General features: G+C 42.8%; 2 protein-coding genes and 1 long non-coding RNA gene across 7 annotated transcripts in view; 1 reads left to right on the forward strand and 2 right to left on the reverse strand.

Moving 5' to 3' along the window:
* Window positions 1-5862: 5862 nt before the first annotated feature.
* Window positions 5863-96356, forward strand: phf21b (PHD finger protein 21B). 3 transcript variants are annotated; one of them, XM_080886457.1, is made up of 14 exons: window positions 5863-6430; window positions 50255-50299; window positions 78003-78272; window positions 86324-86416; window positions 87556-87876; window positions 88461-88577; window positions 88676-88727; window positions 88915-88991; window positions 89097-89151; window positions 89627-89649; window positions 90012-90170; window positions 90264-90330; window positions 90406-90509; window positions 91839-96354. In XM_080886457.1, exons 1-14 carry the CDS (start codon window positions 6377-6379, stop codon window positions 92097-92099), a joined length of 1698 nt encoding a protein of 565 aa, XP_080742583.1. In that variant the 5' UTR covers window positions 5863-6376; the 3' UTR covers window positions 92100-96354. The 3 variants fall into 3 exon arrangements, with proteins under 3 accessions (XP_080742583.1, XP_080742582.1, XP_080742584.1); XM_080886456.1 differs by lacking the exon at window positions 5863-6430 and adding an exon at window positions 6457-6784 and having other exon boundaries at window positions 91839-96356; XM_080886458.1 differs by lacking the exons at window positions 5863-6430; window positions 50255-50299 and adding an exon at window positions 59932-60133 and having other exon boundaries at window positions 91839-96356.
* Window positions 94315-116955, reverse strand: LOC308399287 (rho GTPase-activating protein 8-like). Of its 3 annotated transcripts, none has more exons than XM_080886459.1 (13): window positions 116869-116955; window positions 116600-116640; window positions 112927-113055; window positions 112756-112843; window positions 112543-112674; window positions 99719-99805; window positions 99510-99608; window positions 99322-99432; window positions 99177-99250; window positions 98903-98980; window positions 98212-98340; window positions 98019-98122; window positions 94315-97596 (listed from the first exon to the last, which is right to left on the reverse strand). In XM_080886459.1, exons 2-13 carry the CDS (start codon window positions 116637-116639, stop codon window positions 97399-97401), a joined length of 1269 nt encoding a protein of 422 aa, XP_080742585.1. In that variant the 5' UTR covers window position 116640; window positions 116869-116955; the 3' UTR covers window positions 94315-97398. The 3 variants fall into 3 exon arrangements, with proteins under 3 accessions (XP_080742585.1, XP_080742586.1, XP_080742587.1); XM_080886460.1 differs by having other exon boundaries at window positions 116600-116643; window positions 116869-116951; XM_080886461.1 differs by lacking the exon at window positions 116869-116955 and adding an exon at window positions 116730-116829.
* Window positions 116956-144022: 27067 nt separating this feature from the next.
* Window positions 144023-144179, reverse strand: part of LOC308399509 — a 1417-nt gene continuing 1260 nt past the window's right edge. Inside the window, exon 3 of the long non-coding RNA XR_013972188.1 lies at window positions 144023-144179. This exon is cut by the window's right edge and continues 903 nt beyond it. This is a non-coding gene — a long non-coding RNA (uncharacterized lncRNA).

Here is a 144179-nt window from a genome sequence, read left to right on the forward strand (position 1 = left end):
CAGCCATGCCTCTCTTAGTTGTCTTTGTGGATCCATCTTACCTCTTTTGTGACAATGTATTTCTTCTGTTGTCTCTTTGTGTCGCGTCTGTTTGTTGGTGTAATAACTTTTTAGGACTTTTTATGTTTTTTTGTGGGTTTTTTTTTTATCCTTTATGCTCTTTATGCAGAGCTTTGTGTTGTTGAGTCTTTATGTTCATTTGACTGACACCCGAAGAACAATTGTTGTTCAAACTAAAGCTCTAGCCTTATGAAGTGAACATTAAACTGACAATGTGAAACATACTGGTGTGGGGGGAATGCTGCTGGGGCTGAGCTGGACCTCGACATTTTTCCCATGCTGGCTGTGGTCCTGCAGACTGATAATAAAATCTCAGCACCAGAAGCCGGCATGTATCTCAGGTCTGAGTCCATTCAGAGTGAGTGGAGCTTAAAAAACTTGCAGTAGCCTGGAATAGTAAAGCAAGCACAGAGAAGACTTCAAGAGTCTTGCCGCTGAGCCGTGAAATGAAAAGTAGCAACTGATGTAGCAGACCTGGCCGGGGTGGGGGAGGGTATCAGCAGGCAGCCGAGTGTCGAGGGACGGACGAAGGGAGTGAGCTGCCTGTGAACTACAACCAGGAGTGCAGAAAGCTGCAATTCAGCCGGGGGCACAGCAGGTGGTGCTCTGAAACAGTCGAAGATAAACAGGAGCGAATGGAGCTAAAATGATTCTTTCCACCAGACAAAAAAAAAAATTCCAATATTTATTTAATTTCACTTTCAATGTTTAAAAATCTAGCATTGATAATGTGTCTGACGTAAACTGTAGTACGACATTCAAGGTTTAGTTTCTCTCACAGTGAAGCTAATTTTCCCCATAGATACTCATGCTCATGCTGATTGGACAGTTAGACTGGCAAAAACTCCAACAGATGTCAGGAGTGTAGTTAAAGCCCAGCAGAAACTTTCATGTGTGTAGAAGAAGCAGCTGGTTTTGCTGGCTGAAGTTGATGTAGGTAAAAGTCACAAAAAAGCAATATCATTTTGTCAGGGCAAGCAAGGTGTTCTGTACTTGCCCAGTGAAGTCTAAATATTTGCACAATTTAATACCTAAAAAAGTGTCATCTATTAACATCTACTATAATGTCTTGGCTATTGTCTGGGGAAGGAAGCTGAACTCGGTTTGACGTGGAACAACTGGAATCTAAAGTTTCTGCTGAGTTTGTGTTCTGTTAAAAAAACAGTCTAGAGCTTGTCACCCTGAAAGATCAGCAGCATTTTCTGGTTATTGTGGATAAACCTGTGGACTTTGATGGGAAACTGACAGGGCATTAGCGAGCTATACAAGCAGCTGCTAGCTTTTACATTTCAAATCTACTTATGCTTTAAAAAAATATCCTGAACCGTCAGGTAAACTGGAACAGGCCCACAACAAATCCAACATCTACATCATTATGACGTCTTGCTTTTAGCAGCACAAAAACTTTGCGTTAAAGCACAGAGCAAACTTCAGACTGCTTCCTTTTCTTAACTGCCACCACATTCTCCTTTAAAGGCTTGCAGACAGAAACACATGAACCCACACCAAGTCCAATCTACCTCATCCAGGAGAAAAAATACTGCCCAAACTCTTTTTGCCTCTTAATAACGTCAGAAAGTGATGATGACTGTAAGGGCCCATGACTGACAGGGGCCCTACAAAACATAAACTAGCCTTTTTTAAATGAAAATTTTTAACCTATCGCCATAAAATAATGTTTGCTTGTTTTATAAACACGTGTGTTTCCCAGCATTAGTTTTCTTTTGTTTTTGGCAGCAAAAAATAAAAAATAACTCAGCCCCTTACCCCGCCTCCTCCCTCCTCATTTGGTTTGGTCCAGGTGCGCTCTTAGGTGATGCTGAGTGGTAAAACGGTAGGATGGCTCTATTAAAAGGTGAGGTGAGGTTTTAAAAAAGAGAAAAGAGTATTTACTGGTATCCTAGCATTAGCTAGCTTACTTCATTTCTAACAGAAAATAATGTGTTTGTGTTAATTAGCCAACATTCACTCTTTGCACATATGTGAACTCACCTGCTGACCTGCTGCCAGGCCACACAGATGACACCTCTGGGTCACACCCACTCACAACTCCCCACACCCACACTGCTGACACTGAACCAGCCCACTGATACCTGAGGTAGCAGGTGGGCTTAGTAAATGTGTCTGAGGGAGGCACCTTGCGAATTATATTATTTTTTCTAAACACTATTTATTTTGTAAGAATATCATCATCATTATAACCAACAAAAACAGAGTATTTTTGGAGAAGTGTGTGATGCTCTGCATATATTTTGCATGCTGCCTGTGACTGTTACAGGTGGAGAGCTTTCAGTAAATCCGATTAAAACTTGTCTGAGCTCCACCTGGTCTCAGGACAGATATTTTTGTTGGCTTTACTTTGTTTGAAAACTCATACCAAAACTATTATTTAAGTTTTATTTGCCAATACTTAATATTATAAATAAAAACGTTTAAGCGGTAAAAAATGCACCATTTTATAGATCAGAATTTATACTTACCTTCTTCCAAAAATTAACATATGTTTTATTTGTATTTGTTGTAAAGTGCCAGTCAATGTGGAAAAAAATAACGTTATAATTGAAAATATTCAAATGTAAAAAATGACACACACACATATGCCACCAATCTTTCAATCTTTTGTAGTATTAAATTTGTGGGTCTAAAAGTGATTATTATTTATTTATTTTAACTTGTTTATTTTTAGAGGCAGCTAATAAAATCTAACAGAAAGTTTAACCTTTACAGTTACACACTTCAAGTGCATGCTAACGGCGATAGTGACGATAGCCGAAGAACAGGTTCCAGTTAGAGGACCAGACTCCCCCCCCCCCCCCCCCCCCCCCCCACCGCTGAGCTCGGCACAAGGGTGTGGTGCTTCTACTCTGTTTACTTCATGGACCATCAGACACTATATACACCTGCTTTTTAATTATTGTCAAAATACCTCTAGACTCTGTGGTTACGATGGGAAACATCTCCTGTCCTGTTTTAGTTCTTGCTGGTGTATTTCAGTGATGACTGCTGTATTTTGCTCTGGTTCAGTTTGTTAAACACTGGAGGAAGATTTATTTTCTTTCTTTCTTTGTTTCTCCTTTCCCCTCTGTAAACATCAGCATGTGTCACTGTGAACAACTCATTTACGTCTTTGTGTTCATGGAAACGAATCATCACGAGTCAGCATGATTTTGTTCTTCAGTAGGAAGTATGATTTTGTGACAAGTATGCACACTCTCCCACCAAAAAGAAATAAAATGAAATGAAATAAAATGAGGTCAGCTGCAACACCTGCACATACTGATGAGCAGGCCTCTCCATCAGTAAGTGACAGGACTCCGAGTGCTGCAGGGAGCGTGACATCACTTTCACACACAGAATCTTTGTGATGGACTGACTTCAGTGATCTGACGTGCCCACCATAAGTGCTCTAAAACTAATCCAGCTCTGGATGGAAATGCTGCCATACCCTCATCAAAGCTATAAAAAAATCAGAGTCACTTTCTTATGGCCTTTTGTCCAGATAAACCGGACAAACTTTTCAAAGACAACTGTTTTATCCCCAAATATGAACTTTATTTAAAGCTCACACAGCAGTTTAATTTAGAGTGCATTTTGAATGAATAATGTATTAATAAGTAATACAAACTAATTGTAAACAACTGTCATGTGTAGGACTTAGACTTTGACCTGTGGTCTCTGCTATGAAAAAGTTGAAAATAATGGGGGAAAACAAATCAAACTGGAGACGGTGCTTATAATTACAGAAAATTATTTTAGTTCGGTAGAAAATCTGAATATGTATCTGTTGTTTCTGCCACCTTTGGTCATAAACCCAGTTGACTGTTGACCCCTCAGAGCGCCTCTGGTGGAGACCGGAAGTGCAGACAGAGGCAGGTCCGTGTTACAGTTCCGTGCTGCGGCTTCTCTGCGGCCTGTGTGAGGACCAGTGAGCGGAACCTCCTCACACTTAGAGCACATGAAGAAGTAGTCCCTCCCACGCGGCTGCCTCTGTCCGTGGTGCTAGGGTCGGCTCCTCCGCGGTGCTGCGCCTCAGAGACGCGTCACAGCGTCGGTCTGAGACAAGCTGAAGTCCGCGTGCAGCTCAGGGTCCGGAGTTCTCGGTGGATTCAGACGTTACCGGCTGCCATCCCCGCTCTTTCATCTCCCATCACGCTTACTGCCGGGGCGGCCCCGCCACCTCCGCTACCTCCTTCACGCTCATTGGTTCTCCTTCTTGTCGCTTTTCCTTTGCAACTCCTGATTGGCTTTCCTCCATCAACCATGCTCCCGTTTTTATTTGCAAGCAGTCTGGACCAATCGCAGCTTGGCTTGCGGCCAGAGGGCGGGAGGAGGAAGATGGGGCGGGGCCAGAGTCAGACTGACAGAAATGGGGGAGAAGGGGCAGATTTGTGAGGAGAAACTAACCCAGCAGAGCTCTTTGTACTCATGTGACGAGGTAGAAAGTGTACAGGGGCAGGTGTGGGTGGATGTTCGTCCTGCTGAGGGGCATTTCTGCTACCCCCCCCCCCCCCCCCCCCCTCGCGTCTCTGTCTCAGGAAGGTGAGAGTGGAGTGAACGCTGCTGCTGCCATGTTTAAACCTGCAGAGCATCCATGTTAAAGGAGTAAACAACACAAAGACTGTTCTGCCCGAGTCAGCTCCACTGCGACGCTGGGCAGGAGTTTAAACAAGCATTATTTCACATGTATGACAGGAATAACATGTGTTCACGAAAAAAAGCTACACTGGGTTTATTTTTGATAAATATCCACACTTAAAGTCATCTTTATTTTTTTTTAAATAGTTTTAATTTGTATAGTTGATGTCACATGTAACAAAAATCAGTCTTTTATGAATGCTTCAAATCCAACCTATTTACATCACTACTTACTGTTTAATGCCTTTAAATACCCATCCTTTCTTTTCCTTCCACTCAACCACTTTAAGTGAACATATTTTGGTGTGTTTGTTTGTTGTGTTAAAAATATCAGTGCAGATGTGCCTAACTGTGAAAATGACAAAACCTTTACATCACAAAAACATACACAATGTGAGTTTGGTGTAGTTTATTTTTTATTAAATCAACAGGTTTTCATTTCTGACTTTTACTCATATTGTGTATCCTGATGCAGCTTAATTAACAAAATAACTGTGCATGTGGTACCTAACATCAAAACATTATGACTCAAAGAAGCAGCTGACACAGCCTACATATTATTTATCATGCACATTAAGTATTAATGAGGGTTAGGATATTATTAGTAGAGAAATCTAAAGTTGCTGTGAGTTTCCAAACAGGTGAGGGTCATGTGATGCAGGTTGGCTTGTGTGAACTGGGTGTAGCTGTCATATTAAAGCCCTGTTATGACTTTTAAAGCTTTATTATGTTTATTTTCTGTAAAGCTGCTCACAGTTTTTGTGTGTTATTTTTAATCTCATTTAATGGTATAAAAATACAGTATCTAAGCTTAAAGTGATTATTATATGTGGGCATCCTGTGGATAAAAGACCATTTTCGGATGTTAGGTAAGCCTTTAGTTTGTTAGTGTTGCAGCTGAAGAAACTTTTTATAACTTATATCCTAAATCTATGTGGATTTTCTATACATGTGTTATATATGTGTTATATTTATAATTGAAGTCTGTAGAATAACTAGAGATTTTGTAATGACTGTAATGAAGCAATTTTATTTACAATCCAGCACTTTAGGTTTGAATGTGAAAAGCTCAGTGTAATTCACACATTGACCAGCTTTTATTTATCTTTTCTTTTAACTAGACCTCTCTGAACCATCAGAGTGTGACTAGGTGCCGTTTTATTGCGACCAAAGGGGTAAAAACACGACTTTTAATCATAAAACCTGACTGTAACTACCCCCCCGCTCACTGCGCACGCGCAGTGAAGCAGGGAGGAGGGGGTCTGCTCTCGCTGCTCCATCCGGGAACTTCAGAATTACCATTGACAGCCGAAGCGCAACTTTTCCCCAGGCAAAGTGAAATCAAGCCGCGGACTCGGACAAAATATAGTCCCCGTTTTTCAACTTAAAATTAGCGAAAGAAAAGCGACCCGGCTGCCCGGTCAGACCCGTCGACGCTCGGTGGTCTTCTGGAGAGGAGCCGTGCGAAGCCCGAGCTCTTCCCGCCGGGTTTGGAGCACTTTTGAAGACGGGCGGAAAGTGGGTGATGAGTCCTGGGCTGTAAAAAGAAGCGAGAACTTGCTTTGCAGCCCGAGTAGTTCTTCTTTCAATTGTTATTGTCGCTTAAAAAAATCTTTAAAATCACTCAAACTTGGTCTCGGCCGCGTCGAAAGTGGGAGAAAAGTGCTTTCCTGGTCGGAACATGGAACTACAAGGCCTGCAAGAGGCGCTGAAAGTAGAGATCCAATGTCATCAGGTAAACGAAACATCGTGTTGTTCTCGCCTTCAGTGGCGTTCCGAGCAGCGGGCTCAGAGCTGCTCACTCCCGGGGAGCAACTCTGCGACATCTCGCTGCTTAAAATGTCCGCCGGCGGCCGTTTCCCGGTCCCGCTGACCGAGGGCACTTTGGGCAGCACTTTGTCTGATTGCCGTGGCTGTTTTTCTGCGAGCAACAAGAATGTGGAGCGGTGATAATGCGGTGCTGCTGCTGGTGCTGTGTGGCGATCAGGACGCGACCTGAATATTTATGAAGAGGTGCAAAGAGTGCGGCTTTGTTAACTTGAGGCACTTTTTCCTGCATGTAGTGGCGCAGATGAAGCGGCAGCCGCAGGTAATTATGGCCGGACTGTGTGAGAAACTTTATCGGCTTAAACCCGCTCTGCGTGAAGTTTCCCCGCTGGGTGGGGGTCTCTGAGGGGCATACCGGGGCCGCTTCTCTGCCCCGCTCTGCGGGCTGGAAGTGGCTCCTGCTCGGCCTCTCAAAGTTGTGTAATGTTGGGGGAATTTTAGCGTCCATTTTGAGTTGGTCGACATGTTTCTGGAGAGCGGGGATGAGAGCGGAGCGGCTCGGCGGACAGATGGAGGAGCTGTGCCGGACTTTGAGTACCTCACACAGCTCTCAGAACCATCATGGAGTAGTTTAATTTCAGCGTATTTGACACGGTTTACTCTGCTGCTGTTAGTCCCTCTTGGTCACATGACCTCAGAGGGTGCCTTTGATTCGCTTTCACTTTTCTTTAATACTCGGTCTTTATGTGGAGGTGGCGGATGTTTGGTTAACTTTGAGGCGGATGCTGCGGAGCGTGGAGCCGGGCTGGATGGTGTTCAGCACCGCGGACAGCTCCTCGGAGCTCCTCCGCGGCGCTGCACCGCCCCGCCGGCCGGTCCCAGCCCGGCAGCAGCGCACCCAACTTCCCCCTCATTTATCAGAGGAAGAAGAAGGAGCTGCTCTCCATCCGTGCACTCTTTCTCTTCTGTTTGTGTCTCACTTTATTTCCTACACAGTGCAGCTTCCTCAGCTCCTGATTGGCTGCTGGTAAACTTTAACTAATCCATCTTCTTCTTCTTTAGTTTGGTAGTGGAAGCTTCCATTTTGAGAGGAAAAAAAAGGGGGGGGGGGGGTTACTACCTCCTGCCCCCCTCCTACTCCTCCTTTTCCTCTTCCTCCCCCTCCTCTAGCTGAAGAGGAAAAAAAGTCTGCAGAGTTTCAGGCAGGAGGAGGAGGTGGTGGAGTAAAGGGGGGATGGGCCCCATTCATGCCTAACATTACCATTTTGATTGCTTTGATGCTGTTTTTGGTGTGGAGGAGCAGGGGGAGGGGAGGCAGCGACAGAAAGCTCAGTCAGCACGGCACACCGATGTTTTTAATTACCACGCTCCTCTTTCTCTCTTTTTAGTGACCTTTATGTTTCCTCCTTAAAACACAGCGGCCTTCAATCCTCCATGCACACGTCTAAACACATTTATCTACATTTACAGAAATAACATGAACTCACAGCCGAGCAGGAGGGTGGGGGTTAGAGAGGTAAAAGGAAAAGCCCTGGAGGTCATTTCAGGGTCGTGGTTTGAGGCCTAAAGGTGGATGTTTGTGAGGAGCGTCGGAGGAAAGGCTTCGATATCCACAAATATTTGAAGCAAAAATTTGAGAGAACTTTCTCCACGGCGCCCCAGAACCAGCTTTAATGTGTTTGATGAAGGCATGTCACAGTTTACCTTCAAAGTGCAAACATTCAGAGCTCTTTATTTATTATTACAGCATTTTTGAGCCCTCATAACTTCATATCTACACCAAAAAAAAAATAACAACACATTTTTAAGATCAGTTTTATCCCACTGTGAGAGTTTCCATCTGAAGAACTGTGACCTTCAGTGAGGATCCATCACAGTCTGAATAAACTGCAGTTTGATCTGTGACATGGAGGAGCAGAAACCAACACTGGTGTTTGATCTGTTTCCTTCACAAAGTGCATTCTGGGTAAGTTTTGAAGGCTGGTATCAGCATGTAGGACGGTGGAGGTGTCTGTGAGGCACCTGAATGCTCTACTTTCACCTACATGTGATGCCAGGATCATCTTCAAGTTGTGATTTATTTGCTATACTTAATGTTTAACACTCACGATTAAAGTTTAGGGCTGTAACATGATGTGGTAGTAAATTGTGCATATGATGTTGATTAAACAGCTTCAGGTCCTGAAAAAGTTCTTTAAAAGCCTTGAAGGGGGGACTGGAAGGGCCTGGATCACAGACTGAGCAGGTGCAGCTGATGTTTGAAGAAGGATGAGGTGTGATGGAGCCGAGAGCTGTTTTTGTGTTTGGAAGTGTTGTTTCTGGTATTTCAGGCAGATATCGTTTACACAATCCCTCAGAGGCCTTTAGCACAGCGGTCTCCAACCTTTTTTGCGCCACGGACCAGTTTATGCCCGACAATATTTTCACGGACCGGCCTTTAAGGTGTCGCGGATAAATACAACAAATAAAACTAGTACTGGTACCGAAAAAAAGAAAATTTATTCATAACACACGTGAAAAGACCCAGGAAAACCGAGTTAACGATAAAAACGATAACAAAATAACGCTGAAAACCGATAAAACCCCTGAAAACTATACATTTCACATCTGAGCTTCAACTCTTGCGGCCCGGTACCAGTCCGAGGCCCGGGGGTTGGGGACCGCTGCTCCAGCACATCCTGTCGTCTGGTCCCCTATAAAGGCAGCTTTAGCTCGCTTCACATTCATCTATTCATTTAGTTTATTCAGCTGATTTAGAATTAAAGTTCAAGGAAATCTGATTAGTTTCTTCTTTTTCTTTTAAAGTTTGGAGAAGTCTCAGTTTTCCAAAGTCTGATCTCAGTCTTGGCCAAAGTAACTGTGGTTATGATCATGCAAGTTAGTACAAAAGCACCTCTATAGTCAACAGGAAGTTAAGAGTAGAGAGCATTAAAAGAAAATGCATCTGTAATTATAGTTTCATATGAAATCATTTTTTAAATCATCATTAAATCTTTTTTATCATTTATTCTCAGTAATAAAAAAAGGATCCATGTTGAACCTCCAGTGGTTTCGTGCCCCATCAGTGGGGCCCAGGCCCACAGTTTTAGACCCGCTCAGTGATTTTATTTGTATGAAACGTTTCTTCTTTAAGTTCATTTCGAAATTGGGATGATGTAAACGCTCAGGTCTCTGCTGTTTTGAATTTTCTTAAAGGTCGGGCTGGTTTCAGGCGTGTTCCTCACCTTGCGTAGAAGCAGGTGGAGCTCGCTCAGGTGTCTGAAGGTAAATCTGTGTGTCTGTGGATGTGGAGCTCAGGTGAGCACAGACTGATGACAATAGACGTGGCGTGATCTGTGACAGCAGGGCTGGATGTCTGTAGAACCTCTTTAAATCAGTCCAGCTGAATGCTTTCACACACATTAAAGATCCAGCACCAGATGATGCTCGACAGGTATGATTCCATGTACCCAATCCTCATCATGTTTATCACACACAGTGGGTTACTTCTCACATTCACATCTTGAAAGTTTAATACTGAACATTAAGTGTATCTCTAGTGTTTAGTTGTGGTGCATTGACATAGGCTGATGATGGCCTTACATTAGTGTGCGCTGTGTGTTGATGGCGAGTGAGAAAAGAACAAAAAAATAAAACCAAACAATAAAACCGTAAAGTCAGGGAGGCGCACTGACTGCAGGATCTTTGATTTGATTGGTCGCTAGGCAATGTGTATACCTGTTGATCTCTTATCTGGAGCAGGTTAAGTCTGCAGCTTAATGTTGCCATGGCGATGTACCTTGCAAGGAAGTGAATCACCTGCTTAGTTTTTGATTTATTTATTTTTTTCATAAATAAATTGAAGCAGAAAAGTTGAAAGTGGTGCTGTGAGTGTGAGCGTCTCTCCTCGGCTGACGTGCCCACCTTTCACCTGGCTGGTGCTGGAAAGAAAATGACTTCACTGATTCGTTGCCGCTCTGCTTGCTCCCTGTTGCGTCATGGCGGTCTCGTCAGGCGGAGCCCATCAGACGTGTGTTTTTAATGTTTGTCCCATTTCTGTGCTGGAAGTGAAACAAAGACCACACCAAAGCCATCATCTGTAACCATGGTTACATCTCACTTTAACCGTGTGCGAGCGTCATTAAGGCTTTTTTAAAAGTTTCACATGGCTGCAGCTGCACAGATATATGTATGTGATGAAGAGGGGGGCGAGGAAGGCTGCTTTCATCGAAATGTGTTTGTGTGAATGCAGCCCTCTGATTGGCTACTGCTGGATGGTGTGCTTTTTAAAGGTGATGGGTGACGCTGGAATGACCTCATGTTGATCAGTGAGGTTACAGGACATCACTGAAGCATCAACTGTTCCTCTGACGTTCAGCAGAGGCAGCAGTGAGTCAGTCCCACAGATGCCCAGGGTTAAAACCTTACAGCGGAAATGAACATCTTTACAACCTGACAAGCTGTCAGCTGTTTCTACTGGGTGAACTCTGTGAGGTCTCAGCCATCATCAAAAATAAGCATCCCTGACCCTCAGCCATAAGAAAATTGCATTTTGGGCCTTTGAAAATTGTTCCCCTTGAGCCTCATCAGGCTTCCAAACAGTCACAGTTTGTTTCTAAACAACACTGGACTGATTTCCCAGACATGGTTTAAGTCTGTGACGTAAACTTTTATTTTTAAAGTGGAAATCTTCCACGCGAACCTCTCCTTTAAGTGTTCAATATAGAGTTTACTAAGTTTACCTGTCGTCCTGATAGGTATTGGCTCCAATGAACCAACGCAGCAGTGGCTGAATCTTTAACATTCAAAGGCCATCCATGTTTGCAGCCTTTAGTGTAAACGTGCTTCAGAGAAATGCTGCTGAGCTGATGTTTGCATTTATAGCTGAGATAATGACGTCAGCATGTTGTCCTGGCTTGAGGTTATCTCGGCCTACACTGGAAGGATAAGACTTCTGTAGCCTCCGAGCTCGTACAACTCACTCTCAGCATCTGCAATACTCATCACCAACTTGAAGCTGCTTTTACTTATGTAGCACCAAGTCACGACTACAGTCTCCTCATGGTCTCCTCATATTGTAAAGACGACACAGTATTAGAAAAAACCCTCCAATAATCGAGCAGCACTTGGTGACTGTGGGGAGGAAGAACTACTTTTTAGCAGGAAGAGACCTCCAGTAGGAGAAGGTTCATGTCTGTAGTTCCAGTGACAATGATGTAAGCAGTATCTGATCTGTTTGTGCTGACATCATTGTCATGCGACCAGTAATGTGTTTGTGTTTGTTTTCACTAAAATGCTTCCAGAGTCGAGGTCAGCGTGGAAACAGGAAACGTCATGCAGCCTCAGGCGTGTGTCATAAGGTTTCGAGTGAGATTTGACGACTCTAAATGAAGCAGGCGGGCAGATGAGGTGCTTAAACTTCACAGAATAAAAAATGATCATTTATTTAACTTTGTACACTGTGATCGCTGCTGAGCCTCCAGGATTCTGATAACTCTAAAACAGGACAGTGTTATTTAGCAGGAGTGATCACCTCCTGCTCCATAACCACGAGAAGAGCTGAAATCTAAAGGTCGCCAGCTTTTTGTTTTGTTTTGTGCTTTTTGGTGTATCCTGGTTCATGTTTGTGATGCATGCTGAAGTCATTTCTGCTGCTTTTTAAAGTAGATTTCAGCAGAAAATCAACCCTGACCGTCTGCTTGTGTGAGCTGCTGCTGCACACTCTCTGCTCTCTCCTCCAGCTGTGAGCAGCTGCTCTGTTTGCTTTGTGTGCCGCTCTGTGGGACGGCAGTCACTGTGTTTACTCGCTCATACGAAACCAGGTTACTCAGAAATCGGTCATCATGCGCTGTAGTAACCTGGTTTGTGAAGAGCAGGTGTGTGCATGCAGGAGCGTCTCAGTAATCCGGAGTGTGTTAGTGCTACGCTCAGATTAAACTTGTGGATACAAACGTGCAGCTTTCATGTCAGCTGAGTTTTGTCTCTCAAGGACTCTTTGGGGCTTTGAATCTCAGTTCTGTAATAAACAGTCAGGTTATATATATATGCAACTTTTTTTTTTTCATCACTTCCACTAAAAATGTTTAAAAACAAAAAAAAAGAGAAGGGTTTTTGACATTAAGCAGCTCCCAGTGTATGTAAAGATCAAGTTTTTACTGTCCATACTGGTACTAGTAAGACTACTAAAGTGTGTCAAGTATATTTACCCAAGTATTGCATTTAAGTCCTCAGATCAGCAGCTGTTCATACAAGTTACTAATTAAAAGTAAGATTTTACAAGCAAAGCAAATGAGGAGGTATTAAAAAACCAACAACAGGCAGTCAGCCGAGAAGAATTTATTTACCAAGTACTCAGAACAACAGGAGGACTCATCGCCTTCAGTGTAGTTCTGTCACCCACCCAAAGGCCTTTATGATCCAGTCTAAACTCTGGTTTACTGTCTAATTACAAGATTACACTGATTAATCTGTAAATAAGCAACATATGGACATAAAATGGAAATAATAAGAGCATAAAGGCAGATTTGGCCCCGGGGGGTGTCTAAGATCAGATAAGAAATCAGGCCCACCTGCTGTGGAGTCTGTTCTTTGCTCATTTTTCATTGAAATCAGTGAAAATCAGCTGAGACTTTTGGAGCTGGTTAGTGAGGCAGCGGTGGGGTGATTAGAGCCATGAGACGTGGCTGAAGGTGGGGAAATAGTGATGGGGTAAATACAGAGAGGCAGGTGTTTAAAAACTGCCTGCTTACCTCAGAAACAGTTTACAGCCGTTTAAAGACTCTGCCTCCTTGGTATTCACTTATTTCAGTTTTGCACATAGATTAGTCAGTGAGGGTCAGAGGTCAGCCTGGTATACTGAGTCAGACTTCAGCTCTGCTCATTAGCTGGACATTGGAGAGCGTGGGCCAGAGGCGGGCCATGACGTCCGTCCATCCATCCGGATTTCAGGGAGCGGTACCCTCCATTTTTCCTCATCGTGGTTTTCTACGAACATTATTGCTAAGGATTGTCTTATTGCATTGGAGTCACACTGGGTTAAATATGTACACTTGGGTTTTAAGGGGTATTTATTATTTTCTTCTTTTTTTTTTTTTTTTTTGGGTTGTATGGAAGCCCCAAACGCAATTTCATTGTTCTTGACAATGACAATAAATAAATAAATACTAAATACTAAATACCAGCGAGCAGGAGATCTTTCCCAGCATCTGAAAACAAACTCGGGGGTCTAATCCCTCAGCGGCTCATTACCAGCTTCTGCAGGGCTGATTAAGCCGTGTAAAGGTTTAGGGATTTCTGCTGGACTAACCGTGGTTTAACAAAGCAGACTGGTGTAAAGGACAGGCTTTTCTCTGTTGAGGCCAATCTATAGTTTTTTTTTTTTTTTTTTGTTTTTAATAACTTTGCCCTCCTTTCTTTTTGCTTGTACGTCTTAGGAAACCTTGATTGGATAATTACCTTCACGGCCTCGATGTGCAGCGGTACAAAAAAGCAGCACATTCTTAAAATGTAAAAGTACTTTACTTGAAATGTTCCCTTCTTTATTATACAGAAGTAAATATAATAGTTTTTGGTGCACTGCATTGATCTGCCAGCAGGTGATGATCTTAAAAATACAAACAAAGGATTATGAGGGATTAAACGCTTACTCGATTCCCCTAAAATATCAGCCAGGTCCTCCGTTTAAAGCCCAACTCAGCCCAAAGCTCACGTCTCAGTTACCCCCTCACTTTTCCTCCTGATGTGTCCTCTCCACACTGACACCTTTAGGCCCTCCTTCTTCTGCTTCTTCTGCTCAAACACTCTAAACCCGGTGATGTATTTCAGACTGAGCACCTCAGCAGGAAGTGCTTCAGTCTGATGTTCCAATGCAGGATGCTAACTTATCCGTCAGTATGATCGGGAGCGTCCGGGCTGGAGACCTGTCCAGGGTACCTTGGTGCATGCTGGGACACACCTGGGTCCCATCACCTTGAACAGGTTAGAGAAAACTAAGGAGCCGATTTCACAGGCATGGCTACCACAGAGAGCATCTCACTTTTAGAGAGAGGGACAGGAAGTGACTGACAGCTCTGTTTTTCAATCAGACAGCTGCAGCCAATCACGATAATCACAATGATGACTATTTTGGCTGTCACAGGTTTCCAGAATCCAGACCTCAGATCTTCAGTTTGTTATTGCAGCAGATGAATTAAAACCACTGCTCTGTTTTTCATCTTATGCTTAAAACTCCCACTGTGTTCTGTTTCTTCTCAGAACGTCATTAGCTTTTCATTGGACTGTAAACTTAGGGACGCATCACGAGTTCCCATTTTCAACCTTGTGATTTTAGATCTGATTTTGTGCCACAAACAATCCAAAACTCGTCTTTCAAAAAAACCAAAAAAACAGTAGCAATTCTGTTTGCTGTGGACGCCATCTAGACTGAATTTGCACATTTCATGGTTAAGCCTACAGATTGAATTATTTGTCCTGAAGCTGAAAAAATGGACCGCTTACTCTCTCTGTCTATAGTTAAAGCTGAGCGTTCAAGAAATCCTTTGAGAATTCATAAAGGTTTGACCATCCACAACTCCATGAAGCATTGGTGATACATCCTTGGAAATCTTTTAATTATCCACAGCTGTCACCTTTGACTCTGGGAACATGTGATGGAGATTTTTGATGAGGTGTGAATAAGAGGTGTATTTATACAAAGTTCAAAGGTTCTTGAGGAGTCTGGGCTGCTGAAAGGTCCATAAAACCTTTAAAAAAAAAAAAAAATTTCATCCATTGAGCGAACAGACTGAACATCTGTGAGTTTCAAACTAACGGTCAGACAAAATAAGATACTTAGAGTCAGATCTTGTGAAGGTCATTTTGATTAGATTGAACAGTGAACTTCAAAAATCCAGTCCTAATGGAAACCATAGTAGACCCAATCTCCACCTTCCTTATTTGAGTTTCTGAAACTTATGACAATTGAGGAGGACTCGGTACTTCATGTTTGTCATGAAGTTTTCAAACATCCAGGACTTTTTGTCCCTGTTAGCTTTAATAGCAGGTAAAATGTGTCTCAGAAGCACCCGACAAATTACTTTGTGATGCAGCAAATATTGGTGCTTCTCATGCTCTTATTTTGAAGTTTTAAAAGGCATCATTGATTATGTGGACACTTCCTTTAGCTAAGCTCTTTCTGTTTGATCTGTGCTCATATAATTTGTGGTTTTGCAGCTTTAAATCCTCATAGTTGACTTTTGAGACGTGTGTGTGTGTGTGTGTGTGTGTGTGTGTGTGTATTCAGGCTGATAGGATAACAACCAAAGGGCATCCACATATCAGCCTCACGAAGCAGCAGATCCCTGTTGAGTCTCAGAGGAGCGTAAATCTGCTCTCGTTTGTCCCCGTGCTGTCGCAGCGGCAAATTGTCCCCTTTTTTGTTTGCAGACTCGTTTTAATCATTCCTGGAAGGCACGCTCGGCTTTAATTAAGAGCAACATGGCAGGAAAGCCTGTGATGACTCCTCCAGAGGGAGGGCAGGGCTGTTCTTTACCCGGGTGTATCACATACCTTCAGACGGGACCGGGGCTGCCAGCTTTGTTTTGATTAATTCTGCTTCAGAAAGTGGAGATCGGCCGGTTTGTGCGGCGTCTTTTCGGCCGCATTACCTTCATTAAGTCCTGAAAAGAAGACAAGATGGAATTCAGGAAATTGGGGCGGCCTTTCAAGGAGCCGGCTTACAGTTTAGGGAAAGATGGAAATCAGTTTTTCTTTCATTCAAATCACTACAAAGCTCTCCACTTCCTGCACACGCTGTCCATTTTAGACAGGTTTACTTCATGCTTATTAAAACATCATCTCATAGGACCTTACAGGCTGCTTGCTATTCAACACATACTGTGATCTGACCCAAAGTCTGTAATTATTCATGGAATTACAAACATGTCAAATAGAAATACTGTAATGTCTTGCAAGGGAATACTTTTTTATCTGCTGCACAAAATAAAATAACCACAAATTATTTCTCACAAGGTGAAATTAAAACTTGACTTCCTTTTTGATCACAGGTGTTATTAATGGCAGGTATTTCAGTGCTTTTGTCTGAGGAGCCGTGTGCGGCTGGTAAACAGGTTGCAGATCACCTGCTGCAGGCGCTCGGCCCTCCATCCGAGTGACAGCTCCTTATTACAGAGCAGCAAACAGCGATTTCCAGAGAAAAGTGCTGATGCGGCGGGAGGCGAGAGGCTGCGATGAATTAACCCGTGTTGACTGCCGCGCTGCTGTTTCCCTCGCCACAGCACTCTGTCATCTCTCTGCATGCGGTGGCAGGACGTAATGGAAAGATGTTTTCTTTTCTCATGACTCGCACTGTAAAACCAAAACACACATCTGAGCTCTTTTGGTTTTACAGGTGGTGCACACATGAAAGCAGGCTCTCATGGACCACGTTAGAATCTCAGCTTCATGCATGTGGAGCTGTTACAGGTAGCATGCAGACCTGTCTGAAGGGCCAGCTTTTTAAACCAGGTCTGAGCTCGGTGGCCGGATTCACCGGCCTCTTTCTCCCTGATTTATGTTCGAGGACTCAGAGTCTCTCTGACTTTGACTGGTATTAAATGCTTTATGGTGAATTACACCCTGACAACAGTTCACCCAGACTTTTGCTCTTTTTCTGTCCTGCAGACGAGTTTTTGTTGTTTACTGTGAGGTGAACTCTTTCTGCCTCCTGAGTGACCCTCAGTAACCTTGAATCTGTAGATTCAGAAAGTCCATCTTTCTGTAGCTTTATTTGTTGTTTGGAGCTGAACGGAGAGGAAATCGTAATGAGGGGAAAGTTTGGATAAACTGGGAGGGATCGATATGAGTGCTGAGCATGAGGTGAGTGCTCCATGCTGTACTGTAGCTGTATGAAGTGTGTGCACTCTGCAGGAGAAGGAAGCTACTGTTGCCTGCTTTTTCCTGTTGTGTGATGAGAGTGTGAGTGGCCGGAGCGGAGACGTGCCCATCGATCGTCCGAAAATATCCGATTCTATCAAAACTATTTCAGAGTTTTAAGCCTGCTGCTGAGATATGAAAAACATCTTCCACGTTAAGCTGTTCTACTGCGAGACATGGTGGAAGTGAATCCAAGAAACTGTCACTGTTTCTCGATCTGGCTTCTTTGATCCAATCAGATGGAGCAGATTGCAGCCGTGTTTTTTTCCTCTGTGAAAAAATGCAGTATTTGTGTTTCATCATGCAACCGATCGATTACTTTACTACAACAACAACAACAACAAATGCAGTGATTTCTAGTTTACAGAGCTGGAGGAAATCATAGATGGATCCTTTCTTATCATTATAATCAGTTGCTTGTGGGACTTTTCTTGCAAATATACTTCTTATATATACATTTTTCTCAAAAGTGCATGTCCTGCATTATTAACCATTAAATTTGTAATGAAAGGTTACACCACCATAATTTCATTGCACATGTACAATGACAATAAAGGGTTATTTTGTTGTATTATATCTTTTTCTAGCCATTCTGATGATTTGGCTGATTTTTATTGCACTGCCAGTGTGAAGATGGAGATCCTTCAGGTTTAAGCGGCTACCATCCTCTCCTGTTAAGGAAACTCTAGCTCCTGTCTGTTAGCATGTATTCTCTGAGCTCCCACTCAGTGTCAGGAACAATCAAAACTACAGCGGTCTTAAAAGTGCTGAATGATTTTATCGATAAAACAATCAACAAGCAGTGGCATGTGGCCTTTTTTTAAGGCATCTCACAGAGTGGATCCTGCAGCTGTAAAGCACAGACTTGGTTTGGGAATGATTTATCGGGCAGATGTCAGTGTGTACAGACAGAATGAATCACTTCCAGCTTGTTTAATGTAACTGAAGGCGTTCCCCAGGGTTCAGTACTGGGGCTGCTACTGTTTGTTTTATATATGAACAGTCTGAGACTCTTACAGACCTTATAGCTCTTAGCCAGCAAGGTATGTGGTGTGTTCAGGTCAGATGTCATTTTGTAGACTCGGCTGTGCTGTTCTTATTTATAGAGCAGGTGAATCTTCAGTCTGCTAGCGGCTGATGTGGTCGAATGTATCTGAAATGCTGAAGAAGTGATGGGAGCACACATCCTTCAGAAGTGTGTGAATATTTGTTTGATATTATTTGAACTTTTCTGGTGACTAAGATCATGATCTAACTATACTTTTAAATAAAAGGATCATTTTTTTCACTTTTTCCATCTTTTTTTTTTTTTTTTTAAAGGAAGAGTTTTATTAGTATAACAATATGACGTTATGTTAACACAAGGTCTCTTTATGCTTTAAAATATTTATTTTCTGGCATTTTCACATTTTATCTGAGTTTGTTGCCTTTTCAAATGATACTGTGACTTCCATTAAGCTAAATTTAGACACAGTTAGATCACAGGATTTAAATAGTTCTCTGCCACAGTAAAGTTGAACATTAATAAAAGTTTACATGCTCATAATCAGTGTAAACACATTATTAAACGTGGTGATTTTTCTCTTCTTCTGTGGTGACTTTTGAAGGTGGCGGGTGGAGATGTCCCTCAGCTCTGTCAGTCGGCCTTTGGGAATCCAGAGAGTCGTGCACTGAGGCGCCACGGAGCTCGGATTATCAGGCTCAGAAAACCGTGAAAATCACTGTAATAATTCAGAAATTGCCTCCCCGCGTCGCGCTGCGAGCCTCTTCTTCTGTTTTGAGGATTTGTGTTTGTGTAGCGGAGACAAAGCGGCAGCAGCTCTGTAATCTGCTCGTTTGTTTATGAGCGAGCTCTGCTGGCCTTTGTGGTGGCGGCACTTTCAGCCCCGAATCATTGCTCGATTTCACGCCGCTCTGAAATTAACTGTTGCAGCTTCGACGTGAAATATCACCCATATGTACCTGCTTCAGGAGGTCAGAGAGGTAAATCTGGCTTAACAAACATACACCTGTGCTTTTTTTTTTTTTATGAGGGTAAGAGGTTCACAGCAGGCCTTACAGCTATGACAACATCCGTCAAATAAAATCAATGCACTTGGCTTGTATTTTAAAATGCAGACTTTTGTTTGGAAATAAAAGTCATGTTTTTTGCAAAATGACACCAAAGTCTTCATCAGTGGTGCTGCATGGTAATGCAAAGCTGTCAGCCAACCAGTGGACACCTTAGCTTTATAAATATGTTTCATGTTTACCTGTTTGATCCCTGCAGCAGGCATTTATCCATCAGCAAGTGTCTGTGAAGACTTTGGAGCTGCGTTTCAGGCCTTAAAACGCCATCAGCACAGCGTGGATCACAGCTCAGTGTTGGGATCTTCCCTAGACTAGAAACCTGGTCAGTTTAACCCCGGTGGTAAAAGTGTCCAGGAAGACTGCAGGTCAGCTCTCATGTGTACAATAACTGCAGCGTATTTAATGAGCTATGCACAGTTTATCTTCACACCTTGAATATTTTCGTAGTATGAACGTAAAGCTGCAGGCTGATAGGGTTGCAGCTGAAGTGCAACAAAAATGTCCAGCGTGGAACTCAAAGCTCTCAAGTTTCTGCACCTGACAGGAAGTGCTGGTTCACAGGAAGTGGTTCAGGGTAAAGCGTGTGGAGAGCGTGCAGTGCCGTCGGCCTGTCTGAGGTCAGTTAATGATCTCTGCTGTCGGGACAAAAGCCTCGCTTACTGGTTTTCCTCTCCTTTAATGAACTCCCTCACACTTCTCAGCCCTCACTATTGTGGCGTTTTATCGCCGTCCTCTGCCCTCACTTTTGTGCGTCCAGACCAGCAGATAAAAAGGTTTTATCTGAGAGGGTGGGAAGGTTAAAACTTAAAGGTTTTTATAACTCCTCTGAGTCAGACGTTCGCTCATGTGTCTGTTTGTTGTGGTCACATTCCCGTGGTTCGTATTCAGCCACTCTCTTCCTCCCACGCGCGTCCTCCTCGTGTTGGCCGTCCAGCTGACCGACGCGATGAATAATGTCTCTCTGAGGCGAACGATGAGGCACGAGCAGATTCCCTGACACGGGAGTGCTTTCATGCATAAGAGATCACAGTTCAGGTTTGAGTCACTGCTCGTCTGTCAGTCGGCGGACTGAGCTCGCCAGCGACTGACCTCTTCCTCTCTGCTTTCACTTTTGTGTCCTCATGACTTCCTGCCGCGAAGACAGGAAACGAGTCCCATCAGACTTCATGCTATATGATGAGAAAATCTGACTTTTCTGAAGATTTGAAAGTAACTTGCAGGTTTGAGCTCTGTTTTAAGGTTCGCTGAGACACTGGAGGCAACAATATAGAACTGAAGGTTTGGGCTTGGATCGTTTTGGGCTCTATGAGCTTTATTAGTGAATATTCAACCATTCAACAAGACAAAAGACCGTTATGATTCATTATGAGTTAATAACCAGGACCAAATTCAGTCAATTTCATGTGTATAATGCCACTTCACAACAACAGGTGATTAGACTCTACAATGTTGGAGAGAAAACTCCCCAAATAAGATAATGATGGTGGGAAGGAAGAAATTCTTCCAGCAGAAGCTCAGGACATGAAAGACAAAAATTTGATCTAGTGAAAAATTCCTGCGTTAGAGTAGCAAAAACTTCAAATATAACATGTAACAGTCTCAAAAAATAAAACTAACAGTCAAATAACGAGAACGAGAAATTTTCACAAACGAAAGGAGCTCATCCGTGTGTTTTATCGCAGGTCAGGGTTTCTAACCTCCTCTCCCATCTTATTTGAATAAATTATGAACCGCAGCTTTAAATCAGACCAACATGAAAAATGCATAAATAAATAAATCTCATTCATTGCCAATACATTTCTCTTATTAAATGTCAGCCTTCTTTACACTGATCTGCCCCGGGGCCAGCCCGAAATGTCTTAAATTCTTTTTCTTTTTTATTCTGCCGCAGTTTGGTGTCAGTTTAGCTTCACCCTACATGAATCTCTGTTAAAGTTTTAATAAAGCTACCACAATAGCCTGCTTTGTTTTAGAGAAATTACAAGCAGATATCAGAGAGCTGGACCCACTCGTCCTGCTGTTTACCCACAGACGCAACCTGCAGAGTGTGAACTCACCTTGAAAGCTGCAATTTAAAGGACTTCTTTCCACGGAGATTAGAATCAGGTCCTCGTTGAATCATTTTTCTTTCCTGTAAAGGGCACAGCATCAGGAGAGGCGACGGTATTGACTTTTTCCCTTGATAAGGTTTTCCAGTTCGGCTCGCTGTTGATAACCTGACGGCACGGCCAGGCCGGTTGAGGCCTCGGCGAGCGGCTTACCGGCTGACGCTGTGCACAGTCAGCAGCCAGGCCGGCCACAAGGCTCAGTTTATCATCAAACGCTGAGCTACATAGTGTCAGCATGCTTCATCGCACAGCAGGAAGTCAGAGAACAAGACGATGCCCAAAAACCTAAAGACAACAGAGGAAACTTTGCACCTGTGTTCATTTTTATGAACACATCATGTTCCTATTTGGTGAATATTTCACATCAAATTAAGCTTTGAGATAATGAAGCTGTGGAACAGAGACTCACCAATTGTGAGAGTGGAAGAAAAAAAAAAGGACAAATCGAGCTGGGCACCAAAAAACATATAATCCATGCCCCAAAATGTAAAACTGAGGACCTACATATCAAATGAATCTTCAAGTAACTGAATATTCAGTCGTCAGGCTGCTCTCAAAGCTCCTGATCCAAAACGCTGCTGTGTAATGGAGAAACAGTAGAACCTGGTGGAGACGGAGTCGATCCAATCATGAGACAAATACACTTTGAAGAAATAGCTGAATGACATCAGATGACCCCGACCAGCAATCCAGCCAGTCAGAAAACACGAGACAGGAAGAGGTGGGGCCATATGATGCGCAGCAACTGAACTCTCAAAATAAGAGCGAGGTCAGATTAAAAACATGGAGGTGGTCCATGATGTGGGTATGGTAAAGTCGGGTAACAACTCACAAAGATGGCCTGGCGTGCTCGGGAGTGTCGGGAGGTTAAAAGTTAACAGGTTAACCCGAGGAAGCCTTTCAGAGGAGAGTGACTAAAGCATTTTGGACTACCCTGACTTGAAATACCGAGAAACTTCAGACTGTTTGCCCCTTTTGGGGTCTCTGTAGTTTCAACTTCCAGATGAGAACCATGTTTGTGGTTCTGTATGGATTTATTTTTGATGGAAACAGATTATATTCTGGAACCTTTTCTGGGTTGGTAGAAAACGAAGAACACGCTCTGATTGGTTTACATGGGCCAACTCTTGTTTTGATGCCACCTGTCCCAAACCTGACGGATGAACCCTCTGACACTGACTGTTGATCCTCCTCCGTGAACAGGTGGGATTGTTTGGGTCCGATGTCGCTTGGTGATTTGATCAGTTGGAGGAGAGCGTGTATGGACAGGGTTGTGGTGGTGGTGGTGGTGGTGGGGGCTTCCTGTACACATCTGATTCAATTAACCCTGAGACTGACAGGATGACGGCTGCAGCAGCCTGCTGCTCCCATAACCCACTTCACCGCCGTCTGTCAGAGAGCGAGAGAGAGCTCAGTGCAGCTTCTCTGCCTCATCCTGACAGCGTTGCATCGGATTTTCATCACGTTCCTGCAGCTGCTTTTCCAAACAGCAGGAAAATGTTTGATACTTCCGTGATGCACTGCGAGGCTTGAAGTTTGGTGCCGTTCAACAATAAAGCATCAGATGAAACCTGAAAAACAGGAGAATCAGATTAAATTCAGATTAGATTTACAGTTAAAATAAAATTTTATCAGACTTAACTCGAGGTTTGATGGAGAACGGAGGCGGAGATGACGGATTACTGTGACTGACAGGCGGGTGGTGCCAGCTCTGAGCTGAAGAGAAAGTTTCTCCTTTCAAAGGGACAACTTCAGTTTTTCAACATATATACACTACCTGCCTCGCATGGAGACTGATTTTAGCACATTTTATTTTTATGTTTTCTGTCCATCTGAAAGAACAATGCCATCCAGTAATGGACACTGTCCTCACTCTTATTTTGAAAGTTCAGTCAGTGCAAACAAGTTAGCCCCTGCCCTTCCTGTCTCATGTTTTCTGGCTCACTTGTCTGGTTGCTGATAGGTTTTCTTAACGCATCTTGGACTGCAGCTGGTGATGGATCTTCTGCCCTTTCTGATCCCCGTTGGTACTCTTGCTTCACAATTTTGGATCAACTAAAAGCTTTTCAGAGAACTTTTAGAGCAAGCTGATGATAAGGAATTACAATAGTCCTCCCTAAAAGACACAGTCTTTATGCATCCTTGTTAAAAAGGACTCTAACGTAGTGTTTTCTGATTACCCAAGGGAACCATGTATAATGTAAAAGTAATCAGCCTCCACGCACAACCCAGAGGAACTCTGTGTTTACCTGGTCAAACTAGAATCTATCAGATGATACAAATCACCGCAGGTCATTTCTTTGAATCCCCAACGATGTATTTAAGTCTCTGTAGTAAATTGTGAGGTCTGACAGGAACAGGAGAAGCACATCGTGGCCTCAGAGTGAAATCATTTCTGTTGTTGGGCATCTTTTGCTGCTGGTTTTGTGTTTGTCAAAATTTTGCTGCTCGGGTCATGACAATGATGACAAAAGAAGTGAAATGACTGTGTTTGCATCATTGCTTCTGTTTGAACATGGAGTGAAATGTGAGCTCAGAGGCGGTAAATCAGCTGGAATATGATGATAAATGTTTGTCTTTGTCTTCCTGTTTTTACCTGTCAGTAATTATTTGGCGCATGAGGAGTTGGCATCATTGTTTCTATAGGCTCTGTGTCTCGTTAGAGTGAAATACTCTGAGTGTGGGTGGCGTTGGTGGGACAGAGCAGAGCATTAAAATGCATGTGACAAACATAGACTGAATGAAATGCTGTTGGGTGGTGAACGCATGAAAGTTACTCCAGCTGGCTGAGTCGACTCGCTGGCAGCTCACCTCCACAGCAGACTGTGTGTGTGTGTGTGTGTGTGTGTGTGTGTGTGAGAGAGAGAGAGAGAGAGTGGTGGCAAACAGCTGGTGGGAAAAATTAATCCAGATGTAAGCTCAGTCGTGTAACAAGAAATAAAGTTCTATTAAGTGTCTTTCTTCCAACTTAGTCACAGAACAATAAAAATAATTCAGTTAAGTTCAGTTTTATTTTTATAGCCACAGCTGCCATCTCAGAGTGTTTTTATTTTGGAATTGAAACCAGTGACCATCTCTGGGCAGTCCAGCAAGTATAGTAGGGGTGTCCATGCTCTTTTGTAGGTGGAAATAGCTGCCAATGTGCCACTTGGGTCCAGTGCTCCTTCATTTCCTCAAATCAAACAAGCACTGAGGGTTAAAATGGTCGAGGTTCTTTCAGCTCAGTGTGGATGGTCTTTCAGGTGTTTCAGTGAATTTTAACATCCAACACCTGTGACCAAGAGGATTTATGAGGTCTAGGGAAACATTCAAATAGTTTACAGTAAGACGAAACAGGATAATGTCCTAATGACAGCAAAACCTAATCTAAAATATAACATTTCTGACACTTGGTGGGGTTGTTTGTCCGACTTTCAGGCTGAAAGCGCACTCATTAGACCCAGTTCTGAAAGGTTTTGGATAAGTTATCAGGAACAACATAACTGTCCCCTGCTGACCATAAGATTTAGGCTCTTTAAACTGTGGGGACTGACTAACTGCTGGAGGCTTTGCTGGACGTTAGAGGAACTGCAGTTTTCTAGCTTTGTTTTTCATCCCCGTAGGCCAACACGTGCTTTGAAATGATCTGATTACACCAGGAAGTACTCTGCTTATCTTACAAGCCTCAGATGTTGACGTTTCTGACGTGCAGTGGGGTTATATTTTTTGCTGTGTGAAAACTTGCTGTCTGTGTTTTGAATTGATCTAACACAGTTGAGGCATCAGAAACCATCTTTTCTGAAGATTTTAAATTCTGTTCACTGACTTTGCATGTTGTTGTTGTTGTTGTTGTCAGTTAAAAAAAATTTAAGGTGTAAAGTCTATAAAACTGTTGCCTGGCTTTACTTTTGAAGGTGGGAGAGCAGAAACATAAGAGCTTTTTGTTTGGTCGGTCTCTTGTTGTTGTTGTTGGTGAGCAGCTCAGGCTGGGGGAAGTCAGAAAAACTTGTTCAGAGTGAACTTCTGAGCTGCCCTGGTGTTAACAGGGCTCCTCTTTAATCTTTTATTTATCTGCTGAACTAAAGAGGTCATTCTGATTGAGCAGCGTCCAAAACAAAGAAAAGTCAGTGCCTCTTACTTCCTGTTTGGACCTGCCTCTTTAACTGTAGGAGGAGAACGTTTAGAGGAAACAATTAGGAGAAGATGTAGACTGGCGTTATAATTAAACACCGCCAACACACGCCTGCTGTCACCCATCCAGCCAGCGTGGGCTCTGTCTCCATCAGCACCCTGACCCCTGATTGGCTCAGATGGCTCTGTTAAGCTGGTAATTATGGAAGGGGCAGAGGTGCCGCTGCGTGAATGATGTTAAATGACTTCTTGCCACAAATTATTAATTGTTTTACTTGAGCTTTTGAACTCAAAATGTGTGTTTACATTCATGCTTTTATACTCCTCAATGTGAGCCTCGTGGATTGACCTGACAGTGAGTATTTAGAGGACGATGGGCCTGATGATGCCTTGAACACCACACTGTCTCATGATTTGGCTTCTTCATGGTGGTTTTACCTGAATAGGGCAACAATAGATACTGGTTTTCAGTCAGAGCCAGTCTATTGTTAGGTTGATGTACTGTGTGGAAAGAAGTTCAGTTCTTTTGGCGGAAATATCTCATGTAATTAAGTAAATATACTCTGATAACACTTTAATAAGTAATATAATAGAGAGTGAAATAACATAATAGCACTGCCTTTGAACACAGACCACACTATTGACATTTTAAAGACCAGGTGTGCTCAAACAAGATGAAGAAAACAGGATGAAGTCAGGTGAAGTCAACCCGAACCCTAATTTTGACCCTAGGATATCAGAATGTGTAACTTTAGGTTTCCCCAATCAGGGAACACGAACGTATTCATAATTCTGACAGACATTAAAAACTTTTCACATTTAGAAAAAGAAAAAAAAGTCTCTCCTGCCTTTCTCCAAAATATAGGGTTTAGGTTCTTACCTGTGATTTTGCAGACCTCAGAAGATTAAGATGATTTTACATAGGTGAACTTCATCACCTGATGATGGGGCACAGTGAGGCGGGGCCACCTGACACAGGTGAATCCTGATTTTAGCGCACAATTCACAATTCAATAAGTTCAAGTTTCAGTGTCATTATCTGTAGCAGTGTTTAGTTTTAATGCTGTTTGGAGATTGTATTTCTTTTTAAACAAGTGTATATTTTCCATCATTGTTTTGGTGCTTAGCAGAAACCTGACTCCATCAGAGCCTTGCTAATATGCTGCCGAAATATAACCGAATATTTATTATTTCGAGCTGTGACAGCAGAGACTTTCAGACCTTAACAAAGTTGTGTTTCCAAACATTAACCACGGCCGACGTCTTCATTGGCGCGTGAGGATGCAGATCGGCGGCGTTTGTCTCTGGCTCGTCTTTGTCTTTGTGAGAAAGCGAGCAGAGCAAAGAGAGGAATGTTTTTGTCTCTCTGCAGCAGCTGGTTCCTTCTCAGCGCCGGCTGTCCAGGCCTCATTCAGTGCTCTCTGATTAGGTTTTTGTTGCGCGCGCGTGTGTGTGTGTGTGTGTGTGTGTGTGTAAGTGGTTCATTTGTCAAAGCTTTTTTAGGAACAAACAATGGGCTCAGTGAGCCAGCTAAACAGACATCACCAGAAAGAGGTCAATTATAGTAAAGGACTAAAAAAATAGAAACGTGAATGTTGGTCTGATTAGTCTTTGTTATGGAAACCGTTTCATAACTCGTCTCCTGCCGGCTCTGATTGTACGTCTGACATCTCTGAAGATTTAAACCATTTCACTCGCAGCTTCATGAGATGGAGAGGGAAAAAAAAGGGAACATTGAGTCGTGATGGAGCTGCCGTTTTCCTCCAGCTGCCTCAAAACAAACCGAATAGAAAACTCACAACTTGCAGAAAACAATTTCCTGCAGTTTTCCCCCCATTTAGACCTGAACTATGTGTGGGAGTGGCCGTATTTCCTGGAGCTCATTTATATACTCCTTTTAGGCCAGCATCCCACAATGCCCTGCTTTTTTTTTTTTTTTTTTTTTTTTTTTTTTTTTTTAATGCATTATTGAGTCTAGTAGCTTGCTTAAAAAGGGGGTAGAGACCTCGCCATAAAAGGAAGTAGGACTCTGCATTCAGCCAGGGTTACTTCAAAGCCCCTTTGAAAAATTGATCAGGTGGGGTTGTAGCTAAAGTAGATCTCAGGCTGCGGCCTTTTCATCAGGTTAACAACACAAAACACAACCAGGAAGAAGAAGAAAAGGAACTTATTTATGTGCATGAAAGAGAAGAAAGCTGCTGAGAATTCCTCTGTTGCTACTCATTTGAAAGATCACATCTCTCTTGTTTTTTTTCTCAAGGCTTTGATCCTCAGATTAATCATCTGCAGTATTTAAAAGCAAGAAAAGAGGATCAGAGCAAATGGAGCCAAACTGGATCCAGGGAGCATAAATTACTCTTATTGATTATCATGTTTAGTTGACCCAAAATAATGGAGATAGGCAGGAAGGTGAAGGTTTAACATATTATAACTGCTTATAACAAAAAATGAAAAATAAGACCAAAGAAAAAAATTCAAAACACAAGGAGCCAGCAGGAGAACCCGGAGACGCCTACAAACAAAAGGAAGCAGAAACATTGACCTGATGAGGCCTGGAAGAAGAATAAAGCTCGGGTAATAATAATAATTCAAACCTTGCTGCACGTCACAGATTTCAGTTTCTATGCTCGTTCGCATTTGACTTTTTGAATTGACCTAATTATGTTTTCCAAACATTAACTCACAGTGCAGGAGTGATAATAAGGCACTGGTTTAATCAGTGAGAACTGATGGACTGAAAGAAAATGATACTAAGACGTGAACTAATGGTCAAAGTCTACCTGTGACTTTGTACATGGGCAACCGTGGCTCAGGGCGTTGGGAATCGCATCTGTAACCGGAAGGTCGCCGGTTCGATCCCTGGGCTCTCTGTCCTGGTCGTTGTGTCCTTGGGCAAGACACTTTACCCTACTTGCCTACTGGTGTTGGCCAGAGGGGCCGATGGCGCGATATGGCAGCCTCGCTTCTGTCAGTCTGCCCCAGGGCAGCTGTGGCTACAACCATAGCTTGCCTCCACCAGTGTGTGAATGTGAGAGTGAATGAATAGTGGCATTGTAAAGCGCTTTGGGTGCCTTGAAAAGCGCTATATAAATCCAATCCATTATTATTATTACAGAGAGTCCCAGACAGGCAGTGGAGGTGAGGGTCTCCTGGTGCAGGTATCCCTACTTGTTGTTGACTTGTGTGGTGTTTTTTCTGAGAGCGTGAAGTTTCAGCGGTGCCCTCCGCCTCCTCCATGGTCTCCTTTTCTCTGTAAAAGGTCACGGGGTCGTTTTTTTAATTACCTCCACCAGATGATGACCATAAATACGACAATAAACATCACGTGCTCCACAGTAAATATCTGAGAGTCCGGTCAGGAAACTGTTCAGCTTTCTTTCTTTAGCATAAAGCACCTGGTTGTTTTTTGTGTTTTAGTAGTCTTTCAGCAGAACATATCATCTGTACACGGAGTAGGATGAAGCTGGTAAATCCTCTTCTTCGTCTTTGCTGTAACAGGAACTGAACCAAAATAATTTGGACTGTTTTAAAATCTCACCGGTGCCTCAGAGTTTGATTGTGGAGCTTGAAGAAGAGGTTTGGACCCAGAGATGGGTAATAATATCAGAATTAACAAGCAGGACAGACCCAGGACAGGTGGGAGAGATAATATCTCTAGGCATGCTCGGTGTCCTCCCCCCCCAGAAGACCTGAAGGAGGTGCTCAGGTGGGGACAGGAAGGTCCGGACATCTCTGCTAAGGCTGCCTGAGACTCCCAGCTGTATACACCCCTGAGCTTGGTCTTGGTAGTGACAAACACGTTTTGCGTCTAACTTTCAGATTAGGGCAGCTGGTGTATTTCAGGGGAAACTTTTCCTGAAAAATGCATGCTGACTCCTCCCCTCCTACAGTGTAGATCTGGTCTTGGGTCCAGATATTCAGGAGATGGAGGGATATCGGCGGTGTCTTGGGGATCATGCCTCTGTTAAGCTGTGATGAGCTGTCAGGTCTACGCCTCTGTGCGTCTAATCCTGCCATCCCTCTCCAATCTGATCTCATCCACAGATCTTCAGCATAGCTCAAGGCATCGCTGCTTTAATACTGATAATGCCTTCCTAGTTTGTGGGGGATATAAGCTTTGAAAATCCCTTTAATCAAAGCAGCAGTGACACAAACATCGCCTTGGAAAGCGGCCCAGTAAAGACTTAATGCCACGGAGAGTTTCCCCCGTTTCCACATGCAATCCTGCCGGCTGAGTTTACCTCTGTCTGAGTTCTTAATAACAAAACCTTTCATTTCTCTTCAAGAAGAACAATCATCAGTGTTCACGACAGATCCAGCCACCTGGAGCAACACGACTTCAATTCACTTTAACAACCAAACACATATCTGTTTGGACAGAATAAATAAAGTTATCTGCACACATTGTTTAGAAATCATTTGCATCGCCTGGAGCTTTATGAACGTGGAACAAATGGAAACATACAGAACTTTGGCAGTGCTCTCAAGAAGTCCAGCTCTACACAGACACTGTTTCTCAAGGATGCTGTCCAACTGCTGAGAGAGGAGGTATACTGCATACCTGATTATCAGTATAAAGACAGCCAAGCTGACCTGGACGAAGCTGGATAACCTGTTTGGGTTTTTGGGGTTTGTTTGTTGTTGTTTTGGACAGATTGCATGGACATGACACGGAGATTATAGCATGCAGGAAAGTGACAGTTCTGGTCCACATTTCAACAGGCTTCAGGATTGAATTCAAGGCAGCTGAACTTTGGGTAAATTATGTGGTTTAAACCTTCGGAACAGCCATTAAGTTAGAGCCAGTTCTAGGTCCTGGTTTGGTGAAGGTAAATGGTGTTAGTTTGTCAGACTCCTTCAGTGGAACCTGAACATTCGGGAGCACTCCCGCTCCTTTCTTCTGTTGTGTTGTAATGTTAAATGGACCCACATAACCCTGCATTGCGAACAGTGAAAACAGTTCGCTTTATTGAAAATATTTTAATTGCCTTTTTAAAATCACCACCAGACTCCATTAACAAAACCAGTAACTGTTCCCTAAAATATGTCAGAAGTTCTGCTTTGCTGCTGCCTGGATCCACTGAACTAATCCTAAACGTCACTGAAGAGCGCAGTCCTGCAGGGCGAAATTACTGTTATTTGTCAAAGGAGTTTGGTGATATAACAGAGGTGAAGACCTCCTAAAAACCTCATATTGATCTTTTTTTTTTTCTTCTTCTTCTTTTCAGCTACTTTGCCGGTTGATACTTTGGTCTTTTTTTCCAGACGTGGGTCGTCCTAGCCCATGAACCGTTCTGAAGCAAAGAATTAACAATGAAGACTGTGGCCTATGTGTGGTATCTTAGACAGGCTCTGCAAACATATGAATATAGGCAGGAGTGCAGATGTAGATAGAGCCTCCAGATGTGAAAGGTGAAGCCTCTGCTCTCTCTGATTTGCATGGTGGAGGCAGTGAAGATGGTGAGTTTCAGCCGTGCTTTGAAGTCGAGTGTTTTCTTTCGTGCAGTAGTGGAGGAGCCTCCGGGGAGGCTCTCAGCCTTCATCCAGACCCCTCCCACTGTCAGCCTCTGCTTGGCAGTCTCCCCGATCGGCTTCAAAGTTGGGGGCGTTTGTGCCTCCAAAGTCTCGGAGCTTTGAACTGAGAATGGGCTTCAGTCACAGAGGTACACTCACAGAACTGTAAAACAGACCTGACTCGCTAATTCTGCACTGATATCCAGATTTGTTATTGTGGCTGGGTACCCAGAGGCTCACCGACTAACTAACACTGACAGAGCGTCCCGACTGTCAAAGAAGTTCTTTGAAAGTGAAATGAATCTGCTGGGTGTCTGCAGGCAGCAAAGCAGTCAGGAAAATGAACAGCCTCAAAAGTGTGAGAGTGTTCTGTGAGGCGTCTCAGATAAACCTAAAATAATCTGGTTTAAACGCACGTGTCTTCTGCTTTAATTCAGACCGCTCTTTGGTCACATGCTGGTTTAGATATGGAGCTGATAGCTGAAGACGAGGCGCTCTCTGCAGAAGATCCTGAAAGGGGAGAGTCTGCAGATTTGAACTATATTTCTATTTTCTGTAATAGAACCAGAACAGTTTTTTAACGTCATGGAGGTTGCTGTATGATTAACCTTGCTGGGTTGTGGAAGCTGGTTAAGTTTCACTTGGATAAAGGTTGGTTTAAATGTCCTGGTAAACCATTAAAAACTGTCACCAGTTAATTAGATAATCATTCCAGCTTGCTGTGCTTTGTTGGAGTGATCTGTATGAGAGGTGCATCTGAACTTTCTTATCTCCACACTTTGTGGAGGGGCACCAAGATTTTAGTGACCCTGAAGGTAACACCACCCAAGCAACTGCAACATGAAGCACAAAAACCTACAGTTCCTCTGTTCCACCAGCAGGGGCTCAAGTGGTGAGGCACTCCTCATAGACTCTCGTGTTAAAACTTTACAGCAGAAATAAACATGTTTACACTCTGGTACACAAACTGTTTTGGTCTCTGTAGCAAATTTAAAGGTTTTATTATAAGGGGTGTGGCCTATTTGACCTGACAGGCGGCTGTGGCTGCTAGCTGTCTGCTGGCCTTACCTGAGCTAAATCAGTCCCTGAACTGGACCTCTGGAGCGTGTTTGTGCTGTTGGAGCCTTTTGGAGCATTTTTAATCATGTGACCAATAATATGGCTGCTGTGAGGTTATTGTACTAGCAGACTGTCCAGGAAGGCGGAGCTCCAGTTGTAGGATTTTATTTGGCAGGTGTCTGTGTGATGCTCTCTTCGTCTGTGGATACAGTTCTTTCACCAACAGCTCAGCACTCCACCCTCCCATCCTACCATCCTCACTTCGGACTCCAAAACCCTATTTTGCAGCATCCAGAAAGCTAACATTAAGACTTTAAAACGTGCTAAACCACCCTGCAGCCATGCACTGTCGTGGACATGAACATATTTTTGAACAGTCTGATGTTCTCAGTTTTGTTTAGCAGCTTCTGGAGGACAAAGTGAACCTGAGACCTTTCTGATTATTCTTCCCACTCAGGCTGTAATTAGCTGGTTTTTTTTTTTTTTCTTGCCATAAAATAATCTCTTCAAATGAACTCTCATAATCTCTTTTTGTAGATGTGGATTTGATTTGTGCTCAGCGTGCTGTTCAGTCGTCAACACCTCCTGCAGGTGTGGATTAACGTCTAATTCTGGCTGCTGGCATTTCAGAGAATAAATCGGCAAATCTGCCTTCATCACACGTGACAGTTCAGTTTGTTTCTTCGCCCTTTAAAGTGAAACAAAAGAAGGGGCTGTAACTTTGATGGAGCTGAGCATGAAAACACTCCATCCAGCGGCGAGCGGCTCCTTTCATCCTGCTGCAAATCCTCCCTGTGTTCGCTCATTACAGCTCAGCCGCTCTGCAAAGACGTTAAGTCAAAAGCGTGGAGAGAAAAGAGAGATGGGTCTGTCTGAGTCACTCACTAAAAATATCAGCCGCCGCTCTCCCTGCCGCCGTTACGCTGACCTGTGAGTCAGAGCTCCAGCTGGAAAGGTTCGGGGGAACCAGGTGATCTGACCGGAGAACACAATGTTTGTCAGGGGAGGCGTCAGAGCCGGCGGAGGGCAGGTGGATGAAAGGAGGAGCAGGAGGAGGCTCAGAACACTAACACTGCTTCAGCAGGCCGGAAACAAAATGGCTGCTGGAAGCAAGGATGGTTACAGGAAACTTGGGATAGTACAGAGACCCAGAAATACAAAAAGGCCTCACTCCACATGCTGCAGCAGGAGGTGGTTTGAGGTACTTTTTATGGCATTTATATCTCTGTGTGGGCATGTGACATCAGACCTGAGCGGCGCGGTTAGAGTCGAGTTTAAAGAAGGGCATCATCTGTAACATCCGTACTAGCAAAGAATAGAAATGATCCTGCTACCTGGTGTCCAATCAAACATGAGGTTAAATCCAACAAATCCACAAATTAAAAAGTCTAAATTTTCAGAAAATGATCTGATTTTCTGGGGTAGCGCTGTGCTCCTGGTGATGAATGCTACGGTAGCAACAGCAGCAGTTTCTAATCTAGCTGCTTGTCAACTTCAGTTTGGGATTTTAGAAAAGCATAAAACCTGTTTTGCTGTTAAACTAACCTTACAGGAAGGTGAGGCTGATAATGTTTCCTGTATCTCTCCAGCATTAACATTGTTGTTTTATATTTAGCTGCTAGCTGCTGCCTAAACAATAACTTAACTGTAACAGTAGCCAATTAACTTGACTAACAAGTTAAATGGTTACTGTTGCTGTGCTGCTATTTGTGTGTTCAGCTGCTAGTGAGGGGAGGGGCTGTGTGTCAGCTGGAGGATAATCATTTTTAGTTTCGGTTAGTATCCAAGTGTGAAGGCTGAAGGCTGTTTGGTCAGATGCTGCCTGCATCTCCCCCGTTATGTGAAAGACGTTTGGTGCAGATGTTTAGATGAACACATTATGTGGAATTTCTGGGATTGTGTTTGTGTGTGTTTGCAGTAAACACACAAAAAACAACTGTGACTAGTCCTGCTGTTCACAGATATTAATCTTTGTGATTTGCACTTTCCGTGGCTGCTTGTTTTCACTCATTGCTCAGGTTTAGGGAAAACAAAAATCCTAAATTAGATTTGGTAGATAATGTCTGTAGTGTATCTTCAGTGCAGAATCTCTTGTGTTTTGAGAGTATATATCCTCCTTCAGGTCATCATGTGTTTACGTTTTTATGTGATGGTGACAGTTTATTCAGCTTCTGTCAGATACTTTTCCTCATAAATATCCTGCTGTTAGCTGCAGCCTGCGAGAAATGCCCCAAGGTAGAATACAGCTGAATCACTACGTGGATTTTATTGCTTTTTTTGTTCATTTAGTAAACAAAAATATGTTTTGTTCTTGAGTAAATGAAATCCCACTTTCCACAAATATTTTATTTATGTGAAAATCCTTGGGAAAAGTCAGAAACACAGACAAATCCCTGACTGTGTCTTTCATTTGGTACTAATTATATTGTGTTTCTCACAAATGTGAAATGTGAATAAGTTTGTGGTTTTATTTAACACCTTTTTTTTTCGGTACATTTAATGGCCAGTGGATACAGACAGCAAATATGAGGAAACTGGGAATGGGAACAAACAGGAATTAAACCTGAGACTTGCTACTTGTTGCAAACAGCATTGGTATCCATGTTGTACCCCCTTAAAGGCCTTGCAGTGTTTATTTTTTATCAAATACCCCCTACAGCAGCTGTGTGGACACAGCAGAATTTACTGACCACACTGCGTTAATGGATGGAATTGTAATAAATTAGTTTACTTACTGGTCCAGAATTTCCCACCTGACAACATATTCTTGTTCCTCTTTAATGCAAAGAAGTTATTTCGATTTGATATGTCGCCCTAACTGCATACGTTTGCTCCTCTCGACTTGACCAACAGATCAAATGTCTGTAAATTGTGGAAAGCTTCTATGCCGATGATGCTGATGTTTATGTGTAAGTGAAGTTGACATGAAACCGAAAACAACCATCCACACTGATGTTAATCAGACCATCACTGTGGCATCTTTTGCTTTCTGTGGAGGTTTCTGATTGGCTTCTGTTGCGTCTGATTTTTATCCAGCTGGTTTTTTCAGAGCGGTGCTTCTGAGTAAGATGCTGTTGGACTAACACTTCTTCCCCGAGTCTCTTTTTCCTTATCGTCTGAGAGCACCCAGCATCTCAGCTTCTACTTCTGTGCCGGCTGCATTTCGGCAGTGATTACTCTCTCTCTCTCTTGCTCTGTCTCTTTCTCCCTTTCTCCTCTTTCTGCTGTAGCCAGAAGATGGCATGGTTCGTATGCAGTCTCCTCACAAAGCAGAGATCAGGGCCGCCTTGCTATTAATAGCCCTGCCATGCCTTTAAATGTGTGTGTGTAAATAAAGTGCTGCTCACTGGGAGGGAACACAGCTGTACAAGCCGGCCTTGCTCTGGAAAATGGCGCACAGATGCAAACATAAAGCAACATGACAGCTTATTGCTGTGTAAGTGGCTGATGATGGTGATTAAAACTGAAAAGGAGGGATTTCCCACGTTGAGCCCAGATTTAAAGCTGCGAATGCGTCACCTTTCCTCTGCCAAGACCGTTTTCTGACAGATTCGCTAGGCTGCAGGGCGCCGTCTTCTTCACCTTCAGCACTGGACTCGGTTTAGCAGAAGCAGTGAGTGTTTCTGACCGGATAAAGAGCTGCATGCGAGGAATTAAAATGTGTTTGATGGGCCTTCAGAGGGAGAATAATATGTTTGCTTAATCACGCCTGAGTGTGAAAATGTGAAGGCAAGTTGCCTGGAAACTAAACAGGAAATGGTCGACCAAAGAATAAAGGCAGGAGAGTTTCTTTGAATATTCACAGCGAAGGCCTCAGAAATGGCCTTGAATGCAGCCGTGTGCAACAACTGAGTCACAAAGTCAGGGTTTCATCGGGCTGTTGTGCTCTGGAGGGATCACTGCACTGAGTTTATTGGATTTCTTTTTTACAACAATCAAACTTTATTCTTGTGAAACTCGGTGGAGCCGTGAGGGTCGATGGTGTGAAGGCTTACAGATCTTTGAATGTGTACTTAACGTACACTTAACGCCTCAAAGAAGAAAGCCCTTTGACTGCTGGATACAGCTGCAATGTTTGCTTTGGATTAAAGAGACTCAACAGAAACAGATGAATCACATTATGCTTCATATCATTAAAAGAAAACTGAGATGAGTCAAGATCAAGTGTTAACTGTACCTCAATTGAAATTGGTTCATTATTTTATTTATGTTTTTACATTAAGAGAAAATGTTAAAAATTGGAAATATTAAATTTTTTTTTTCTGAAATCAAAGACCACATTTATATTGCATTTCATTTATAATTTCAAGTCAGACTTTATTTTCCACTTTTCTAATTATTATTAAATCCAAAATTAGCCAAGTTTTGGTCCCAAGCACAACATTGCTGACAAATGAAGAATGACCAAATGCTTGCAGTTCCTGTAATGTCCACTAGATCAAATATGCCACTGAAACTGGTCCCAAATAAACATTAAACAGGAACTGCAGCAATTCTGTCAAGCCACATCTAAAACCGATCTAAACCACCCAAACACAAATTTGCTCCCAAATTCAGTTTTTAATCCAACAAACCACCACCAAACCCAGCGCCCACTTCCAAAACAGCTTCAAGCCAAGCTCAAAACCTTTCCAGCAATTAGGTCCAACACTAAATGAGGTCTCAGACTACTCTAAATCTTTCCCTAAATTAGTCCAAAACCAAGTGTGAAGCTCAGTAAAACCAAGATTAAATGAATTCCAATATCTATATCCTAAAGCAGTTCAAATCTGGCTCAAAAATTCAATTTTAAACGAAATGACAAATTAGTCCAAATCACAGCCCAAAATTAGGCCAAAAGCATTTCAAATCCAAGTTCTAAACTATAAAAATGCTTATTGTGCTTGTTTTTTAACATCAGTAGTTTTCTAAGCTATAATTGAGGCCAACTCCAGTCAAACCACAATGATTTTGTTGCTCACATTTTACATTCTAAAAACCTTTTTGAAACATCTGGAGTTGGTGTTAAACTGATGGAATAACAGTCACATCTGAAGTCTGTAACAAACGTTTTTCTTTTTCCTGTGAATAACTGAAACAGAAACATCGAGGTTTAAATCCACTTCCCACAGCCCTGGTTTGGTCTTTTTGTGTCCAAACATTTAGACTATTAACTTATTTATTTATTTATTTATTTTTATATCGTCAGAGGTTCTTTGTGAGATGGGAACATTTAGTGCTGAAGGATTGAAACACTTCATGAGGTTTGTGTTTGTTTAAAGGCTGTTGAGGACAACCTTGAGATGAAGGGCGACCCGGTAGAAGAAGTGCTCTTGATGCGTGTCCGCTGAACTCCTGAATGAAAAATGACCGTTTTGATTTATTCATCTCTGTGTGAGTGCGAGCAGGGACGAGGATTTACAACCGTAGATGATCTGAGTGTCAGAACAGAGGGAAGAAAAAAGAGCAGAGAGCGAGGCCAGTTTGTCTTCTTCCTGCAGGAGAAAGACAAACTATCAGCTACTAAAACCCACAAACTGTTGATCAGAACAAGCCAAATAGAGTGTCAGGTGGAGCAGTTGGGGTTTGGGATTAAATTTAGTCAAAAGGGAGAGGTGGGGGCGTCCTTGCACTGGCAGTCAGGCACTAACAAAGAGCGCCGCATAATAAATGGGACTTTAATTTGTTTTTCTCGACAAGGTCGCCATGAGTGATGGGTGAAAGGCAGCGATGGGATGTAGAGTTGGCCCGAAGAGGAGAAAAACACGAGCAGTTAAAGCCTCAGTTCAGCCACTAGAAACTGCATCCAAACAAAGCAAGTTTGGGTGGTTGTGGTTGGAGAAAGGAGGACTTGGTTTAAGATGTTGTTGGCTTCATGTGACAGGTTGATGAAGGTTATGGGTTGTTAGTGTTTAGAAGCACACCAAGCTTAATGTGAAAAATCTGTAGTTTGGCAGAAATCGAGTTTCTTCAATTTACTGATGTTGGGACACAGAGGAGAGTCACATGGTTAAAAAGACAGAGTCTTAAAGAGGAGTGTAGTGGCATGCTGTATGGCCAAAAGTAGGTACAGAAGATATGTTTGTGTGTTGCTGGATGCTAAAACTCAGTTCTTCTCTATGAAAATGACAAACCTATGAAAGAGGAGGAGGCGGCCATTTTTTCAGCCCTCTGCAGGTGTTTTAGGTGAAATGAGCTCAGTCCCCTCCTGAGAATCACTTCAGTGGCTCTTACAGACTTGTTTCAGTCCTCTGTGGGACTTTGTTGAGGCGCCGCGATGCGTCTTCTGTGCCCTCTGACATGCATTGTGTTTACATGGAGGCTGCCAGGCACCCCAGCTGCTCTGCAGGCAGGCCGGCGAATGGAAATGTGCTCAGAAAACTAATGAAAGCAGCAGAATGAGCTTATGTTTGTGCTGCGAGGAGAAGAAGAGGAGGAAGAAGAATCACTGCTCATGAGTTTCATTTTACAGGCTGACATTTTTGCTACCTCGGTGAATGTAGTCAAATTAATTTGCCATTATTGTGCTGGCTTATCAGACGTCGCAGAGACGTAAACAAAGATGCGGACAAACCATGAAAAGCAATTAAAAATAAATGGGGTTTGGACAGAGAGGCCTCAGAGAAGGAGATAAAGGGAAGCAGAGCTGCTTTTGCTGCTGCAGTTTGTAGTTTTTGGTTGGAGCTGCTGTGGACTTTTTGGGCGCCGTCCTGAGGCGTCATCACACTAAACGGCTAAATTAACCCAATTATTTGGAGCAAGCTGAAGTGGCGCGGCTGCCTTCAGGTGCCCTGTTATTTGGGATGACTGTGTAAGTGCTCGTAGCCCTGGGTGTGTTTCTGTGAGGGTCAGCTGAATGCCTGCCTGCAGACTGATTACTGTGCGCCTTTGCTTAATGAAAAATAATGACCTGCTTGCCAGATTTTTCCTTCTTTGTTGGCTCTGTAATGTGACAAAAGCTTTTTCTCTACCTGAGTTTGTCTTCGTGGAAGAGGCAACTGTGGTCCTTAAACGAAAGCTAGTTTCCGTAGCAACATGCCAAATATAACAAGGCTTGTGCTTGCATGAAAATAAAGAGATGGCGACGCAGATGCTGTTTGCTGACTGAAGCAGGGCTGCAGGCCTGAGTGTCTCTGATGAAACTCGGGTCTATAAAACATGAAGGCATGAATGCTGATGCCCGGACGGTGCAGCAAACGCCTCACAGGGATGCAGTTTCTTCTTTTTCTGCTTTTTATCAGCTTTGAGGACGGCAACAGTAAACATATGGCCCTGTGCATAAGTATGAGGTGGTGGCAAGAGGACAAGCCGCAAACATTTAACCAGAGTCTGAAATAGCTATCTTCATCTATAAGCAGAACAATGAGTCCTTCTACAGATGGTTTGACACACAGTCCTGATCTGAGCATTGTGGAGTCAGTCTAGATCGCATCAAGAGATAGAAGATACCGAGCCAAATCCAATCTAAACCAAGCCCAAGATCAACCCAAAACCAAAACGGTCCAACAACCACACTAAGCCAAGTTCAGAGCCAATAATTAAAACTCAAAATAGTCCAAAACAAACACCAAATTCAGTCTTAATTGAAGTCCAAATCTGCCCAGAACCAATCCCACAATCAGTCTGAAACAAAGCCCAAAAATAAGGCCAATTCGGTTTTAAAGCAAGTCTAAAAACATTGTAAACAAAGCCCAAAAATGGACCAAAAGCCAAATCAAACCAAGCTCAAATGAAGACCAAAACAAAGTACAAATCTGCTCTGAAAACTACTTAAAACCAAGTTATGATTTTGTGTAAAAAGGAATTAATTTTAATTTAATTGTAAGATGCATCCCCCAGTATAGATGAATAAACGAGCTTTAATTGTTTTTCATATTTGAGGTTGTTATGCACACAGCTCTCTGCTTGCTGTGCAGCCCTTCCTGTTTTACTGATTGATTTGACCTTTTGATAGTTTTTTTCTGCATCAGTCTAATGTCACGTAAACCCTAAAATTAGCTGCTGCTGCTGTTCTGCTGCTCCTGTACTCACATTTCCTCTAACAGCAGTTAAAGCTTTCTGGCTTCTAACGAGAAATTCTCTGAAAGACAAATCAGGAGGACTGAGATTGAGTCAGAAAATTGCTTACGAGTGTTCACAGTGAAAATTGGAAGCCTGTGGAACATTATGTACGGGAACATTACAGGGAAATGATCAAAGGCTGAAGGAATTGTTAGAAAACTGAACGTGGAGTACAAAAGCTTGATTTTAGTCAGAACCTTGTCCCACAGCTCAGGATGAAAATGCAGACTTTGAACCTGAAACACTGGAAGAGTTTTAAAAAGGGCGAGTCAGGATGTTCAGTGGATTCCAGGAACCATTTGGCTTGTTTTTGGACAGCTATTTTTGTTCTTCCTGTGGAGAGCAGCCAAACGTTTTGGGTTCAGTACCTGAAAATCAAAGAGAGCTTCTTTACTGCAGCCGCCATTTTACAGTGATTCTCAGCCAGCACAGAAGCACAGCAAAGAGGCAGAGAGCAGATTTTCTGATGCTGACAGGACTGAGGGAAACTTAATGATGTAATGCACCGGAGAAATGTGCAAGAGCTTTTGACTAAGAGGAGTGAATTACTTTATATTTGAAAGACGCACATCTTCTTTTCTCATGTTTCTGTTTTTCATGCATGAGAACAGCAGCAGCGTGTTGGGCAGAGAGGTAAGGCTGTAAATGTTACCGCTGCTGCTCAGGTACCTTTTACCCACAGTGCTTTCGATCTGCAGCTGCTCAAGGGCCTGCAGATAAGAGTTTGGCTGCTCAGAGCGGATTAAAGATTTGAAGGTGTAGCACTGTGCCGAGGAGGATGTTTCTTTCGCTCATGTCCATTACCAGGTCACACCATGTAAATGCTGATCTAAAGACGGTCAAGGTGAAGATGAAGTGAAAATGGGTTGAAACATGCTAATGTTTAGCAGGAGTGATTTAACAATAAACACTGAGTGCAAATCAGGCTCTGGCAAAGACTTTAGAACGCCGTGTGCCACATAAAATCGTTTCGAGGTCAGTAAACACAACCAGAATTCATACATAATGCACACGGGATTATAAGGGGCACTGTCGATTTTCAGAAAAATCAAAGGATTGATTTTAAGTGTGCCGTATTTCCCAAAAAACATGGTAATAATGAGGGTCCGCTAGCATGCTCTACCAAAAATAGTGCTTTGTTGTGTATCTGACGGACAAAAGCTAAACCAGTTCCACACCACTGAAGTTGCAGCATTTTTACAAACCAATTCTGGTTCATCCGTTTGATTCAACGATCCGCTTTCGCCCTTCTCATTCTCCGCCATGCTTTTTCTGCCATGTGCGCATGAAAACAAAGGCACTGCGCATGTGTGTTTACCCATATTCTATCGCGCTATTTCATTTTCTTATCGTTGCCCAACATTATACCGGTGTTACCATGAACGGTATAATATGGCCCAGCCCTAGGAAAACCCCTAAAACAGTCTAAATCAAGGAATCTTACTCACCAAAGAAACCATTGGACAAACATTTAAACACTATCATGGTGCAGCTGCTTATGTAATTCAGACTGAAAACTGGAGGTGGAAGACCAGAAGCAAAGTTTTTAAAAAGTTAAAGAAATCATTTGAAGATTATGAGGGTCAGAGCACCTTCGACTGATGAGGCTAGTTCACGATGTACGCTAAGTATTTTTTTTAAAAGATTTGTTTGTTGATCCTGGTCCTAATGAATCCTGCTTTAGATTCTACACGTGCTAATTGAAGGAGAAGCTTGTTTGCTTTCTGGGTATTTGTATTGTATTCTCTGCAGATTTAGACAAACTGTCTCATGGCATAAACAGTGAAGTGTTTGATCCCCTCCCTGCGTCACTTCATTCTTCAGAAATGTTTCAGGAAGCAGTGAACAGCACACATCCACTGATGTGTGGCAGTAACAGCATCCAGGTGTTTCTTCCTCCATCACAGATAACATGGTCAGCGTGGTGTCCCTCCTCGGCGATGATGTACAGTTCAGTCTGTCGAGGCTGTAATGGATTTTGAGTCCCTACATGGCCGACTTCCCTCTCACATGTGCAGCAGCAGAGAGAAAAGACAATTTCATTTACCTGCTTCTAATGAAAAGGCAATTTGTTGTGTGATAGCATGAAGATGGAGTGGGACGCCGGCGTCGTCATGCCTGCAGGTTCGGAGGAGAAATGAATGGCAGTGTGTCATCTGCAGCTCCCAGAGGCAAACTGAGAGGCAACGCCACGTCTGCCGCTCCATAAACTCAATCAGTTTCTGTACAGCGACCTGCTAGACACCAGCTATCAACAGCCCCCTCTCAGCACTCGCGTCCGGGGTTTGATGCATGATGGCAAAAACTGGAAGCGGATGGAAACTATAGCAGCAGCTGAAAAGCAGAAAGATATTTTAAAAGCCTCCTGCTATGAGTGACCACTTAGACCCAGGTAAAATGCAGGCAGGATTCAGCGTCTTAATGGATTCTTTCTTTATTCTAATGTGCTCGAAGTTGTTCCACCTGCCATCTCTTTTGTTCATTTGAAAGGTAAAAGCCCAACAAGTGGTTTATTTTTTAGCCACATGCAGAGTTTATAGCACTATTTCAAACTGTTACTGCAGTGTTAAAAGCCAGCGCTTCCTTTTCCTTGTCCTTGGCCTGATGGGAATCTAAAACCTCAAAAAAGACCACATTGACTCATCTCTTTAAGTCAAACATGGACATGTTTTGCAGAGGGTAAAATCCATTTTGGACTTTATGGACTGTAACATGTCACGTCATTTGGTTGGCCTGGCATCACCTGATAAATGTTCAAATCCAAATGGCACCATAAGTGCCTCTGGACACAGCTGTGTAGACCTGCAAACAGATCAGTGACACCTGCAATGTAGTGCTGAGCACTGGCACTCTGCTGCACAGTCGTTGCATCAAACCCATCTCGGGTTAGATAAAAAAATGATAAAACAGCCGAGGCTGTGTAGAAATGTTTGAAACAAAATGGAACAGAAATAAAACCTCAACTCTCAGATTCATCTCATTTCTGGACATGAATGCCAAATCCAGTTCTTTCAGTCTTAGGCTGCTGTGATAGACAGCCTAATCTTTCACATAATATTGAGTTGAATTTCTTTATAATTTGAGCAATCTGAAGGAGGCCCTGGGTTGAGCCTTGGGGAACTCCAGCTGCAGTTTAAAACAGTTTATAAGTTGTGAAAAATCTTTCTATTTTTAGCTGATAAATAATCCCAAAAGACTGTAACTATATTTTAATAGTCTGAGTTAGGGGTGGGCGGTATAAACGGTATACGGTATAAACGATATAAATTTGGCCAACGGCAGAGATTTTGACCATACCGCTCTACCGCAATAGCACATGTTGATGGTGTCATTAAGCTGCGTCTGTTTTGGTTGGAAGCATTGCAGCGGCTGCAAACAACATCATCTGCAAATTATGCCGGGCGACAGTAATAGCAAAGAGACGAAGCAGTTTTGGAATATGGGGAAAGCCAAAAACTGCGCATTCTCCACTTCCGTACCATTGATTCATTAATACTGAATTCTCTCGCAGTAGATTATCTCAGTTGTTCTCCCAACTGAAGTTTGGTCCGTTTACAGCATCCTGCCATGCGATTGCATTTGTCCCTAACCACCAGGAATCCTCACGTTAACTTTTATCGAGTGGAAAAAAGTTAGTGTTCATCTTTCAGCTACACTGTGCTAATGTTATGCTAACGTAGCTGTTTTTCTAGCGACACATAGCACATCATTATATACCAGCTAGCCCAACTTCAGTAACCCTACAAACGTCACTGCTGTTTAATTTTCACTGTTTTAATTTTCTGTCTTCATTTATGTTGTAAGTGATAGCAGAGCGATACGTTTTAATTTTTTCAGGAATCTCTCAGAACATGCTATATCATGTTTAGGTGAAAACTAGCGAGCTAACTTCTAACTCTGTTGAATTTAATGTTTTCGTGGGTGCCTGGATGTTAAACTTAATTGTTACACCTGGTAAAGCAGCAACGCTGATCATTTTATTAAAGATGAAATAATTTAGACAGTTTTTAACTCTCAGTGATGCCGCAGTGTTCGTTTGACTTTGGGACCTGAAGACGACAGAGTTTAGGACCCAGATTACTTCGCGAGGCTTCTGACTACAGCAGCTGTAATGCTCCGGCAGTCCATCAAGCTTTGCGCCTTCATAGCTTGCCAAAGTCTTACTAAAACATTTTTTGATGGATTTTTGAGCGCTGTTTACCACATAAAATCGGTTCGAGGTCAGTAAGCACAACCAGAATTCATACATAAGGCACACCGTCGATTTTAAGTGTGCCCTATAGTGTGTAAACTACGTTATACAGAATAAAAGAATATATCACAATATATATCGTTACCGCACATGCTTCAAATTATACCGTGATATGGATTTTAGGCCATATAGTCCAGCCCTAATCTGAGTAGTATTTGTACCTATGTGGCATCTTAGCTGAATAGGGAGATTCATAAATCCACTTTTAACCACCTTATTAAGACCTCAGTCACTCAGGCTTGTTGGTGATCTGGCAACCACTGGTTGCTGTCGGTAATGTATGCGCGGCTGCTGGAAGTTGCTAGATGAAATCGGTTGCAAAGGGTGCTGCCAATAACTTCCCTGTGATTGCTTTGGTTGCCAGCAGGTCACCACAGTTTGCATGAAAGATGATAGCTTGTCTGCAAACTGGAAATGGAGAACGTTTACCTTCACCATAAAAGTCATGACTCATGGCTGCAAACAGCACATTTTAAAACAAAAACACTCTGGTGTCTGGTTTATGTCACACTTTTTGTTTCCTGATGGAGAATACACATTTTTCTGGTGACCTGAGTTTGCTGGGGTGGGGGGTGACTGAACAATCTCTAGGCCTGTGTGAGTCATTTAGCTGTTATCTAAGCAGAAAATAAGAAACCAAAGACATAATAATAACCTTTCAAAATTACAAGCTAGTTCTTCACATCTTCTCCACATTCCTCATATAAAAAAGCTTTAACACACACTTTGATAACAGGAACCCCAGGGGTGAGATTAATGTGCCTATTAGGAAAGTGAAGGCAATGCCATGACTGTTTTTCAGCTGTGAGAGGTTGTACTGGGAATGTCGGCTGATATAAAAGAACTCTGATTTTGTGTATTTATAACCTGTAAAACTAGTAAATAATGGGCTTTACTGGTTAGTCACAGCTTGGAGGGCCTTGCTGCTTTCCTCCCAGCACTGCTGTAAATATAAAATCTGATTTCTCTAAAACTTGTCAGAGCAGCTGGCAAATGGAGCTTCCAGGAGCTTCGATTAATTAACATGTAGAAACTGTGTCCACAGGCGTCCTCACTGAAGCTCCAGCAGTCATTTTCTGTAACTAAGTGGCTCTTTCTCCTGCTGGAGCTGCGAACATACGAAAGCCACGCCGCTAATTGAACACCGGCATGTCGGAGCATGTTTCAGCTTCATGCTGCAGTCAGCTGCTCCAGGGACAGGGCCCCCTTCATCACCTCCTCCTCGTCTCTGAGCCCCAGCCTCCTCACACCTCCTCTAGTCCTCAGATAGTTACCTACTGTCTCCTCTGATTGGCCTCTCCAACACCTCAGTCAGCATCGTGAATCCATCTTCGGGCTCGCCTGCCCGGGCCTGCTGCACTCCGAACGTGAGGAACATCTCCAGGTCTGCTTTTTTACAAAATCAGCTTCAGAGATTTGTGGGCTCATTCCGCCGTTCCATGAAGATCAGTGTGTGTTTTTTTTTTCTCCCCCGTCAACAAAAAGCTCAGAATTTAATTTTATCTGTGGACTTGAACATTTTATACTTTTTCTTTCTTTTGAAGTTTCTGGTTTTAATTTCACTGAGACTAACATGTACAGACTGTTTTACATCAGTTTAAAAACAAGTTTATTTACTTCATTAAATTAAAGTTAGTTTTGTATCGCTATCAAGGCCTCACTTTGCCTGATCTGGAACCTGCTAACATCAACCAGTTAATTAAGCACCCCTAAACGTACTGTTTGGTTAAATAGAACCTCTTTTTTACCTGTTTGTAACACTTTTAGAACCTAAAGGTATCGGTTATGTTAAGATACTTTAAATGTCACTACTATTATAGAGTCATTTAATCATGGCCATTGAAACAGTCACAGCTGTATAACTTCATACATTGTAAACCAGCTGCATTTGTCCGCGTGAGAAATTAAAGCCAGCATCACTAGAGCAGCGCTACCTCGTGCATCTCACCTTTAAACCACCAACTTTAACATCATTGTTGTCACCTGGTACCCGATAACCATGACAACGTTAAATCAGTCTTATTTTAGCATGACCAGCATTTATTCAGTGATGATTCAGGCATCGTGTTGCCCTCTGGGTTATTTGTGATTTTGGGTTTTGGACTGAACTGGACAGCAGGGCGCTGGGAAGAAGACGATAAGGCAGCGGGACAGGTGGCCATCATTTCCCACGAGGCTTTGCGGCGGCGGCTTTGAGAGATGAAGCCTGTCACAGTTAGCCAAACAGCGCTAATGCTCTCCCCAGAAAGCCTCCAAACGCTAACAGGAAAGCAGAGCCGGCTGTGTTTGTGTGCATTTTGAACAGATGCTCTGGCTGTAAATATGGGGGGTGAGGAGGAGGGGAGGAGGGGGTGCCATTTGTTTTCATTTTGTTGCATTCGGGGGGAGGAGGGAAGAAAACAGCCATTCAGATTCAGCGGGTCTTCTGAATGAGCCTGCAAACCAAATATTAGTGTGTGAGCACACACACACACACACACACACACACACACACACACACACACACACACACACACACACACACACACACACACACACACACAGCATTTTCATAGTATTTTGTTTTTTGGCCTTTCATGGAGAAACTGCAGCTTTGCAGTTTGTGCTGCTTGTTCATATTTTTGGGGGATGGTCTCGATCGTGTTTCTGAGCATCTCCTGCGCTGGATGAAGCTCTTATCTTTTTAAAGTGCTGCAGTTCTTTCTCCCTTGGTTTTTAGAGCAGTCTCTTCAGCTTTTTATGCGCTCTTCATATGTTCATGTGTCAAGTTTGTAAAAACTCTCAGTGTATCTACAGCCAGTGGGCTCACGGTGTCCTGGCGTTCTCAGCTGACTTCATGTGGATATGAAGCTGAGGATCAAGAACACAGCAGCAGATTAATTATTGACCCCCTGCTGTGGATGAGGTCAGAGGTTCTCTGTGCTGAAGTTTCCATTTTCAGCGCCATGTGATGGTGTTTGTCTCTGCCGTTCAGGACCCTCAACATAGACCCTCAACCTCTGTCTCCTTGTCCTAATGTGTTCATTTTAGCCTAACCACAGCTCTGTAGCTAGCCACCAGGTAGCACACTATTATAAGACAGCAAGCCTGACTTCACCAGCCCTCCAAACAACACTGTTGTTTAGTTTTTTACGCTTTGTTTTCTTCCAAAGTTACTCCACAGCGGTGTGTTTTAGAAATACTATTGTCAGAAGTATCTCTGCAGGTAAACGTCAGTTCACACAGGACCTTGTGAACACCCTGAGATGATGGACAATATGAAAAATATAACACAAGTGAACCATCCGTGTCTGGTTTTGTTGCAGATAATGTGTGGTTATCTCTGGTGTTTGTGGGCGCGCCATGTTTTGAATGAACTAGACTGTCTTGATGCATAATAAAGATGGGTGAAGCCACCATGAAGTCACCTTTGCAACTTTAATAGGAGAGCCAGCGTTCAGCATGTACGCTGATGATACTGTTCTGTATATGGAAAATAATAACCATTGTGACATCACACATTGACTTTTGGACTCAACATTCAAAGGTCCACCTGCCACTCAAATAGGCCACGCCCCTTATAAGGCAAACTTTAAGCCATAGTAGAATTGAAACAGGTGTGGTATGAAACAGTTATGAAGGGTACAGTTATCGATAAAGGATAAACCACTTTCTTTATCAGGCTGTAAACATGTTTAAGTTTTAACATGGGAGTCTATGGGGACTGACTTACTGTTGGAGCCTCTGCTGGAAGTCAGAGGAGGTGCAATTTGTGGTACCAGCTGATCAAACCTGCTCTCTGCTCTTTGTGCCTCTAACAAGTCAACAGAGGAAAGCATTTTAGGTGGTGTAGCATTAACCCCAGTAACAGTGGAGATCAAGCAGAAGCTCCGTCCTCTTGCTCTGCGCTAGTGCTGCTGTGGTGGTCAGGGTCACCCTTGGCGACCACCCCTCTGCAGACTGAGTCTGGCTTCAGACGCAGCAGCAGTGAATGAGTTTGCGTTGTAAAGTGTAAACGAGGCAGACGTGGTGGGTCGTTGGGCTGTGCAGTGCGGTACTCTCTCTCTCTCTGACGTCCTCGCTGCAGCTGATTTGGAAACTATCAGCGCTCGGCTTGTAAATTTCCCCAGTGTGAAAAGCAATGCATACAGAATGAATCCGCCTCTATTTATCTATCTGACTATCCTCACACGCCTGTACACGCTTGCCGCGCGGCAGCCTAACGCCGGCCTACTGCGGGGAGGTAAAGAAATAAATAAAGCCTCTGCGCAGCTTCAGTTTTTCCGCTCGGCTCCCCAGACGTGTCTACACCTATCCGTTAGATTACAGATGACAAATAGACCCAGATCCTCCTCTGCCGACTGCGTCGGCCCAGCTGTGACGGCATTTCGTCCTCCTGAGGTTTCACCGGCGGCTGTTAGTGTTTGTTAAAGAGCGGGGCGGGTGAGGAGGGAGGAAGTTTGCAGCAGAGACACCAAAACCAGCCGCCGATAAATCATTTTGTTCCTCGATTAACCTCGAGGACCTCACTCTGCAGCTACTGCATGTTATTACAAGTGTTTTCCAGCTGAGTGCGTCTTCACTGATTTATGCAATATTTCATTTACAGTTTCTGAGTCGGCGCTCTGCAGCATCTCAGTTTGTGTGCAGGGACAAATCTCAGCGGAGAAAAAAATCACTTATTTAAACTGATTTCTTTTCTGTTTGAAAAATGTCTGTGAGTCCTTTTCATCGACCGAATATTTGTGTTTGTGAGACCCTCATCTATCAGCTCGTGTAGGTTTCTCTGACTCTGAGTCTGAGGTGAAGCTTCAGGCGTGGTCCATCAGCACATGTCAGTCACATCGAGTAGAAACATGACGGTTCAGCCTGCAGGTGGGGGGCAGGCTGACATAACATGGACTCATGTACTGTATTCAAGATCAAATCTGCTCCTTTATTTGCTTGTCTCTTTCATTTCCTGGGCTGTGTGTGTGGCCCTGGGCCCAGAACACCCATTGGATAGTCAGATTCAGGAGGAGGAGGAGGTGCTCTGATCGTGAGAAGAGTCTCTCTCACCAGCCTGATCAGGCTACCTGTAGGGAAAGAGGAGGCAAGAAGGGCCTGCTGCTAACCGGTTAGCAGCACCTAAAATGTTCATGAATAGTAAAAACGAACCAAGCTTCATCCTCTGATGCAGGTCTATGTTTTTAAGGTGGTTTTCAGAAAAATGTTTAATTTCTAACTGAGGTTTTGATTTTTTTTTTTTTTTTTTTTGGTCCATTTTAAATCAGTCGCCCGTCTGCCAGCATTCCTGCACTTTCATAGATGTGTCTGTGTTTGCTTCCTGTGTCTGAGTCACTCTGAGATTGAGCGGGTGATGATGACTTCAGTTTGTTGCAGAAAATCCCAGTTAACCTCGTTAACCAACCTCACAGCTGGTTTAATCTGCAGTTATTGGAACATAAGTTCTGACCTGGTTCTGTGAGAGGTTCATGTCGATATCTCGTGTGCTTCGGAAGCTCCTCAGGATCAAAACTGCTGTAAAAACGATTACAAGGCATCAACTTGTATTTTCAGCTATCAAGTGATAGCTGAAAATATTCACAATATGAAGATTAAATTCAGCGTGGCTTCATCAGATATAACAGTTACTGTCATCACTTCAAGATGCTTAGGTGTGCTTGTGTAAAGTCGTGAAAAATAATCTGACCTTTGACCTTTGCAAAGTTGTTTGAAATGACATGAAATCATAGTTCTACTCACGTTTCTTTCTCCTTTTTCTTTGCAGAATCAGACGTTGTGCAAAGGCCTCAATGAACTTCAGAACGGACAGGTAGGTCACATGATGGTGTCTCTAGAGGTGTGCATTCACCTGAACAAGCTCCTCCCACCTCCTCTCTCACTGCTCCTGCTGTAAGTCTGCTTCTTCACCCTGCGGCTCATCTTTGTCCTCTGAGGAGAAACCAGTGAAAATAAAATGCTTCGGCCACATTTCACTGCCAGAGCTGCCGCAGGTGGAGCTGACTTCATGGATGATGTGGATGTGTCGGCGGTGGTTGGTTTGAAGTTGTGGTGTAGTGTAATTGGGCGGTGTGATCTGTGACGTGAGTCCGAGGGTCTCCGGGATGATGTCCTAACTTTCTCTGAAGTTTGTTGATTTTTCCTGCCATTGATAAAAGGCGACAGGAGCTGAAACACGGCCGTAACCGTTTCCTTTGTTGCGCTCGCCGGTGCCGGTGATGCTGAGCGTTTGTGACGGCAGCGAGATGGCTGAGGAATGTGAACAGGCTGAGAGGATGCTTCCAGAGAGCAGAGACAAAAGGAGGAGAGAATAAGAGCTGGAGATTCATTACACGTCAGTTTAATTTCAGAGCTGCGATTCATTACGCGCTGGAAGTCGATTTGGCCGCTCGTTGCGGCGGTTTCTGCAGGCCCTCCCATTTATTTGGTCTCTCAGAAGCGAGCAGGCGGACGAAAGAGAACAAACCTAATTAAGGCCAACCCTGTGATGGGTGGATAATTGTTGTGAGGCATCAGTGTGTGTAATTGAGGCTGAATTTGTTTTACAGGTTGTAAATGTGCGTTTTCCCCCTTTGGATGGTTACTGCAGGACTCGTACACATTTGAACGGTGTCCAATCACCGCCACAGGTGACCGTGGAAGGTCATTAAAGCAGTTTCTTGAAAACCTTCACTCAAGGGGCGCCCACAAAAAATAATCTGTGCTTTCTGCAGAAACACAAACACAGAGTTTACTCCAGCTATTTTTTTCTGTGGTTAAAGACTCTGATTGGCTCCCTCGGTCCTCCCCCAGCCAAATAAATGAAGAGTGCAGCGTGGAACACCTTCCCTTGTTACCTCCCCGAGGTATAATTAGACACAGCCAGAGAGGGAGATCAATTCTGAACATCATAATACGACTCAGAGTGAAGCTGTTAAATGATCCTCAGGAGACCTGCTGGAGCTGCTGCAGTGTTTAACAGCCAGCCAGCATCAAGGGAGGCCACGCTCGCTTAATTCCCTCCAAACAGAGACGAGGACGTGTGCCTCCGACCTCCAGTCACCTGTTTCATCTGCACACTCAACCACAGACTGTATACAAAAGATGGTCATAGACAGCGTGACATCACCCACTTATGTGGACTCCATTTTGAAGCTTCAGTGTTAACGTACAGGCTGCCATTTTATTATTTTTTTGGACAAGTGGGTGGAGTTATCAGCTTACGCTTGCTAACAGAAACTCCCAGTGCTCAGTAACCTGCAGTTCCTCAAACGGCCACTAGAAGCTCCAGCAGTGAGTCAGAATGTTTTTGTAACTCAATATTTTAAGTTGTAACCTTAAAGTTTGCATCATTATTATATTATCATTATCTTTGTCACCTGGGCCATCCTTTTATACAGTTTATAATGCCATCTTTGAATACTAGAAAATAAAATCCTAGTTTCACATACATGTATAACCAGCACATATCACCCCCTGCTGGTGTATCCCTGTGCTGCACAGTACAGCATGATTTGCTTTCACAGTGCTGTGAGCTGTGAGCAGACAGGGAAAGTTTTCTGTTTTTCAACCTTACAAGTTGCGATTAATTACAATGAAATGACATTTATCATGATGTCGTCTTATTTTTAGATATTTCAACAATCTAAATATTTTCCGATGTTTCTGCAGCAAATCTACCAAATGTTCAAACTAGGTGTTTGTTCAGATTTAGTCTGGGGTAAGAGGGGATGAAAACCAGCCTGACTGTGAGGAGCTTGCTGAAAGGAAGCACCGGATCATTGATATACTCTGGTGTTAAACACAGAATTCACTCAAACGTGTCTCCAGTTTTAAAATATTGTTGTTTTTTTGTCGTTGTTTTTTTTAACTTTTTGCATTTAATGATTAAAAACCTCGAGTTAACATTGAAAGTGATTAGAATAGATAAAAGCTCGTTTCTTGATAAAATATAATGCCCACACTCGGCCACATCACTCGGTAAAATTGCTTGGGCGCCGAAGGGTGAAGTGAGCCTTCTCCAGAAAGCTCTGATTGTTCCTTATTGGAGGCTTTTTATCGGACTTGGCAAAGCAGGCAGCCCCCTCTCCTTCTTCTTCTTCTTCCTTTTTTCTTGCCCCTCCGACTGTGACGGTGTTCAGGACTGTGTATTTGCTTTGGGTTGGCGGGTAAATGTTGACACGGTGGCTCTGAATGAAAGCTTTTCCTCGCTGCTGAGAGAACAGAGGACTTTTGGAAGGTAGTTTGAGGCCTCCCATCATCATTTTCTCCCCACACCTGTCCCACTCACGCCGCTGCCATCAGCTGAACTGGTTCTGACCTGCTCTTCCTGTCACTGCAGCCTCTCTGCAGACTCCATCGCGTCTCACAGATCTGCCTAAACTACTTCCCTCTCCGACTCAATCATTCGCTCCATCCAGCCCATTATGGCGCCTTTAACAAGCGGCCGAGCCACTGAAGCCCCCCCCCCCTTTTCCTGCTCATCCACAATCACTTCAAATTAGATTGGCGAGTCAATAGAAGAGTCAATATTTAATTTGCTCATAGCAGGTGGTGATTCAGGCGGAGACATGGAGGATCCACCTTGAGGACGCCATCCTTCACATGAAGTGCGACGAACTGATAAAATGTTCTGAAAGAGGGGGAAAAAAGGAAGTCATGTTTTTGCCTGGAGATGATACCTTACAAAGGCTTCAGGGGAGTCGACTGTAATTGCCTAATGTTGACTGTCAAGTAGGGCTGCCAGGATTAGTCGACTAGTCACGATTACGTCGACTATCAAAATCGTCGCTGACTTATTTAGTAGTCGATGCGTCATTTGAAGCTTTGTATGATCCCAAAAGAAGCAGGAATAAGTAGTAGGATTTAAGAGTTTAATAACGGACTGAAACAGAAGATGGCAGCACTGCATGTACAAGGATGCCAGCTGCCGTTAAACCCCGAAGAAGAAGAAGAAGCAATTCCGGTATCGTAGCCGTGTCCAAATTCAGGAACCGCATCCTCCTGTGCCTGCATTTGTAGGCCAATTACGTTACGATGAAGACTCCGACAAATGCGCCCTTCATTTCCCCAGATTTGAAGGATGGGTCGGGTGTATACTTCGTGGCCCAACCTATCCCAGAATTCATAGTGCAGCACAGCTCAGTTTCCAACAATGGCGGCAGCTAGTTAGTTTTAATATTACTCTTATTCACTGTTCCCTCTAAGTTGCGCGCGTGCACAATTGTGCACTGCTGGGACGGTCTCTGTGGACAGAAAAAGAATCAAACCTGAATTGAAATTAAAATCAATTTTTTGCAGTGTTGGTCAGTAAGTGACTGGCTGCTCCCGTATGGGATTAGAACGATGCCACCTTATCCCATAGTCCAGCCAATAATGCGATTCACATTCGTATATAAGCAGCTAATCAACGTCGCTGACAGGCTATGACAGCATCCTTATGTGCCGACACCGGTGTTTTAGCTAGCAAAGGGGCGTGGCTGATGTGGAGAGAAGCCACGTTAATGACAACGTGGACAACCTTTGGAGATGTGAGCAGGACAGATGGAACAATTGGCGGAAAAAGTGTGGACTTTATACCAGTTTTGAAATTGTGTTGATAGACCACGAAAACCAGAGTTATGATAAAAATATTTGCAATGTTTGGTTTTCTTCCTGAATACTATCCTTGTTTATAAAACGGTAAAAACGGCATTTTATAAGGAAAACGCTGGAAAGCCCTCTCAGCCTGTGAGGAAAAACAAAACCAAAAAGACCCCACCCTTTCCTATTGGTGGAAAAATGTACCATGTCAACCAATCAAAAAATGATTTGGCAACATGGCATTTAGTTGTTTAGGGAGGGGGGAAGTTTTAGGAGTGACGGCAGTTTTGAGATGTGAGAGATTTGCTACGTTTAGCACAAATCTTGTGTTAGTGTGTAGTGTAGTCAATAGTTTTGTTGTGTGTGTCAGAACAATGAGGCGACTACCAGAGGTGGGACCAAGTCATTGTTTTGCAAGTCTCAAGTAAGTCTCAAGTCTTTATCCTCAAGTCTCAAGTCAAGTCTCAAGTAATGTCAGGCAAGTCAGAGTCGAGTCTCAAGTCACTGGTGTAAAAGTCCGAGTCAAGTCACAAGTCTGAAACTTTGAATTTCAAGTCCTTTCGAGTCTTTAAAAAAAACAAACGAAAAAATAATGTTGCAGTTATATGCTAAATGTAAATATTAGACCATGTAATTTTTAAATCTGTGTTTTTCTCAACACATGACAAAATAGTGAACTTAGAAAATATACACAAATTGTGAAATTGCACCTCTTTAAAATGCAGCTCAATTAAACCTAGCTCCAAGAATAATTTTCACCGACAGTTCTGAGATAAGCTGCATGTTATTCTTGGATGCGGTTGTAGGACCGGCTTTAAAATCGCATGACAAAAATATCATACACATTAAAAAAACTGTATCACCAACGTAGCCTGGACAACATTTGCTAGTTAGATGAAGTCAGCTATCTCATCGTAGCATATTTATATGCATATTTATAATTATACGCTTCTTGGAGTGAGTGCATACACTCGTGAAGTTTAGTAACTTCAGGTCACTGCAACAAGCCCAGGTACAGTTTACCGACGGATGGGTGCAGGACCTTGAAATGCACCGTGTAGAAAGTAAAGACCATCGTACGTATCATAAGTTTACCAGTCTCACAAATCGTCGTCATAAATACACATTCGTTAACCGTTTATTAATAGGACCTTTGAGCTCAATGGTAATTAATTAGCAGTGGAAATAATTTCTGGTAGCATCACAGAAATGTAGCAGTGACAATAATATTGTATGCTGTAATCGTACTGGACAATTAGTGATACAAAACAACTGTTTTATCCTGTGAATAAAAGTATATGTTTTTGTCAATGTACCATAATAACAGAAGCGAAACGCAATATTGTGTCAGGACAATTCACTATTTATGCACAATAAACACAATAAATAAAGGAGCATAGCGCGACAATTTCTGTTCAGCGCCAGACTTGCTTGTAACCTATATCACCAATTATGTTATGAAAATGACGTATTAACTACTAAAAAACACTGACCTTCGTGTAAATGCTTGGAGCAGACTAACCTGTGAGCTGGAGTGTTCTGGGACGTTATATTTGGTCTTTGAATGGCTGCAATCCAGGCCATCCGTCGCCTCTTTGTTACTTCGGAAACATGGCTCGAACAATTTCTCTTCAACGACGTAATCCGATAACAACCGATCTCTTTACCCGTCGGCTTCCCGTGGCTGTCATGCGACCGGCTATTGCAGTTAATAATACAACAGCTTCTTGACATTTTTGTGTTTCTTTTTATCGCTGTGTGACTGAGTTCAATTGAAAGCCTGCGTGCGCTAGTACCGCTTGACCGCTTGCCACGAGTTCCCAGAATCCTTTGCGGTTCTACCCGTGAATGACGTCACATTTTCAATCTCTATATAATATGCATGTTAAATTTTATATTTGGGGTAAAATATCAAGTCTTTTCAAGTAAACCGGTTCAAGTCCAATTCAAGTCCCAAGTCATTGGTGTAAAAGTCCAAGTCAAGTCACAAGTCTTAGAACATTTTTTCAAGTCAAGTCTAAAGTCATAAAATTAATGACTCGAGTCTGACTCGAGTCCAAGTCATGTGACTCGAGTCCACACCTCTGGCGACTACTGAATGTTACAGGTGTTACAGGAGTGATACATCTCCTGTTGTCAGGCCTGCAGGTAATCAGGCTGTTGTTCTCCTTTATCTCATAGTGGACAGAAATTACTTTTTGGAGTGGCACAAATAATTTGTGTGACATCAAATTTGATGCAGAACAGCTGATTGTTCTGTAAATAGTTTGAAACGTTTATTTTAAAAAATGCCTTGGCTGCATTTTTAGGTAAACAGCTGCAAAAAACTTTGTTTGCATAACTCAGTTACTTTTTTGAAGAAGTAACTATATAATTATTGCCCAACATTGGTCATTATTTACTGTATTTTGCAGACAGAGAGTTACAGGACTCTCTCCCAGACCACAGACTCATAATACAAGTCAGAGCTTTATAAAAAAAAAAAAAAAAAAAAGAAAGTTGTGTTTTCAAAATTGGAGTTCAAGTTATTTTTACTTCCAATAGTGTTAACATACTACACAGGTCATGAACAAGATTTCTTTTACATTTTCATTGTAAGTGGGCTAAATCAGTTAATTAAAAGTAGTGTAACATAAATGTAAACGCTGTAATTTGATTATTTTAATAAACCATGTAACTTGGATGGATTCGATGCTGGCGTGACCACAGTGCACACGTCTGATGTTGCTCACAGTGCTTCAAGGGACCGCTCAGGAAGTTCGTGTGTTCGCTCAGACACATGAAAAATTAGAGGGAACATTGCTCTTATTACTTTTTCTGGGTCACAAAATAAAGGTTTAACATATTTTCAGGCGAGAATGAAGCTGTGTAAACTTCAAATATCTGCTCAGTTTATCAAGACACCACATATTTTTAAAAGCGCGCTGATGTTTTCAGAGACGTCTGTTACCCACTAGCTCGATAGCTAGCCGGGGTTAAAGGCTCACTAGAGCACCGTGAGAGCACCGTGAGAGCACCGGACTCCCGGCAAATCGTTTTCAAACCCACCGCCGTCTTTCGCTACTCAGGTTAAACATGATATATAAGTCACTTAGATAACTTTAAAATGTTATTGTTTGGCTCTTTTTTTAGTATTTTATTTGTTCCTGAGTAAATCGGTTTGGCTGAGATTAAAGTTATAGTTTTTACACAGCTGAATAAACGTCAAGCAGACAGCTGATTATCAGAAGTGTGAGAATCTCGAGAATAAACTCCGGTGTCCTGTTATATTTTAGATAGCAAGGAGTTTATTAAACTTCACCAAAACAATCTGCAAATTTCATTAAAATTTAATAAACTATCATCCTGTCTTTATTTTTAGTTAGCACAGACCTTAAACACTTAAAGCTGTAAGCTAATGATAGTTATATAATAGCAGGTGCTGCTGGTGCAATAAGCTGTACGTTTTACGTCCAGTGGATGCATGATCTGATTAGTCGACTAATCGCAAAAATAATCTGTGCAAGTCGACTATCAAAATAATTGTTTGTGGCAGCCCTACTGTCGAGTCACCTTTTTTGGAGCCTCAGTGAGGTTAGCTTCCATCGACTGTAGGGGTGATTTGCTTTTGGACTTAGTTTTACAGACAGTCGCCTCGCCGTGGCGACCATCCTTCCTCGGGTACTACAGAACTCGCACACAGTGGTTGGCCAGTGGTCAGCCAGCGGGCTTCATTCAAACTGCTCAAGTGATGTCATATTTGCCTTTTACAAGCGGTAACCTGTAAAACAGCTTTAAGGCTTTATGACCTCCACAAGGAATTCTGACTTATATTTATAACTGATTCTTACATGTGTGGTGTGTGTTATCATCATATAGTAGGTAGAGTAAAATGAAGAGTAAGTAAAGAGTTAAAATAATGTGTCACATTTGACCTCTGACCTCTCCCTCAAGGTCAATAGATTTATCTGAAGGTGAAGGTGATAACAAAGCTACATAGAACTGTTTAAAAGTGTTTTTAATGTTTGTACTGACAACACATGGGCATATAGAGAATCGCATATAATAATAGGTTAGAGTCACATTTGACCTTTGACCTTTTCACGTCTGCCTTTCTTTTAAGTCAACACCAAAATGTGTTACATCTTTAAAGCCAGTGTTGTCCAGAGAAAGGGAAATAAACTGTAGTGTAACATTATATAATAATATCTGGTATTTACAAATCTATATCTCTTATGCAGGACTTACTCCTACATGTCTGTGTAATCAAAGTAAACATCTGTCATGTACTCTTAACTAGTTTTTCCTGTACTACTAAAACTTCTTAGAGTACATTTAAAAGAACAGCTGCTTTGCTGTAGCTTAGCGCTCTCTTCTTGGTTTTGACTGGTTTAAACTGAACTCTGTTTGGTCTTGTAGTGACCTTTGACCTTTCTTTATTTTGGCTGTTTGTCTGACCTTTTCTTATGTCTTCTGCAGATGATAGTATTGTAGTATGTTTATCTTCTCCTGCTTGGAAGTTACTAAATCACTTGGTTTGTCTGACTCAATAGTTTGTATATCTTTTCAAAATAAAAGCTTTTCACCATTGTCTGTAGACAGAAACATTTTATTTTAAAAACCAGCAGGATTTTCATTAGAAGTACACCAGCTTATATATGTAATGGCATTTGTTCTCTGACAGTTGATGTTCTACCACAGCTAAATAACAGGCAGTAACAAGTCCGTGGTTGTCTGTGGTTTGGAGGAATAGTTAGTTTATTTCTCTCTGAATCAGAAAACATCTCTAACTAATAACTTGTGCCTCTACAATGATGAACGCTCTCATGTGTGGGTGTTTGAAAGGCAGTCAACAGAGGCTCAACATCTGGTCAAAGGCTGAGAGCCTCACACACCACTGAAACACATACTTTTGGCTCTGAAGCTAAGTTGCTTAAAGGTGATTTTGTGAACAAAGATAAACCACCAGAGAAACACCTGTCAGGTGCACAGGAAGGAGGAGGTGCCTCTTCACGGCTGAGTGGGTAACGAGGTCTTCTTCTTTTCGTCCAGCCTTCATCTCTGCTCCTCTGTCACTGAGTTTAATTACACACCGTACGCCGAGGCTGCCCCCAGCGTTTGGTTTACCGCTGTCGCTGCTCGGACACAACGCTACATTTACATCAACCCCGCACTCCGAGCAACTGTCCTCATATCTGTCCTGAGCACGTGTTGGCACACGTGTCACAGTCGGGCGTCACTGGCTCCAGGTCTTAGCTGTAAGATGTGGTTAAATGAACAAAGACCGAGGTGAGCTGCATAAATGCATATTTACATGGCGAAACCCTCAAGTCGCTGTTTTCAAAGTTTTTTCTTTTTTAATGAACTAAGTGGAGAATTACTCTTTGTGCTGGGCTCAAAACATCCAACTGGAATCCATAACAACTGATAAGTCTGGACTAGTTTCAGTCCGAGTTAGGGTCTGGTTTTAGTCTATTTTTGGCTGGTTTTGGACTGGTTTAATTGGTGTTAGTCGCTGGTTTAAATCCCATCTATAAAGGAACAGACTCATAGTCAGATGCTTCTGTAAGGATGGGGTGTTTTGGGCGTAAACCTGATGCAGGTTCTGGATGTCCTGAGTTATGTCCTGGTGCTCGATGGAGCAGATGAACCAGAGTAAAACAGAATGTGGAAAGAAAGCTGAGAGCAAACATAGATCCAGTTGTTAGTGTGCACTTCACATCACAGCAGGGACTGATGCAGTGCACTCCCGTCACCCCCCTCATAAGCATCACCCAGGCCCCTCCCATGCATGGCGGACTGTGTTAGGATGTTTCCTCTCTGTTTCTGCAGGGCGGTGGGGGACAAAGAGAGAAGCCTGTCCTTCCCTTTGTCCCCTCGGAGCCCCCTTGGCGACTGCAGGAAGTTCTCAGATGTCTGCAGAGATGCACTGAGAGTCTGTTAACAGCAGATGTTCAGATATTACAGCACTCCGTTTACACAGGGCACTTCATCCAGACCTTTGAGTGAATGCACAGGAAGAAGTGTGTGCATTTCAGGGCTAGAGTGTTAACATCTTTTCTCCTCTCTGATGACCCACATTTCTGGAAAAATCACAAAGCTGCAGGTTTGTGGCAGCTCTGGCCGTAAAACTTTATCAAGACATTTAAGTAAAAACTTTTATTGTGTTTTTGTACTAATCGCTATCACAAGTTTCCACTCTGTCAGATCTTTTTTTTCATAATGATCTTAATTGTGATTTCAGTCTTTTTTGCACTTTTTTTATGATTTCCTGTAATGTTTACGGTATAACTCCAGTGTTTTTGATGTGATGTGTTCAAAAATGTTTTTAGGGTTGGTTTTGATGGATTGGGTTGTGGAGTGGTTTCACTCTGGTTTAGGGCTCTGTTAGTGGCTTCTTTTTATTGCAGGTTGTTAGTGTGTTTCAGGGGCAGGGTTTGTGCTGGTTATGGCCTTGTTTAAAACTTTGATTTGTTCAGATTTGAGTTTGGTACTGAATTTGAGCTGATTTGTTCCAGTCCTGGACTGGTTTTAGTCTAGTTTTAAGCACTGGTTTGCAGCATCATAGACGTTTTTCTCTGTCCTCTGGTGATGTGATCTAAACTGATGCTGAGGTCTGGAAGCTTATGCTTCTCTTAAAGAGGGCTCCTTGTATTTGGACTTGTTGTCATGTTCCAGTGTTTTCTTATCAGACTACACTGTAGTGCTAAAAACCCCTTTTTGGAAAATGTAAAAATCCAAAAAGTGGTTATGTTAGATCTGTATAATGGTCATAATGGTTAGATCTTTTTCTGTGGAAAATAAAAATTTTCATGTTCCCAAAAAGGAGCCAGAGTCCTTCAGATTGCAAAGTTAAAAAAAGAGTTTCACAGTTTGTGCCCACTTTTTTTTTTTTTTTAAACCTTTTTCCATCTCATCAGGAACAAAAACGAGTGACTTCATGGTTTTAGAATAAACTTTGGGTTTTTTTATGTGTGTGTCCCTGGTGGCTGTGAGCAGTGCTGCTCCTCCAGAGTCTTTTGGTTTGTCGAGCTGAGGCTTCGTCTCAGCTTTTTGTGAAGTGTGTCTCTGTGTGCTTGCTGCTCTTTGTGGCTGCATCTGTCTGCCTCTATTGTTTGCAGGAGTCCATCTGCTGGCCTCCAGTTTGCCCCTCCTCCCTCGCCTCAGACAACCAACACCCTCTAGCCTCACCCCTCCTCCTCCTCTTTGCTGGGAAAGCCAGCTGTCCTCCCCTTACTCTCCCCCATTGCTCCATCACCGATGAGCTGAAGAGGCTGCTCAGAAAACTTGGCCTGAGCGCATTCTTACGTTTACGATAATTTCATTTAAAAAGCTTCAGCTGAAATAAATGAATGTGATTAGTCTGGTTCACACAGTCTCAGCACGTAGATGGCATTTATAGTCAGGAAAGGAAAACCAACACATGCAAAATCATATTAAACAAAGGAATATTTCAGCACTTTTCCAAAAGTTATTTTAACACTTCTGCTGGAAGATGCAGAGGTAGATGTGGATATGCTTTGACTTTCATTCAGAAGAGAAGACGGGCCGGGCTGTAAAAAAGTTTGTACACAAATAAAATATCTTCATATTTAATCATGTTTTCCGAGTTTAAGAAACTCTGTTTTCACTGATGATGAATTTCTGAGGTTTTCAGCACCTGCTTACAGTCTTGATGTTGATGTCTGTAAAAATATCCTTAACTCTGTTCACAACTCTTGTGATTTTTCATGTCTGAACCGCTGTCAGTCATGTCCTGCTAATGTCAACTTATGCTATTCCAACATGAGTATTAACTATTTGTGAAGCAGTGTCCTGCTGAATGCATCTTTCTCTAGCAGACATGCCTGTTATTAAACTTTGATAACTTTACTGACTGACTGTATCAGAGCAGAACTGCTGCTTATATTTCTTTTTATTGTCAGTTTATTATGTAGGATCCCAGATGACACATTTTTGCTGCGGTTTCATAAAAATAGTCCAACAACGGGTTGATTGGTCCAAACAGTTTTTCTGCAAATTTAAAAGTAAGATGAATATTTTCAGGGTTTAAATTCTTGGTTTCTACTTTTAATTTTGTTTATTTATGATTTATTATTGTCTTTATTCCTTCCCAGCTAGTTTTGCTTTTTACATTTGGATGCTGGTCTGATTATGAGCTCGTCAGCGGTTTGTCAAGCACTTTTAATTGATGAGACAAGTAATAAACAAACACATGTTGATTGATTAGCGAATCATCGCCAGCTTTAGCGAAACCAGATTTGGCCTTTCGCACTAATCTGTGACATTTTAAGATCAGTTGATATATAGATGACCTGAGAAGTGACCGGTAAACTGATCGATAATGAAAACAGTTGTGAATGCTGTCCTGTTGCTGAAGCATTGCGTTTATTCATGGCGATGTTGAGAGCTGTTTCACTGATAGATGAAAACATTAGTCGACTATAAATGCCTTCAGCTTAACGTTGTGAAGTGTGCGGATCAATAATTCAAAATGACAACTGTGAGTATTGATCAGACGGAGCTGTATGGACAGGGAGCTGCAGAAAGTGAAAGAATCAATGAAAGCGCTGAAAAACAAAAATCCAGTGTTGAATTTGCAGCTTTTGGTGTTTCTGGAAGCCTCACAGCCTGACAGCTGCTGTTTTGTTGCAGTTTTCAAACTGTCCGCTGGTTTTATGGGATGGCATTCATCATTATTCACTTTACTCTCTCTAAACACTAAAAATAAGAAAGTAACAACAGATAATGTAATCAAAGGTAGAACATCTACTTTTTCTTTTCTTTTTGTCATTCAAACAATATTGGACAGTCACTTCTCTGCTTTGCATGGATCACCTGACCTGCCTATGAGAACAATTTGACATTTTTTTGTAAGCAAATGGAATTTTTTTTTTAAACACTAAAACAATCATCAAAAAAGGACCACAAGGATGTGACAAAGGTGAACACTTTTCAGGCTCTGAGTAAAATTAAGCAGTGCAAGGATATCTGAGAGAATACATCACATTTCTAAACGTGATTGCTATCCAAATGTACGTCCAATAAATATCTGGCACACATTTATAAACACAATCTAGAAAGGCACCAGACACCAAAGAGCTCCGCCAAAGCCAGTCGTCCATTCTTCTCTATGTGATCCGCAGCCAAGCCAATGATAAAAAAGCTTTTTTCCAAGCAGTTTGGATCCACAACAAAATATAATGGTTTCTTCCCTTTCACAGGCTCAAAATCTCCAACTTTTATCTCATTAGTTTTTATGTAATCGTACAAACCAACAACAACTGAAAATAAAAGCAGCTCATCAGCATAAAGAGAAGTGCAACTTGTGAACTGAAAGCTTCAGTGAACATATTTTTATTTTTCCTCGTATAGGTGCATTGATATCTTAAAAAAAAATCAGCTGTTGGAATTACTGCAAACAGCAGCGGTATTACATCTAAGAAACAAAATGTAAATCTCATCAGTGCCAGTAACAAACCTGGATAGGAAGGACATCCGGCATAAAGTCTGTGCCAAAACAAACATGAGGATCCATCAGCCAAAGTGTCTGAAGTATAACATAATAGAGAATTTGTGGTTTTAGAACAGGCTGAATAGTAAGGTTTAAAAACATGGTTCATTCAGAAAACCTTTGACAAATTAAATTAACCTTTTAATAAAAAGTCAGAAAACTTTTTATTAACAGTTTTAAGCATTTCAAATAAATAAACCTAAACCAAACATTTTATCAGTTTTCCATTTAAGAAAAAAAAAAGATCAAAGTGCCCTTAAAGCTGTCTGTAATGGTAATGTGATGGAGCAGACCTCAGAAAGAATAAATTATGTTTTGATCAAACTAACTGAAACCTTATTAGCAATCACTCTAGTATCTTAATTCTGTGTTTAGCCTGAAACAATGGGTGGATACTGATGTTTTTGGTGCTCCAGGTTGTACATTATGGATGCTTTTTGGATAGTTTCTAAACTCGTTTTGTCTCAGTAGTTAAAGTCAGTTCTGCAAGTCACAACTACAATACTGTACAATACAATACTATGAAATACTGAGAATTTGAAGTGTACGAGCTCACAAAGCTTAAAGAAGCTCCAGAGTAGTGGATTCGTCTTCAGTTGTCATATTTTCCTCCAGGTGACTTCCAGAGTTTGACTTTTAATTTCTCCAACTCTCGGTCTGTTCTGTGCCATCACAGCAGGAGAGATAAAACCAACAGAAGCTCCTCATTTTGCTCAACAGATGTCCTTAATCCCGTCTAATCCAACATGTTAAACGGTTGTTTTCTCTGCAGCGAGCGCGGGGCGCCGACCCTGGCACTAAAGCTTCCCACAGGCCAGTTGGACTCCCTCAGACTCCCTCTGGTCCTGGTCTAGTGCTCTCATCTCCTCACCACAGTGCCAAGCACAGGCTGAATTAATAAAGTATCTGTTTCTGAGGCCGTATGTGAGCGGGGACAGCTCATAGCAGGAAGAATAACACAACTTTTTAAGTTTCCATCAGGAAAGAACCCTAGGTTAATTTTTTTTTTTTTACCTTTTACAAAAACTATATAAAAGATTTGTGATCTGATCAGATATTTTTTTCTGGTCAGTCCCATTATCAGTTTTTCTGATGACTGTGGCAGTGTGAAATAAAGAATAATCAGTGCTCAGGAGTGACCACTTCAGCATTTATGACTTTGAATAAAGTCTGTTTTCTCTGACAACAGCAGAGCGCCGCACTTCATAAATCAGTTCTTTAAATAAATCATCTGCACCTTCAAATTTCAAATCAGTGGCTTTAAAGAACTTTCACTGCCTTTAATTTAGCAGCTCTTACCCTGAAATGACCTGATTCGTTCCTTCAGATTAATAATTTGTGGCATCAAATGACTAAATCGTGGTCTGAAATGACTTCATTTTCACCCTCTTTCCTTCTCTCTCTTCTGCATCAGCTGAGAGCCAAAACACTGAAACTGACTTTCTATGAACTGGGTCAGAACATCAGCACTCTGAAGGGAAACTTGGATATCCATTAAAATATTTTGGGGGATATCACACATGCAATGGGCCAAACATAAATCAAAATAACATTGATGATCTCCATGCTGAGGATTTTAGAGGAACAAAGATCATGATTAGAAAGAATAATTTGTAATTTGGCCTCACAAACACCTGAAACCTGAAACATTTAAAAGTATAAACAAGAATATACGTTGGTGGGATTTTAATAATATAAGCAGCTGTCGATGGATGATTAGTAAAATCAGGCATTCAGATGATAATTCAGAGACTTAACCTCCTAAAATCAAGCTGTGTAACATCCACATGTGTGACTCGTGTTATATAACCAGAGAACAAACAGGAAGTGATGTAAATGCTTTTCAATGGAAATTGATGCAGAAAGGTGGAAAATCATCCTAAAAACCTCCCTCTGTTGTAGTAAATGTGAATAAATAATAAAATAACTGCTGGTGTTTGGTGGCTGTTTGATGACCACGTTATCACCACGTCCAGTGACATTTAAAACGTGACCTGATCACTGAGGTGTGTCAGGAGTGTTTAACCTTGTTCATTAGTCAGCTTTGAGTGTTTTTCTTTTTCCTTGGTGTTTTTCCACTACTCGAGTAGTTTGAGCTCTTCTTTTTAAATCTTGACTAAACAACTAGTACATTAGTTGCTGGGAACATTGTTGCTTTTATTCCACTTTATGTCTGAAGTCTTTTAGGGGAGGCAGCTTCCATCAGTGTAGTTTTCCTTGGTGACTTTTCAGGCTAGTCTTCATTTTTCCTCAGCTGCTCTTCCAAACAGCCCAAATCATGTTGAGAAAAGATTAGATTTTTAACTCCTCAGCGTGAACACGGCCGAGCTCCAGCCCAACCTGCTCATTCAGCCACTAACTGGCCATTTAATCAGCACCAATAACGTCTGCTGCTGCTCTTTCTGCCATTTTTCATCCTCTTATTATCTGCGATTAGGAGAGCAGAGCTGAGATGATCGGTGGACGCAGCAGTGGCTCTATAATTTCTCTCCGGCTCTTCATTTTTTAATATAGAGTTTGACCTTTCAGAGCTATGTGCCGGTTGCCGCCGCTGGTCAATATTCTCAGCTCTCGCTGAAGGTGCGAGCTGTTCGGTTGGCAAATAAATGTCTTCGTTAAAGCGACGACCCCGAGCCACATTTCTTCTCAATGACGTTCAGATCGTTTCTGCTTCAGCCTGTGATTTTGTTTGGCCTCCAATAAACGCTGAGGGACGAGGACGGGAGATTAAAGACACTCGGTTTTCACAGGTGAACATTTTCTGAGAAGCTCTGAGGCCTCTGTTCCCACAGGATTCATGTTTCTGGGAGGTGGTGTTCATTTAATTCATCTTTCTTTGTGAAATTAAAAGATCTGGACTGTACAGGAGAAAACAGAAAAGATTTGACATTTTTAGGTTTTTAATAGTTTTAATAATCCAGTTCTAACTGTTTGTACAGACACTGGCTCATTACACACAGGAGCTCCGCTTTTTTTAAAGGCACCTGTGTGACACGCACGAACAAATCCAGGCAAAAGACGGCGCTCAGAGAGAACACCTGTGCTTACCTGCTTACATTACAACAGCACATTAATGAGCTTACAGCTGATGGCCTTTATTGCTTTATGTTGTTGTTTTGGCTCACAGACAGGCCTGAATGTTGGTGTCAACATGTTTCCAAAAGCCGAGGGAAACCAGTTCCAAAACAGGCCTGTGTGTTACTGCGGTTTATACGCAGATGCAGGAGCCCAGTTTCAGGCCTGCTCCTAGATCTATTATGCAGGAAGCCCAGATTTCCCTTCAGAATAAAAGCTCGCCTGCTGGGCCTTTGTGAGTTCTCAGCTCTCTGGCACAAAATGAGCTTTTATTGAAAAAAAAAAAGGCTGAACTTTATGCCTTTTTCAAACCCCGAGATGTCTGAGTCAAATCAAGCTTCTTCTTCTTGAGTTGTTTTGCGTTCCTCTTGTTTCCATTTACATCTCGGACCTCCTGCTGTGATGGAGTGACACGTCTCTATAGCAACATTTCTGTGTGATGCTGCAGGATTGAAACAAAGAGAGAAACCTCCCTTCAGCGTGAAGTCACAGGAGCTGATTTAAGTGGTAATAAGAGCAGGAGGGGTGAGGTTTGATCGTTTACTTTTCATGGAGAGGCGCCGCAGCGAGAACAGCGGGCAGCGTCACAACAGCTTCGATCACGTTTCGGCAAATCACATTAAAAAGAAGTCCCATTTTTATGATCTTCCATTCATGCGAGCGGCTCCGTCACTTCTGAAAAACCCAATTAGCAGAGATGGGCGATTGAAATCTTGGTGAGGGCGGCAGAGAATCTCAGCGGGCTCGGCTCAGTTCTGTCTCTGCGTTGGCATTCAGTCGGTGAAATATCTTCTGGGCACTTTTGCTGAAAAGTTAATTGAGATGATAAACAAATCAGAGTTTGGAGCTGCTGCTGTGATTTCCTGTTTTTTCTCTCCTGAGTAAAAAAAAAAAGAGAGAAATCAAAGAGCCGAAGGCAGCAGAAACAGTGATTAGAGCCGCTGCTGCTGATCGATTGAAGAGGTATTGTCACCGTTTCTGTTTGTGTAATTAAAGTTTGTGTCTTTGAGTCCATTTACCGAGTAAACACTTTTGTCTTTCTCTGTAACGAAGCTCGTTAGGGGGCGAAAATCAGCATCACTTAGTATTTAGAAAATAATTCAACTGTTTCTCCAAAGAAGTAAAAGCTCGCAGTCAGTTTTTGTTTTTTCCCCTATCACAAAACTGCTGATTACTCAGACTGTATACCAAAGATGGACAAGAACACTCACTGGTTTGTAGACTCCACATTTTGAAGCCTCAACATTGGCTTTTTGGAGCATATATCTTATTATTATTATTATTATTATTATTATTATTATTATTATTATTATTAATAATAATAATAATAATAATAATAATAATAATAATAATAATAATTAATAATAATAATTAATTAATAATTAAATAATTAATTAATAATAAGATTATTATTATTAATAATAATAATCTTATTATTAATAATACTCTCAGATTTTGGTCCACGTTGATATGACAGCATCACACAGCTGCTGCAGATGTGCTGCGACCATCAGAAGATGGTACACTTGCTAAAAAGGGACGGACATGGTTAGCAACAATAATCAGGTAGGCTGTGGTGTTTAAATGATGCTCAGTTGGTACTAAGGCCCAACATCTGCCAAGAGTATATCTCCCCTACCTTTACACCACCAGCAGCCTGAACTGTTGATATAGGTCAAAACTCTGAGCCGACCATGTGAATATTACTGCAGAAATTAAGACTCATCGGAGCAGGAAACATTTTTCCATCTTCTGTTGTCTAGTTTTGTGAGTCTGTGTGTAACCTCAGTTTCCTGTTCTTACTGACAGGAGTGAAATCAGTGTGGTCTTCTGCTGCTGGAGCCCATCTGCTTCAAGGTTCAGAGATGCTGTTCTGCAGATCTTTGTTGTAACGAGAGATTATCCGGGTTACTTTTACCTTCCTATCAGCTCGAGGCAGTCTGACCATTCTCTGACCTCAACAAGGTCATTTCTCCCAGACAACTGTGGCTCTTAATGGTTGATGGGGAAATCGAAGCAAATCAGCAAGAAAAAAGTCACTTAAATCATCTTAATTAATCATGCTAATACAGTAATTGGATCTACAGCAGGTTATTTTTATCATGTCTATATGTCTAAATGCACTGAGTTGTTGCCATCTGATTGGCTGATTAAATATTTACCTTAACAATCAGTTAGTTGTTAGTGTCTCTAATGTGGCTGGTGAGTGTATATATTATTTCAAATTAAAAGTCTGTCAGCAACAGAAAGCAGTGTTTGCAGATTCCCGGGAGTGTTTTTACATATTTCTCAGGTTTAAATCCAAACTGTAAGGACACATGTGGATTTATTAGGACACGAGTTAACCATTAAGGAAGCTTTTATTTGTCATCAGGTCAGGGGTGATGAAAGGCAATGTCAGAAACAAAGCGATGTAAACAGTAAACAGCTGTTGTCATCTGCAGTTAAACATCTGTGAGGTCTTTAATTACTCATCAGAGTTTTCATTGATCCGCTGGCCAATAAATTGATCGATAGTTTCGGCTCTTCTTGTCGACATTTCCAGCTGTCGGTCAGTGCGGCAGCTTGTCACATTCCAATGGAGTCCGAGTTACATGGGAAAATTAGACTCGGGGCGCGTTTGATTTGCATTTAAATGGATTTATTGTCCACTGACGGTGTGACGGGTGGAGACTGACCACATGATCAGATGAGAGGAAATGAGGAGCTGTGCTGCACGGTTTGGCCGAGCGCCCCGTTCGGCTGCATAATGAACATTTTAATGTGATTGTTATCAGATGGAAGCCAGCGGAGGAGGGTGAGGAGCAGCAATACTGACAGAGCTGAAGCTTGGAGTCGTGGTCATTGAGCCTCTGAAGCGCGACTCAGTTTGATTTCATGGATTTTTTTCTGTCTCTTAAAGTTAAAAAGCAAACACTGAACAGCAAGTGGGGACTCTTTCTGATTTCATTTAAAACTACATGAAACAGGTTTAATTACTCGAGTTAACCAGCTGGATTCACTTATTGACCAGCTGATAATTGCTGATGATGCTCAGGAGGAGTGAATAACGTGGAATTATAGACTCTGTAATTGGTCAGCAAAGCCTCAAGCTGAGCATTTGTTTTTTTTTGTTTTCTACCATCGCCATTTTAATGTTTTAAAAACAAGATGTGCCGAGTGTTTTAATATTTCCTGCAGCGTATTTTAATGAAGTCAACCAATGTAGAAATCTCTGTTTCATGTTTTAGATTCTTCAGGACATCAGCTTCATTTCAACTGCCTTAAAGTCAAAATAATTAGAGTAACTCCTGAAACATCATTTCTGACTTCAGGGTGATGAAGCTGAGAGAAACTGGCTTATACCTCATGTGAGGATCCAGTTTTTCACTTTCAAAAAGTCTTGAAAAGTCAGTAAAATATACTGAGCTGCTCTTTGTCTTTCTTAAATCCTTTGACACTTTAACCGCAGTAAGCTGGTTTTAAATTACTCATCAGCTCTCTCCCTCAGAGCTCCAGATTAGGGTTGCCACTCATTTCCTGGGATATAAATAATATTACCACGATAGTCTTTTCAAGATCACCTCTGCTCACCGAGCTGAAATTGAAATGATTACATCATATAAGTGTTTGTCCATCATTGTAGATCAGAATTTGTTTTTGAAAATCTTAGGTTGATCTTTTCTCTATGACCAGCACCTGAGTACTGGCAGTTTGGTTGGTTGTTGATAGTTAAATCTCTGCTTGGGGTGCTTTCCTTTTATCTGTGCACACAAATAAAAAACATAGTCAGTATGGCCTTTGTTCGCAGTGTTTTACGAATGTTTGTCCTGAAACAGACGTGATTTTTAATGTCAGATATCCTTTACGTGGGTGAATAAAGGAGCTCTGTTCTGTTTCTGTTTAATCCTGGTGATCAGCGAGAGGGTGATGAACCTTCAGAAAGTTCACATCACACACAGGTTTAGGATCTTGTTTAATCAGCTGAAGTGTTTCATATTTTTCCTGTGAGCTTCAGCTTCATAACTGCTGTTACAGTAATAGTTTAGGACAGGTCTCACCTCCACCTGAGAGTCCCAGATGATCAGACCTCCTCCTGACGGGGAGGGCAGGTGTGGCTCGGTGGCAGTGATGGTCAGCTCTGCAGTGTTTTCCCTGCTGGGTCGCAGCCACCCGGCGGCCATATTTCCACGCTGTGTTTGCTGGCTAAAGCTCCACCTCTGCATGTGGGGCAGCGGGGGCCTCACGGCCCTTTTTGCCAAACTGTGGGCGAGGGTCCAGACTCTGTCCTGTGTGCCCCTGTTGATAAACTGTCCCGCTGCCAGACACGAGCTGGTAGGAGTCCATTTACCCGGAAACTGCAGCCAAGGACACTTTGGAGGTTCTGATCCGTGAACATTTTCTCTGCTTCAGTCAGAATCTTTTATCTTCGGTGGTTTCAACTGCATGATCTACTGTTTTTCTACCAAATATATAATCTAATCTCTCTTTATGAATCTGGAATAATCTCTCTGTCTAATGGTAGTGGGCTTTGGAAAGCTTCAGCCTAAACCTGTTTACATTTTATCTGTTTTCTTTTCTTCATTTAATAAAAGCTTTTATTTTGAAAGTTTGGATTTCAGTCGAGATTAAGCACTGAATAAAAACAGTCTTCCTGGTTATGATGAAGCCTGCCTGCTGGAATTAATCAAACATCTGGCCCTGCCTGTAAGTAGGCCCCACGGTGGGATCCTGGATGGGTTTATGCTTGTCTCACCGTTTTTAAGGTGGTGTTTGTGAGTGTTTCTGTCTCACCAGAATGGAAAAGGCCAAACTGCAGCCGTCCGTCTCCTCGCGGCCTGAAGGGCCTTGCTGGTAAATGGCGTGTAAACAAAGGAACCGTCTGGCAGCTGCACTGATGGAAATCTGAACAGCTACTAATGTGTTTTTCAGCAGCCCCGTTATCTCAAAGGCCCACTATCAAACCAGAGTACATAATGAGTGTGGATAATCCAGCCCGCTCGCTGAATCGGCAGCGCTGGCGATGACCTTAGCCGTGGCCGTGGAGCGGGCGGCGGCGTTCTCAATTAAATTCTGCCAGTGGAGTGGAGAGAGACGGCGAGCTCGCAGAGATCAGTTTAACTGCTGAATGAGAGATTAGAAAGAAAACCAGCGTCGACTAATGCTGAATAAACTTCACCTCTACGGGTTGTTTCTTCGAATGCAGCAGACTATATGTGCCTTTCAAAGTCGAGGGAGTGGACGGGAGCTGAAACAGGAAGGAGAGGAAGCCGAAGAATAACTGTTACAGTTGTTTAAAGCCCAGTAACGTCATATTCAGATTTAAATCATTCCAACTCATGTGAGGCATGCATTCATCTTTGTTTCACAGCTTTGTTCACTTTGTTCTTGTTTAAAAGTCGCTGTTTGAGAAAAAAGGCTAAAAAGAGCTTCATCGAATCAGAAGTATTTTTTGTGCTTCTGTATCATTACACTCACGAATCCACAAGGAAACAAAAAATGCTCAAAATCAAAAGAATGTTTTTGTTTTTGTGGTACACGTTCAAATCTGATACCATCATAGCCTGCTGCCGCCATGTTGGTTTATCAGAGTCAGAAGTGACCATATTTAGACCAGAGGGTGGAGCTTCTGGTTCCGCAGCATGAGCTTTACTAGAAGTTGATGCTTCCTGGCATCCATTAAAACCTGCAAGTCCTTCATCGTCCAGCAGAGGCTCCAGCAGAGTCCGTACTCATGTTAAAGTGGAAATGCTGTTTCAGGAACAGCTTCAGGAGTCAGGAGTTAGTAGTCGTGGTCTTCAATTCCTTGACGTCTTTCCTGTTCCCATCAGCCGACACACTGCAGCTGTTTCAGGTCTCTGCCAGCTCCCTCCCCGTGGAAAGCTGACTGGCTTTCTGGTTCCAGCTGACTCGTCTGTCTCGAGCACTTCCACTGGGACCTCTCCCAGAGTTTCAATTAACGATCTTTCTTCAGCCAGCAAAGAGCAGAAGAGATCAGGGAGGAAGGGAACACTGTGTGACCGCTCCGTCACAGCCGGGTCTGAGAAAAACTCCAGGCGTGCATTCATAAATAAAAAGAAGTGTGTGATTGATGCTGCAGGGCTTTATTTTTTCCATTCTTAAATACCTAAAATTGTCTCTAGATTGTAGAAACCTCTAAAACAAGATTGTAAAACATGATCCGGCCCCAACTATAAATTCTCCAGAGGTGATGGGTAACCACCTTCTCCATAAACGGACAAAAACACCCACATACTGCTGTCTCACTCCCAGTTTATTGATTGATTTTTATTATTATTCCTTCCTGCATAAATATGCCGAGGCCAGACAGCATTACAAGACATGGTTATTTAGGAAAAAGAAACCAGAACCAGACAGAGGCAACAAATCAAACATCCTGATACTTTTCTTTTTCCGAGCTTTACAAATATAGAGAAATCATTAGGAAAGAATTTTAAAACTTGTTCATTCTTTATCAGTGCACCACAAAAATTCTGTGTCTTAGTAACAGTAATCTCATCATACATGGAAACATTACTGAAGAAAATATGATTAATTATTAACTTCTAAATCTCGTAATTAACACAACCTGTTCTCTTCCTGGATGTTTTTAATCTGTGAACTTCAAGAGTCAAGAAACGAGTTCTTGTTCTTCATAAATGTGCCGTAATCGCTCTGAAGGCCATAATCATGCTTCATTTGAATATATGTTCATTATTTTGGTTTTAACAAGATGTCCTTTAACCATTTTTCTCCAAGTAACTTCATTCTAGTAGAGTTCACACTGTGTAATAAATTGTTATTACAATACATAAATCAGCATGAGGCTCTGCAGGACATGGATGATTTCCTCCAAAGCAAAGCCATCCTGTTGACTCTAGTTTCTTACAAGCGTACCATTTAATTTTCACCTTGTTGATCCAGGAATAAAACTCAGATTCTGTTTAATGTTGTTCCAAACACCACTGACCTGAGGCACGAGGACAAGCTTTATTTCTGTTGTTGCAAATACAGTATTGATATATATGAATATGTACATCTTAGTACATGCTGGCTGATCGTTATCCTCACTCAAACCCAGCACAGGTTAGGAGTGTAGTTTAAAGCCCAGCAGAAACCTACATGTGTGCAGGAGAAGCAGCTGGTTGTGGAGGTTGAAGGTGAATGAAGTTAAATGGAGGATGGTGTAAAGCAGCTTGTTGTACTGTGACTGATCTGATATACAGTATTTTTGTACAGTAATAGAAACAATACAAAATGTAAAAATCAGCCTTTATTAATTTCAGCAATCCTTTCTATTAAAAAATGATGAAAGATTCTACAAGAAAATGTTATGTTATTAGTTTACAGCTTCACAGGGCTCCATTTATTGGCTTATCAAACAGAAACACCAGAAACAGGAAGACCAAAAAGTTGGAGTTCTACTTTCACTAATCCTCAGAGGTCTCAAACATCATCAGCAATGTCAGGAAACCATTTTAGCTCTTTCCCCCTAAAGACGACTTTTGATACCCTTAATAACCTTATGATGAGTTCTGACGCCTCAGTATATGTCAATAAAGTTGTGGTTTGATGACCATTAGAGTAGTTTCTTAGTTTCCAAATGTAGCTGCATAGGCAAAGACTGCCCACACTAACTTCTGATGGCCTCTCAGTCATTTTGGCCTATAAGCAGCTCAAATATGAACTTCTAACATCACAAGAATGCATTAATAAACATGCAGCAAATAGGACGCTGATAAAATCCAAACCAGTTTAGCTTACCAGGCTATTTCGTACTTATTTGACTGTTTATTGGTTTCAATCTCTAGTTTAGACCGTTGGTGCTGCTTTACACCATTTTGATGTGCACCAGCTTACAGATGGAGAATTTACAAAAGTGAATCATCGGCTCTCAAAGGCAGAAAATTGGGCATGCATCAGAAAGCCCATTTCCTCCATCACACTGTCTGGCCGTCATTAGAGCTGCTCTGTGTGGATAAAAGGTGAGGAGAGAGTGGACGCTGATGAAAGCCTCTGCAGGCTGCGTCTCATTTAACTGAGCCCGATAGCTGGAGGAATGGCTCGTTAAGACACCTTAAAACATCGTTAACGTTTCCTCTCTCAGATTGTTGCTTATCAGGCAAAACTGTCTGCTCAGGGGTCACAGAGTCCTCCCAAAGTCTTCCACTACAATCCGCCAATCAGCCCGACACAGGCCCGATCTGCAGACATATCTCAGAGGAGTTAGACAGCACTCAAAAGGCCATCCTGGTGCTTAACAGTATAAAACCAGGGAACTGAATCCTTAAATCGTCACCTTTCGACCGGTGACTCTGCTCAATGTTACACCATAGAAAGAGGCACTCTCTATGCGAGATGGTGTTTTCTTTCACACCCTGCATGCATTAGTGAAGCCTCCTGATAGTAACATGTGCAATCAATCCTTCATTTAGAGATACTTGTGCCTAACTGTTGGTAAAAACCGAAGAAAAGCGAAGCACTGAAAACATTTTTCAGAGCGACGCTGCAGGAGCTCCGTTTGATTTTATCCACAGCTTTAAAGCAGCCGAGGTCAGGTTCAGCACACGCTGCCATTATCTGACATTTTGGGAAATCCTTTACACCTGAGAGTCAGATGGATATCAGCTGTCACGTCATTACATTCAAGTCTGAGTGTCCTTTTTCTGGAAGATAAATCCTCGCCTGTTTGAAGAACCTGGAAGGTCATTTAATGACACTTAAGGGTGGTTTAAAGGTTTTTGCAGGATCCTCAAAGACTCTGAATACATTCCATCAGCTGATAAAAAGGATTTACGATTTACGTTTAAGTGTAGCTGTGGGCTGTGGAAATATGTCAGCACTCTGTTAGGACCACAGATTGTCTTAAATTTCTAACAAAGAAAATCTAAAATTAATTTCAACCTAAATTTGGGGTTTTAATGGTAATTTAATTTAGACTTATTGGAGGGAGGGTAAATGTTTCTAAAGTTGTCAAAAATCCCTATAACTTGTGGGCTGGTACTAAAGTAAGACTGAAGAACATTTTTAGTGAGTTGGATATTAAACATGGACGTCATCTGTTGGGTAGTTTTGGATCATTTTGGCTGCTGCCATGTTGAGTTTTTTTCATAGGTGACCATATTTGGAGACGAGGGTGGAGCTAATGCGGCCAAACAGATGTGATGAACTTATCGATAGAGAACAAACATGTATACGTGTTTGTTACGTTTCTGTATCAGCCTGTAAACATGTTTATTTCTGCTGTTTTAGTTAAACATGGTAGTCTATGGGGACTGACTCACTGCTGCCTCTGCTGGACGTCAGAGGAACTGCAGGTAGTAATGCCGTTCTCTGCTCTGTCAGAAGCTCAGTGTGATCTGAGGTGTTTCCTCGTCAGGCTTTGCTTTCTGCAGGTGGTTGAGGCTTTTTTATCGTCCTGTGTTGTTTCTTTTCTCGTAGCAGGTCTTTGACTGAAGTGCTGATGAATCTTGACGTTCTCGGCGGCAGCATTGTTTGTCTTCAGTCTGATCTCCGGTGGCTCTGAAACGCTCTCGGAGCACCGTAATCGTGGCTCTCTGCGATCCCTGCTGCTCTCACGTTCTCTTCTTCCTCCCCTCATTCACTTTCTCCTCAGCTCCCTGCAGGAGGGACGAGGCTGTGCTCTGCAGCCTGGAGAGCCTTTAAATGAGTGACCTTTGAGACAATCAGAGGCGCCCCGGCTCAAACAAACCCTGAATGGCGAGTGGCGGTCCCCGGGCCCCGTAGCAGGCTGCTGCCCGGGCTGCCTGTGGATTACATTGATCCCCTGAAACAATGGCCTCACTGCGATCATGGTGGAGAGGGCTGATAAATAACATGTGAATAAATGCAGGGGGAGCACCGAGAGTCATGGAGGCCTCCACTCTGAGCTAGAAAGGATTTTCCTGTTGTTCCAGAAGCTTCACGTCCCAAACAGCCAACAGGTTTCATTTGACTGGGTTCTGTTCAGGTGACATCGTAACCACGGCTGACATGAACTCATATGGACAGTCGTTGCTGCTGCCATTTCCTAATAAAACCCAAACTTTGAAAGTCTTTGTGATTAGCAGCTGGGCTCGGCCCCCCCACACACACCCTGCCCCGCCCCACCCACTGTAGTCTATAGAAACGCTTGAAAGAAGCAGCGGCGGGATGAGAGGGGCAGCAGTGAGTGGAATATAAAACATTTAGAGAGCTCTTCTTCAGGAGTGTGAGGGTGAAACGAAGGGAAAAGGGAGATTACTCCGATCTGCCGGGGGAAATGTTTCTGTGGTACACGCTGAGGTGGGGGAGGGGCATAAATGTGTATTCATGTGGACGAGGATGCTGAGTGTTTCCAGTTTAACATCAGAGTGCGAGTCGAAGTCATCGTGAGCTGCTTCAGATTCAGGTCAATGCCAGTGTGAACACTTTCAATCTGTTTGTGTCGAGGGGAGACATCTGCTCAAGGATTCAGGCTAGAAGAGGTCACCTGTTCACCTGCTGCTACATTGTTAACAGGCAGGATAGATGTAAAGGATCACGGAGAGCATGACCAGCATTTATACAGCAGTCAGTCTGCTTGTACACTAAATACTTACTTTGAACACAAAGTAAACCCTAACAAAACCTAACAAACACACAACATTCAGATTAAATATTAAAAATATACTTAAAATATCAAAATACCAAGTAAAAAACAAACGAATGTAGAAAGTGCAACCTAAACACTTTTATAGTAGAAGATGAGTTCATTCTTGAAAATATAATAAAATGTAAAGTTTTTAGGTTTTTAAAATAACTACATAAAAAACCCTAAAACTTTAGCAAAGTAAATACAAAAATAAATAAGTAAATAAACAAGAATGAAGAACAATGCAAAGAAGAAATTATGAAGCGAATGGAAAAATACACAGAATAGTAAAATATAGAATAAATTATTGAAATCACAATAGTGAATTTAACAAAAGAAATAAAAAATTAGTATTACAAAGCTTACCTTTTTGTATTTTACCAAAATAAAATGTAAAGTAAATGGTTTTAAATGTTAATTAAAATGTTAACATTTAATTCTTGAAACTAAAATGAAAGGTCAATTAAAAAGTAAACATATACACTACATCCACAGTGTATACAGATACTGTGTATCATGACTGCGAGCTTGGAGGTGTTTCAGACTGTGTCCTGATTGGTGTAACCTTAAAGGCAGGAGGACGCTCTGCACACAGCTTTTTAATCTCAGCCACGGCTTTGTTTGCAGCATCTTCATACAGCAGGGAAATGTAGTTTCAGGAGGAGTGTGAGGTTTACTCAAAGTACAGACAGACTGAGGCCCTCACACACAGACAGAAGCATCTCCGTCTCACTCTCCCTCCCTTGCTGTTATCTGTCTGTCTCACCTGTCTGTCTCTCTCCTGTCTCTCTGCAGAAGCTGGCGGTCAGAAGCTGTCCTGTTGGGACGACTAAGCCGCTGTCGCTCATCAAGCCTCCCAGTCAGGGCATCGCCATCTCCGTGGTGCCGGCCAAGGCTCCCGTTTCCATGGTAACCGCACACATTAACGGACAGAAGGCGGTGGCGAGCTCGGAGCCACTGCAGACGTCCCCCATCAACCTTCAGACGGGCGGCAGGGCCGTGGCCGCTGGAGTCCACCCGTTCAGCAGCAGCAGCAGGAGAGCCGGAGAGCTGCCCCCCTCCCAGGTAACGTCCCTGCTGAGGTCACAGCGAGCAGCTGTTCCAGCTGTTTCTGTTCCAGTCATTAAGGTGAACAGGTGTCCAAAAAGAAACTACTTTACTTTTTCACACAGAAAGTAGTTTATTTCATGTGATGGATTACTACATCACACATCCGGAGATTGAGTCTCAAACACGTTATTGTGGATTCACCTGTTTTCCAGGTGAGCGATGAGTTAATAGGTTTCACACAGTAACACAGACCTGCACCCGATGCAGGCAGCTTTGTTTCCTATGGGTAGAATTTGGGTTTTTGTGAATGGAGTCTGGTGGGTTTGGATGGAGCCGTCTGACAGCAGCACAGGCACTGAAGATGTTTTCGTACTGTCCGCAGTGCTACGATTAGCTTGTCCTTTATTTACCACAGTAAATGTAGAACATTTGTTCCTGGTTCCTGGTATTAGTCTGCCTATTTCCTGGAAACTATAATGAAGGATATCAACAGCGGATGAATCTGTGGAGCTTCACAGAACATCTGCTTTTTGGATCCTTTCAGAGGTATTTTATTCTTTACAGTCTTTAGTCTACACTGCAGAGCTGAAGTTATAAAAACATTTTCCCTCTGAACATCAAACTGGTTTAGAGTTTACAGATTTAAAGATGCTTTAACGTTACGCGTTGGTCTTTAAAGTCGCTGGTTTAGGGAGTAAATGTGTTTTCTTTACAGCCGTCACCTTGTCGAGCATCCAGAAGCTTCTGTGTTGAGTCACTGCTCAGAAACCTTGGAAGAAGAAAGAAATTGCAAAAACTTGACATTTTGTGCCAGCTGCTCTAACATCCTGAATGATTGTGTTTGAATGCAGCTCAGCGTGTGAATGCTCAGAGTCAGACAAAGACCTGAAAACCACAAATTCATCAAGCACAACACTTCCTGTTAAAGTGTCATTTTACTTATTTCGTCAAAGAAATCTCAATTTTTTTAAAAGCTTCAACTCTGAGAAAAACACATCAAAAGCTCATGTATGTGTGGTCAGAAAACTGAGTCTGAATGTAGCAGAGCCAGCCTTGTTTTTTCATGTCGGTCAGTTTCCTGTCATAGAGTCTGATGGCGTGAGTGCCGCAGCTCGCCGCTAAAGCAGCAGCTGATTGTTGTTGTGATTCTGAACACAATGTGCAGCACGGAGGAGAACTCATGGTTTGAACTCAGGGACTGTTTTCCACTGTTCCTCCTCCTCCTCTGAGCTGTTAGGATTCAGGCCGCAGCACCTCACCTCTTCCACACTTTGTATTCAGCACCATCACCTCCATCAGCACACAGTCGGGAACCGAGCTTCACGCTCAACACCGGCAGCCTCCACACTATTACTGTAATTGCACGGCACCATAGAGGGAGGAGGGCCGAGCCTCGGGGCCCTTGGGCTCTGGCTTTATGCTTCCTCTGTCTGTCCGGCACATCAGCACACCTCATATGACACGCAACACGTCTGCTAATGTGAGACTGGCTCATACAGAGAGGCTGCACAGTCTGACAGGAAATAACATGAGGAAGCTCTGCATCTGAAACTAGTCCTAAACACCATGATGAACAAGGTCCAAAGCTTTCTAAAGAAGACCCAAATCAACACCTAAAAATGCAAGAATCAATGCCCCTAAAGGGATTTTGACTTAAATGGAAATGATGTCCTGGACGACGTTCAAAGCCTTTCTAACATTAGAATTAAACTATAACTAGCCCAAACTATGGTCCAAAACGAGTCTTAAATCAGGCCTCAAAATGTCAGAAGCAATGTCCCAAACCCTTTCCAAAATATGTCTCAACTTAGAACATCATCATAAACAGGTTTAAAATAATGTACTGTTTAATATACATGCATCTACATGCGGTGCAGTGAGAGTCTGAGCTTCCATCAGGGCTGCACTGATAATCATAAAACTCAGTCAGTGCGCCCCAGGGCAGCTGTGGCTACAAAGTAGCTTGCTATCGCCAGTGTGTGAAAGTGTGTGTGAATGGGTGGATGACTGAATGTAGTGTAAAGCGCTTTGGGGTCCTATGGACTAGAAAAGCGCTATACAAATGCAGGCCATTTTACCATTTGTTTAACACGGACCAGAAAATGAACACGTGACAATTGACAGTCCCACGACATTCAGGCTACATAACTGGACACTCGATGGTGTTGACTGTTCTTCACACATCACCAGGGGACCGGTCAGGGTGGGTTTGCATTTCAGGTCTAAATTTTATATGAAGTGAATCTGACCCTGATGATAAGCAGGTTCCTGGCAAGCTGATGGAATTAGGTTTACTCAGCCTGCACTTAGAGGCTTTTTGTGAAGCTTGTGGCCTTGGCCTTGTGCTTCCTGTCTTCTGTCAGTTTGAGGCTTCTTACAGGTGGACGATCAGCTGCTCAGCTGCCGTTGCCTCTACTTGGGATGCAAAGCAGGTCGAACGTTTGGTGCAATAAGGCAGCTGCTTTTCATCATCGTGTCACTTTGGACAAACCCAGACTGGCTCTCCTCCTCCTCCTCTGTCAGGTGGTGGAGGTGAATGCTTTGGGCAGCAGGACTCTCTCAGCTCTTTATGGCTGCATTGTTCAGCCGAAGCCAGCGCTCCTCACCCAGCTGCCATAAAAGAAAAAATAAACCCTCACTCTCCCCGACGCTTTTCTTGCCTCCATCAATTGAGAGTCGGTGGCTCATGTGTGAACTGAGATGAGGAGGGGGGGGGGAGGCAGGTCACTCCGACCACCTGGCCGCTAATTTGCAGATCAATAATGAGTTGTAATGGGACTGCTGCTCTGCATGAGTGCACACATTACAGCTGCATTGTTTCAGCACTTCAGTGAACTCTGAGTGCCGCTACACACACACACACACACACAGTTTCTCTGTGCAGAGAGACGGGGATGCCGAGGTGCCGCCGTGACCCGCTTTACAAATTCAAATCAGACTGTGTTCAGACGTCCCCCTCCTGCTGGTGGGGTTCATTATCTCTGCCAAGCAGGTGAGGCCTCGGTCTTTCACACACGACTCGAACAGTTTGGGGCATTTGGTAGAAAGTTTTGCTCCGAGTTTTTGAATTTGTTTTAATCATTTCAAGCTTTTCAAACACTTTGAGGTGAGGACCTTTTTCCTTCATCTTTATTTGAAGGCTGGTGATTTGGCTTCTCCCAAATAAGAAAACTAAATGCTCACTCAACAAAGCAAAATCTAACCTAAAAACTCCAGACAGTTAAAGTAAATGTGTTACAGCCATGTGTCCCATGTACTGGAGTTTCTCAGCTGTAAATCCTTAAGAACAAATAAAGAAGTTCAAAATATAAAAGTGCATCATAACGATGCCCAAACCATCTTAAACAACTCAACAATATTTGACCTTTTGAATTTGTCTGAACCCATTTAAAAACCAACATCAACATCCTGAACAATGTTTAAAGTAGAAATTGTTGAAAAGCTTTGCTAAATGCCTCTTTATCCAGCCCTAAAACTACCCTAAACACCCAAACACCATCCTGAACAGAAACTGATTTTAAACTAGTCTCAAACAACATCATCAACATCTCCCTGAATGTCTGAAATCTGGTTGTAAAAAAGCATTTAAAACAGCGTTTCAGCCGGCGCCGAAACAGAATGGAGAAATCTGCATCTTCAGCACTGGGCCAGAGTTTATCTGAAGATGACATCAGAAACATTCAGCATGAGCGAGTGCTGCCTCAGAGGAAGGGATTCAAAATAGAAATCATAAAATGTCGGATTTTATTCAGATTTGTTATGAAGCCGGTGAGAAAGCAGCAGTTTTACGTGAGCTGGAGATAATTGGGGCTGGTTTCAGTCAGCTGTGAACCCTGGCTACTGATTGGAGCTGAGCTCAGCGCATGTTAGCTGAAGCGGAGGTACAGAGAGGCTGCGAGGAGGCCAAATCTGTTTGAAAGTCGTCCACTTTAACGCCAATCCTGCCTCTCTCTTTCATGACTCTCCTTCTCGCCGCCTTCCAAAGACATCTTTATCCTCTTAAAAACAGCAGCCAAGGTCATCGGTGCCGTCCGCCTCCAAGGCTCGTCAAAGCCAGAGGAAGGTAGACGGCCCCTTCAAGTGGTCTGCACGAGCACAGAGGGTCCGCAGAGAGCGACGGTCGCATTAATCATTATTTCATTTGTCAGCTGGAAGAGAAGAGAAGGCAGAGGACAAACACGCATGCTGTATCTGCTGCTGATTTAGCTGGGCTCGGTTCAGTCACAGGAACTCAGGATTCAGGCTTCACCTCCCAGACCCCAAAACCGGGGTTTCATCTGCAGCCCATCATTTACTTTGAGATATGTAAGTGTGTGTCTAGGGAGAAGTGCGAGGTCATAGACACAGACCAAACAGGCTGAAATAGATTTATTCATAAAGAGCTCTTCAGTGAGAGCGCCTCAGACTGAAGCACAGAAACACAGAGTGATACTTCAGTCTCTCTGGCTCAGATCTGCTCAGTCATTTCTCAGGATTTGGGGCTAAACAAGGACTTCTAAACATTTCCATGAACATCTGTGACTTCAGTAACCATGACGACCACAGGAACAGCATTAGTGTTAACCTGACAGGAGCGTCCGTGAGGAAACATGGATCCTTTTTATTCATTGACCTCCTTACAGCTAAAACCTCAGTATAGATCATGAAGCCGTGCAACAATCGACCTTTTTGATCATCAGCTTGTTTGATCCTCACAGCTTCATAAGTCCCGCAGACATCTGCATGAGCATCAGCTCGTTTATCTTCATTACAAACTGCAGTCAGATCAGTTTTAAGTGTCAGAGTGACGATCGATCAGGGTCTGAAATCTGCGTCGCTACTCTGATGTCTGATCTGTTTTCTTCACCAAGTGCATTCTGGCTAAACTTTAAAGGGTCGTCTCGGCATGTGGGGTGGAGGTGTGATCAGAGCATGTTGGAGTAGATGAAAGCTCTCCTTTTACCTACATTTAGAGGTGGGGATCTTCGCCCTGCTGTGAGTCCTCCCGGGTTGGAATCAGTTTCTCATATTTTGGAATTTTTGTGTTTGCTGAGATAGAAACGGTTAATTCTACTCTGATGATGGATCAGTTTTGGTCCAGTCGATGAATTCTGTGATTCGTGATAAAGTTTGAAGGCAGCTTTAATTAGATTTTTAATAATTGGAGGTATTTAACAAGCATGCTGCGCTGCACGTTCACTTTAATCAGCACCAATCACAGACTCAAGGGCAGGAGGAGGAAGTTTTACTTTCAGTCAGCACGTTTGTTTTGTGCAGGTTTCAGAAACGAGTGTCTGCTGCGTCTTCATCATCATCATCATCAGTGTTCAAGTTTCACCGCTGAGAGCGTGAATGAAGTCGGTATGAAGCACAGACGGAACCAGAATTATAATATTTCCTGATCAATGTTCAATTTTAAAAAGATGTTTTTAACATAAAAATCACATTTGATTGTTTAAAAACCTTTTGAAAGGAACATTTGTGTACTATTTTGTATGTGTACCAGTTTTTAATGTTTACTGTTTCATAAATAAGCAAACCTGTGCCCCTGTACCATAAAACACATTTAATTAAACTACAGCATCATATTCAGTACATGTATGAATAAATAATCAAATATTTTACATGCACAGCCGGGCCATACCCCGAGGTTAGCAGGGTTCAGGCCAGTGACCAAAGACTGTCTGAATTATGTTGTTATAAACACTGAGCTGCACTAACATGCTCACAGAGAAGTCACAGAGGTCAAACTCAGGATTTCAGGTTCAAATGAGAAAGATTCTCTTCTTATTTCCAGCTTTCTGTTTTCCTGCTGAGTCAGATTGTGAAACAGCGCCCCCGGTGGACAGAGTCCCCCTGTTTTTTGTAGAAACACTGAGTGCAGCTGAAGCTGCTGATGCTGCAAACCGATTCTGAAATGTGTCGTCTCTGCTGTGTGTGCGCCTCCTCCTCCTCCGCTTCCTGCTGCCGCTGCTGCTGTCGTCATGAAAAACCAAAGTTCATAACCTCCAAGGCTCGCCCGCCTCAGGCCATAAACCGTCCTTTGACCTGTTGAGACTCCAACACTGCTCACTGTTTACAGCGTTTACCCATCAAAAGTGGATGTGACGCAGAAAAGTCAGAGAAACTTCTGAGCTGATCTGTGAACACAAAGCTTTAATTTTTATGTCACCACCACAGTTTGAGAATTGAAGCTGTACTTTGTAAAACAGCTGCTCCTGGATCAGCTACTGATGAACAATCTTTAATTTATTTTAATTACAGCCAGAATAGTTCAATAAACACAAAACTCTTCCTTTGTTGACTTTCACATGTTGTGGTTTCATATTTTAGTTTTTTAGGCGTGAAATCACCTCAGTCTTCCCCTTATATCAAGTGTTCCAGATGGATGTTTGCATTGAACACCTTCCTAATAATGAAGTCAGAGTATGAACAGTAACCCCACCCACCTGCTTCTTAAGCCTTTTCTTTACAAGGACAGCCAATCAGAAGGAATTGGGAGGAGCTAAAGGAGCAGCCGTGGGTCAGAGACAGGAGAATTATTCTGATCCGTGTGTCATACCGAGCCGCTGCAGCAGGGTCCAGAAACAGATCCGGTTTAATGAAATCAAAGCTGATTGGACGGAGAAGGAGTTTGGCTTTATTTTTCTGTTTTCAGTTCTTCTCGTAGATGCCACAAACACAGTATCCTCGTCTGAATGTGACCCCGGCCCCTCCTCTCTGGTTTATCGCAGCAGGCCTGCGAGACTAGGGGAGGAGGACAGTGTATGTGCTGTAGAGCCTTGGTCTGCCTCGGTCATAGTGTAAACTTAAAGAAGGAAGCAGAGAAAATTCATTAAAAACAAGAAATCACTGGGCCGAGGAGGAGGGGGAGAAGGTCTCCTGAAGAGAGGGTGCTTAGGCTTGGAGGAAAGAGGCAGCAATTACCAAAATGAAAGCACTGCAAGAATTTTCATCTCTGCAGTTGCCATGGAAACCAACCTCGTCCTCCTCCTCGCTATGGAGCCGCAGCTCAATACAATGGAACGAAGGGATTTTCATAGAAGAAGAAAGGAGGGGAGGGAGCTGCCAGGAAACATGGAGGAGACGCTTGTGGCTCATTTATAGGTTAGTCTGACAGAAGGAGTTGGCCAATCAGGGTGCAGACATCAGAGGGGGGACAGGGGGCGCTGTGACGGGGCAGCACGCTTTAAAAGGAGATTAAACAGAGGGAGCAGAGACGACCAACAGGGAGGGGGGATGGGGGGTGGGAGAGGAGAGGACCAACAGAGAGGAAGGGAAGGAAGAAAGGAGTCATTTCACTGACTGCTGCAATATTTTATGCATTAAACAGTAAAAATCGATTTCTGGTATTTATTTTTGTACAGTTTGGAAACACAGACTGAACTTTGAGTGTTTTGAATGAATTCAGTGATCTGACTGTAATTAGGCATTCCTGAGCTTCTGTACCGACTCTTCCAGCAGGTGGAAGATGTTTTAAAGTTTCCACTGAGCTCCTCTGAGCAGCAGCAGCTACTTAAACAAAGAGAAGTCCTCGTTAGTTTGAAGTGACGACCCACTCGGCTGCTTTTCTGTCTGTTATTTATTTGTTGCCTGGCAACAGGAAGAAGTAAAACGCTGCTGACTAACGAGACGCTGGAAACTGAACGACTTCCTGAGGAAGATTTCTTCTAATGAAGTTGTAAGTTTCATGAGACCAGCCGCGCAACAGCTCAGAAAGGCGGAGCTTCTCGTTACGGCCCGCCCCACTGCTGCGGTTTGACTTGTCTGAGCAGAATAATCTCAGGTTCAGGTTAATGAAACGGTTTCCCAGCATGCAGGAGTGCTGTGGTTTGATGTAGGAGCAGCTCCCCTTGTGGTTAGTGTTTGTTACCACAGCAGAATGAGCCCACTGGACTATATGAATTAAAGAGTTCATGTGGCAGACTGACCCCGTGTTGTGTGTCAGTGATGATGCTGAGCAGATGGATTTAGACGCCGGACTCGTTTGAATCCTGCTTCAGGCGGGTGATCAGTTTGTTGATTTGTGCTTTCTGTGTTGGTGCTCGAGGAGCTTCCTGCTGAATAACTGCGTTTGTGTGTTTCAGATGCTGGGAACTCTCACTGCTGTGCCCATCAAGGTGCCTCAAGTCAGCTCCCTGCACCGGCTGGCAGGACAAGCAGCCACTGTGCTACCTCAGGTAAAACCACTTGCTAGGTCGTCCTTGTTAGTCTGACTCCACATCACGATAATGTGTCAGGGTCAGCAGAACAGTCTGAGTCTGTAACAGTAGCTGCTTCAAGCTGAAAGCACCAGAATGATGAAATCAAAGTGTTTCTGCTGAGCAGCTCAGTGCAGAGTTTAAAGCAGAGCTTCAGGTTTGATCTGCGGGAGAACGCCCACTTCTTCTTCTGTCTTTGTAAAAGCTGCAGAGTCGCTTTGTTTTGTGCTTCAGTGACACTGTGAGCTGCTTCACACACTGTAACAGTAAATACAAGACCGCTGAGGAGCGAGGAGGGAAAAAGAACAATTACGAGAAAAAAGAAAAGAGGAGCAGGAAGATGAAAAAGAAGATGAAGGAGGAGAAGACCAGGGAAAAAGAAAGAGGGAGATAAGTAGGAACTAGAGGAAGTGAAGAAGGAAGGAATGGAGGATGGAAAAGATGAGTTTTTTTACAACCCCTTTTAACTGTTTGTATTGTTTATATTGTCTATTTTATTACTTAACCTTCTGTTTATTTTAACCTTTTTGTACAGCGCTTTGTGACTACCTGTCTACGAAAAGCGCTTAATAAACTTAACTTACTTACTTACTTACTTAACTGGATGAAGACAAAAAAGAGTAAGAAGATGAAGAGTAGGAGGAAGAGTTTTTTTGTGAAGCTGGGTTGTGTCTCTAAATCAGTGAAAATAAAAGTTTTATTTGGACGGTTCCTTTTTTCAATGAAACATTTGAATGGGATAAATTTGCATGGGATTTTATTTTGAAAGTCTTTCCCAGGTGGAAGTAAATCAAATGAAGTTTGGACACACTTGAAGAACCTGCAACATCCAGCAGGGGGCAGCAGAAACCAGAGCAGCACCACAGAGCTCACAGTTTCAGTCCCTTCATCATTTATCAGAAAATCCTCTCATAAATGTCTGAACTGAGTGTAACAGTGTTGACTCCTGCCTCACAGTGTGACTAGTTTAAACCATCATCTTCACCATCCTCCTCATCGTCGGGTATTCTTCGGATCAGGGGTGACACGTCATGCTCAGTCTCAATGATTTGTCCGAGTGCTTCAGGAAAAGTTGAGTGTGTGTTGTTAAAGGCTGTCCTCCTGATGTCCCCCTGCAGGTCAGGCCAAAGACCCAGATCCCCGACAGCCTTCCCCACAGCCCCTGCCAGGAGCTGCAGCCTCTCAGCCTGCAGCGGGCCGCCGCCGTGGTCAGCCCCAAGAGCCAGGGCCCCACCCTGCCCACCGCCAACAGCACCTTCAGCCCCGACCACCAGCCCAACGGCCAGAGCGATGCCTCACCGACCTCGGCCCCGTCGGGGGGCCCCGACTCTAGCAGCCCCGTCCACCACGCCTCTGCGGGGCCTGGCGTGGCCTACGCCATCATTGCTGCCTCCCCCGCCACCGGCAATGGGATGTCTACTGTCAGCGAGGCTGTCAAGGTGCGAAAAACAGACAGAAACCACGTTAATAATAATAATAATAATAATAATAATAATAATAATAAACCATACCCCCCTTCTGGGAAATGGTTTGGACAGCTTTGGACATGTTTCCAGCCTTTAAGTCAAACTTTCATATTGAGCCATTTGTTAGTTTTCTTTGGTGCCCCCTGGTGGCGGAGCCTGCTGAAACTCAACTGTTTTTACTGTTGATCAATGTGTTTGTGTCTGATTACTAAAGCTAAACTCAGACTTCACTGAAGCTGGTTTAAAGATTTTTAATCTGGTTAAATGAAATCGAAAGGAGCCAGTTGAGGTGGTTCGGGCATCGGACAAGGATGCCCCCTGGGCACCTCCTGGATGAGGTTTTCCGGCATGTCCCACCGGGAGGAGGCCCCGGGGCAGACCCAGGACACGCTGGAGAGATTATATCTCTCGGCTGGCCTGGAAACGCCTTGGTGTTCCCCCCGGATAAGCTGGAGGAGGTGGCTAGGGAGAGGGAGGTCTGGGCTTCCGGAATGAAACCGGAAGTCATCTACACGGGGCAGGTCACATCTCCTCTGACGTCACCTGTTTGTTTTCAGGTGATTATCATCCAGCCGCAGGCGCCCAGCAGCACCGAGGGGTCCCCGGCCCCGCCCACCCCCAAATCCCCATCCACCCCCAAATCCACATCCCTGAAGAAAGACGAGGACCCCGAGGTGAGACGTTACTCTTCATCTTCATCATCATTACAGTCAGCAGTCAAATCCAACTGAACTTCATCCTCACGTCGTCTCTCTCTCTCTCACTTTTCCAGAAAATCGCCTTCATGGTCGCCCTCGGCCTCGTCACCACTGAGCACCTGGAAGGTGAGTTTCCGGCTGCTCAGAAGTAACCAAGTACTTTTACTCGAGTACTAACCTGATCGACTTTATGTGTCAGCTGCTCCTCATTACATTTTGAACAATTCAGAGAAAACATTAAAAAAAAGCTGAAGGTACACTCTGTTAGCAGATGAAACAGCAGTTTTTAAAGTGTTTGTGTTTCTGTGAACAGAAATCCAGATGAAGAGGCAGGAAAGGAAGAGGAGAAGCACAGCCAACCCGGCCTACAGCGGTCTGTTCGAGCCAGAGGTAAGAGAGCCAAAAAACGCTGCGATCGCCTTTAATCTAGATTAAATGAGGAATGTGAGTAGTGCTTGTGTTCATGCTCTCACTCTGTCCCTCGTGTCCCTGCAGCGTAAACGCCTGGCGTCACATTACCTGAGCAGCTCACTCTTCCTGTCAGCACGAGGTAAGGAACAGCTCACCATCCTCTGCCTGCATCAGCATGTTTACACAGCTCACAATCAAACACTTTAACTCCACGTTCTCACAGTTTTAAAGTCAGTTTCATCTCTCATTACCCAGCAGCAAAAGCAGTGAAACATGACCTTTAACCTCATGGGCTATTTCACTGATCCTGAACTGAACTGTTCAAATTTGGTTCCGAATGTGCCGATTTCACCTTCAAGTCCTCACGATTCATGGTTCAGACATCACTGGACTCCCTAGGGTGACCTCTGACCTGCCAGCAGGAAGTAGCACATGCTGATGCTCATTCACTCATTCCTTCATTCACTCATTCACTCAGCTCATTGATTGCAGTGATCTGATTGGTTGATCTTGACTCGGTTACTAACCTACCTGAGATGTTTTAACTGAATGGCCTGCACGGCTTCTCCTCTAACCTGCCACTAACCTCTGCTCTGCTTCAATCCACATGCTAGACTCTGAGGATTTCTGCTGGAAGGTAGGTCATGTGATTCATGATGTCATACCCGTGTTTCAGGTCTTCTGTTTTCAGATGTGCATTAAAGTTCTTCATTTAAATCATCAGCCCGTCTCTCTTTTCACTGTCACTGACACTGCGAGATCATAGGCTAGCAATGTGTCAATCCCAGGTAGCCCCGCCCTAAACTGTCCCCTGCTTCTTGCTCTTCTAATGGGACGTCATTTCCAAAATGAGCTACATGTTTTATTGCAAAAGTATCAGATGGAGTTCACTGAGCTCAGGGGTCAGCTGGCTGGAGGCTCCCCCTGCTGGCTGTTAGAGAAAATGCAGACCCTGGTGGATGAGACCGGTACTGATGGATGCTTTTCGTGCTCTGACAGCAGGACTTGGAGCATGATGACCACTGTGCCGTATGTAAGGAGGACGGCGAGCTGCAGCAATGCCACAATTGTCCTCGAGCTTTTCACCCCACCTGCCTCCACCCACCGCTCAAAACCCCACCCAGAGGCCCCTGGTACTGCCCCAAGTGCCAGAAGAAGGTACGACCTTCCCGTCCTCACAGGTTCAAAGGTTTTTGGCTTTCGGTGCTTAGCATGTGTGTCTAACAGCATCGATCTGTTTTCGCTGTCCAGGTCCTGAATAAGGAGAACATGTCATGGCCACAGAACTTCGTTCAGTCCTACGTTACACACAAGACGGGTAAGACACGCGGTGAGCGGCCATGTTTGTCCGAGCGTACTGACGGTGCACTGATACATGTTTGTGTGTGAGCAGTGAGGCAGGAGGAGAAGCGACGGCTGCTGAGGAGGAACAACGAGCTGAAGAAAGAGTGTGCTCACCTGGAGGAACAAGACAAGCAGCTCAACAAGACACTCAAAGTACGAACACACACAGAGTTCAGCGACACACTGTGGTCACAGGTCTGGGTCCAACTTTTCCTGCGCTTTTGATCCTTCGTAACTTCGTAGGTGCAGCAGCAGTCTTCACATTATAAGTCTTTCAGTGGGTTTAAAACTGATTTGGTTGCAATTTCTACAAGAGCTTAAATGTGAAACTTTCATGTGGACATGGATGCTGTAGTTTGGGAAAAATAACACAAATTAACTTAAAAAAAAACACATTATATATAGTTCAATTTTATTTACATAGTGTTAATTCACAACAATAACCACCTCATGGTGTTTTATACTGGAGTGACTTTATAATAATAGATTATGAAGATTTATGAATAGAATGAAGAAGAAACACTCAGTGCATCATGGGAATCCCCCAGTACCTATTGCAGCATAACTAAGGTAGGATTCAGGGTCACCTGATCCAGGCCTAACTATATGCTTTAACAAAAAGGAAAGTTTGAAGCCTAATCTTAAAAGTAGAGAACAGTACAGAAGAGCAGCCCGAAAACTGAAGGCTGTGCTTCCCATTCTGCTTTTAGGAACACTAGTACTTCTAGGAACAACAAGTAAGCCTTAAGGAAATGTATGGTCCAGAGGATGTGGACATTTCCTGTTTAGACAGCTTGATTAATCCTAATTTAGATTTCTGTTTTAACTGATAAAACACTCCTGTTGTCTTCCATAGATGGTTTCTCCATTTTGAAGTGTTTTCCTTTTTAGAGTTTAGTTACTAAAAGCTTCACTTGCACTGGCCAGCTCACCATCATTAACAGCACTAAATCAGAAAGGTGACTCATTACACATTTATTAGTGCACTGCATGGAAACACCACCAGAGGGCAGTATGCAGTAGTAAACAGCTGAGCTCAGTGAGCTGTGAAACAGAAAAAGGCATGCTAAACAGAGTGTAAGGGCCTGCTGATGAAGGCGAGGCAGCTAGCTAAAAAACGAAGCACTTTAAACTGCTGTCACCTTCAGATGAATGGAAGAAGGGTTCAACTGTGTTTAGCACGCCTCGTTTCTGTTTCATAGCTCACTGACCTCAGCTGTTAACACTACATACTGCCCTCTGGTGGCATTTTAAAGCATTGTATCATTGGCCTCTCAGTAGCCATCCCTGGTAGAACCCACGTTCCATTCAGGCAGATGGGACTGAACACCTGGTTATACCTGATTTTGACACCTGATCTGTAGCACGTAATACGTGTCCCCAGATGAGTGATCAGGATGCAGCTCACATGCTAATGCTGGGTGTGCCGGTGTACCTGTTGTACCTGACAGGAAGTTGCTCTTCTGTTTCCTGTTGCTGCAGCAATGCATGGACCTGCGGGAGCGCCTGCTGGGGCAGCAGAGAAACACTCAGGCGTCGCTCGACCGTCTCAAAACTCTCATTAGGTTGATCCAACGCGACCAGCTCATCCAGGTCACCATGACGACCACCGCCACCATCGCCACGTCGCTGCTCTCACAGTCCTGGATCAAATCCACCAGCACCACCGCCGCCGCCACCCCGCCGGGCCCCTCGGCCACGCCCCTGCAGACAAGCCACAGCCAGGACGACGTCAACATCTAGCCCCGCCCACCAGAGCTCCGAGTTTTTCCACAGAGGGCAGCGGTGATGATTTCTTTAGTCAGAAAAATATTGATGAAGAGCCTCTATCCTCCACACGATTCAAGTATTTTTTAAAACCCAACACCTACAGTGCTTACGAGATTTCTTTTTTTAAGTTCTTTTCTATTTATTAACATTCTTGGCCTTAATGTATTTATTACAAAAAGTTCGATTACAGCGTGGCGGCGGGAACGCGCGGCCCAGAAGATATTTCCCTTTTTTGAAACACAGGTCTGATTCCTGTCCTGCGTATAGAGAGAGAGAACAGTAGAGTTAGAGTAGATCCAGGATGGATGGAAGTGGACGGACTGTACATTGATATATCTGAGTAAATGTTTGTTCTCATTCTCCTATGAACAATGTTTTTGCCATAATGATTCAGGAAAATGTTTTCATCGTGTATGTGAACGCATACGAGCCTTCAAACAAAAGCAGAGAATAACTTTTTTCAGTATTAATAGAGTTAAAGTCAAAGAAAAAAAGTATTTAAGATTAAACTACAGAAATTAGCATTTCTAGTGGAGATTTTAGTATTTTCATGCTGATGCCTGTTGAAAAATGTAAGTTTGGAGTATTCAAGGGGATCACTGTACATATGTTGTATTATTATTATTATTATTATCACCATCATGATCATCGCAGGGGTTTTCTTTTTCGGTTTTCAAACTTTACCGAAGTCACACGTCTGAACGAGACGAGTTCCTGCTCGTTTAAAACATCCACTTCCTGTTTGACAGCCGAGCCAGAGAAACATGCCAGACACATATCTTCATTAAAATTCATTTCCTATTTAAATCAATAGTAAATATTGATGCATCTAGATTGTAAAAATAACTGCAGAGCTTCACATTGTCTTTAAGGTTTAGTCGAAGAAAAGCAGAAAACAAACCATGCAAACTCTAACCTTTGCTCTTGAAAAACTAAGACTGCACTTAAAAAGTCAAAACTGCTCTGAAGCTCTGAATGATATGAGTTATTAGAAAACCGCTGAGCCCGACATTAAACTGGATTTAATTGGTTCAAACACCATGATGGTCAGATACCATGAGCGCCGACAGTAGGACCACAAATGTTTGATCTCCAGTGAACCAACACAGACCTTACGGGAGGTTCACACACAGGCCCAGCACTGAGTTTGTCTGCTGCTCACCGTGCAGCCAGTGCACGCTCTGCTGGACAGGCTGCTCCTCATTCATCCTCAGCACATTATCTGCATCATGCTCAGTTTGAAAAGCCCAAAATGTTTCAGTATCAGATACGTGTATGCTGAAGCAGACAGAAGAAGCTGCTTCCACATTTACGAGGGGTCAACACAACACGTTTAATCTGGAGAGTTTTACTCCTGATGTGACCTCAAACTGATTTTTGTCTCATTTCAACATCACCCATCAAAATACTGAGTCAAGTCCTGTTAGACCACAGGAGAAACACATTCACGGCTTTAATATTAAGAACCAGCAGATCTTCAGTAGTCTCTGAATAAACTGTAAGCTGTACTTCTCTCTTCGTGCTGAGCTAAAGTAAAAAAATCCCGCTCTGCTGTCACAGGAAGTGATTGGTTAAGTGGGCGGGGACCGCCGTGTTTGCTCACAGCTGCACTCGAACACGCCGGCGTTCAGTCGATGTGACCCACCCGCCCCCTCTCACCTTTAACCAGTATAAAAAAATATGCCAAAAACATTTTGTTGTTTTTGTACTGGGATCAGTAATGTGCTTTTTTCTTCCCCTGCCCGTTTTTATATTTTTCGCTTTTTTTACTCGTGTTTTTCGAACAGCGACAAGCCTGTTAATCCGACTGATGAACACTGCCTCAAGTACAAATTGTTTGAAATCCAGGGTTTGCGTCTTTGTTGCGTCATTTTATAAACACGTTGATCGGAAATGGGACCGCTCTGTCAAACTGTCGGCGGGCCGGGACGCCGCTGTCAGTCCATTTGTCTCGCTAGTCTTCCTGCTGGTCCAGAGAGGTTCCATTTGAGTGTTATGAAGTTAGATTTAGTACATTTTTTATTTCTTTATCATGCAGCTCTCAACTTCCTGTCGATGCACAAACATGAAGAAACGGTCAGAAAAACAAAGGCTTTATCAGGAGGACGGGAAGGAATACATAAAGACGTGATTTTATTTTATGAGTCATATCAAGTCCAAAATACCGAAAAGATCCTTAATGTTGGAGAAACATCATCTGCACAAAAGATCAAAAAGCAGCCAAGCGACTCTGAATGAAAGAAACGATGAGCAATACATCGGCAAAACGGTTCCAAAGTGACTTCACTCCAAAAACACGTGCAAAGGCCTCCATCGGCTTTTGACCGTGCTGAGAGACAAAAGTGGGCACGGAAACACGACAGCCTGACTTTTCCAAAAGATGCTTTGAAGCTGACGCCTGAAATCTGTGCACCTTCACGTCCATTAGGTTTTAAAGAAAAATTGAATTTTAGAACCTCAACCCAAATCGAATAAATCAGGGGCACAGAGACTGAAAGGATTTTTGGTTTGTTCTGCTTTCATTTTGGCTTAAATCTGCGAACATGTTCATAATGATGGATTCTTGTAACTCCAAGAGTCAGTAACATGAACTGACAAAATAAATAAAAGAACAGACGGTATCAAAAAGGATTCATTTTAAACTACTGAGAGTAAGAAGAAGGCGTAGGTTGTGAAGGTGCACAGATGACAGACACCTCGGCTGACCGAGGGATCCCAACCTCAGATGAACGTCTCTCAGCACCAAATTTTCCTGCGTCCGTCGTTCTCTCCATCGTCAAATGAACAAGTAGTTTTTCAGAATAAGAGCTCTGTCCGATTACAGAGCCTGGAAGGAAAGAATTTTCCTAAATTCTGACCCCAAAGTGCTGATCTCTGAACCATGTGCTCAGGTTAGTGAGTCCTGGTGCAAATAAAATGTTTTACATCAGAGGAAAGCAGCACATTGACGAAGAGATGCACGGGGATCTGTGTGGCTACCTTAGCTAATGAAGTCTTGGATTCAGCCCTTTCAAAATAAAACGGTTCAGTTTATGCTCCTGCATTATTAGTCAACACAAAAGGTCATCAACACCTTTTTTTTCACTAACTTTGTTAACCTCACAGCAGCCATATTGTTTAAAAGGCACCAACAGCACAAATTTGGTCCAGTCCAGACTCCAGTTGGCTGAGGTGAGGCCTAGGAGACAGCTAGTAGCTACAGCCACCACCATCACCTGCCAGTCAAAGAGGTCCCGCGAACTGCAAACTTTAAACCTTAATACAGTTTAAAACAGTTGAGTTATAAAAACTTTCTTCCCCTTACAGTTGTTTGTCTCTGACTCCAGATATGAACCTCAAACTGTTACGTCTCCTTCTTCTCCAGTATACAAAACTGTCATCTGCATATGGAGACACTCATTCATCTCTTTTACTTCCTCTTATCTTTATTCTGTATCAAAAGTTTCATACAGTTGTTATAATGGGGGAAATTATCTAAAGAGACCAACAGTTTTTGTATCAGGCTGTAAACATGTTTATTTTTACTGACTCACTGCTGCTGCCTCTGGTGGATATTAGAGCTTAGCGTAACTTAACTCTTGAACTAAACTCTTCCTGGCTCTGAATTTGAGACGAACCTTCAGTAAAGTGTAAAAACATAAGATTAAATCTTTGAGGGTGACGTGAATGATGCCATGTGATGCATATCGAGTAGGGAAATAAAACCAGAAGGAAACCATATCAGCGCTCTGTGCCACGTCCATGCTCCGCCCCTTTAAAATGAACAAACCTGTCCCTGCGAGCGAACCTCTTCATCCGTTTCTAGAAATCCTCTCCGGGAGAAACTGTGCAGTGCTTAAACAGATCTATTTTAATACACGAGTCGACATTTGAACAAAAACATTTTTATATTCTTTTATGGAGGAGCAAAACGAGAAAACAGAACATTGGATTTTCTATTGTTTGCCAGTTCTGCATTCTGACTTCTCGCTTCGGTGTATTATTTTAACCACGAGGCGGCGGCGACGGCGATACGAGGGTGTTTAGATGGAAGTGAAGTGTGTGTTGGCTGTGGAAGTAGAAGTTTTCTTTGTCATTGATAAGGGGACTGTCCAGTGGATAGTGTGTATAGGAAAGTGTTTGTCTTAAATATGCCAATGTAGTTTTTCTTCTTTATGATGCATTAAAAAGCGGATTGATGGAAGGTGGTAAATGGTTAAAGAGTAGTCTCACCTTTTTGTACCAAGTTCTTACGAAAAATTTAATCATTAATAAACAAAATTCAAGAATAAAAACGGCTCAAATTTGTTTTATTCTTAGCAGTTTCTCTACAGTCTGCTCTTATTTTGAAAGTCCAGCCCTTGTGTTTCCTAGCAGCTGACTCACTGATGAGGATTTTGCTTTGGTGGTCCTCCTCCAGCTCTCAGACCACCTGAAGGTTCACGTTCACCTCTTATCTGAAGAAAACGTGGTTCAGAGCAGGAATGAATCACCTTCACACCAGAAAGCCGAGGGCTGAACCTGAACTCACCTGCGCACGGGTCTCCTCAGGCTCGGATTTTACTCAATTGTAGATGAGGATTCTGATTTCTGCTCAGTGTGAAGCAGAACTTTCTGAATTTGAGGCTCACAATGAAATAAGAGCGTGCTCAGTTTGAGCAGTTACAGGTAAAGTGACCTCAGGAGAGGCTGAAGGTGAGATCGGCTGAATTTAAATTGGGGACAGAAAATGGGGCAAGCTGACCGTGTACCTGCATGCTCATTGGCTAATGAACATACACTTCTTGGACGAAGCTGCTCAGCATCAACCAACCTTTTTTCTACAATAATGCGTAAAGTCCAACAGTGGGAAAATAAAATCTAAACAAAAACAGGTGAAAGCAGAGAATTTATCACATATAAAGGTACATATAAAAGATAAACCTCTGGGTGTCTTCTATCAGGAAAACATTCTGTCTGTACAAACCTGATGAAGACGGCACTCTGAGGGTTTGAGGTTGTTACAAAAACAAAACTTACTGCAATCAGTTTTTACATTTGGCGGTCTACACTCGACAGAAACACAAAATACCACAAACATGGAAACGGATTCCAGCTTCTCGTCAATCAGATCACCTCCAGTGTTATTACTTCATTAAAGATGAAACACTTAAACTATAAATAAAACCAGTAACATCACCATCATGAGTCCAAACGTGAAGGTTCATGCTTGGAGGTTCACCTTGCATTTGACCTTTTTAAAAACGATAAGAGTTAAAAAAAACAACAAAAAAAAAACAGTTGCCGCCGTCCTTCAGGGCATCACCTGTGCAGGTGGGCAGCGGGAGCCGAACACTGTGTGGACGTGCTCGATGAGGAGCTCAGCGAAGATGTTGATAGGGGTCAAAGCGGTCAGGGAGATGGAGCCGTGACGAGGCCAGACCAGGTTCACGCCAAAAACACACGCCAAGTTAGATGGAGACATCTTGTTTATGATGCTTTCCTGAGATACCTGAAGGGGGCGCCGCACAGGCGAGAGAGGGGGAACAGAGAAAAGACATCAACAAACTGGAAAGGTGCTGCAGCATTCAGTTTGACCTGCTGGTGGCAGTGGTGTCTCACTGTTAGAGTAAAGTCACCGATACACAAACAAGTCCGACAGATCAAATGATGTTTTTGTATATTTAAGATGATTTTTATTGTAACTTATTTCCATATTCGAAGGCGTTGCTGTTTGAGTCGTTTCATATGTGACGTCACAAGTATGTAAATCAGCTGCTGAGACTGCTTCATTTTACAAATCTGACCAGCCATCTCCGTTTACAGTCTCAACTTTACAGCAATAAAAATCTGTTTGCTCCAATCAGCTGTTTGTGTGTCTGATCGATCACCTCCTGATTGGTGCTTCTCATGCTCATCTGAGCTGTGACTCACCTGGTGCAGGAAGCACAGCAGGTACTTTGCCACAATGAAATTATGTTCAGGTAGACTCTCGACGATCTGTTTGCATCGGGTCACCCGCAGACTGCTCTCCACATCTGTAACCAATCAAAAACCACTTTAGTCTCTAGAGAACACAGCCCCTTTTTCTTCTTCTCCTGCACAAATGTGGAAGTGCGGGACTCACGGAGCAGCTCCTGGACCTGGCTGTAGACCCGGAAGGTGAGCAATGGCTCAGGAAGCTCTCTGAGGAATGTCTTCAGGATCACGGCAGGAACGTGCACATCTCCTATCTGCTCGAAGTTCACCGGCTTCCCTGCATGAGTTTAAATAAAGTTAACTTTATTGACAATGCTATTTTTCACAGATCCTGAACTCAAATTTATCCACAAATTTTAAAAATGAAGATATGAAAATAAAATAAAAAATAGTCCAATAGAAAAAATGGAAACAAAAACAAATATTTGAATCAAACTACAAGAAACAAAAAATAATACATAAGATAAATATAATCAAACTTCATAAAATAACATTAATAAATTGGAACTACAGCAGTGTAGCTTATATGAGTGGAAAAAGGATTGAAGAGCTTTTTTGCGTGAGCAGTACAGTAAAATCATGAATCAGAATCACCAGGAGCAGCTGTGATCGATTGATCACCTGGAGATTGATCTGTGATCATGCTGATCTTAAATGTTACGTTCATGAACACGAGCTGTTTCCCATTTCTCACAGTTATCTCCATCTGAAGGCGTCACCTCGCACGGCAGGAAGTTCATTTAATGCAACATTGGCCTCAGCATGACTTCCTGTCTGTTTTTTTTTTTTTTATGACGATCTGAGAGCCCCTTCTGCTGAGGCAGGGAGACCCCACTCACCCAGGTTGTAGAGTTTCTGTACTTCCTTAATGAGCTGAACCCGAGCCGATCGCCTGAAGAGCCCCTCAGTCCTCAGACCTGAAACACACCGTGATGCATTCACTGACATCAGCTGACAACGTTTTTCTCCGGTTTACAGTCGACTGCAGATCATCTCCTCACAAACTCTGATCACAGGTCTCACCTTACTGACCTCACTTTATCTGACTATCCAGACAGAGCTCTCAACTGGATCAGGTGACCCTGAACTCACTGTTCTGAGATGAAGCCTCACCTTTCTCCTTCAGGTATGTGACAGTCTGGGTCATCACAGGTGGGATGACGGCCTCTCGGTTCTTCTCTCTGATGCTGTCAGAAAACATGTTTCATTGATTAAAACCGCTCGTTAGCGATCGACTAAACTACAGAGTGACACTCACTACTGCAGACTAACGCCGAACTGCTGGGTGGGCAGGGGGGGCCGGGGCGGGGGTGTTTTCACAGAGGGCGGGGGTCCTCCTTTCTGAGTCGCTCGCAGCTCCTCGTCATGTCTGTGGAGAGACGATAAACACGGTGAGGAGCCGTTGGGTGTCCGAGCCGTTGGGCGTCCGAGCCGAGGAGCACTGACCTGAGCACTTCTGGAGGGATGAAGAGCTGCTCGTAGTTCAGGTGTTCCCGAAGCTCAGCCAAGTAGTTCACATACGTCAGCTTCCTCCCAAACTTGTGACTGCAAACAGAGAAGAAGAGAAGAAGAAGAAGAAGAATCAGCTGCAGCGTGACCGAGAGCAGCTAGAGAACTTCCTGCTAAGCCTCAGGTGTGCTCAGGTACATCTGTACCTGATCAGAGGTTTGAAAAGGTTCCAGACGATTCGGATGAAGTTGGTGGGATGGACAACGTACAGAGCCTTCAGGTTCTTCTTGTACCTGAAACACATGTGAACACACCTGCTGAATAATCCACTAAAATGAGCAGTCTGGTTCTCGGTCCATGATCTGTGGCTCTCCCTGACGGATCGTGATACCACGGTAACCTGACCGATACCACTTCTCAGAGACAGGTGAACAGGTAGAATCGACCCTGACGCACCCCTCAGGACTCATTGCTGCACCTTGTAAAATTATGATATTATTTTATGCCATGTTAGACCCCTAATTAAAGATTGTGAATTATTATGTAGTTTTAGTTTGCATTATTCTCCTGAATTAGAAGAAGCTGATAACTATTGCATTAGTTAAACTGATTTGCATTACATTAAATTGCTGACTTGTTGTGAATGAATGATATTGTTTTATGATGCATTATATTGCTGAGTTATAAGAAATACTGTTCGCAGAAGGTTATTGTCTAATTTGTCTGAGTAGAAGAGAACAGAGTGTGCTGGAGTTTTCTGCCCCATTTCAGCAGGAGCAGATAAACAGGGAGCCAAGGTCGTAGCTTAGGCGCTGTGTGAGAGAGAGCATGTGAATGTTTAGGCTTTTTATGATAAGGTGGAGGCACCAGAGGTTATAAAAGTTTGAGCAATGCTCCACCATTTTGAGATTTTGAGGCTGTCTGCATCAGTGTCCATCTCCCACGTGTGTGATCATTAAATCATCGTTTGACTCAACCCGGCCGGACCAGTGTTGTTATTGTGGTTTTTTCTCTTGTCTCCATCCCCAATATTTTGAACCTTAACAGCTTGGGGGCTCGTCCTGTGGTATTGGGGTGGAATTTAAAAGTTTGGACGGTCCGAGGTTGTCGAACGGACAGGCACGAGCCAGTGGTCTGATTTGAGTGGACAAAAGCCGGCTTATCTAAAGGTAAGGCACTACCTGTTGAATTATTTCCAAAATGTGCCAAATTGGATATGACTAAATTAAAGTCTACTCACTGAAATTACTGGTAGAGTGTCTGTTTTGATTTTGATGAGAATCACCGTGTGTTATGCAGTTAAAGTTGCTTAAGAGTATTTAATGAAGTTGAAGAAATATGAAACTGTTCCCAGAAGTAACAGAGAATGTTGGGTTTGAGTCCCTGGATATTGAGCTGAAGGCTCAGGTAGTTTGGTAGGGAAATTAGGACAGAAACTGTTCCCAGAAGTAACAGAGACTGGTTAATAGTTTTACAAATTAGGTCAGAAACTGTTCCCAGAAGTAACAGAGACTGTTTAATTGGTCGTAAAAAAGTTATCTTTCTTCGGTGAGACCCGTTATGGTAAAATTTCTCAAAATCGGTTAGGTGAAAATTATTATAGGACGGCAGCCCAGAAGTCTGCTAAGAAGCACATAGCCCGGGGGTTACGCCCCCTCCTGGCCGTGGACGCGCGGTCTTGACCTGTCGGCGAACAGGGGTAGTTCAGTTTGGCTTTAACTGTGGGGTACAGGGCATCCTGAAATAAGCTAGGAGTTAGAATCTCCTCACCGTTTTAAATGGTGTCATGTGCTTGTTTGGACAAAGTTAAATTGAGTTAGGGATTTAGAAGTTAGGTCAGAAACTGTTCCCAGAAGTAACAGATACTGTTTGATTGACTACAAAAAAGTTGGACTTTCTTCGGTGAGACCCGTTATTTTAAATTTGTCGAAATTTGTTAGGTGCTGAATCTGTCAGGCCTGTCAGTGATTGTGAATATAAGACGTCTTTGTAATATAAAATAGAAGAGTTTTGTCTGAGCTTTGTGTGACCCTGTGTGTGACGACAGCGCACTGCAGCGCTGCGAGCTATTTTTAGACGGTGTGTGAACATGCAAATGAGCTGTGACGCGCACAGAGGACTTTGCTTCCTGTTTAGTGTGTTTTTGAGTTTTATAATTTTGATTTGCAAACAATGATACATGCCTGTAAGTAAAACGCTGATTTTGCTGATTATGATACTACAAATAAGGTGTTGAATGACTAGGGTGTGAATGATGTTGGAGTTTAAAGCGGAAACTCAGAGAGGAGTGTGTTGGGAGACTGGCATGTAGTCTGCAGTGCAAAGGTGGGCGTCTTGCCTGCTAGTCTATTTAACAGTGATGAAAATGATATTAAATAAATCTCTCAGTGTGTTGATACAGGTGGCTATGGGGCTGGACCAACTGCCCCCACAAGCACGGCGGCCGAAGCAAAATTATAGTAATGGAAACCAAACTCAGCAAGAATCAGCAGCTGTGGAAAAGACAGCAGCTAGCAGAGAATTAAAGGAGAAATTAAGAGAAGTTTTACACATAAAATTGCGGCCAACAGACTTGTGGAGGTTGGGAAGGCGCCTGGAGCATCACAACAAGAAGGTGAAACAAAAACACACAAGCAGAGAAATGTGAGAGAGAGGCACGTGCTAGAGAAATGCCTCGTTTGAGAAAAAACGTTAAATTAGCCCATGTACAAACGCACATACACGCAATGAAGAAACAGCTTACACCCATGAACACGTGAAGATTTTCCAGCAAGTTTAAAGCAGTGAAACTTAACATACACCCGCCGTTACACAATAAAGTTTATCCACTACTAACAAATAAACCCTCTGGGTTGCAGGACAACAACTTAACTTCAAAAAAAAAAAAAAAAAAAAAAAAAAAAAAAAATCACAACCAGTGATAACACGACAAATTTAGTGGTTAATAAAAGTCAAATTGTGACATGTTTTCTTCTGATTGATTAATACAAGTGATTACTGAATGAAAGAAAATTCCATTTTTGTGCTTTAAACATGATCTTAAGAATTTTAACATGTACCTGTGTTGTCCTGTCAGCTTGGTGGGTTATGAGAGGATTATATGGTGAAAAAAAAAAAAAAAAAAAAAAAGGGGGAGAGAAGGCTGACACAGGGCCTGGTCCCGTTGTTTTTCCCCTCTCTGAGTAACACAGCCAATACAACATGATTTTCCTGTTCGTTTGTTTTGTTTTTGTTTTGTTTTTTCTCTTTATGCTTGATTACAGGCTGCTTTGTCGGCCCGGAAAAGCCGAGGCTGACCCTGGACTCCTGCTCTCCCCTCTACCATCTTTGCTCTCTCCTCTACCATCTTTGATGTGACCCTGACCAAATGCTAAAGCAGCTGAACCCGCAACAACAACTTGAAAATGTCAACAGTGCTGCAGGAAAATGATCTCATGCAGCAGAGACGGAGAGCGGTAATCCAAGGCCCGTTTCACTACATGGGGAGATTTCTGTCAGCGTCTTTTCTTTCTGAGAAGACTGAGAAAGGCCCGGCTCCCACCACCGATTCTGACCACCTTATATAAAGGAATTATTGAGAGCATCCTGAGCAGCTATATCACTGTCTGGTTCGGGAACAGCACCATGCCGGACAGACAAGCACTACAGAGGGTTGTGCAATCAGCTGAGCGCACCATCCGCTCCGAGCACCCTGACCTGCACTCAATCTATAGCAGGCGGTGCTGGACCAAGACCAGGAAGATCGTGAAGGAGCTCAGCCATCCCAACAACAGACTGTTCTCTCTGTTGCTGTGTACGTGACAAATAAACATCTGGATTTGGAAAACGAGGCACTCGCAAAGCCACCAGCATTGTGCCTGATTGGACACACCCCTCTCACACACTCTTTACATTCTTGCCATATGGAAAAAGACAGCTTCAGCTGACAGAGCTGTGACGAGACGCCCATTAAGCCCAGATGAAAAGTGAGGCCGAGCAAAACCATGCTGACCTTAACCACTCTGCATTAAAACTGTGCAGGACAGTGACGGACCAACAATGACCATCGGGCAGCAAAAAGGGCGTGCCAGAGACAGAAGGAGTAACTGAGGTCAGGAGGCACCTCAGAATGGACAAAACACCAGGAGAAAATAAGCTGAAGGCACAGGTGTCGGGGCTCGGCCAGGAGCTGACCTCTGAGAAGAGCCGAACAGCAGAGCCGCAAAAGGCCGTGGAGCAAAGCAAGGAAAACATCAATGGACTTAAATCTGATTTCTGCGGAAAAGACTCTGAGGTTTCTGCCCTCAATAAGACCTCGAGGCATCAGAGCAGAAACTGAGCATGGCCCAGGAGGAGCTAGCTGAAAATCGAACCCATCAGGCTTGGAGTCCAAGACACCGGACTTGAAATCAGGCCGGAGCATCCTGGAGCTAGATGAGCAGTGTGATTTGTCCGGTCTGCTATGGAGCGAACGTTAGGGGGATGGCTTCCTGTCGCCTCTGCCGTCCTCCGATCGCTCAGCGTCCTGGGCTGCCCAGCTCTGGACTGAACGCTCGGGCCGAGACACCCAAACAACCATGGACTCCATTCCCCTGGAATGGGACCACGACTACGACCTCAGCCGTGGGCTTGAGAGTGCAAGAAGGGATCCCAGAGAGCCTTGAGGCCTGTGTAAAACTAACAGAACAAAGATTGAGGTCTTCCACTGGGGAGGTGGAAGCTGCAGACTCTCCTATACACCTTCTGGATGTCAGCCGTTCCACCTGCAAACAAACGGACAGCAGTCGTACTTCTGCAAGCAACAAACGGACATCCAGACAATTGAGCTGCGTATCAAAACCCTGAAGGAAGACCGAAGCAAAAGGGTCAAGTTAAGGAGGAGCGAAATAAGGAGAAGATGCTGGACACTGGAGAAAAGGACTGCCTCAATTGGGGCCAGAACCAGTATGGACAGAACTCTGAGCAGCAGCACCAATGGATGCAAACAGACTGAAAAGGAGGAGGGCAGGACCCAGGGCACGCTTCAGGCCGTGGTTTACCCAGAACACTACAACAGGAAAGTGATGAACACAAACACCCACACAAACACACACATCTACATGCACCGACTCAGAGTGAAAAGAAACATACATATGAACATATGCACTCGTTGATTGAGGGAGAAATGACACACACACACACACACACAAATTAAAATGTTGATTCAATGAACTGAGAAGTGATCCACACACACACACGCTGATGCAATGAAGAATGCTTTACTAACAAATGCTGCACACAAACATCCAAATACGGAGTTGGTTACAACAGCAAGAACAGATTGATTATTTATTGCTTAAATGTATTTCATGCCACGCAGAGGGCATTTGTGTAGATTTAGAGGACATGGTCTGAAGCACTTTGATAATGAAAACAATGTCTGTGCGTGATGTCTGTTTATGGCTCAAAGCCTCCACTGAATTGTTTACTGTGCTTCACACAGTCTAACAAGGAGCAGTGGTACAGAGCGAAAATGATGAATGAATGGTGTGAGTTTTATTTCGAAGAGATTATGAAAAGGTTGTGTTGATTCAACTTAGTTGTTTACGTTTTTGCCAAAGTAAAGAGTTGGTGTGTAACTAGTGTCCACTATTGAGTCAAGTAAATCCAACATGTTTTGTTGGTGCAAAAAGGAGTTTTGGTTGATCTTTGGGTTTTGTTTGACACTAGGTTGATTCTATCAGTGAGGTTTGGATTGTTCTCTTTCTCTAAGAGAGAGAAAGATGGTTTGAACGTTGGACAGGTTTGCAATGGGCCCCAGTATCTGTTATTATATGAGTGTTTTATTGTTTACGTTTGTTTTTGCTTTTGTTACAGTGCACTGAGATAAGAACATCTGAGAGGTGTGATCCACCGGTGGTGATATTTTGGTATTTTGTGAGTTCCTGATTTAACAAATCAGCTCTTTAATCCAGGCCTGAGAGATTGAACTTTAAAGCGCTATAAAATATTCTTATTGAAAACAGTCACAAAGTATTTTTTCTCCATGATTATAATGAGCTTGGGAGAAAATTCACTTATATGGGACACTGATCCTGAAGCCTAAAAGGATTGCAGCGAGTCAATCCAGTCCAAAGAAGGAAAAACAAACAAGGAGCTGTTTCCTTTAAAATGATGACGTCATCTTGCTGGTGATGGAGCCTCGAATAGGTTGCGCGTGAGACTCCATTATCAGCAACTTTTGGTATGAATGTGTGTGGATGTATGCATATGACTGACGACTAAAAGTCATGGACTGACGACTAAAAGTTTAACTGACTTGATACTGAGACAAAAACGGTGCTGACTTTAGGATTATTGAATGTCCACAGACAATTCACCCAGCCTGTAAAAGAAGGGTGGATGTTTTGTTTTGCTTTGTTTTGTCTGCAAGAACAGAAGAATGACAGAGACCAAAGAGCTGTAGCTTCACAGCAGTGTGAACTGCAGACTGAACCCTTTGGTTGCTAATTTTGAGCTACTGATGTTTGCATTAAGGAAATTGTGTTTTAGTAGCTGTGTTTTAATTAAGGTATTACATTATATTGTTGGGAATATTAAATGCTAAAGTGAAGAAAAGGTTTGATCCCACTCATGACTGAGCATGTTATTATTAACCATAGTGGGTCACTATAGAGAGTCAATTAATTTTAGAAAAAAACAAACAAACAAAAAAAACCCTCCACCGAGGTCTATGAATAAGAGGGGAATGATAGACAGCCACACTCGAAATGGAGATATGTAATGATAAACACTGGTCCCCGTCTTTTGGGCGCTCTCTTGAAGTAGTCAACAATTTAAAAGTAAGATAAAATAACAGGGGCATGTGCTGAGGGGTGGTGCTGCACAAGAACAAGAGTAAAATAAAGAAAATATTGTTTTTAAGAAGTGCAAATTAAAATGTACCATTACACTCAGAGGATCAATATGAAGCTTGATATTTGTTAATTTTGAATGAAGTACATGACTGGTGACTGTTCTGTCCTGAGCTTTTGTTTTTACAGCACCCGCTTGATCACACCAACAGTTTCTCGCCACCGAAGAGGGGTACTTGAAAAAAATAAAGAACGGGGAGGAATATCATCAAAACTGGAAAAAGGTAATCCCCAAAGGGGGTGATAACGCCATAACTTTCACTATGGTCAAATTCTCAAAATTTGACCCTCAAAAATTCTTCAAACATTTAGACACAAAGTGGAGATTTAGATAAATATAATGTCGTAAACCACATAAGCATGAAGTATTTGATTCAATAAGATGGTGAAATAACAAGCAGCAAAAGGTTGATCATGTTAATGGTGTTTATTCAAGGGTGCAGAGGAGATTATTATTATTAAAGACAACAAATGAAATAACGAAAAGTAGAAGTGGAAAGAATTTGCGTTAACGGTAATAAAATCAAAACAAAAAGGAATACTAACTAAAACTGTACTGAATGTTCACAAAACTAACTAAAATTAACTGGATTTATAGCAAAATGTGTTTGGTTGCATTGATGTGTGCGTGCCCTGCTATAGTGAAATTAAGGTAGTACGTTAGTCGAGTCGTCTGTGTTGCTGCTCCGTTCACGCGCAGAATCAGGTCAGGAAAAGTCGGGAGACAGCGCCAGAATAGAATTGAGGATGATTTTAATATGACTGTTTTGTAGACATAACAAGAGTCTTGTAGTGGAGAGGGACGTAATGTCCTCCTGAGACCCAGAGAATAAGAAAAAACAGGGAGAAAATATTTTCGTTTTTTCTTTTTTCTTTTTTTTCTTTTAAATGAATCAAGTGTTATTAAAATAACAATCTCATAAGATGAAGATCAGGGACCAACCCAGAAGTCACTGACACTTCACTAATTGTAAACTATTGGTTTAGGAATAAGTGATGGCACTGAACTTTCTATTTCACAAAAGTCAATTTATTTAGGATATCTGAGGAAGTACTGATTTTATTTGGAGACACAAAGGAACATTTGGCACTTCCCTCATCTCACATCTGTTTCATTGTTGTACCCAATCATTCTACAACTGAAATGCCTTGGACTGCTAACCATTTCAGGCAAGTGGAGTGAACCATATGTTGCTAGACTCTCATCAGATTGGGGCTTCCTTTTATTGATCTTTGGAGAGAAGTCTTCATTACTGGTATTATTCAGGTCTTGTTCACATGTTTGTCCCAGGTTTCTCAGCCAAGAGGAGCTTAAACCCCAGATACTGTGAGTTCTTTCACACGTTGAGATCACTGATAACTCTCAGCAACGACGTGATCTCGTAGAAACAATTAGGTGTTATGGATTCAACTATAATTGCGACTCTTATTTTTTCTTTACTGGAAAACATTTCTGCATTTTACCCATATTTTATTTTTAACTCAAAATCAAAATTCCAGATTCTACTACATGTTGGTTTTGCACCAGATAGGACGACAGATTCCAGGTGGCCCTGTGTCTTTCTCTATTACATCTGCCACTGCATCTCGATAATCTTCTCTGTGGCTCTTAGTGGGTCCTGACCCTCTCATATTTTGAAAAATCTATGTTTGAATCTCCCTTAATAATTGTGTTAAGAATTCTCTCCGCCTTTGTCAAAAGTTGGGTATTAGGAAAAAGTGAAATAAATATAAATATAAAGTCCCAATGTGTAGAGCACACATTAATAAATTAGTCATGTTCCCTGTGAAAGTAAATGAGCCTAATTCTTAAAGACCCCTGAAATTATTTACCAGATGTTTATTTTTTGAATAAAATAAAAATCTGAGTTTAACAAAACATTTTAATTGTAAATATCAAGCTTACCTTTCTCTCTTCCATAAAATGTGCTTGTGGGCACGCCAGCCATTTTGAAAAGGTGGGAAAAACAATTGGCAAGGCCACACCCCCACACATGTGACATAATTTTAAAGGTACTGTTGTCCTCTCTAAGAAACATCAGGACTTAGAGGAGTGGCAAGTAGAGTATGAGAGCTACAAGCAAAAAACTAAATGTGTACTACAGTGCGCAAAAATGAATTACTGGGTCATCAGGGGGTCTTGAGGGACATTTATAAAACAAAAAATCCCACAAACCTTAAAAGTGCACTTGAAAAGCTCACACAAGAAGGTTAACCTAGCTTACCTAGAAGACCTCATCAGGGGGAGCACGCTCCCCCTCGTTGAAGAGCTCACCCACTTAACTCGCATCCCAAGAAAACAGCTAACCCCAGATAAGGCAGCGTGATGTATCCCGAGATAACAGGACTGGGACATCTAAATAAAGGTGTGAAACAATCGCCTTCAAAAGGTTATCAATTAACTTTAACCAAAATTAGGACCACTCGGTGCGGCAAGAGTTAATAGTTATTAGTCTCAATACCCAAGGATAATTAGAAGAGCATGACTGATATGATGGAACTGGGATTTTGTTACACTTAATTTTTGTAAAACACAAATAAAACTAAATTGAAACTAAGGATTTTCAGAAAATAAAAACTAGACTAAACTAGCAAAGAATTGGTAAAAACTAATTACAACTGGCAAAAAATTGAAAATCTGGAGTCGAAACTAGATAAAAGATAAAACCTAATGAAAATGGCGAAACGTTTAAAACTCTGGTGCAGAGATTGGCAAATCTGACCAGGAACGTTATAAAATGGATTGTCAGAACAGTCAGCGTTAAAGCCACATTTGACAGTCCATACTAGGATGGCATTGGACATCTTGGGGGTGGAAAGGGGTTGGTGTGACCAAGGTGTGGTTTGGCTTGTTGTATGTATATTTGAGATCATATGGCTCTGGATGGACCGGTTACCAGGGCATGGAAGGAGGACAGACTCATTAAAGGAGGAGAAGGAACTTGCTGGGATTGGAGATCCTCTGGGTGAGTGGTTGATTAAAAGCATGCATAAAATAGAAGTTATCTGTTGTTATTGATTGGTAATAGATTGATAATTGGCCACATTTATAGCTGTATTGACTTGTTGTGGACGTAGTCGACTTCAGGTTTAAACACTCTCATTAACAGGTTGAAAATAGTGATATTAAAGGAAGAGTATGCAGCGCCACCCTGTCAGACGCCAGTGATGGTGGAGCTCACTGATGAATCAGGTGAGCTGGATTCATGGCTGATTCAAAACTAAGATCTCCCTGCTGTGGTCAGTAAGGGGAGAAAAGGGGGAAATAAAATCAAGAATTAAAGAGGCATTTATAAACGTTTAGGTGTCAAGTGAAACGGGACAAAAGGGGGTGTTATACTGTTATTTTCAATGTCAGCATTATTATTGTATGAGAATCATGCAACAAGCATTGCATCGATGATCATTTATTGAAGCTTTTGACCTTATACTAACATCTGTGTTCCTGTGATTGTTATAACTTCTGATGAATCTTCTATTTACAGGTGTTAGGATAATGATATAATTTTTCATTGCAGGTGTAACCATGATCATTTTTATACATATTGCAACTTGTTGCTCATTGTAGAGTTGTGCTCAAGTTAATAAGGGTTAAAAGCTACAGTCAGCGCGAATGTCTGACTGATCTATTGAGGGGAAAGGCTTCGAGCATAGAAGGCCGCACGCGCTTACAAAACACTGATATCATGTTATTCTTTGTGATCTTTTCTTAAATTATGTCTTTAAGGTTAGTTTAAATAGTGGCAGTTAATTAAACGAGATTTATTAAAATATTAAATACCTGAGTCAGAACGTTACACGCGGATCACCTTAAGAGTCTGGGAAACTTTGTAGCTGCCTAACTTTTTTTTTTGAATGTTCTAGCTCCGTTGATTTGACACATTGGAATGTGTCAAAAAAGGGGGGGAAGGTTGAGCTTTAACATCAAACCAGGATTATTTGAACATTTTATAACTTCATTTGTGTCTTTAATAATTTAGGAATGGTAAAGCTTAAGCTAATAGCGGTCCGAGAAGACGGACCTTTTAGAGAATCAGTGAAAAAGCATAAACTATCACTTTCATGTTTAATCATTACTCATTGAAATGAACTGAATAGCGTTTAGAAGATTTGTTAATTTTTTGTCTTTTGTCAAAAAGAGTGGTTTCAATAATTTTCAGACACACCTTGCAAATGTGCTTATAACGAGTTGGCACTCGGCCTTTTGAAGGTCAGAAGCCTCGTTCGGCGTGACTGTCCGGACTGATAAAGTGTAAGAAATGCCTTGAGTGCGGAGGGCTAAATGCAAACATGCTTACACACACATAAGATATGATTAGAATAAGTCCCTGGGACATTCTGAATGTTTTAGACCAATTCTGAATCACTAGAAGGTCAGTAGATAAGAACATTAGATTATTAGGGTTAGGAAGAGAGGTGTTTTGGTTTTCTGTCTCTTACAGAGAAAGGAACAGACACCAGACGAGGTCACAGAGATGCGAGGATCCTCCGTAGCAGAGTCAGACACAGTGACTGCCGAGACATCAACTGGGTCCAAGGGTCATGGCGTTTGGGCTCCAGCTAGTCACCACAAAAGGATGGATCCCATAAACACAGCAATAACCATGAAGGGGTTGGCGGAAATCCGGGAACACCAGACCAACGAAGTTCGAGAGGCTTTTGGGCAAAAAGGGGACACCTTCCTGTTCCTTTTTCTGGAGAATACACAGATCGTTGTTTGAAATCGGAGCAGAATAATCCCCTGATCTGTGTTACGACTGAAGGGTTGTCTAACCCCTAAGGTTGAAGAATTAAGAGCAGAGGATCACCCAACTGGACGACACTGGTAGCTGCAGCAATAAAATAAAGGTTAAGAGCTCTTCGGACAGAGGTTCTAGTCTACGTCTGAATGGTATCAGGGAACACCAAATAAAGCTGTGGGAGAACAGGGGAGTGTCATCTGGACCTGCTATCCTTGTAGTAATAGTTTGTCTTGCACCTGACTTGCGCAAACACAGAGATCATCTTACATATGGTTTGCCCGTCAGGGGGACAAAGGACCTCAGGAGTGAGAAGAGATGAACCCGGCCACATTGGGCTACAGGGTGTTTGTGAGGTCATTATTCTAATGACCTCATCAGGGGGAATTGTAAAATTATGATATTATTTTATGCCATGTTATACCCCTAATTAAAGATTGTGAATTATTATGTAGTTTTAGTTTGCATTATTCTCCTGAATTAGAAGAAGCTGATAACTATTGCATTAGTTAAACTGATTTGCATTACATTAAATTGCTGACTTGTTGTGAATGAATGATATTGTTTTATGATGCATTATATTGCTGAGTTATAAGAAATACTGTTCGCAGAAGGTTATTGTCTAATTTGTCTGAGTAGAAGAGAACAGAGTGTGCTGGAGTTTTCTGCCCCATTTCAGCAGGAGCAGATAAACAGGGAGCCAAGGTCGTAGCTTAGGCGCTGTGTGAGAGAGAGCATGTGAATGTTTAGGCTTTTTATGATAAGGTGGAGGCACCAGAGGTTATAAAAGTTTGAGCAATGCTCCACCATTTTGAGATTTTGAGGCTGTCTGCATCAGTGTCCATCTCCCACGTGTGTGATCATTAAATCATCGTTTGACTCAACCCGGCCGGACCAGTGTTGTTATTGTGGTTTTTTCTCTTGTCTCCATCCCCAATATTTTGAACCTTAACAACCTCAACACAACTTTAAGCACATTTGAAGAGCTAAAGAGGTGCAGATATGTCCCTCAGTGCAGAGCCCGGTACCACATTTTTTAAAAGGTCATTTTTTGCACTTTTACAATTAAAAGGTCCAAATAAATAGAATCTGATTGAATCGAGTTGAATACAAAACTGATCGACAGACCAGCCTGTAGACCCCGGTGGCTGTTACGTCCTCTGACTGAAGGCTGGAGTAAAGCTGGAGGTTCTAGTTCTCCACAGAAACGCTAAAACGTCTCTGAGACTGAAGTTCGGAGTAAACTGTGGAGGGTCTGAAAGGGTTTCCTGCTGTATAGGAGCTGATGGTGCAGCTGGTCCACACACTCTGACGTCACACTGAGCATGCTCTGTAGCAGACCTGAACTTGAGGTTCTGGTCTCTGCAATAAAGCGCTGAACTTGACTCATAAAGAGTACAAGAAATTGAGGTGACCTACTTCCTGTCGAACTCGCTGTAAGCCTCTCGTAGCCACTTGAGAGACGGCTTGTTGCTGCTCCTCAGGCCATAGTGAAAGTACACCAGGATGTAGTCCATCTCCACGTACTGGTCCAGTGTGAACTTCAGGTACCTGCAGACAGAGAACATTGTGAAAACCAACCACAGAGGACCTGTATGTCTCTGACCATGGCAGGCTGCAACATGGACTCACTCGAGCAGGCGGCGGTGATTCAGCTGGTGCGAAGGTGGTAGGCAGCAGCTGCTAAAGACAATCAGCTTCCTGCCGTAGTGGTCGTCCCCTGGAACCAAAAACGGCGAGAATATTAGCAGATCGTTAGCATTGGTGGATCGTTCTGAACTGGTTGACTGAAGCGGAGCTTACCCGAAACCTGGATGATGCCGTGTCGAGCCACGTCGTAATACGGGTGGGAGGGGTCGAGACTTGGTGTGCTGACTGGAGGAGCTGATGGACCGTCTGTGACACAACTGCCCTCCTCCTCCTTCTGCAGCTCTGTTAGAGGAAGAACCACCTGAGTAACTCACACAGACAGTGTCTGTCTGTTTGATTGAGTGTGTATGTGTCTCTGCCTGCCTGCGTGTGTCTGAGGTGCATTTGAACTCTTTAAAGTTTTCCTTTACAGCTGACTGATCAGCTGATCCATCAGGAGCTTCCACATTTAGTCAGTAACAGAAGATCCTTCACAATAAAAACCTGCAGATGTAACCACTGGTTATATTTGAGATTAAAAAAGTAACTGACCAATCAGATCTCTGGAAAATGACCTCACCATTGTGTCTGTAGTAAAGTGTGAAGTGGGCGTGACACTCGTCAGCTTCAGTGTGAGCTATAAATTCTGATTAATAACCCTGATATGACGCCAAGCTGCTCCCCTCTCCTTTGAAGAAGTCAAAGTTTAGCCTGAGAATAATCACGTGATAAATTGCTCATTTATGAACCTGAGGAGAAGAAATTACACATCAGTGTTTCCCCGTCACAGCACAGACTTCCAGAATAGAACAGTTCCACTTCTGGACATTCCTCTGACGTTACTGTCACAGACCTGAAGTTACTGTTTCACAATTTCTAATCTTAGCTTTCTCTGTAACATCAGTCTCTCTGCTATCAGAAGATCTGTTTCTAATTGGTCAACAGCTGATAACTTCGCCTCATTCATGAGACTCGAGCCAGACTGGTAACAGGAACCTGCTCCTTCTGACCTCATCAAGGTCTTATCTGCTGCTCTCGGTCTCCATGTTCAAGTCAGGCTGCCCTCCGAGGTCCCAACCTCAGACACAGCTTCACAAAGACTATCCAAACACAGTTACACACATCATCATCATTATCATCGTCACCATCATCACCACCTGAGTTTTGGCTGAGTTTTTAGAAATGACCGGTGATTAGTTCTGAATTCCAAACGTGTAGCTCCGCCCATTTCCGAGATGACTTCCTGAGATCAGTGATTATCAGGGTGGAAACTGGAGCTGTAATCTGTGCTCGGGAAGTTTGTTGTAAACACACAGCAAGGTTGATAACAGACAGGAAGTGACCCAAGCGCACAAAGGCCGACTTTAGCCCCGAGCAGGAGCTGCCCAACAATCAGAGCCAGGGCGCTGGGCTGTAGTTTTCCTGCTGGAGAAACCGAAAGCTTCATCTGCAGGTTTTAAAGTGTGCCAGCATCCTGTGACCGCAGGCCAACTCAGACCGCTGTGCTTCCATCGATCCATGTCTAACTGACACGTGTGTTATTTATGTGACCGGACAGCACAGTGACAATGACCTGAAGAGGAAAATGACTCATGCTGTTCAAACATTTCTACAAATAAAAATCTGAAACGTGTGGCGTGCATTTATTTTCAGCCTCTTTTCCTCTAAGACCCCTGGATCAAACGCAGGTCACTAATAGGACACCAACAGGTCACCTCTGTCCAGCTGTTCTGTGACAGCCTCAGAGGTCCCTGAAAGAACAGCAGTGAACAAACAGCAGGTGGGTTTGAAGGAGCGGAGGTTATAAACAGATCTCAGGCTTTGAGAGCCTCACAGAGATCCACTCACTCCGTCATCCACAGGAAGAGTAAGCAATGGCTGAGAGGCACACAGTCACTGTGGAGCAGCTGCTGAGATCCACAGTCTGTCCACAGGTCATCAGTTATAATAATCATAATAATAATAACAACAAGTTTTATTTAAAAGCGCCTTTCAAGACACCCAAGGACAAAACTAAGACCAATAAAAAACAAGATAAAATAAACAAACAATAAGTTCACACAGAAAGAGGCGAAAAGAAGGCAGAGCAAGTTGGCTAGAAGAAAAAGATGGAATTGAGCGAGCAGAAGAGGTGGTGCTTAACAGGTCTGAAAGGTAAGGAGGAGCAAGGTTATGAAGGGCCTTGAAGGTGAACAGAAGAAGCTTGAATACTATTCTGAATTTCACAGGAAGCCAGTGAAGTTCCTGAAGGACAAGGGTGATGCGCTGGTAGGAGGGGGTTCTGGTAATAATGCGGGCAGCGGAGTTTTGAAACAGTTGAAGCTTATGAAGGGATTTTTGGGTGAGACCATGTAAGAGAAAATTACAATAGTCACTGTGGGAGGTAACAAGACTATGAACAAGAATGGACACAGACTGAGTCGAAAGAGAAGGATGTGAACGGGTGAGATCATTGGTCTGCAATTTATAGGATAGTGAGCTGTCAAGGATAACACCAAGGCTCTTAACCTGATGTGAAGGGAAAACTGTGGAGTTGTCAATAGTGAGAGTGAAATGATTTGCCTTCAGTAGGTTGGATCTAGTGCCAATAAGTAGAATTTCAGTTTTATCCTCATTGAGCTTAAGAAAGTTGGAGCTGAACCAGGATTTTAACTGGGATAAGTAATCTGAAATAGAAGAAGTTGGAGGGAGGAATCGGACCTGTGGGAGAGATATAACTGGGATATATAGATATATATATATATGTTACCAGCAAAACAGTGAAAGTAGGGATCAACTTTAAAATGGTACCAAGAGGGAGGATGTATATTATGAAGAGAAGAGGGCCTAAGACTGAACCTTAGGGTACACCAGCAGTGACTGGGAATAGACGAGAGCAGAATGATTTAAGTTGGATAAACTGGGAGCGGTCAAGGAGATATGATTGGAAGCAGGCTAGAGGTGTGTCAGAGATGCCAAGAGAGGAAAGTCTGTTTAGAAGGATGGAGTGAGAGAGTGTCAAAGGCTTGAACTTAGATCCATAAGAACAAGAATGTTGAGAAGACTAGAGTCAGCCTCAAGTACAAGACACACAGCAGGGGCTCTGGTCACATGAGACCAAAACACAAACCCAACACTGCACATGAACCTAACAGAGCATCGTGCTCGTCTCCAGCAGGCAGATGAGAAGGTGGACAAAGGTAAAACAGACGGTGCTGCAGAGGAACGCTCAGATACAAGTCTAGACCCGAATCAAGGCACTCACAAACGAGCTCCAGACAGCTGAACTCACATGCTTCTCAGATTTTTACTAAAAACTTCTGAACACCACGAATCATTTTCCTTGCACCTCACAGTGAAGCACAGCCATGTGCTGCTCTGTTACATTAATGTGGGCTGACAGCAACACCGACTCCTAACATCTGAACTCTTCTCAGGCCGACTCAGACTTCATTGAAGAGAGTGAAACACGCAGCAGCAGATTAAAGCCGGACCTCCTGCTGTGGATCATCTCAAACGCTGTCTGTGACGGTCTGTCGTTTCTCTTCATTAGAGAACATCAGTATGAACATGTACTGTGAGCAGCTGACCCTCCATCATGCAGCTAACCACCGGGTAGAACATCACCACGTCCCTAAGCCTGCAAACATCTGCTCTCCTCTCTGTTTACATTCAACCTTACTGCAGAGCCGAGTATGCTTTACAATCTACATGACACAGCCACAAACACGACTAGAAAAGCTCTCAGAGCTACCTCACCAACCACAGAGTCAATACAACACCCCCCTCCCATTACTACAGGAAGCGCTGAGAAGTTTCCAGGAAAGCACCTGACAAACCAGGACCTGGAAAGCCGCTGCACACTCACCGATTTCTGCCAGCTGCTCCAGATCAGCCGAGGAGCTCATTCTGCTGGAAGAGAGCAGAGACTGATCAAAACAAAAAAACAAACAATCACACACACCCCTCCGGAGCGAACTGAAACCTATACAGCGCACCTGAAAACACCTGAGTTGCTCTTCAAACTCGCGGTTACCCGCCGCGCGCGCTCTCTTTTCCGTTTTTTTTTTAGCTGCACGCGGTTCACGTAGCCCTCCAATCAGTGCTAGGAGGAGGAGAAGGGGGCCAGAAACTCACCTGAGGCCGGTGAGGTGACGTTACAAACCGCCAAGCGCACAGGTAACAAACATCCAAACTTCCTCCAACTACCGCGGGCTGGCCGGCGCTCTGCGCATGCTCAGAGCACAGGGGTTTCCCACAGCGACTCTCCGGAAAATAAAAGGAAAAATATACTAATAAAAGCAGAACTTTATTTATTTTTTATATTTGTAATCGAAACATTTTTAGATTTAAATCCTGACGTGAGCGTTTGCTCTCGGCTCTGAATCACATTTTTAATCGAACTGCTTTTTTAAAGATTTATTTCCTCCTGAGTGTGACGCATGAGCGCGTGGCAGTAAAAGTGCAGCTGAATCAGGCTTCAAACATCAGATCAAATTATTTTGCCTCAAATGATTTTTCATTCAAACTTTTTTTTGTATTTGTGAGATGAACCTTCTTCCTCCTGTTGTTGCAGCAGAAGTCATGTGGTGCGTTGAATTTGTCAATATTTTGTCACATTTTAAGCGTTTTCTACCACATGAATATATATTTGTGCATTATCGTTCGGATTTATTTTATTTCAAATAATAAATTTTCTAATTTTAATGCCATATTATTTCTTTATTTTTCTTTGTTGTGTTTATCTTAAAAATAAATTTTCTTCAATACATTTGATGTTTTCCAGGGGTCCCCCCCCCCTTTTAAATTTGTAGATAAAATTCAATAAGAACATTTAGAGAGTTAAACTGGTGTTTGGTGCACAGAAATCCTAAATCATGGATTTTTCTCCAAAGTGAGCAGTGTGTTCTTTAAACTACACGATTACCTATTTTATAGATGAAGGTGATCACAGAGGGAGGTCACAGCCTTCCTACACTCCAAAGGAAAATCAGGAAAGTGAAGCTGGTGTGAGATTATTATTCTATCATATGTTATCCTATGCCTGTAATCGAAATGAGTGAATCATTATACTGCTGTAAGCCCCATCATACTTATTATAGAGAGTATGATCAGTAGTTTTAGTTTACATTATACTTCTGAATTAAGAAAATGTGAAAATCATTAGATTTCTTAGATAGGTTTATATTATCCTATACTGTTGATTTACTGTGAATGAATAACACTGTTTCATGACATTTCATACTGCTGAGTTAAGAAGAGCATATTGTTTGCAGAGGGCCTTGCTGTCTGATAACGGAGGAGACGGACCACATTCCACAAGAGTTTCACCCCCACCTGTTTTCTGCAAGCAGAAAGACAGGGAGCCAAGGCCATAAGTCAGGTTCAGCCAGGAGTTAGAAAACATGTGAATGTTAGGATTTTACGACTAGGTGGGGGCCATCAGAGGCTATAAGAGAGGAACCCTCCACCGTTTTGAGATTAGCTGCCTCCCCATCCGGATGGTTTGTGCTCAAAAGTGTTGAATTCTATGTAATAAAGTAATTGTTGATTGAGCATTTATACACCGAGTATTGTCCTTCCTTCAGCCCAAAGATCGAAAGAATTGGGAGGATTTAACACTGGGGATTTATTTAAAGAAGGAAACAGGATTAGAGAGCACAAAGGAGAGGAAACCAAGCCAGCGGTTTGGTTTGTGTCACCTGGGGAAGAAACCATCACCGCTGGAGTTCTCCTCGGGAGGAGATCAAAGGGTTTCCTCTCAGACTCTCTGCAGGACGAAACTTGTGAAAGCCTGACATCTGCTGGACTCTGCTGCCTCCCTCTGATGCTCTTTACAGTCTCTCTAATTACCCTCATCTCTAACTGTTGGTCACCTTAAATTGTTTGTTTGTTTGTTTTTTAACTTTACTGAAACATTTCCCCCTTCTGAGCTTCATCAGGTGAACCCAGGAGAGAGAGGATATATTTTCTGCTACCTGTCTGTGCATTAACATGCATTCTTCACCTGTTAGATGATGTGTATGTAACAGAGTGTATCTGGTTTGGGTGAGTACGCTGTGGCTGTTATCGCTCTGTGGATCTCTCTGAAAGACAGGAGTTTTATGGAGGACAGAGCTGGATTTTCATTTGAATTCTGAGCTCATTTGAACATATGAAGCGTCTCTGGTTTCTTTCAGTGTGATGGCTCCTGCTGAGGCGCTGCAGTTTAAAAGGAAATCCTGCAGGGAAGGATTTACTCACAAACACATTTATATGCAAAGCTGTCACAAACTCTGTGGGGAAAAATTTCCAAGAAAGAGGTTTTTGTCATTTGGTCTGAAGCCGGCAGCGTTTCAGCGATGGGTGAACAAAGAGGAAGTTACACGAGACAGAAGGCAGCAGACTGAAGAATCAGCAACACAAACAGTGTAACGTCAGACAGAAGCCTGCTGTTTCAAATGAGGCGGTTCAGAGGAAATTAAGCCTTCTCTGCACAGCTCACCCTTTAAAATTAGTTCTTTTAAACGTACTGCCTTAAAATCACCCATCAGATCAAGACTTCAAACTCTTACAGCCCATCATACCTCAAAATAAGATTCAAATGTAGCATTTTAGGTTCCCTCATATGTTACAGATGTTTGGTGGCGTACCTCAGGGTCTGGCACTGGGCTCACTGACATTTCTTTTTCAAACTGAGCAGCAAATCACACATTTTCTCAATATCTGTGAAACATGGTTCATGAGAGCACAAAACAGCATGTTCATTGACCAACAGTCTGAAACCAAAAATATTGAGTTTATAATATGATAAAAGAAAAAAAAATCCCTCACACCAGAGTACCTGTCTCACAACAGTACCACTTCTTGTCACACGCACTTAGGGAATGAAACACCTTTAATGTTACAGCAGCTTGGAAGTCTGTAACTTGATATGGAACTGTCACCGGTTCACCTACAAATGATTTAGCATCACCAGTTCACCTAACATGCATGTCTTTGGACTGTGGGGAGAAGTCTGAGTACTCTACAGACAGAGAAGGATTCAAAGCGTGAACCTTCTTGGTGTGAGGTGATCCTGATCAGCTCTGGATAAACTTGATGCTGCTAACAAGTAAAATATGCTGAATGAAACATTAGAGCAATAATGAAAGTCTTAAAACAGAAGCTCAACAGACAGGACAGGACTCTTTAAGTGAAACAGCAGCTAAGAGGACGCCTTAAGTTTAAAACTTTAGCTGTATTGGAGTTCAGGCTTCACCTGCAGAAGCTTCAGGTCAAAGATCTGCTCCATCTAAACCTGAAGTCTATTTGCCGCCATTTATTACAGTCAAAGGAATGAGTGTGATGCACTGCCAACTGTGGGCGCCTCATCAGGTCTGTTAATGCACACACAATGAGATCCTAACCCAGCATGCTTCTGATATTTCAGGGTGTTCTGAGAGTTGTACTACAGCCCCTCCCCTCAGGCTGTAAGGGTTAAATTAGCCCCATTACATAAGACAGTAGCTGTTTATAGCACAGGAAACATGCAGGTCGGCACTCTGAGCTGTCAGGTTGGGGAATCAGCGATGGCTGTCAGGACCTCAGAGCCAGGAATGTTTGGCGGCACGCTCACGGCCGCTGTGTTCACCACTCCTGCTGACATGATCAGAAACGAGGCACGAGACCGTGGGTGTGTTTCTAGTCGACGCTGAATATTAACGAGCTTCTGGGGCAAATCTGATGACCTGCTCATTAGAAAAACAGGTGAGGGGCGTGAAACCCCCTCTGGTGATACCGTGTATGACTTCATTATAATCTGCTGGCTGTTCAGCTACACACTCAAGCAGAATAATGCACGTTATTAGCTTATCAGCCCGTGACGACAGCCACTGTATGGATTCATGATGATAAGAGCTTCACATATAAGAGCTGACTGCTGGGGAGATGGTTTAGTGCTCCACACAATAAAATACGCACCATCAAACTCCATCTGAGAGCAGCGGGGGGGCCAAGGACACAAAGGGGAGAGAGTTCTGATATGGTATTCTCTGATTATGCAAATCAAGTATATAGGGACTATGTGACCCAAATATGGAGAGGAATAATGATGAGCCTAATCATAAGCAGGAAGACACTTGACACCTCCACATACAGTAAGACTGCGAGTACAAGTGGAAGATTACAACCACCCCAAATCTAAATATAGTTCAAGGGAAAAAGGAGGGTTTATATAAACTGAGCAGCTCACTGTATGAATTTTCTGATTTATCTTTTAAATGAGAGCAATTAGCACGCAGTCACTTCCTTGGTGTAAAAATTAAGCTTCTTCTAGAACTAACGTTGTATTTCTTTTTATGAGGAAAGTGGGTTTCTTTTTAGAGAGAAAATAGAAAAAAACTACTCACACTTGGCACGAAAATATTGTATTGAAACCTGGAGATGAAGAAGCCCTCCAGAGATATTTGACTGTACTGAAAGAGAGAACACATGCCTTTGTGTATACCTGAGATAGTGAGAGAGGGAGCTGGGAATCCTCTTCTTCATTATGTGCTTCCACCATGGAGGCTCTATAAATAGAGTCAGGGAGGAGAGATGGAGGGGGAATAAAGCCGAAAAATGCTGAAGGTAACATTTAGACTAAAGGATGAAGATGTTCAGTGTCTTATGTATGCAAGAGGAGGCATCCATCCAACCATCCAAAAATGTCCTTTACTTAAACATGCATCCAACACTTCCTCTGTGTCATCCAGCAATAAAAGAACCTGATTTCATTCAGTTCAGTAGTGCCAAGTGGCAGCCCGGTGATACACCTGTTTAACAGTTCAGCTATCCATCAACGCCAGCAACTAGTAAGCTTAGGATCATTATTACCCAGAAGATCCAAGTCATCAGCCTAAAGCTGAGAAAAGATGGTCATACAAAGCTGATGTTTAAATGTAAAACTTGTAATTTTCTTTCCTAAAGTCCAGCAGAAAACTGCCCCACCCCTCACTTATGACCTGCCTGCTCAGTTTCACCTCAGCTAATTGGAGTCCCTGAACTGGACCTCTGGACTGTGTTTGTGCTGTTGTATACTTTGGAGCATTTTTAATGACCAACAGTATGGCTGCTGTCAGGTTCAACCTGATCATTTAACCTAATAATTAAATGATTATTCTTCTTAAGGTACTTTTGACTGTTTCCTTAGTTCTCAGTGAGTTCCCACAGTAATGTTCATGTTTGATTAAATGGCCTCGCATGTCTATAAGACTTGGATCAGCACAAGAAGCACAGCAGCCTGTGATCCTCTGACGGGCCTCTAATGAGGAGTAATTCTACTAACACATCGGTCAAATAATCAATATTACTTAAATAATATTGAATAAAATAAATGATATCAATGATGAGGCTTTGACTCTTCCATATGTTTAGAGGTTCAGCCCTGTGCTTTCCATTATGAACACATCGATTCTCCAAATAACTAAATTAAATGTACAGGGTGGGCCATTTATATGGATACACTGTAATAACATGGGAATGGTTGGTGATATTAAAGTCCTGTTTGTGGCACATTAGTATATGTGAGGGGGCAAACTCCTCAAGATGGGTGGTGACCATGGTGGCCATTTAGAAGTTGGCCATCTTGGATACAACTTTTGTTTTTTCAATAGGAAGAGGGCCATGTGACACATCACACTTATTGGTAGTGTCACAAGAAAAACAATGGTGTGCTTGGTTTCAACGTAACTTTATTCTTTCATGAGTTATTTACAAGTTTCTCTTTGTTCACAGCCATTGACATGTCGAAGAGGTTAACACGTGAGGAGCGGATCGAAATTGTGTTGATATCTGGTGAACACAGTAACCGGGTCATTGCAGCAGATTTCAATGCAAGACACCCTACGAGACCACCCATCTCCCATGCTACAGTTAGCAAACTGCTTGCTAAGTTTTGTGAAACTGGTTCAGTGTTGGATTTGCAAGAAAACTGTCACTAATGAAGAAACATCAGTGGCTGTCCTAGCTTCATTCAGCAAGAGCCCACAGCGTAGCACTCGCCGCATGTCACTGGAGAGTGGCATTAGTCGAACATCCCTTCGGTGGATATTAGCTACTCACAAATGGCACCCTTACAAACTCCAGCTACTGCAGCATCTCAATGAGGATGACCCAGATCGGCGCACAGAATTTGCAGAATGGGCAAAACAAAAATTGGAACAGGACCCTCAGTTCACGCAGAAGATTTTGTTCAGTGATGAGGCAAACTTTTATGTGAATGGTGAAGTTAACAAACAAAACCACCGCTATTGGTCTGACACTAACCCACATTGGATGGATCCCTCCAAGACTGTTGGACCAACAAAAGTGATGGGTTGGTGTGGTATATGGGGTACAACGATAGTGGGTCCATTCTTCATCAATGGAAACCTCAAGGCCACTGGATATTTGAAATTGCTACATGATGATGTGTTTCCCTCTTTATGCACTGAAGCTGGCACGTTCCCTGAGTTTTTCCAGCAAGATGGTGCACCACCACATTATGGGTGCCAGGTCTGAGCATTCCTAGATGAACAGTTTCCTGGAAAGTGGATTGGTCGTCGTGGGCCAGTTGAATGGCCCCCAAAGTCTCCCGATCTGACCCACTTAGACTTTTATCTTTGGGGTCATCTGAAGGCAATTGTCTATGGTGTGAAGATACGAGATGTGCAGCACCTGAAACTACGGATACTGGATGCCTGTGCTGGCATTTCTCCTGCGGTGTTGCTATCAGTGTGTGAAGAGTGGGAGAAGAGGGTTGCATTGACAATCCAACACAATGGGCAGCACATTGAACACATTTTGTAAGTGGTCAGAAACTTGTAAATAACTCATGAAAGAATAAAGTTACGTTGAAACCAAGCACACCATTGTTTTTCTTGTGACATTACCAATAAGTTTGATGTGTCACTGTGACAGGTTGAAGGACTACTGCATATAAAACTGTTCAGTTAATACTAATTCATATCAGTTGATATAAGGACGAAAATAATGTAAATATGGTAAGAAAATGGTTAAGAGTTTATTATTTTTCATGTTATATTAATGGCTTTCATGTTACTTAAGAGAACTACAATCTATACATCAGTAATCGGCCTGTAAGCCTTTTCTGGGATCGATTAGTAGTGTCTCTATTCTCCACTAGGGGGCTTTCGCGCGTTCTCCTCACTGCAATAAACGACTGCATGAGAGATGCAAGTCATAATCACTCTCGTGATTCTTTTCCCCCTGTTTTCAGGTAAAAGTGTTTAAAAGTTGATATATTTCCAATGTGTACACTGTTAAGATATTTAAGAGGTAATCCTTCATTGTGTTGTAAGCTTTAGAAGCATTATATTACAGTTTTGTGCACATGTATGTGGCGGTTTTGAGCCTCAGTTTTGTACTGTGTAATGGCCATTAAGATAACGGCAGGAGCTAAAAACGCCGCGATTGTCAGCCATTTTGTCAGGAAACCTGCTCAAGTATATGTATAGTAAGCACTTTAGTATTTCGGTTTATTATTTAGTGTTTTTCTTCCACCATGTCACATTTAGCAGTACAGAATGTGAAACGTTTCTGCTCATTTTTACTGCAATAAACTACTGCATGAGAGACGCAAGTCATAATCACTCTTGTGATTCTTTCCCCCCTGTTTTCAGGGGTGTAACATCACATGGCCCTTACATGGCGTGACGTCAACTCCAAAGCCCTATCGAAAAAAACAAAAGTTGTATCCAAGATGGCCGACTTCTAAATGGCCACCATGGTCACCACCCATCTTGAGGAGTTTGCCCCCTCACATATACTAATGTGCCACAGACAGGACTTTAATATCACCAACCATTCCCATGTTATTACAGTGTATCCATATAAATGGCCCACCCTGTACACAAAACAAGTGTATTAACATGTGCTCCTGCTGTAAGCAGTGTGAAGCGTTTTCCTCACTTTACTGTTTGAATGAAGTGAAAGGAGCTCCTCTGTGAATTCTGCTAATCTGACTTTTCTAAGCGCTTCATTTCACCCATCATTATCCTCCTCTCCGGACTCAGATTGCCTCTGAGCAGCAGATCCTGCAGCCTGCGATGCAGCTCAACAGCCAGCAGATGTCAGTGTTGCAGCAGAGCGTCCTCATGGTGTCCTGAGAGCTGCAGACAGCAGCTCGCACTGAGACTCATAAATCCACCCCGAGCGGTGTGATAATCAGCGTGCACTGATGTATGGGCACAGCGTTATCTGTTTCCATGCACAGTAGCTCCACAGTTTAATGCAGCACACGGCGGCCGAGATGCAGGCAACCCCCAAAGACACCCCGGGGCATCCAAATGTTGACAATATTAAATCTTTCAAAGGAGCATCCAGAGTCTGCATGTCAGGAGGTGTGATTCATGTGATGCCATGAAGAAAAGCTTAACCATCCACACTCTGTCATGATGCTTCAGTCCTGAAGCTTCATCAAAAATGTGAAACAGACTCCACACACACGTGAGCTAATTATGCTGGCAGCACCCTTTAGAACAGATGAAAGGTCCATCATCACTGACCTTTTATCTGTGGGGGCATCTAACAACTCTAAGAACTGCAGCTTTAGTTCTTCATGCTGGCTTTAGATTTCAGCCCTGGAGTTCATCAGCTGATCGCCTTCAACAACAGCCAGAAGCTGTTTCCAGAGAAGAAGCTTCTAAAAGTCAACAGCAAACAGAAGACACATGCAGTCAGTCCAAAATGTCTACCACAGCTAGCAGAGCTCCACACTGTTGTCCTCATATACAACAAAGCATCATCCATCCACCCATCCATCCTAGTGGCTGCAGGCTAAGCAGTTAATTATTTTCCCCAGCAAAGTTCTTCCAGTTCCTCCTGATGGACCGTGAGGTGTTTTTAGACCTCTCCATCCTGAAGATGCTTCTACTACGAGCTCCACCAGGATGTCCCAGTTCATCCTCCCTGAGACTGCAGACCGCTGCAGGCACCATGAGTGATCGCCATCTCTGTCATATGTCTGATGTTTCCAAGGACGAGTCTCCTCAGTCACACACATTCATTCGAGTGGACTGTCCTGGGCAGACAGGGGCATTCCTCTTAGTGCTGCTTTCATTATTTATAAGTTATTGATAACTTTTTTTCATAATTTCTGCACATATTTTATGTACCTGGTAGTTTGTGAGCAATAATGTTGGTGTGATCTCGTCCTGCAGATGATGTCCAGCTCCTCCAGCAGTGATTGCAGCTGTGAGTCCTGGTTTTGAGTCTGAGTGATCGTTTTTGGAGAAGCAGCTGAAGGAGAGTCTAAATAATGGCGGAAACAGCTTAAGGCAGAAAAACAGAAGCCTGGACTGGAGGGGTTGGTGCATGAATGAAGTGATGAGTAGTTGTCTCTGTGATGTATGCACTACATCCAGGAGGAAATGTGGAATTATTGATTACAGTGCATTAATAAACATGTTAACAGGTAATCAGCTGTCCTATTTGGTGTTAAATGTTCTCTGACATCAAAGAAGACGATCAGCTGAATAGTCAAACACTCGGCCCCTGGGCCTGTGGGCTCCAGCAGCTAATGTAAAGCAGTGAGCGGCGACGGCGGCGGCTCCTCATCCTGCCGCGCTGCATCACAGGCTCTAATTGATTTTCCGTTGCTACGATCTCAAGGTGACATTCTGGGCAGCAAGGATATCCTCACACTCCCAGCGCCAATTAATACCAGTTTCTCTGCGGCGCTTCTATCTGCACCAACACACCCGGGTGGCGGTTTACAGTCACGCTCCCTCCCCAACGCCATTTCCACTTGCACCAGAAAAATGTTCAGCACATGAACTTCATGGGGATAACAGGAGGCCAATAGTGATTCAAATAGAACAGAAGGATTAAATCCGGCCCCCTTTGACCCTCACTACTCTGAGCTAGATAACCTTTAAAGAGGGCCTATTATTTTGTTCCTTATTTTCTGTCATGTGTACAGTTTAACTTTAATGCACATATCAAACATGCATAAAACATCAAACCAAACGTCTGTGGAACAAAATACAAATATTCACTTAAATAAAAATAAAAACAAGACTTTACTCATTGAATTCTGATAAAATAAAGTTTTAGTTTTTGGTCAAAGGTGTAAGCACACACAGGCTGAGGAGGATCTGAGTCAGTGCTGCTGTCTCTGAACAAAAAATAAAAGAAAGAAATAATAATAATAATAAAATAAAGAAAAATCTGGTGTCTAATTTTCATTTCTCGTTACTTATCTCCAAGATGTTATTCTTTTTAAACTCATTAGTTTCATCTCTGACACACAGAATCATCTCAGGACTTAAAGCGATGGTTTGTTCTGCACAGAGCAAATCTGGCTTCCATGTGTGTGTCATTTCTAATCTACAGCCAGTTAACTGACATTACTCTTCATCTTACACATTCAATTACAGGCCTGCCTCTGCAGACTGCAGGGTGTCAACTATTAATTCTCCAGAGAGAGGTAATGAAATCATTATCATAGATGATTTCAGTGATGGGCTAGATGGTTCCTCTTCTACTGATAGAAATGTAGTTAGTGGCGTAGCTCTTGAATTAATGATGTGATTGGACTGGATTACAGGACTGATTAGATAAGGAGAATTAAATCAGGTGCTTAACTGTTCTAATTTAGACAAAAGTAATAACGAGCTAGATTGGTTTCATTTTTATTAATGTGCTAGATGATTGGAGTCAATTCCTTTAGTTAATTTTAATGGAGTAAAAAAAATGAAGATTTCCACTTCTAGACAAAAACATTTGATTTTAGTTTTCATAAATCATAACATGCACAAACTGGAAGAAAAACACTTTTATCTTTCAGGTTTTCTCACAGTGAAGTCGATTTTGTCCAAAAAACACCCTCATTCTCCTATTGTGTGCTGATTGGTTGGTTGAGGATTGAGGACAGGGCATCCTCCGCTGATGGCTGGAGATTATGTTGTGCAGATGTTAGCAGTGTAGTTAAAGTCCAGCAGAAGCTTCATGTGTGTGGAAGAAGCAGTTGGCAATTGTTGGCGAAGGCGATGCCATCAGGAGGCTGCTATTCTCACCTCTCAAAGTTCCCTGCAGCTCCACAGAGCCCCATTCACTCTGAATGAATCCAAGTGCGTCCCATATGAAACAGGAAGCATAGATGTGGCTGTTCATGTAGATTTATCCAGGTTTGGACATTTTTAGACAGGTCATTATTTAATGTTCAGTAAATGTGTTCTCATATTTATGAAGCCTTCGCTGCTATATATTTTTATACAGACACCACCTTGTGGAGGCAGCTAACTCTTTCATGCTGTATTTTATTTCATTTTGTAGGCACACGATATTGTTTGGGTAATGCTTATCTTTTCTAAGGGCCAGTTTTTTTTAAATAATTTTTTTGTGACACCTTTTGTTGGTTTGTAGTGTAGTGTTATTTAATACCTTTGACAGTAGCATGGATGGTGTTTGGTATGCCACACTCACACTCTCGCCTCTTTCATTAGTATATCACTTTTGATGATGGGTATCCCTTTGTGAAAGCTGACTTGATCAAATATCATGACACGAGTCTCACTTGTGAGCCGTCTGTGTGCTTACGTCTGTACAAATGACAGAGGAGCTGCCAGAGTTCAAAAGTGATTCATCACTTTCTGATTTGCATTTATTTTCAGCAGCTGTGACCTGCACATCTGGTCTGACTCACACATTCAGACATCGTGAGCAGATCTGGCGCGATCCGCCACCTCATTAGCATTCAGACAGTCACGCCTAGAGAGAAACCCTCACCTGTGAGCAGAGCGACACAGCCACACAGCTTCTAACTAATATCAGCACAACACTGCAGCTCATAGGCTGGATAATCCTCAGGGGGAGGTGAGACACCGTGGCGGTGGGATTCCTCTTTGGTCAGATGTCACCTTTTAAAAAAATGGTGAACTGTCAACGAGGAGGCTGCACAGGAAAGATAAGCAGTGATGGACTGGCAGCTTCCTTTCACTGAAGATGGTCAAAGCAAGCTAACAAACATGCACACACCGGACGCAGAAAGCTGCATGTAAGCCTCATTCAGACGGGATTAACACCACTGGATCTGGACTGTAATGGACTTACACATCAGCAAGACAAACCGAGCAGAAAGAAAAGAAACGTCCAATAAATTCTTCTAAAATCAGAAGATTCAGTCAGAATATCTAGCAGAATCATCCCGTTAACAGATATTGCTTTGGTATCAAACGTTGTTCAAATGTTTATGGTGCGTCCCCAGACCAGACTTAAACAGATGCTGACGCTGATCTATTAAGATGTTTGTCCAGTCAAATTTTTTAAAGCAATATTTTATTTGGTTTTAAACTCAGACAGTCTTGTGGTGCAGGGTCCATGGAGTAGTGTCATTAGAGACTGTTTTCAAAAATATAAGCCCTCCAGTGTTATGAACCTGTGGGCAAGTTAGCATGGTGTGCTGGGCGGTTAGCTAGGATAGGTGTGGTCTTAGCCTAGATGGGATAAAAGATGGACGCAGACACCGTGACATCACATGTTCACTGCATTTTGAAGCATTAGCTGTTGCCACATTGCTTAATTGGAGCCAGAAGCTCTCTTATATGGATGAGAAGGTAAAGTGATCATTCATCAGTAAACACTATCAAGCTAGGTTTTCAAGCTACAGACACGGGTACCTGCTAATTACTGTTAAACAACCGGCAATAAAATAGTAGAATTTTACAGAGTCCAAGCATGAGCTCCAGTTTGGAGTTCAGACTGCTTGGACAGTCTGTTAACATAACAACCTCACAGCAGCTATAATATTGGTCAGATATTTCATTAAAAACAGCAGGAAAACTAATCCTTTCTGTAGAGTTTCTCCAGATCTCCCCAGATGCACTCTAACCCAGTGGTTCCCAAACTTTTTTTGCTGGGCCCCCCTTTGGTTGACAAGAAAAATATTCGCCCCCCCACAAACACATCCTCCAACCACACACACCCATATTTTGCTCCATTGCAGTTTATTTCACACCTCAAACATTTAGTAAACAATTAAGCAAATACAAGTAATCTGCAGGTAGTAAGAAAATAAACTACCTCTTTTACGCTGCGTCCGCACGTACACGGGTGATTTTGAAAACGCAGCTGCTTCGTCCACACGTAAACGGCGTTTGGAATCACCGAAAACGGTGATTTTTTAAAACTCCTTTTTTGGGTTTATGCACGGACGAGGAATACAGAGTTCGTCACGCAACGTTAAAGGTATGTGCCTTTTTCCACATCACGCTGTGCGCCACGTTATTGTTTACATGAGATGAATTGCAGAATGGCAGATAGTCAGATTAATAGTATTTTGTCTCTATCTTCAGGTTTTACAGGCTTACATATATGCACGCAGTTTCTGTCCCTCCATTTAGAAAGGCAGAGGCATCACAGTGTGATTATTTTACATGTAGTTGTTGTTTTTCCTGTGTAATAATATTCAACATTGCAATCAATCAATTTTTCAAAAAATGCCTCTCTGTGCAAAATGGGTTTAAAAACATAAACAACTGTGGGATACCGTTTGTCTGTGATTTAGACAGGGGGAACAAATCGTGGCAGGATCAGCCTGATATTATTTGTATCCCACTGTAACTTTACTGTATAACGAGCTAACATCACCAAAATGTCAGGAGTAGTTAGTCATTAAAACAAGTGTTTGTGAACTAAAAATCAAGAATGTGGGATACTGTTTGTCTGTGATTTAAACAGCCCAGCGCTGCTCCCGACGAAGGAAAGACCAATTCTGCAGGGGAGACCTACCTCGGCACTTGTGCAGGTGAAGCCAAAGGGCAGACATGCTTCACCATATTTTCTAGTCTTTGGCTTAGAATGAAGTTGGTTTGGAAACATATTCAGCGATGCTTCATCTCCTGCTTTGCGTTTGTGTGGGCGCCCGGTGCTAGCAGTGTCCAAGCATTGTTTTTTTTCCCCTTTTCATGCCGCGCCCCCCCTGCAATGGCTCTGTGCCCCCCCCCTAGGGGGCGGGACCCACACTTTGGGAAGGTCTGGTTTAATGGAACAGAAACAGGGCCAATACCAGCTGAGCTCCAATGTCACATGGTTCAAATCACAGGCAGAAGGCAGATTTGGTTGAACAATGACATGCTGCTGAACCTAACATGGCCAGCCTTATTGACCTCAACAGATCCAGAAATAACTGTCCTGCTGTTTCTTTAATAGAAAACGTGATGAGCTGCTGGTTTGTTTTCAGACTATTCGTAATGACAAAATCAATTTCAGCTGTGATGAGAAGAACGGAGGGGATTCCTGTAGAAAACGAGGAAAATAAAACATGACAAGAGAGGCAAAGTCAATCAGGCCGAGTAGCCAGCTAATTCAGCCATACCTCCGTCTGCATCCAGAGGGGAATGGCTGGAAATGAAATGGCCCGTCAGGTCTCAGAGATTCATCACACCCGTCACCTCAGGACTTAAACCAGGCACTACAGTTGTTTTTATCTTGATAACAGCTCTTGCACATTTAAAGGTGTCGCTGTGATTTATTCTTCCTGCAGGCCCCTGGATTACCATCTGCCTCTCTCTCAGATGTGAACGTATACAGGCGACAGGTACATAATATTCAGACCCACACTGTCCAAACATTCACACAGACGGACTCGTTTTACATCAAGATAACCTCTGAGATTTATTACAGGCGGTTGTGCGTTGGTCTGTTTATTATTTTGCATAAGTCATGTTGAAGACACGTCACCACCTGCGTTTTGGACTACAGTTTTAAAGCAGGGTTTCAGGAGGTCACCCTGGATGGTCGTCATCAATGTTTGGAGGAGAGGGCAGAGCTAGTACAAAATCAACAACCAAGAAACAAAAATTTCCTCTTATATTATCCATGTTCTTCTAACAGAGGTCTTCAGTCTGAAGTACTCAGAGTTCTAAAAGCTGAACTAGAGGCCGAACCTGTAGACTGGATCAGGCGACTCTAAACCCTCCCTTAGTTCTGCTGCATAATGAAACTCTTGGTTCATTAAAAAAGGTACAGAATTGTAATTATGTGACCAATGCCACGGCGTCTCCAGACTGCTTTGCATCTGGGCTGTGAGTATAGGTTGTGTTAAAGGACATAGGTGGAACCTCATGTGGTTATTTGTGGTCAGAAACATGAGTAAGTCCTTGTCTGGAGGTGATTCTCTATGGCTTTAATGGAGGTGCTTAAAGCGGTGGGTGAGGTCACTGTGGATATAAAAGATGGTCACATCACATCTGTAAACATGTGTAAGCAGTCAGAAGAACACGAACACACAGCGAGCCCCCAGCCTCAGGGTGCGTAACGTTCCTGATGGTTATGCAGGTTCAGTTCAGCCTCCTCCCTGCTCCAAGTCAAAAACACCCATTCAGGATGTAAACAGGCTCTTTAGCTCTTATCTAAACTGAAACTAATTTTCAGGTATTTTAGGGAAATAACGACTCATTTTTCAAAGGTGTGGCAAGTTAATTTCATTTCAGAGTAAATATATTTACCAGCTGACTGTAACACTGTTCAGGCTGACGTCCAACCGTCACAGCTGAAGTTCTTTCAGGTGTTCCTTCTAATTATTAAAGCCTAAAGCGAGCAGGTCTGTGCGTGCTGCTGAGAACTCGCTCCATCGCATTTTAATGTAAATGTTTCTGGCTTTTGTGAACGCGCAGATAACAAGCTCTGAACAGCATTCAGACCCAGGCTGCTTTATGAATCAGTATGTAGGCCACCTCGTATACGCAAAGTGTCCTGGTTATTGTGTTTGAACGTCACGCTGGGAGAAAAAAGATGAAAGAACAAAGCCTGGGAGGATTTCAGCTGCTGGGTTTCTCCCAGACCGAGCAGTCTCACCCAAAGAGAAAATTCATGTGTCACTTCTCCCACCACCGCTGCTCCATTTTCCCCGCCACGCTGGCGGACGCGGCTCTCAGCTCGCTGTCGTGCTTTGTTTAGGGAACGTCAGTCAGGTTTAACTGTCGAGCTCAGACCTGCAGACTCCACAAGCTGCTAGATCATCAAGTAAAATATGTAGTTAAGCTGCCAGAAATGCCTGCTGATTTATTTAACGCTGGCAGTCACAGAAGGACAAATATGAAGCAATATGAGCCAATATGAGGTAATGTGCTCCAAAGTAATGCACTACTGTAATCCAATTACATTTGTCTGTACTGCAGTACAGCAGTCCAAGCACAGACACAGACAGGATCTCCAGCTCTCCTCCAAGTAAGACATGACCCAACACCTGTGTAACAGATCACTGTACTAAATTCAGTAAACAGATTACAGCCAGAGTGAGTCTTTTAGCTGGAAACAGAAACATTATGTCCAGACTCACCGGACTGTACACATCTACCTGTTTGTTTCACACAGACAAAAACATCTGCAGCATGTGCTCCAACCAGGACCTGGCTGACTTTATGCAGATTTGTCAAAGTAAAGGAATAAATACAGGTGATTCACAGAAAAACTGATGCCTAATGCATTATTTCTTTTACACAACGAGCCCAGAGCTGTTGGAAAGAAGCAAATCTAGAAAGGTGTATATTTATATGTGTGTTTGTCATTTGAATTTAAAGATTGGAGATTAGCATTAGCATGAGCCTCACAGAGCTTCCTTTGTTCTACAACTGGGCTAATGAAGAAGCTCTGTTACATTGCTTCTGCAGTTAATGGTCTTGATGATATCAGCTCATTAAGTGGACCTAAATAAGAACCTCAGGAAATGGAAACCTGGCTTGTAACCATGGAGGGACCAGGTGTGGCAGGAGAAAAATATTTACTAGAAAACTGAGCAGAAAGTGTCTGAGCTGTGATTCAGTGCAACCCAATGTATACGACATTTTTAAGTAAAACTCGTTGTGTTTGAAGGCTAGCTTTTCTGTTTGGTTCCACAGAGTCTGTGTGTAGGTTGAAGAACGATTCAGGCAAATGGCGGCTAAATCAGGAAACTCAGACTGCGTCACGCTGAGGTGTCTGATTGGGACACAAAACTTTTATTCTTGTATTTTTAGACTGTTTTCCCTCTGAGTGGAGTCAGATGGTTTCTCTCCTCATCAGCATTGACTTGTCTTAAGGTCACTCAGTGAGGTGAGTGAAGTATCCAAACCCAGACAGACGCATTCCTGCCAAACCTCCTCTGGTTTCGCTTGCATCCTCGCCGAGTGGAAAGTTTTGTAGAGAAACTCTTGATGAAAGGTGGAGGGGACAGATTGGCCCTCGGGGATCAGATCTGTTTCTCTGACCTCCTTCATCCTAAACCTGCAACAAACAGTGACAGAGAGCTGACACTGCAGCCTCCCGCCTCTCGTGTCACACCCAGTTGTTCTTTTCCTAACAGCCGTCACTTAAAAATGCTTTCAGGGCCTGCTGGCGACCAAAGAGATCAGAGCTGAAATGAGATTTTTCAGGGTGAACGCAGGGCTGGGAATCTTTAGACTTTCACATTTCAGCTGAAGCTGCTACACTTTTCCTTTTTTTAAAGCTCTGTTACTTTTAGATTTAAATCACTTCGCGTCCTCGCAGATTTCTCTGGCTCGCTCAAAGTGACCTTGGTCAGCATCCACTTAACACATCTGCAGACTCTCAGTCTTGTTTACAGCCAGAGAGGTGGACTTCTTCAGGTCAGACATTCTAGTTCTGAATGCTCTTGAATGCTGGCAAGTTGATAAATGCCACAGAGGTATGAATTTTAATGGAAAGCACTGACACACTTTATCTATGATGTGGATAGAAAAGGCCTCAGAAACACCTTAAAGCTAAAGTTTAAAATAAAGAGCAGTCCCAGGAGACGTTGTAGCCGCTGTTTTGTAAAGAAGAAAAATCAGTTGTACTTAAACTATAAAGTGGCTCCTTTTGCAGTGGTTGTGTCTCAGCTTCACTTTCAAACACGTGAAAAATGTTTTTATGGAGATGATGTCTCAGAATCTCTGTAACTTGCATAAAGTGGCAGAATCGGAGGTTCTGTGCAGACACTAAATATAATCCTGTATGTGGGCTGCACGGCTCGTGGAACCGGCTTTTCTTCTGGGTTTCATGTTTGGGCAGCTGCCCAGGTCAGTAAAACACGTCCAACTGTTCCTCATCCAAACACAGGCAGACGTGCCAAAGACAGGGCTCTGCAGGACGGGAAAAACAAACTGAGTGCTCAGTTAGCCGAGTATCCAGAGAACTTCTCCCTGCCAGAGCGAAAGCGGTTTTTCCAGCTCTCTTTTTCTTTTCTGGCACTTTTATTTACTGCAAAGCCGTTTTAGTGAGAGAATACATCAAAGCTGCGCTGCAGCCAGCGTCCTTCAGAGCCACACTGACTCTAATCTGCCTCTTTACACTTCTAACACAAGACTGCCGGGAAAACCTCCAGCTGTCAGAGACACTTCTGCAGGACTCCCTCTCTCTGCCCTCCTCGTACACTCACTCATTTGTGCAGGAGGCATGGACTCAGAAGGACAAGCGTGTGGGAATTTAGAAGGGGAGGAAACAAAGTGGAGCATCTGAAGCAATGCTTACAACAAACATTAGAGCAGGTTGAAAGTTTGAGGTGGAGCCTTTCTTAACCTCTGCAGCTGTTCAGCCTGTTAGGATGAGGTGGTGGAGAAGCCTGGGAAGATGTATGTGTGGTGGAGGAGACTCGGAGGCGCACGGGTAGGTGACCTGTTCACCTGGTGTGGGTGATGCATCAGTCTGCCCACAGCAGGGAGCCACGTGTTAGGTAATAAAGAAGAGGAAAAGCAGCGATACACGCAAGGAACTCACTAACTGGCCACAGCCAATCAGATTACAGATATATTTGATTGTGTAAATAGATATACTTGATTTATTGATGCAATCCACAGAGCATTAAAATGATGACATTTTGTTTGTTCCTCCATCAGAGTGGCACAGCTACAGACTTTTAAAGCAGCAGTCGCCAACCTTTTTTGCACCACGGACTGGTTTATGTCCAACAATATTTTCATAGACCGGCCTTTAAGGTGTTGCGGATAACTACAACAAAATAAAACCAGTACTGGTACAAAAAAAATAAATAAGAAAATGTATTCATAACACACGGGGAAAGAGCCAGGGAAACCAAGTTAACTATAAAAACGATAAAAAATACCGATAAAAACAATAAAAACCCTGAAAACCATCAATTTCACACCCAAGCCTCAACTCTCGCGGCCCGGTACCAAATGACCCACGGACTGGTACCGGTCTGTGGCCCGGGGGTTGGGGACAGCTGCTTGAAAGTACAGGGCTGTAATTACCAGTACGGCCACAGAGGTCGCTGTTTCCCAACTCGATAATGGACTAAACAAACACGTACAGAACATGGCTCTGCATTATTCCAGGATAATATTTACCATACAAATTAAAAATGTAGTTTTTATATTTTTTGTTTTTCCTGCCCTTATTAAATCACGTTAAAATATTTTCATACATTACACAGATTGTTTTTAAGAGTTTAGTTTGTATAATAAATGTCTCCACAGATAAAAGCATCAGATGCTAAATCAGTATATTTTAAGCCTTTCACTGTAAATTTTACATGTTCCCATCCAGAGTGTTTTAGTTTCCTCCAGTTTAACTGTAACAGACAGCTGTATGGAATAAAATCATTTGCATGAAATTAAAATGTTAAAGACATTTGAAGAGATTTAAAAACGTTCTTCTCTGGCACCATCTGACAAAGTGTCACATTTCACTGATCCATCAGTCGATGGAGGGAAATAAATCATGTGTAGGTCGACTGTCGTTCAGAGAAATGCTGCTGCGTTTCCATGTCCGGACTCAGACATACAATCCGTCAAAGTCGGCAGTCATTCAGTGTCATCATGTGTTGTCACAGCTTTATTGAGTATGTGCAGGACCGAGTGCGCAGCAGGCATGACGAAAGTGTACTGATCAATAAGGTGAAACCATGGACTGCACATCCAATTCTCCGGAGGTACATTAACCTGCTCTGGGTGGAGTAATGCATCTTTAAATCAGGTGGGCCATTAACTCCCTCGACTCCCTCTTTTTTCAACCTGCAACGTTAAATGGCCAAATTCAAATGACAGCTGGTCCTGCATGGAAACTTCTTCTGGATCCCAAAATGTTGAAGACATCTCTGTCATGCTTTAGGATGGCTTCCAACGGCCTTCTCATAAAAATCCATCCATTCATTCAGGAAACTATTCAAATGTCAAACTACCCATACATCATCCAGTCATCATCCACCCATCAAGAAACTGACACTTTAAATAGCCATCCATCCATCTAAATACCGCCTACTCATACATCACCCAATCAAACAACCATCCAAATGTAAATGCGTCCAATATTCAAATATCCCCTATGCAGCCAGGAGCCATAAAATCATTCATATAATCAACCATTAAAAAATTCATTCATGCATTCATTTGTTCATCCAGCCACACAAACACTAGCAGTGAATTGTACACTGCACACGATGTCAATCAGGAGAACATGATGAACCACGATGACCTGTTCTGCACAGGTCACCGTATCTGTGGATGTTCTTGGTTTTTATGGACCTTCACAGACCTGCAATAACATTAAATGTTGTAGGTCTACCTGGTGAATGTGTTCAGAAAATTATGTTTGGCAGTAAAATTTAAAAAATGAAACTCTTGAATTGGTATTTGGTAAATTTGAGTTATTTTGGCCTGTAAATAATATTTATGGTGTTCAGTTGGTTTAAACCGATTAATCAGTTCAGATGTGTTTCATCTGCTGTTTGTTGTATTTTTTAAATGCAGAATCATATTTATCCTCAACAGTCACTTTAGAAATAATACATGAAGCTTTGTTTCCCATGCCATCACACAGCAAACAAGGTTTCTGACATCACAGTGAACCCTTACCTGTCTGTTGCTCCGCCCTACCTGGTTTGTTGAAACAGGAAGATGAGGATGGAGCTGATGTTGAGGCCAAGAAAGTGGATTGAACCATACTGTGACTGCAGTAGTGGGTATTTCTTTTCTCTGGAGTTTAGATGCCGTGTCTGAGGTTTGTGTTTATAATGCTTTGTTGCCTGCTGACTGCGTTTTTGCTCTCAGTGACCAACTCTTGACAAACCACACACTAAACCTCTGGTTGGACACTTTCGATTGCAAGATAATTGCACAGGTTGCTCAGTGGGAGGCAACCAGTCTCCAAACAACTGTGGTCCGACTCGGCAAGACTGGAATCGGCATCAGATGGGCTGGAGCAGGTCTGCAAGTAACTACTGTGTAATTAATAGATGAGAACAGATTCTCATCATCATATGAGTCGGTCTGATCAGCTCAGCTCGACTGCAGTGTGACTCTTTGCAACACAGGACTTAAGTCAGCTGCTAGTCTTCTGGTTATACTCTTAAATAAAAACAAGGTTGTTCTGTTTCAAATCTCTGACGTTTGAAACCAGCAACATATTTCTGACTTTTATTGATTTATCCCAGATAATTGCTGTGTTATCACAGACAGATTGCAGATTACTTGACCACATTCCAGCATAAACTGTGTTATTTCTGTTTCATTGCTATCCTAGGTCATAGTGAGACAACAGCTCACTGCTGACCAGGTCACATTAACATTTTGCCTTACTTTAGTCTGCAGTCAGTTTTCTTTAGTGTGACTGTAACAGTAGTTACACTTTTAAGCAGGAATTTTCATTGTTCTGCACTCCTTGAGGAGTTCACCTGTACCTGTGTGTCCTTTGGCTGCTTGGGCCTGGACAGAGTTATGTTTCTAATGTCTGCTGAGGGTTTTATTTATTATAAATGTTTTATATATCCTTACATGGCATAAATAAAACATTGCTAAAATGCCAACCCAAGTTAACATAGTGACACAGTGCTAAACACAGAATGTAAAATGCCAAACAGCTGTACAGTATCTTCTTTTATTCCTTAGGAATTTGTATGCTGGATTATGTTAAATGCCTGTTATGCTGCTACCTTCTGTGGAGACTGCAGAGCCACTTTGTGCGTGTGCGTTATCTGGAATCTGGATGTGCTGTTAAGAAATCTGTAACAAACATCCGATGCTGTGACAGACAGTGAGGGAAAGCCGGTCCCGTTAACACTGCGTTCACAGATCCCTCAGTGAGTGTGACAAAGGAGAAGCTGTGCTGGGGTTACTCTGCTGCTCAGTGTGAGTTGGGTTAAAAATATCCCCACGGCTCTGCCGTCAGAGCTCTGAAAACAATAAGAAGCCCTTTAAGAAAAAACAGGCATGAATGGAACCGATGGATTGTTAATGAAATCATTCTGTTTGACATGGTGTTCAAGGCACCAAAACGTGAGTAATCACCATGATTAGGAAAGAAAGGGGGACTGACGGAGGCCTGATCCCAGCTTCATCCACCGGTTACTCCATCAATCTGCTGCTCGGCTCCGACCTGCTCTGGCTGCAGCCAGTCACAGCGCGGTGCTCAGGTGGTCACGGCCGGATGGAAATGCCACGCAGGGATCAGAGAGACCAGGCCAGGCCTTAAGGCCCCCAGGCCCCCCAGGCTATCCTCAACCCCTGCCATGCAGGATGACAGATGGCTTCCACAACAACATGCAAGGCTGCAGCAAAATGCCAAACCTCCTTCACAGCCTTTATCAGAGCCGTGTAGGCGATCAGCCAGAGCCCTGAGGTGCTCCGCTTTTTAGGTTAACGCTCAGTGAGGACAGAAGAGTTCAGACAGTAGAAAGCATGTAAACTTACACTCAGCTGCCACTTCATTAGGTCCAGAGAGCTAAAGCCAGAGCAGCCTAAAACAAGAGTCCTGCAGCACTTTGAATTAGGTGGTAATTGTAGAGTTTGTAGGACATTATACTCTCATTTCATTTCCAACAAATTTACTCTGTATCTTTGTGTTTGGAATTCAAAGAGGAAGTTTAAACTTTCCCAAATTGCTTTCAGGGCTGAATATGCAATAAAATGAATCAAAACTTTCTGAAGGAAGACTTACTGCAGGATTCTCAAACAGACAGAATTAGTTTTGTGGGTCTCTGCAGCGGATCATCTGCCTATCCCAACATATCCTCCTTTTCTCACACTGTTTTAAAAGATTTTCAAGATGTCAGTGTGAAACTGAAAAATGATCTCTTTGATTTTGAGCGAATGCTAAAGTTCCAAAACCTGCAGTTCCTCTGAGTCCAGTAGAGGCAACAGTGAGTGAGTGTCCACAGACTCCCATGTTAAAACTTTACAACACAAATAAACATGTTTACAGCCTGATACAAAAACTGTTTGGTCTCTATAGATAATTTCTTTCTTCATAACAACTGTTTAAATTGTATTTAGGCTTAAGCTTTGCATCATTAGGGGCGTGGCCTCTTTGGCTGACAGGTGGATGGTGACACAGGTGGCTGCAGCTGTCTGCTAGGCTTCACCTCAGCCTGAAAGGACCTCTGGACCGTGTTTGAGCATAGAGCCCAGGAACCAGTGGGTATCATGGCTACACGCTTTTTCATATGAAACAGCAGTAAAGAAGCTCAGCGCCTATGCATGTGGGCCCCACTGGTGGTCTAGGCCTCAGGTTAGGAGGTAGCATTATAGTCAACCAGGTTCTTAGACAGAGAGAATTTAACCAGAGACAAAAGACTTAAAGAGCTAACCACTTATTGATATCTAAAGAAGTCCAGTCATTAAATCATGCACGCCCGAAAGATTTGCTAGAAATGTTGTTTTGCAAAAGTCTAGAGCTCTGAAACCCAAACCGCTCGTCACACAAACAGCACAGTGCAGGATTATGCACACGGAGCAGACTGTTGCTGAGCAGAAAGGCTTATTTCTGAGAATGAAACAGAAAACAGAGACTAAAGGCCACTTTACTGCTCTCTCACGCACACACACACACACACACACACACACACACACACACACACACACACTGTAACTAACAGGCTGGTGACATGTGTCACCAATTGGAATTCATTTTTCATGAAATCAGACCCAGTTTTGATGAAATATGTTTTCTGATAAAGATGAGGTGGTTATGAAAAAAGCTTCATTGATCACCGTCATACATGATAATGTATTGGATATGACCTTAAATAATAACTGACATGAGTGCCGTCAGCTGCACTGTGAGCTGCTGTATTTATTGACATATTTAAAATTGTAAAAGCCATTAAGATTCAGAGACAAACATCAGCTATAATCAACACTAATAAACTGTAAAATCTTGAAGCTCTGCAGCTGTTCCTGACCTCTTATGGTAACTGTGAAACTGTCATAGTCAATCACAGGACATCTCGTTATCACTCACATACAGTCAGTGATTCTTTTGTTGTTTCCTCTTTAGAGCATCTCTGTAAACGTAACTTTAACTAACAGACTTGTTCTTGGTGGAGCCTGCCCACTACCGTTTCTGTTTCTACCATTTCTAGGTTCAGTGATGGGGTAGAGGGTGGAGGGTTTGTTGGTCTCAGGATCTCGTGCCTGCCTTTTGTAGATGTGGTGCTTTTGGCTTTGTTGGCTGGTGGATTGTGAAGCGGCTGTAACGAGAAATAACACCTCCATGTCCGAGATCAGTTCTCCAGGTTGGGAATGAGCTTCTGCCCTCTGGGTGAGCAGCACAGAAAAGGGATGGATAATTTGTTTCAGCAGCATTTGCAGTGATGTGTACACTGTACCGATATGAGCTGAGTGTGAAAGCAAAGCAGTTGACTTACTGGTTGAGCTACGACTCTATCTGTGGTCACGAGCTCTGGGTAGTGACCAAAAGAATGAGACTGTTAATACAAACAATGAAGATAAACCTCCTTTAATAGGTGCTCAGAATAGAGCTGGTAGTTCACATTGAACGGAGCAAGCTGACCGGGATGCCTCTTTGGTGAGAAGTTCCAAATAATACCTGGAATACCTTGGCAGACCCAGGACAGTAAGAGACCAGGAGAGTCCATCTTAAAGCTGGATTGGGGATGACTGTGTGTCCTTGAGAAGCCAGAGGAGGTTGTCTTGGAGGAAGTCTCAGCTTTGACTGGATGGTCGTCATTTTTTTGTATTGTCCACATTACTTCATGTGATTTAAGTACAATTAAAGCAGAGAAAGGGATGGTCTTCTTTAATTACCCTGAAAGCTCCCAGATTTTAGATTCTGGAGCCAAAAGTTCCAGAACATATAATCACAAGAAAAACAGATTATTATTTTTGTTCCCAACACAAGAAAATCTTTGCTCTCCCATGTGACCCTGCCCACTGTCCCAAAATAAAATCAAGCTCATTCATCACTGTTTTGACTCTTTGAAAGAGAACTAGTGGAGAGGCTCGAACACAAAGGAGATAATTTTCATTGACGAAACAATGGACAGGCACACGAGAAGATGAGCTTCAGTAACGTAAGGATTTCCTCCGGTTTTCACTCATGCCCAGAATTCCCCAAAATCCCAATGCACTACAATTGCTCAGTCCAGAAATGTATAAAAGATTTAACATTAATGTTTCAGACGATAAAACTAACAAAAAGAAAAAGAAACAGTGTCAGATATGTGTAGGAAAACATCAAAGAAGTGCATCTGGTTCTTCAAAGACATGTCATATTTACATACGTGCTCACAGGAGTCCCTGATTAACAGCTGCAAGCTGACTGTGTGCCATCTGATACGCTGATGAGGAGGATGTCAGTGTGTCAGAGGAACTTATTGATTTGAAGCTTCTGTTGATGAAACAGCTCAGCGGGTTCACAGAGGACCATCGGGGAGAAAGAGGCGTCTGCACGTCTGACCTGCCAGAAACTGCCAGCTGGCCCGATGTGTTGAGTTAATGAGTACCACATGTACCGAGTTTGATTTTTTCCACATTTGAATTGTTTCAAGAAACAGCACTGCAGCCAAACAAGCTTTACTCCGTGTGGAGAACATGCAGCTGATTCGATCACCAGTTTGCACTTTGGAGGTTCAGGTCCATCCAAAAAAGTCACTGAGCTCCATGAGCTGCAGTCTACTGACATCATTTTACATAAAATTGTAAAAATAAGTCACACAGTTTGATAATGAAAGAGTAACAATAAGAGTCACCATCAGTAGCTTAGTGTATCTGCAATAATAAAGCGAACTAACACGACTGGAGACAATGACCTCACTCGGTGGTCCTGTGACACCACTGTGCTTTATGGGCAAACGTCTCCACTTTGGTCTCGTCTGTCCAGAGGGTGTTGCTCAGGAAAGGCTTTGTTCAGGTGCAGCTTTGCAAACCTGGGCTGTGCTGATGTGTTCTCTTTACAGTTTTTTCTGATTGCTTAAGCACATGTTATGTAACTATTGGCTAATTTAGCAAAACTCTACACACAAATAAAACAACCTGTCACCCAATTATCCAAACATTTTAGTTCTCTTGCAAAAGCAAACACAGCTAGATTAACTCTTCACACCTTTGTAAAAATGGTGTTTCCGTATCAAACAGTACACACAAGCCATCATCTACTAAGCACACAATGCGCCAACTGCACACCGATGGTATGAATACAAAACACATCTGGCGTTTGCCTTCCCTGTGCACAAGGTAGGCTATGTCAGTTTGAGCTCATACTTCTGTCATAGATCCATAAGCATGGAGGGATCCAAACTTCAAGTACTGGGCCCTGTTTCAGGAAGCCGGTTTAGAAAACTCAGAGTTAAAAATGATACGCAGGGTTGAGTAACCCCGAACTGTCCAACTCGGAATATTCCGTTTCAGAAAGGCTGATAACAATTAGTTCAGTCAACGCGGAGTTGCTTTAACCCCAAGTGAAGCGCGCGGACGAGGATACATAAAGCCCTGATAAGCGGAGCACAGATTAAGCGAGTCACCATGGAGACGGAGGGAAAGAAGGCGCGGTCAATGTATTTCACAGCGCTTGAGGCCGAAATTCTGATGGCAGCATATGCCGATAACATGCAAATTTCTCAGAAAAAAAGTAACACAGCCTCAGCTGCAAAACAAAGGGAGCATGCATGGCAAAACATAGCCGACAGAGTCAATGCGTGAGTGTTAATATAAACATTGATCTAGGGATTTCCACCCATTTAACACGTTATTTTATCATATGTTATTTTATTTGTTATTTTATACATTTTATTTTGTGATGTGATGTGAGCGCAGGTGCAACCCAACAGGCCCCAAACGTGCCTGGCAGCAAGTAAAAATGAAATATAAAAATATAGTCCAAACAGGTGAGGTGTAATTGTATTATGAGCCATAGTGCTTGGTCTGTTTGTCCGATGTAAATCAATTGCAGTTAGAGGCTACATTAATTTTCTTTCTGTAAGCACTTATTGAAATTATCTGAGCACATTACAAGTACATATTTGCTTACTCTGTATGCTCAAATGTGGCCCGTTATAGCCAACAGAAAAAAAGTGGAGGCCCGAAAAACAGGTGGGGGTCCTCCACCACCACCACTACACAGAGGCTGAGCAGTTGGCCCTCAGCCAAAACAGTGGGCGCCCTGTGGCTGAAGGCATCTCTGCGGGGACATCCTCTGAGTCAATAACCCCGCAAGACACAAGTGCCTACATAAGGGGTAAATTCAAAATAATACATGATGTGCATACATCCTTTCTT

Source organism: Rhamphochromis sp. 'chilingali' (assembly GCF_963969265.1).
Source record: "Rhamphochromis sp. 'chilingali' genome assembly, chromosome: 7".
In the NCBI taxonomy this organism is placed as follows: Eukaryota; Metazoa; Chordata; class Actinopteri; order Cichliformes; family Cichlidae; genus Rhamphochromis; species Rhamphochromis sp. 'chilingali'.

What these genes read in the sequence shown, in the direction of transcription:
- phf21b (XM_080886456.1), top strand. Translation starts at nt 6,701, where the DNA reads ATGAAGAGGTGCAAAGAGTGCGGCTTTGTTAACTTGAGGCACTTTTTC. An exon ending in AGATGAAGCGGCAGCCGCAG is followed by an intron (nt 6,785 to 50,254) that starts GTAATTATGGCC and finishes TTTTCTTTGCAG; the next exon opens with AATCAGACGTTGTGCAAAGG. An exon ending in ATGAACTTCAGAACGGACAG is followed by an intron (nt 50,300 to 78,002) that starts GTAGGTCACATG and finishes GTCTCTCTGCAG; the next exon opens with AAGCTGGCGGTCAGAAGCTG.
- LOC308399287 (XM_080886459.1), bottom strand. Translation starts at nt 116,639, where the DNA reads ATGAGCTCCTCGGCTGATCTGGAGCAGCTGGCAGAAATCG. An exon ending in GGAGCAGCTGGCAGAAATCG is followed by an intron (nt 113,056 to 116,599) that starts GTGAGTGTGCAG and finishes TTCCTCTAACAG; the next exon opens with AGCTGCAGAAGGAGGAGGAG. An exon ending in ACAGAAACTCTACAACCTGG is followed by an intron (nt 98,341 to 98,902) that starts GTGAGTGGGGTC and finishes AAACTCATGCAG; the next exon opens with GGAAGCCGGTGAACTTCGAG.